Source organism: Gossypium arboreum, chromosome 2 (genome assembly GCF_025698485.1).
Source record: "Gossypium arboreum isolate Shixiya-1 chromosome 2, ASM2569848v2, whole genome shotgun sequence".
Taxonomy (NCBI): Eukaryota; Viridiplantae; Streptophyta; class Magnoliopsida; order Malvales; family Malvaceae; genus Gossypium; species Gossypium arboreum.
The window spans coordinates 74,317,141-74,461,319 of record NC_069071.1 but is presented as its reverse complement, the minus strand read 5'-3'; the positions used below and the strand labels follow the sequence as shown (position 1 = coordinate 74,461,319).

Genomic DNA, 144,179 nt, shown 5'->3' with positions numbered 1-144,179 from the left:
GACAGTTGTTAATGAATATGGTGCATTTGGATGATTAAAGTGCAGAGTGCGCATTTTCGTGCACAACGATATTTTTGGGCTTAATGGGCCGAAAACGGGCCAATGGGCCAACGGGCCCACTTTGGTAAAAAGACGAGGTAAGTACTTCTGATTACTTGGTAAATGTTAGAATGAGCATGAAACCTTAGCAATAGGTAATAATTATTGAAATACTCTTATGCATGCAAAATTACGAATTTACCCCTAGGGTTATTTTTTTCTGAAAAGCATGATGTTCTGTTTCTGTATATGTATGCCATGAGATATTATTTCTGTTGCATGGGACATGGGTTTATATTGATGGTGGAAGCGTTCTGGCAGCCTCGCTACAATCTGGTGGCCTCGCCACATATATCTATTCTGGTGACTTCGTCACAATATCTAGTAGCCTCGCTGCAATCTGGTGGCTTCGCCACATATATATATATATATATATATATATATATATATATATATATATATATATATATATCTGTTCTAGTGGCCTAGCCACAATATCTGTATCTGGTGGCTTCGTCACAATATCTGGCAGCCTCGCTACAATTTCTGTGGTGTGTAGCGGTTGGGTGGGTCGAGTAGTCTCCCCACATGGTGTAAGGTGATGCAGGGGTGTTATGGATGGCTCTGGGTTGGGATTTCGCATTCATGATATATTTGTTCAGTATTTGCTATGGGCCTATGGGTTTCATTCGATATCTCAGATCTTGGACCAAGGCCCAGATAAGTCTGACTCCGAGGTTTGATCTGTTTTGGGCTATGGTTGGGTTATGTTACACACTGAGTTTACCGAACTCACCCTTTATTTTCATCTCTGTAGGAAATCCCCAACCATAGTGGGCTTGGAGCCATGAGGGATTCGGAGTGGCCACATCATCGGCAAAGTTGGTTTTTCTAAGTTAGTTTTTTATTATTTTTATATTCTGATTTAATTTTGGGTTTTAAGTTATAATAAGGCCGCTATTTAAATTTCTTTTTCCTCTATGGTTTTATTTTCTGATTATATTTATACTATGTCGAAACTGCTAGTGTTAGGTTGCGCGGGTTTTCAAAATTAATAAACATTACGAAGACTCAACAAGCACAAAAAATGGATAGCCTAAAGATTGATAAACCAGCTTTTCATTCAAGCGTTGTTTTTACAAAGACCACCCCAATCACTTAAACCAACGAATGCATACTAAGTCATAAGTCCATGTGACACATCAGATCTGGCAATAACGTCTGGGCCAGGTTTGGGGTGTTACAGTATATGTGAATAAGTATTAAGACTATATGTATATGATCCTAATACACTCGGCCAAAATGTGAAGTTATGTGAAAATATTTGATTTACTTATGCATATGAATTCAGATTCAAGTGAAGTTAATATGCTAAATATATATTAAATGTTTGTATGTATATTCGGCCAAATGGCAATATGACAGCCCTAGTGTGACCCTAGTCGGGAAGTGGTTTCGGGACCACAAAACCGAGTCATAAAAATAATTAATTGCTATATTCTATGCTTATTATATGTGTACATGAGTATGTGGAAGTTTCATTCTCTAATTTTGCCAATTGCATGAGAAATTATTAAATAGGGATCAATATGAGACATAGTGAAATATGATAGGCTAATTTTAAATGGCTTATTAGTGCATGTTAACACAAAGGTGGACTTGCATGTCAAGTTGCCCAATTTCTTTATAGTGGCCGGCCAAGATGGAATGTTGATGGGCAATACATATGTTTAATTAGATATTATAATAAGAAATTGGGTTATTGGAAATAAAATAATGTTAGTAAAAGAAGGAAAAAGAAAAAAATGCTCATCTCTCTTCTCCATTGCCGTGACTTGAGAAGAAGAAGGAGTGTTCATGTTTTCTTTCTTTTGCAATTGCCGTAACTAGAGGAAGGGGAAGAAGGAAGATTCGGCCAAGGTGGTCCTCTAGATTAAGGTATGTTCAAGGGTATCTTTGGAAGTATATACAACCTTTGGGTGATGAGTCTAAATTCTATCTATCTCATGGTTGGATTTGGGGTTGATGGAGAGTTAGAATTTGGCTAAGGAGCCAAAAAAAAATTTGGTTGATACCTTGATGCTATTAGCATGCTAGTTATATGGATGTGTTAAGTTGCTTGGGATGTTAGCATGAAAGTTGGAATTGTTAAGCTAATTTGTTGGAAGTGCCGAATTTAGGACTAAGAAGAGAATGAGTATTCGGCTAACATAGTGAAAAGGTAGGTGTTGCCGATTGTTAGATTTAGACCATGGGAGTGGCTATAATGGGCATTAAGATGTAGAACTTAAGAAATGTAGTTATATGTGAATTTACATGATGTTACAAATAGATGTGAAAATTTATGCTAGATTAGGAAAATTTGATTAAGTGTTCATGAGATGAAATTAGGTGTTTAAAAGATGTTATAGTTGACATTGTATATATATACATACATTCGGCCATCTAATTGAGTATGAAGGTGGTGTTAAATCTAATTGTGATGCCCATTTGGAAGTGTATATATATATATAATATACATAAGTATGCCCGTTAGTGATGTTACCTTTAATTATGTGTATAATCGACTAAATGGGTAATTAGTGAGGATGGTTGCGAATATACAAACATACATATGCATGTGTAATTGAATTATGAATGTTTAGCAAGATGGTTAAACTAGTTGATTTATTGATTAAGCTCAAGGAGTTAAAGGAGGAGAATCAAGCAAGGGAAAGATGAAGGTCATCGAGTAGCCGAATTGGAACTATTTTACCCAACACAAGGTAAGTCACTAAGCATATATTTTGTATTGATTTAAATAGACATAATGTCTATGTAATTATTCCGAAAGGAATGATAAATTTATATACATGTATGTATGTGGTGATGAAAGTATTGAATGAAAAGAAAAGAGGTGAGATGTATTGAGTTGTTGATTTAGGCACTAAGTGTGCGGGTATAAACATTTATGATCATGAGATTGGCACTAAGTGTGCGGGTTTAAAATTTGTACAGCACTAAGTGTGCGAGTTTGATTATATAGCACTAAGTGTGCAAGTTGATTATATAGCACTAAGTGTGCGGACTCACTATATGCTTTTGAATCACTATTGACACTGAGTGTGCGACATTATTGAGTTGATCACGGACAGCGGATCGGGTAAGTACCTTGAGTTCATGGCTAATAGGCGCTATGTTTATATTTGGAGTTGAGCTTGGTAAGTTTGAACCTATGTGACAATTTTAATTGAAGTCACGTACATAAGAATTATCGTGGAATAAGTGAAAGGTCATTTAGTTGTATGATTGTAACGAAAACAAAATGATGTATAAAAATGCCTCAAATATCCTATTGATTAGTATATGGAATGTGAATGTGTAACTTGGTATGAGATTGAATCGAAAGGACTAAGGAACTATGGTATAGTTCGGTTTGGATGGAGTAATTAGCCTCGTTCCATTTTGTTTCCTCTTGTGATAATGTTATTAATGGATGGTAGTGCATTGCTTATGACTTCTTGAGTTATATACTCATTCAAGGTTTGCTTGTCACCTATTTTAGGTTCCTTGGACTCGTCTTTTTGCGTGCTCGGACCGTCATCTAAGTCATCACATCGGATTGCAACTTTTGGGGTATCTTCTTCTTAGTTGGTCTAGGAGAACATTTCGCATGTATAGGCTATTATGTTTTGTTGAACTTTGGTATGTAAACTTTAGCCATGCGAAAATGGCATAAATATTAAGTTGAATTTTGGTCCTATGATACTTCGTCATAAGTCTTAGTAAAAATTGGTTTGATAATGTTGTCATGGCTGATTATTCTCGGTGTTAAATTCATGATATGTATGATGAATTATTAGTTAGATTAAGGAAAAATCACAAAATAGGCATAGTTTGCTTTAGTAACAGATGCTGGTAGCAGCAGTGATGTGAGATTGAAAAAAAATCACTAAAAATAGTAGGAATGGAATTAAATAAGGAATAAATTATGTAATCGAAGCTTGATGAGTATATTTTCATATGGAAGAAACGAAATGACCATATGAGCTGTATGATAGGAGATAATTAAACTCTTGTGAAACAGGGCTAGAGCGAATTCTGGATCCCCTGTTCTCACTTTAGAAATTCACCATAAATTAATCAGAGACAATTAGAAGTCATGCCTTATATGTATAGATTCCATTTTTAGTCTAGTTTCATTAGAAACAATCGGCATAAGCATTGAAGCTCTGTAAAGGGAAATATCTAAGTCGTAATGCATGAAGGTCAGAGTAGTCGAACCCTGAAACAGGGGTGACTTTAACTAATAAACTGTACCAATTGGCCCAACCAAAAATTCTACAAAAATTCTACCATATAGATATAGGAGTCTAGTTCCGGGGAAAGTTTACAGAACTGGATTTCAAGTTTCAGAACTCAAGATATGATTTTTGAAGCGACTAGTACGCAGATTGGCAGCTTGTCTGGGACATTTTTAATAAGTGGTTTGAAGTCTGTTAACACCTCGTGTTCGACTCCGGCGACGGTCTCGGGTTCGGGGTGTTACAGGCAATATACCTAAGAAATGTCACTTGAGAATTTGATTGATCGATTTATAATTGAATTTAATTGTTTGCATTGCTTAAAACTTACTATGCTTATGGAAGCTTACTCCGTTTGTTATGTTTCTTTGTTTTTAGATCGTTGACTCCAGCCACTTGCTCGGGGATCGTCAGCAACTCGTCACACTAACTATCGTTTTGGTACTATATGTTTTGGAATTTGTATGGCATGTATAGACTAGACTTATGTGGATGATATTTTGATGTTGTTGTATATAAGCCATGTGAATATGGTAACTTTTGAATGTCGGTATAAGTCTGAATTTCGATCTTTGATTTTGTTTGGCTATGCATATAATTGCTATTGAACTTAAGTAAATGTGAATGTACAAATGTAGTGTTTTGGTTTGGTAACTCTTCATAACCCACTCCGGCGACGGATACGGGTTATAGGGGTGTTACATATATGTTTTTCATTGGATGCTATATAAAACTAAGGCAGGTTATACTTGGGCTTGGTAATTGGTCATGATAAAATAGTTGGGATTTTTCACATGTTACTCATTATAATTAATACATGTACTAATGTTGTGTCTGATGCTTATATAATGAGGCGTGAATGGTAGTGAAATTTGTTGAGAATTTATATATTATTTGATAGTACAAATAAATTACCTATAGACCAACACATTAATGCCGTACACTTTTATGAATAAAAAAAGGGTTGGTAATAAAATTTTGTTTTAATGGATAATTAACTTGAATATTTGCATGACTCGTAAATATATAAAAAAATAAATAAATAGGCCAAGTGTTCGAAAGGAAATTATTGATTCGTTATAAATTATATATGTGCAATGATTTCTTCTATATATATATATATATATATCTTTGAATTAAATTTTACTTGAACTATGTGGTGATTGATAATTAACTTATGATTTCATATTAGGTCAAATTATAAGTTTGGATGTAATTTTGACTTCGAATTAATTTGGAAATATTCAGATCTATGCTTTTGTCTAGTAATGTCTCGTAACCCCTTTCCGGTGATGGATACGGGTTAGGCATGTTACAAAACGAGTCGTTCATCATTTGGTAAAAGGCTTACTTAGCCTCTCCCTCTTGGTTACTCGAGGTCGGTTGAGAATCAACCGGTGCTGTCCCTTGCGTGAGAGCAGGCGCTATACTCTCGACAACATCTGCTACAGCTCTGTTTGGATCCATTTACTATACGAAAACACATTTTCAAATGTCAAAAGTCATCACACTATTGCAGTATATAATATGGCATGTATAGCTAGACTCACACGCGCTATGTTAGTCCTAGAATCGACTAAACCGTAGCTCTGATACCAATAAAATGTAACACCCCTAACCCGTATCTATCGCCGGATTAGGATTATGAGGCATTACCTAACCATACACCACTTAAGAAAGTCAATTATTACTATTCATGTTTATCAAATGCGTGCCAATATATTTATTTAATTTAATAAATAGCAACAAGTCATTACTTTAGCTCTACATGTGCGCATATTAGTAACCAAACATATCATTACACACCAAGTATTTTTTCAAAGGCATATACAAACTTAATATCACTTCTATATGGAAAAACTTAACTTTAATGCAATTTATACATATATTAGGCATATTTTTAACATGCTACAATGAACCATTAAAAGAGTACAAAATACAAACCATTGAATACCCTTTATACATGCTAATTATCATACATAAATAGCAATCACATAGCCAAGTACTCATACTTATACCAATTGATATGTACAATTATTTTACTTATAACTTATCATTTTAACGAATCAAATGGTCATAATTTCAATCATCAAATATATATATATATATATATACAACAATCATACTATTCTATCACATAAATTGTAACACCCCAAACCCGGCCCAGACGTTATGGCCGAATCTGACATGCCACATTGGAGTTGAAAACCCACGTTCCGTTTTAGTGTTTTAAAACCATATATTTTGTTGAGTTAACAAAGTGTATGGAAGTTGGGCACCAGGTAGGTATCCGAGACAGAGGAGGTGAGCCATGAAGGCTGCTTAAGTACCAAGCTCTTTGATTGGATCCAATCCTAGACATGCCCACAACCATAGCCACACTTTGTTATATCAAGTTTAAATTTGTTTAAGTGGACATCTTTGATAAATCGATTAATCGTGGTGTTGAGATATTTTGAAAACAAGTATCACTTTGAAAACACGTCCTAAGTCTAGCCCATTTGAATAATTATCAACCAGGTTTGAAGTTATTAAAAATAAAATAATCCCGAGAAGAATTAAAAGAAATGTTAAAAATGGCCTTATTACAACCCAAAAATGGCCATAACTCTCCACTGGCAGCATAGCTGCTTTATCATATATTTGGAGGCCTAGCCTCTTTTAATAACTGGGGCAAAAGCCCTTTTAATAACTGGGGCATAAGCCCTTTAATAACTGGGGCATAAGCCCTTTAATAACTGGGGCACAAGCCCTTTAATAACTGGGGCATAAGCCCTTTTCCACTTCCTCCATTCATATAAAAACCCAACCCAATGCATTTATGATTACATCACGTGGATATCATACATATCATGTGCATATCATACATGTCATGTGCATATCATACATACCATGTTTATCAAAATCCCATGTATTAAATTCTTACATAAACCCTAGGGGTATAATGGTCATTTTTACCTAGGGGCAAAACAGTCATTTTCATATTATAAGGGTAATATCGTAATTTTATCAAAAATTAGGGTTTCCATGTTCATTAACGGTTACTAACAATTCCTGGGTGCAAATAGTGATTCTGGCCCATTTTTAGCAGAATCGAGTTATTGGGCCTAAAAACCCCTAATGGGCCTTACTTAGCCAATTTTGTCATCTAGGCCCATTTAGCCTATATCCACAATAGTATTAACAGTCTTAACATGCAATTTAATAGATTTCCATTTTCTACCAATTTTACCCAAATGGGCCCGAAAGCCTATTGGGCCCTATTGCAGCCCCTCGAGGCCCAACTTACCGTGAATGCCAAAAATCACATTCTTACTGTTTCCAATGTTCCTGATCATCATCTCAACGAATCTAACTAACTAATGATCATTCGCTTGCTCACGAGTCTTCGAAATGCCAGAATTTTGGCATTTCGGCTTTTCGGCATTTATCGCTTTAAGCTTATGAAAAGGGTTCGTTACACACCTGTGTGGCGATATTCCTCGACGAGATCTCCTACACGATTTCTCCTATAATCCATCGTTAATAATCAGCTTCCCATAATTGAACTAAACCAAAAATCATCTAATATTAATACTTACACATTCGGCCACCATCCATAATGGCCTTAGGAATCTTACATTTTTCGCGATTGATGACTAGGTCTAGCCACTCCGGAGATCCAAGCTACTCCAAGTCGACACTACACCTTGCTGCTCCTCCACTAAATAAACCACAAAAATATTAAAAAAAGACCCCATAAGGCCTATACCCATATTCGGCCACCTCCCTAAACTAGAGGGGTTTCGGCTTTTGGCCAAAAGTTACTCTAGGAATTGTTTAGAGTTCGAGTACTTACCACAGTCTTACTCCTCTTGAATCCGGATGCCTAAAAGGTAAAGGAATTGAACGCCAACAATTGAAAAGGAAAGAAAAGGTTGCTGGTCACAAAGAATCGCACCCCCCTATCTTCACTGATTTCGGCTTTTGCGGTATTTCGGCAGAAGTAGAGATTAAGGAAAGAAATAATAAATGAGTAGAGGAAAGTAATGGGCTGGTTTTTGAAAAAGAAAAGGGAGAAAAGATGAGAGGAAAGATGGAAGATTCAGCTCGGGAAGAAGAAAGAAGAGAAAAAACTAAACCAAAAGAGAAAACGGCACAGCTAAGACCCTAATGCCGAAAGTGCTAACCTAATACCCCTATGCTGAAATCCCCTCTTTAATCCCTTCAAATCGACTAAGCTCTATCCCTTTCTCAAATCCCTAAAATCTCTCCCCTTATCCCTCCTTAATCCATGTATCTTGACTATTTTAAACTCTCTCCCATAGAGTTCCATCCAGCTTTAAACTCTAGCAAGCATAAGCATAAAAATAACATTACCTTTGCCATTCCAGGGAATCGAACCCAGGTCTTCCTCTATGCTCCACACGCCACTTTTTTTGGAGCTTAGTGGTGTCACCCTTGCCACTTTACCAAGGCTCTTTTTGTGATACACTTTACCCACAACTTTATATAAGGGCACCTCGCCAGAACTCCTAACTCCTAAGTCTAAAATTTAAAAAAAATTCCATCGGGTTTAGGCCAACTCATGGGCCTTCCATAAGCCCATTTACATACCCAAATTATGAATTCCATAATCACATACCAAATTTTAGAAACTTACTTAAAATATCAAGAATCGTGAAAAACCCGAAAATCAGGATGTTACAACTCTACCCTCCTTAAAGAAATTTCGGCCTCAAAATTTACCTGAGCCAAACAGTTGAGGGTACTGCTGACGCATTGCCTCTTTGGTCTCCCAAGTAGCTTCTTCCTTGCCATGGTTCCTCCAAAGTACCTTCACTAACGGGACTGACCTCCTTCTCAACACCTTGACATCACGATCAAGTATTTGCACTGGTTCCTCTTCAAAGGTCAAATCCGACCGTACCTCGATTTCTGTAACTGGCACGATATGAGTTGGGTCAGAACGATATCGCCTTAGCATGGACACATGGAAAACGTCGTGAATACGATCCAGTTCTGGAGGTAACTCTAGCTGATAAGCCACCGGCTCTATCTGCTTAATGATTCGGTAAGGCCCAATAAACCGTGGGCTCAACTTACCCTTCTTACTAAATCTCAAAATCTTCTTCCAAGGTGAAACTTTCAAAAAGACCATGTCCCCTACCGCATATTCAATATCCTTACGCTTCAGATTGGCATAAGACTTTTGTCGATCCGCCGCCTCTTTTAACCGATTCCTGATCACCTTAATCTTTTCAGTATCTGCTACCAACTCTGGTCCAAGTATTTGCCTTTCCCCCAATTCTGCCCAACAAGTAGGCGAACGACACCTTCGCCCTTATAGTGCCTCATATGGAGCCATCTGAATACTTGCTTGGTAACTGTTGTTATACGCGAACTCCGCCAATGGCAAATGGTCCTCCCAGCTGCCTCTAAACTCAATAGCACAACCCCTCAACATATCCTCTAAAATCTGAATAACCCTCTCTGACTGCCCATCCGACTGAGGGTGAAAAGCCGTACTGAAATCCAATCGCGTTCCCAATGCCTCATGCAACTTTTGCCAAAACTGAGATGTAAACCTTAGGTCTCGGTCTAAAATTATCGACACTGGCACCCCATGCAACCGTACTATTTCCGCCACATACAATTTGGCCAACTTCTGAAGTGAGTAATCGGTTCGGACAGGTGTGAAATGAGCAGATTTCGTGAGCCTATCCACAATCACCCAAACTGAATCCTTCTTAGAAGGTATCAACGGCAATCCACTTACAAAGTCCATAGTTACCCTTTCCCACTTCCAAAGTGGTATCTTTACCGGCTGTAATAATCCCGAAGGTAGTTGATGCTCGGCCTTCACTTGTTGACATGTCAAACATCTTCCTACAAATTTGGTCACTTCTCGCTTAAGCCCAGGCCACCAATATTGCTCTCGCAAGTCGCGATACAACTTACTCCCTCCTGGATGCATAGCACAAGGTCCATTATGTGCCTCTTTCAAAATCATCAATCTCAAATCGGAGTTCTTCGGCATACAAATTCTCCCTCGAAAATAAAGAACTCCCTCACTATTTAACCCAAAGTCCGGATTCTCCCCCTTCTCAACTTGCTGAAACCGAGAAACCAATGACTCGTCCCCCAACTGTTGCTTCTTAATCTGTTCTACCCAAGTCTGTCTCACTTGTAACTCTGTCAACAAACTTCCGTCGTCATACAAATTTAGACGAGGAAACATCGCCTTTAATTCCGCCACAGCCCTTCGACTTAGCACATCAGCCACGACATTCGCTTTCCTGGATGGTACTCAATCGAATACCATAGTCCTTTAACAACTCTATCCACCTTCACGCCTAAGATTCAGCTCCTTTTGAGTCGCAAGTACTTAAGACTCTTGTGATCCGTATAGATGATGCATTTCTCTCCATACGTAATGCCTCCATATCTTAAGTGCAAAGATTACACGCCAATTCCAAGTCGTATGTAGGGTAGTTCACCTTATGCGCTTAAGTCGTCGTGAAGCATAAGCGACCACTTTACCCTCTTGCATCAACACGCAGCCCAAACCTACATGTGACGCATCGCATGTACAAGGAAATCCTTACCGACTCGGTGAATCAACACTTGCGCTTCCGTCAAAACCTTCTTCAACTTCTCAAAAGTCTCTTGCTGCTTATTTGTCCAAACAAAAGGTGCTCCCTTCCTTATAAGTTTTGTTAACGGTGCTACCAACACAGAAAATCCTTCCACGAATCTCCGATAACAACCTGCCAACCCCAGAAAACTTCGAATCTCTGTTATCGACTTCGGTGGCTTCCATTCCAGAATTGCCTTAATCTTTCGAGGGTCCACCTTGATCCCCTCGGCAGACACAACATGCCCCAAGAAGGTAACTTCCTTCAGCCAAAACTCGCACTTACTAAACTTTGCATAAAGTTGCTTCTCCCTTAACACTTGCAGCACTACACGAAGATGCTCATCATGCTTCTCTTCCGTTTTCGAATACACCAAGATATCGTCAATAAAAACGACTACAAACTGATCCAAGTATGGTTGGAACACCCGATTCATAAAATCGATGAATGCCGCTGGTGCATTAGTCAGTCCAAAATGCATTACCAGAAACTCGTAATGACCGTATCGAGTCCTGAACGCCGTCTTATAAATATCCCCCTCTTTAACTCTTAATTGATGATACCCTGACCGAAGGTCGATCTTAGAAAATACCGAGGCTCCTTTTAATTGGTCGAACAGATTGTCGATTCTTGGTAACGGGTACTTGTTCTTGATTGTCAGTTTATTCAACTGTCGATAGTCAATACACATTCGTATGGTCCCATCTTTCTTCTTTACGAATAGTACCGGTGCGCCCCATGGGGAAACACTTGGTCTTATAAACCCTCTATCCAACAGCTCTTGAATCTGAGCTTTCAATTCTACCAACTCCTTTGGTGCCATCCGATAAGGCGCAATAGACACAGGAGTTGTTCCAGGTAGTAAGTCGATTCCAAACTCGACTTCTCTGTTCAGGGGTAATCTAGGAAGTTGATCTGGAAATACATCCTGAAATTCCTTAATAGTCCTAACCGACTCTACCGTTATCTCCTCAAGTCCCGTTTGACTTACAAGGGCCAAGTACACCTCACAACCTTTCCGAATCAACTTCTTGGCTCTTAACGCCAAAACAACATTGGACAAATAATCCCTTCGTTCCCCTATGACCATTATCTCCTCATCTTCAGCAGTTCGTAGTACCATCCTCTTTGCAGCACAATCCAATGTCGCCTTGTGCTTAGCTAACCAGTCCATGCCCAAGATAAGATCAAAATCCCCAAAGGCCAGCTCCATCAAGTCTTCTTCAAAAATTTTATCTTGCGTCACTAACTGATCGCCTAAAAAGTTTATCTACCTTAACCGAATGTCCCAATGGGCTTATCACCGATACCCCACTCATAGTCTCCTTAGAAAGCACATCCAAAGCCCCAGATACATCACAAGCAACATACGAGTATGTGGAACCCACATCAATCAAAGCAGTGTAAGGCATGCTATGAATGAAGAACGTACCAGTTATAACATCAGGAGCGTCACCCTCCTCATGACGTCGTGCAGCATAAACCAACGCCGGTTGTCGAGCTTCAGCGTGTCCAGCACCTCTGCCAGGTGCCCCACGTCCTCGTCCATTACCATTTCCACCACTACCTTGCCCACGACCCCTCTGTGGTGGTGGTCCTCCTCGTCATGGTTGGACATCCCTTTGCTCTATAGCTAGCTCCTGAGCTGTCCTCCGAGGACACTCTCTGAACTTATGCTCCTTAGACCCACATCGAAAACATGCTCCAGTTCATTTCCAGCACTCTCCCATATGCACCTTACCACAGTCCCTGCAAGCCTGCAGTCTATAAGTATTTACTGGAACTGCTCGAACCAGTTCCTCCATCCTTGCTCTTTTAACATTTCGATTCGTGGCACTTGAGGGTCTAAAATCCCTCTTAAATCTGGGTCGATCCTTCTCACGATTCTCGCTCAGTCACCTTCACCTCCTCGGCTATCTTAGCCTTCTCTACCAATGCAAAAAACCACGCTCCTCTCGTGGAGCTATCAATATCCTAAGCTCATCGCGAGACTATCCTCAAATCGGACACTGCGCTCATATTCAGTTGCCACTATCCCACTAGCATATCGGCTCAGCCTCAAAAATTCTGCCTCATACTCTGCTACAGTCTTATCACCGTGGGTAAGATTCAAGAATTCCTTCCGACGAGCATCCACATAGCTTTCCCCAGCATACCTCCCTTTAAAAGTAGTTTTGAACAATTCCCAAGTTACTTGCTCAATTGGGGTACTCTCCCTTATGGTGATCCACCATCGGTATGCCTCATCACGTAGCAAATGACACGCCTCCTTTCACTTTTGCTCCATCGAGCGCCTAGATCATCCATGATTCGTTCTGTTGCCTCTAGCCAATATTCTGCCACATTTGGGGCTACTCCAGATACACCCCTAAATACTTCGCCCTGCTTGGCGGAGTAGCTCGATATAGACCCCTATTCATTTCCCCAAGATTAGCTCCAAGAACTCTTTCTAATACCCTTAACATGGCTTGGGACAAAGCGTCATCCCCCGCAGCCCGATCATAGGACCCAGTCTCCATTGCTGGTGGCACAGATGCCTCCTCAGCTGGCCTATGCCCTGATACCACTAAATGTAACACCACAAACCCGGCCCAGACGTTATGGCCGAATTTGACGTGCCACATTGGAGTTGAAAACCCACGTTCCATTTTAGTGTTTTAAAACCATATATTTTGTTGAGTTAACAAAGTGTATGGAAGCTGGGCACCAGGTAGGTATCCGAGACAGAGGAGGTGAGCCATGAAGGTTGCTTAAGTACCAAGCTCTTTGATTGGATCCAATCCTAGACATGCCCACAACCATAGCCACACTTTGTTATATCAAGTTTAAATTTGTTTAAGTGGACGTCTTTGATAAATCGATTAATCGTGGTGTTGAGATATTTTGAAAACAAGTATCGCTTTGAAAACACGTCCTAAGTCTAGCCCATTTGAACAATTATCAACCAGGTTTGAAGTTATTAAAAATAAAATAATCCCGAGAAGAATTAAAAGAAATGTTAAAAATGGCCTTATTACAACCCAAAAATAAATAATAATTAAAGGAAATTAAATGAAAACCAACGCTTATTTAAAGGTCCAAAAGCGATCATCGTGGCCACTCTGAATCCCCTCCGGCCCAAGTCCCCATATCAAGGCACACCTGCAAGGTTAAGGAAAGGGGGTGAGTTTGGAAACTCAGTGTGCAACAAGCCCCTTTCAGAGCCCAAAATAATGACGACTTGTTGGGTCTAAGCCCAAATCCAATCTCAAACATGTATTGGGCCATAGCCCTTTTCAGATTTCATATTTCATAACACCGGGTCAAGCCTTTTCAAATTTCATATTCTCGGGCAAGCCTTTATCAGAAATCGTATGGCCCATAGGCCCATTTGAATATCACATATAATGTCAATGAAAGAATGCAATACCAATTGGGGAGACTACTCAACCCACCATCCGTTACTCTCCACCCATACCAACCAGCACACTATGTGGGGATTAACTCGACCCACCCCGCCATAACTCTCCACTGGCAGTATAGCTGCTTTATCATATATTTGGAGGCCTAGCCTCTTTTAATAACTGGGGCAAAAGCCCTTTTAATAACTGGGGCATAAGCCCTTTAATAATTGGGGCATAAGCCCTTTAATAACTGGGGCACAAGCCCTTCAATAACTGAGGCATAAGCCCTTTTCCACTTCCTCCATTCATATAAAAACCCAACCCAATGCATTTATGATTACATCACGTGCATATCATACATATCATGTGCATATCATACATGTCATGTGCATATCATACATACCATGTTTATCAAAATCCCATGTATTAAATTCTTACATAAACCCTAGGGGTATAATGGTCATTTTTACCTAGGGGCAAAACGATCGTTTTCATATTATAAGGGTAATATCGTAATTTTATCAAAAATTAGGGTTTCCATGTTCATTAACGGTTACTAACAATTCCTGGGTGCAAATAGTGATTCTGGCCCATTTTTAGCAGAATCGAGTTATTGGGCCTAAAAACCCCTAATGGGCCCTACTTAGCTAATTTCGTCATCTAGGCCCATTTAGCCTATATCCACAATAGTATTAACAGTCTTAACATGCAATTTAACAGATTTTCATTTTCTACCAATTTTACCCAAATGAGCCCGAAAGCCTATTGGGCCCTATTGTAGCCCCTCGAGGCCCAACTTACCGTAAATGCCAAAAATCACATTCTTACCGTTTCCAATGTTCCTGATCATCATCTCAACGAATCTAACTAACTAATGAGCATTTGCTTGCTCACGAGTCCTCGAAATGCCAGAATTTTGGCATTTCGGCTTTTCGGCATTTATCGCTTTAAGCTTATGAAAAGGGTTCGTTACACACCTGTTTGGCGATATTCTTTGACGAGATCTCCTACACGATTTCTCCTATAATCCATCATTAATAGTAAGCTTCCCATAATTGAACTAAACCAAAAATCATCTAATATTAATACTTACACATTCGGCCACCATCCATAATGGCCTTAGGAATCTTACATTTTTCATGCGATTGATGACTAGGTCTAGCCACTCCGAGATCCAAGCTACTCCAAGTCGACACTACACCTTGCTGCTCCTCCACTAAATAAACAACAAAAATATTAAAAAAGACCCCATAAGGCCTATACCCATATTCGCCACCTCCCTAAACTAGAGGGTTTGACTTTTGGCCAAAAGTTACTCTAGGAATTGTTTAGAGTTCGAGTACTTACCACGTCTTACTCCTCTTGAATCCGGATGCCTAAAAGGTAAAGGAATTGAACGCCAACAATTGAAAAGGAAAGAAAAGGTTGCTGGTCACAAAGAATCGCACCCCTATCTTCACCGATTTCGCTTTTATGGTATTTCTAAGTAGAGATTAAGGAAAGAAATAATAAATGAGTAGAGGAAAGTAATGGGCTGGTTTTTGAAAAGAAAAGGAGAAAAGATGAGAGGAAAGATGGAAGATTCTACTGGGAAGAAGAAAGAAGAGAAAAACTAAACCAAAAGAGAAAACGGCACAGCTAAGACCCTAATGCCGAAATTGCTAACCTAATACCCCTCTGCCGAAATCCCCTCTTTAATCCCTTCAAATCGGCTAAGCTCTATCCCTTTCTCAAATCCCTAAAATCTCTCCCCTTATCCCTCCTTAATCCATGCATCTTGACTATTTTAAACTCTCTCCCATAGAGTTCCATCCAGCTTTAAACTCTAGCATGCACAAGCATAAAAATAACATTACCTTTGCCATTCCAGGGAATCAAACCCAGGTCTTCCTCTATGCTCCACACACCACTTTTTTTGGAGCTTAGTGGCATCACCCTTGCCACTTTACCAAGGATCTTTTTGTGATACACTTTACCCACAACTTTATATAAGGGCACCTCGCCAGAACCCCTAACTCCTAAGTCCAAAATTTAAAAAAATTCCACTGTGTTTAAGCCAACTCATGGGCCTTCCATAAGCCCATTTACATACCCAAATTATGAATTCCATAATCACATACCAAATTTTAGAAACTTACTTAAAATATCAAGAATCGCGAAAAACCCGAAAATCAGGATGTTACATAAATTAGGTCATAGAAACACTTCTAGATAGTTTAGTCACATAGCCGAATACAATATACTTATCAACACCCCATTACCGAATCATATAACCACTATAACAAACATTTGAATTTTGTATTAAGCTTACTAAATTAAACTAATTCACAATACAAATCGTGTATTTCAAATAAGCCAATATTAATATATAATTGAAATTTTTACATATAAATATATATCCATCAACCATGCTTACTACACTTAAGCTAATTCATACAAATATGCATATACAAAACATACCATTATAACAAGCTTGCCAAAATGAATGGTCATAAGTTAACCATATTATTACTTTAAATAATAAGCATATACCGAGTGCAAACATATATATATATATATATATATATATATATATATATATCATGCGTATTTATTTAACAAGGAGATCTATCCACAAAATTTCATATCATACCTAATTTACCTTTCAAATATATCATGAAAAATATTTACCATAATATACCCTGTAAACATTCCTATGCCAAAACCGAATGCATGAAAGCAATAATATTAAGTCTCATAAGAAAACCTTATCAAAGCATATCAACCAAGATTCAAATATATATATGCATATATTTACATATAAGCAATAGCCAAACACCAAAATCAAACATGACCATCATCTGAATAAAGCCTTAAATCCAAACTTAACAAAGTAATAAGCCATTTTCCTATGGCTCATATTTACATAAACCAAAATCCAAAAATTCAAAATATAATCCAATCTATACATGTTATAGGTTCAAAAATTCAGCTTATAAAGTACCGAAGATAGTCAATTGTGTGATGGACTTTGCTGATGCTCCCCGAGCTCTTAACTAGATCTCGAAATCTATAAAACAGAAGCAAACATAACACACAGTAAGCTATTAAAGCTTAGTAAGTCATAAGCAAATAACAACTCAATGACATTATCAACTTATTTTAACCAAACCAACTTATACTCTCATAGTCACATTTAATCTCAAGTTTAACATTTCATAATTAACATATGCTTTCATAAATAACCTTATCTTAACCGATTGTACATATATACATATTCCAAGTATCATTCAATTTCAAAGACATAACATCATTATATAACCGAATATATTTACACACATATACATATACTCATGAATCAAAATATAACATTACCTGCATATACATAACATATAGCCGAATATACTTTGCAAGTGCACATATGTTCACATTAATAACTTATATAATTTGCATCATATATCAATTGGCCAACTTACCTTTTTTTTTTTTTTGAATAGGTAATCAACTAACTCATACCTGATAATTTTAGCTCGTTTTACACCTTCGTTCACAACTTATCATTGCCCGTTAAACCATTCAGAATTGAATAGGATACTCGAATAATCACATATACCAAACAATGCCAACGTCCCAGACTTGGTCTTACATGCTATCTCATATCAATGCCACTGTCCCAGACAGGGTCTTACACGAATCAAATACGACGCAAATGTCCCAAACATGGTCTTACACATAATCACAGATTGATGCCAACGTCCCAGGTGTGGTCTTACACGAGAACACATATCGAAAATCCTATGTCATGACATATGCATCCTAGCTATTCCTTAGGTTCGAACGGGACTTTTGAACGTTGTAATTCGATCGAATCAAACTCGTAAATTTTGTTTCCATGCATATGTACATTCAAATTTCAGATATATAATTTCACATAATTTAGTTTTAGCATATAAACTGTTACATAATTAAAATTAACAATATTTATTTGCTTATAAACTTACCTCGGACGATGAAAATCAAAATGGGACAGCTAATCGACAACTTTAGTTTTCCTCCAATCCAAATCGAATTTCTTTGGTTCTTGATCAAAACATATTCAAATTAAACTCATTAAAACATATTTTCACTCCATTCAGTCCAAAAACACATAAATGAGAAAATTACCATTTTACCCCTAACATTTCGCACTTTTTACAATTTAGTCCAAATTGCACAAAACACAAAACATGCAAAATTTGCACATACCATGCCTAGGCTGAATACTACCCATGTTCATACAAGTCCATACATTTCATTTATTTTACATTTTAGTCCCTCAATTTATTATTTTTGCAATTTAGTCCTAATTACTCAAAATCATCAAAAATTCCAATACAAAACATGTTAATCTAAAACATATATTTCATATTTCATCAACTGACATCACAAAACTCATATATTCATCAATGGTATAACTCAAAATATTCATCAAAATCAAAATTTTAAGCATGGGCTTTGTAGATAACATAGCAATGATCTCAAAAACGTAAAAATAATCAAAACTGAACTAAAACTCACATTGAATCAAGCTTCAATAATGCCGAATGCCCTAAGCTTTATTTTCTTTTCTTTTCTTTTATGTTTCGGCAAGAACAAAGTATGAACACTTATGTTTTATTTTATATTTTATATTATTATTACATATTATTCATTTTACTTATTTAACCTTTAAAAATCAATTACTAAAACACATATTCTAAGGTCACTGCCGTACAGACCATAATTTCATGGTCAAATTTCATTTTAGATACCTCAAATTAATAAGACTAGTAATTCGGCCTTTATACATATAACCATCAAATTTTAATTTTACGCAATTAAGTTCTTTTATTTAATCGAACACTCAAACGACAAAATTAAATCATGAAAATTTCACACATACAAATTCACACATAACAAACACAGAAAATAATTTTAAATATTTTTCTAACTCAGATTCATGGTCTCGAAACTACCGTTCTGAATAGGGTCTAAATCAGACTATTACAAAGACCAAGATAGCTTCGGCTATGTATATGCACTTTGTGTGCGAGACATCGAGTATGTAACAGTCTGATTTAGACCCTAATCGAAACAGTGGTTTCGGGACCACGAATCCGAGTCAAAAAATTTAAATATTATTTTTCATGTTTATTATGTGTGAATTAGTATCCGTGAAAATTTCTTGATCTAATTTTATTGTTTGAGTGCTCGATTAAATAAACAAACTTAATCGCGTAAATTGAAAACTTGATAGATTAAAGCATAAGGGCTGAATTGTTAGTGCCTTTTTAAGTTGGAGTGTTTATGTTGAAAATAAACCATAAGCCTTTGTGATGGACAGTTGTGCCCATGTTTATAATGGATTTTTATTTTATTATTAAAGGATAAATAAGTAAAATATGTTAAATGTTAACATATATCATATTAAAATATAAAATAAAATTATATTCATTATATATCTCACCAACGAAACTTGATAAAAGAAAAAGAAACAAGATTTTTGTGATTTTCGGCCAATTTCAAGCTATATTCAAGGTTAGTTTGGTTTTGGTTTTTGATAATTTTTACGTTTTTGAGATCGTTACTTCGAGTACTACCAGACCCATGCTTGAATTTTTTATTTTGGTGAATATTTTGAAGTATGCCATTGATGAATATTTGTGTTTTGTGATGTTTGACGATAAATTATGAAATATATGTTTTGGATTAATATGTTTTGTATTGGAGTTTTTGATGATTTTGAGTAATTAGGATTAAATTGCAAAAATAATAAATTGAAGGGCTAAAATGATAAATAAATGAAATATATGGATTAGTATGGGCATAAGGAAGATTCGACCTAACTATGATGTGGTGAGATTTTGTGTATTTTGTGTTTTGTGCAATTAGGACTAATTTGTAAAAGTATGAAATATCAGGGGTAAAATGGTAATTTACCCATTTATGTGTTGTTGGGTTAAATTGAATAAAATTGTGTTTAAATGAGGTTATTTTGGAATTATATAGATCAAGAACAAAAGAAATTGGACTTGGATCAGGGAAAAGCAAAAATAATTGAATAGCCGATTTATAACGTCCGTCGATATCCGAGGTAAGTCTTTAAGCAATTAAACATCGTTTATTTCGAACATAGAATATTTTACTATAATGATTCAAAATTTTTATAGTTTATTAGTATAATAACTGAATGTGATTTATCATTGAATTAATGTGGTTGAGATTTATTCGACTGAGTTTAAACCTCTGAAAGTTTGTATAAATTACATGGAATATTTGGACGATTCGATATATGAATTGTTATGGAATGATTTTATAATTGTGATATTCGGGATTTGAGCCTAGCAAGCATTGTGTTGGTGACTTTGATCGGGCTTTGTGCCTAGCAGGCTTAGTGCTGGTGAATAAATATCAGACCTTGGGTCTAGCAGGCCTTGTGCCGATGTGTGATTCAGGCTTATGCCTAGCAGGCTTTACGTCAGTGATTTATTTTCAAGTCTATATTTAAAATAATTCATGTTGATGTGGTAAATGTGTAAGAGTATTCCCAAAGATCAATCATGAGATGGTTGTAATAACATTCTTGATTTATCATGTTTTAAGATAAGGTGTTTCCATTATTATTTCAGTTTTTTATTTCTGTGTGTATAAATGAACTGTTTTTAATAATGTCCTGAGAATAATATGATTTTTCTTAAAAGATCCTTAGTCAAGTATTATTGTTGACTAAGACAATAATAATGCATTGAGACTAACATGTAGTTGATTGATTATAAAGAGTTGTCATTGATATGGAGTGTCAAAATCAATGCTTGAATATGTACAACATATTGGACTGACCGCTATAAGTATGTTTCTTGGATTATTATGTAATTGTCACAACATTACTCATAGTGTAACACCCTAATACCCATGTCGAATATTAATTTAAGTAATTACAACAATAATAGCACGTTTCTATGAGTAATTTCTATAGTAAGCACATACTAAAACAAGGGTAAAAATGTAAGGTGATTTTTCTCCTCTTGACTGAATATACATACATAATGTATCTCGAATGCTTAACATGTTAGTTCAAGCATAACATAATCACACTCATATCACAATATGGATTCATATGTCAGGTTGATTTCACTTCAAGATTTATAATTAAACCATTATGACATCCATACATAGAACTTTAGCCATATTCACATGGCCTTATATATATACAATACTATCAAAATAGCAACCTCCCAAAATATTATTCTATACATGCCATAGTGTCTATTTGAGTTTTAAACAAAGATACCAAAAAGGGGTTGTCAAAAATTGTGATGACTTCGTAACGAATCCAAGCTTTCCTCGACAAGATGATCTATACAAAACCAATAAACACACCAAGTGAGTTATTAACTCAATAAGTCCTAAGAAATTTTTAAAAAAAAAGATGTAATGATCCAATTATCTTAACAAAAATTTAAAATTTCAATCCAATATTAGCCAAATTCAAACAGGATATCACAAGGAAATCTTATGTCACATGTGTACATTATGAATTTGGTACATACTTACCTGAATTCACTATGTACTCCTACACCATTTAATCGCAAATTGAAAGGACCATGGTAAATATCATATGCATATCATTGGCATATATATATAAATGACAAACAATGTCCAATTAATCAAATAAAGCACAAACCAAGCCGCTCATCTATAAATCAATCTCCAATCCATTTAGATTCATTTATCATTAATTTATATCTTTGTTCAATTATATACTAATTAAGCCGATTACCTTTCTCTTCTTTCTCTCTTCCCAAGCATTATCTATTAAGATACAGATATAGATCAAGTCCCATGTCCAATATCCATGCACATTTCATTACTCCCAGTTTAAAGTTTTAAACTTTTTCATTTGCACAAGCAATTCTCTACGATCGATATTGCACACTTAGTGCTCGATTTAAAGGTCCGCACACATATTGCTCTTACTCATTCGCACACATAGTGCCGCGTTTCCTCGCACACATAGTGCTATATAATCTCGCACACATAGTACCATGTAGTTTTTGCACACATAGTGCCGCATAACCTCGCACACATAGTGCTGAAATTTCTTATCTATAGCTACCACTATGTCATAGATAGGTTGATAAATCTCACATTCGATTTTCACAAATTCATACATACCATGATTTCTTATCCAACCTATTTTATGTGCAATATTAACCGTAACTTAAATTACTTAAGAACTTACCTTTTTATTCGAATGAACAACTCCGATCAGCTACTCAACCGGTTTCGCTTTTCCTTTGGCCAAACTTGGCTCCCTTTGATTTTGAGCTCCAACTAAGAAAATAAAATAATTCAATCATCATAGCCCCAATTTATATTCATTCCTCATAGACACACACACATATTCGGTATTCCATCTAATATTAACCATAGCCAAAAACCTATCATACAATTAAAACCCTTGTTCAAATTATTATTCACTAAAATACTATGGCCGAATCCCTCAATTAGCTAACATAGCCTCTTGTATTCAATCTAATCACGTATATACAAACTAAATCCCTCTTTTAACACATAATTCACTATATTAGAACTCATTTTCTAACTAATTTAACTTAGAACTCATTTTCTAACTAATTTAACTTACTCCAAAGCCGAATGCTATTTGAGCATTAAGCTCATGTTCTTTTCATTATTAAGCAAGTATTATAACTCAACTAACATCCATTTTCAATTTGAAACATCAACATTCAAAATTAAACACGAAAATTCATAGCCGAATATATATATACTTTGTTCCAAACTCATAAATTCATCCATTCTAAGCTCAATTTGCCAATTAAACAAGTACTACTAATATTAGGCATTATTTCACAATTTATCTTAAATTGCCGAATGGACTCATGCTCCTAATTCATATACTTAACTTCATTAGCCGACTACTCAAGCTCATTTGAGCCACATGTAGTAATTTAGTTTGTTCATACTCAATTAGAAACATTTCTCCTTACAAATTATCAAAACATACACAATGTAACCCATTGAGCTCATGACTGTATGCTTCATGCATCACAAACACAAAATCATACACATGGGTCATGTTAGGAGCTTCAAAACCAATTTAAATTTCTCAAAATCCAAAGAAAAACATATGAAATCATACCTTAATTCCTAACACAAGATGGCCGAATGCCGTAGGTGTTCTTTCTTCAATTTCTTGTTTAGTTTCGGCAAAAGGGGAGACAAATGAGAAACTTTGTTTTTATCACCCTTTTCTATTATTAATTCATGGTTTTCTAATATAAAACTATTTAATATTATTTCACTAATATAAAATACACAAAATGCCAAATTTTTCATCATCATTACCTTCCACTATAATCATAGTGGTCCATTTGACATGCAAGTCCTCTATGATGCTATCCATATACAATTTGGCCACTTCAACTTTTACCTATCACATTTTTATGGTTTCTCAACTAAGTCCTTTCAAGTAAATTCTCATTCATAAGACTAAATTAAAACATCAAATTTTCACACATGCACTATCACACATAGAAGTTATGCAAATAAATTTTAAATAAATTTTATGACTCGATTTTGTGGTCCCAAAACCACATTCCGACTAGGGTCAAAATTAGGGCTGTCACACATAGTGATTAATATGTATATGATCCTCAAACTTGAGATCATCATTATCCCAACATCGTGAGTTGTATATTTTGATACAGTCAAATGTACATTGTAACTGGTTGTTCTATAAAGGCTGATGTTGGATATACCACAATCTATGTAGAGGGATATGGTTGATCAATATAGAATAGGTCCCTCCTACATAATAGGAGTAATATCTTAGGCCACTTCATTGAGAGAGACTAGAAATGCATGGCCATGCTCAAATAAGTTGATATGAGATGTCATACTTATTTGTATATCATAGTCTACTCAAGATATCAAGAAACATGAGATGGACTATGCAAGTGTGACTATTCCATGACTTGCGTTCATTCCAGAGATAAAGGACTTAAGGATTAATGCATGAAAGATAAATCACAAAAGGTTATGTCGAATCATGACTTTTTGTAACTTAGGTAGAAATGATGCATTGCTAGATGCCACTCATTATATGTAACATTAGAATCGTTCTAGTATTACTGCTAATGTTACAAGAGCCAACAGGGTCACACCATAAGGTTGAGATGATCGGAATAAAACATAGTTGGTATTGTTTTTGATTGTCACATGAATTAAATTAATTATAGAATTAGTTTAATTGGCAATCAAATATCGAACATATTATATGTACAAGAATGTTGTACACATAATGAGAACATAATTCTATTAATATATGAAGTTGGTTCAGATATAATTTTAAATAAATATAGTTTATCAAATCTTTGTTATAATTAATGTAATTATAATTTTCGATTAAAACATTATTATATTTATTTATTTTAAAATATTCGATATAAATATACCAAATTTAAAAAGGGAGTTATATATAGATAATAACCCTAAAAAGAAAACCTAGTTTTGTTTTTGAGTGGTCTAGCAGCCGTCAAAACAAAGAAATCTCTAAAACCATTTTGGGGACTTCTTCTGTTCATGGTCAACTAGGTGGACTACGTAGAGGTCGGCATCTAAAAAGTTGTGACTTGGTTCGATAGTGGTTCGGAATTCTCGCTGCCAAGGCGTCGCTGTCTACTCAGATTGAAGTTTCGGTAATTTTGAAACCATTTTCATTATTTTAGTTTTCCCTATTCATTCCTTGCACATGGATTCATGGTTGGATTGCCGGAATTTTATTTTTTCCGCTACACCTTGGGGACACCGGCATTCCAGCAAAGTGAACAAGAAAATTGAGCTATATGAACCTTGTATAATCGGTCATATGTGATGATATATTGAATTTGTATATTCGGCCATATGTGATGGTATATTGAATTTGTATATTTGGCTATATGTGATGATATATTGAATTTTGTATAATTAGCCATATGTGATGATATATTGAACCTTGTATATTCGGTCTTATAGGTATGTACTTATAAAATGATATAATGAACTTGGTATATCCGGTCATATAGGTAAGTATTTATGTGGTGTTCCAATTGAACTTGTAAATTTGGCCACATAGGTATGTATATATATGTAAAGATATGTTTGATCTTGCATATTCTGCTAAATAAGTGATGATGGTATATGAAGTCAAATGTGGTTTTGTGAGCATGTATAGATGTGTAAAAATATATTTTTTAAATTTATAATGATATTTGACTTTCAAAGTGGTATGAAAATTTGCAAAATGCTAATCTTATAAGTATTTAACCAAAATGGTAGATATGATAATCATGTGTGGTTTTGGATTTGTTAAGTTAAAATTTAATATACATTGATTTAGTAGATTAGTTTATTTGGATTTTGAAAGGTTGATATTTATATTATTGAGTTGATAATTGCTTAAGGCTTACTGAGCTAAGTTAGCTTACTCTGTGTGTTTTTGGTTACTCTGTTTTATAGATTTTGATTGTAAGTTATGAGCTCGGGGATCGTTATCGAAGTCATCTACACTATCGTCAACCTTGGTACTTTTAAAAGTTTATTTTCGAACTTATGGCATGTATAGGATAATATGTATTTTGTTCGACCTTGAATATGTATAACTTGAGCCATGCAAAAATGGCTTAATTTCCATGATAATTTCAATCATACTTTGGTTATGGTTTGAGTCTTCTTTTAGTTATGATGTTATATATTATACATGAATGGTTTATGTGATAAATGTTGTATGTTTGAAAATGGTTTAATGATGTTAGTAAATTTGGAAGTGGTTGATGTAATGATCATTGAATGTATAAAATTTCATGGCATAATGAATTATTTTGGTTAGGATTTTTTCTTAGGTAAAATATATTTGAATGATGCTGTAATATCCCGATTTTGGGCCTAGTCGAAACAGTGGTTTCGGGGCCACAAATCTGATGAAGAAAATTTTATTTTTATTATATTTTTATGGTCTATGATTTTACAAAATAATTTCGCGAAAACCTCGTTCGAAAATTTTGGCGTTTGGGCACTCAATTTAGTCAAAAAGACTAGATTGTAAAAGTTGCAAAATGTGTATTCTAGTTTACAAAGGTACTAAGTACTTGTGAGTAATGGGTTTTTTAATTGGGGGTCTTTAAATGGTAAATAGCCCATTTTTTAATTAGTGGAAAAAGATGGACATGGCATGGTACGTTTTTATTTATTTTTCATTAAGGGTATTTTAGTAAATTGGTAAATAAAGCTAAAATAATTAAGAAAAAGATGTCATTTTCTTCATTTTTCTCATGCCATAACCGTATATGGAGATGGAAGACATGGCTAGGGTTTTTAAAACTTCCAAGCTTGATTGTAAGTCCATCTTTTCCCCGTTTTTAAAGTTCTTTATTTTTGAAATCCCAGTAACTTGTTCTACTTATTTCTACCATTAATTTGAGCTAAGGTTTATGTCTAAAAATTTACCCATGAATAATATGCATGTATTTTGATGTCTAATGATAGAAAAAGAAGGTTGGATGTTAGATAAACGACTTTTGCTAAGCGATTTTACGTGAAAACGAGTAAAATGACATAATCGGTAAAAATACCTAATGTTCTGAGAATTGGATGTTTCTATAGAAGGGAAAAAAGATCAGCATGTCATAAAACATAAGAAAATAGGGTGAAGTTTAATTTACGAGATTTGGGGCAAAAGTGTAAATATGTGAAAGTTTAGGGGAAAATTGTAATTTTTCCAAAATATGATTTTGGGTTTATTTGAATAATATGAGTCCTAATTAGACTATATTTTAAATGATAGAGCAAAGAAAATCGAAATTCGGGCTAAAATTGGCAAAATACCAAGTTGTGGACAAAATGGTAAAAATGACCATTTTCGCATACGAGGTAAGTTCATATGATTTTAATAATGCAATGTGTATTTTGATATTATATGAATTGTAAGTATACATATATGTGAATAATTTGATATTATGTAAATGATGTAACATTACTATATGTTGTTGATGTCTTTATAATGGTATGATGATTATTATTTACGAATTATTGCATGCTATGATTATTGTTGAATTATTATACAAATTATGTGGAATACTTGAAAAATATGAGTTCCCACCAAAGTATCGATATTGACATCACGAGAATATGGCAAAGGCGTGTGATTGAGGAAAGAGCCCATTTAAACCTTAGGAATAGGTTAGGATACAAGTGACATGTCACTAGGAAATTGAGATCCGAACTCATTGAGTTGTGGTCCAAGTTCGTGTATGAGGCATCCGAACTCTTATGTTTCGAGTTCACCTATGGATGCAAGCATCCGAACTCATTGAGTTGTGTCCGAGTTCATTATCGATGCGAACACCCGAGCTCGTTGAGTTGCATTCCGAGTTCATTATGGGTGAGATTATGGTAGCTTTGCTACATAAACCGTAGGCTATTGAGTTTGTCTAGCTGCGGGCTTCCGTGTATCCGATTATATTCCGAGTGTTCAAATGGTAATTTGATGAAGTATTCGATAATGGTCCCAATGAGACAAGCCATTGGTGAGTATGTTCTTACGTTAAATTACAAGTTGTACAGGTATGTACACTAAACTTATGTGTGATGCCTTGATATATGATGTATATAGTATTGGTGAATACTATGAAAATGACATGATGAGGAATAAGTCTTGATACTTGATGACATTGAGATTATGGATCTATGCCTATGAAGCATAATTATGTGTTCTTTCCATGGTGGATGAAATGATATTGTATGGATTTAGTGAATAATAGTTGTGATTGAGTAAATTTAGCCTTGGCAGTTTTGGGTTACTGCAGTGATGCAACTTTGGAAATTCACCATAAATTGTGTAAATTTAGTTAAGGACTGAATAAAATATGATATTAAATATCAATGAGTCTAGTTTTACATAGAGGAAACGTTACATGCAATTGAATTTTATGTTATGAGATATTTAAATTGTTGTGAGACAGAGTCTGAATGACTTCGAGATCCCATGTTCCTATTTTATAAATTCACTAAAAATTGTGAAAAAATAATTAGGAGTTATAATTTACATTTATAGATTCCTTATTGAGTCTAATTTTAAGATAAATAAACGGCATAGCCCTTTGAATTCTGTACAGAGAGAAAATTGATTAGTAGTGAACAGAGGTCAGAGTAGCCAAACAATGAAACAGGGGAAACTTTAATGAATAAACTGTACTAATTGGCTAAGTCAAAAATCCCTAAAATTTTATGGGAGAAAGGTATATGATTCTAGTTTCAATAAAAATTAACGGAACTTAATTTGAAGTTTCGTAGATCTAGATATTAATGATTTAGTAAATGTAATTCCATAAAACAGCTTCACCTGAACATGTGTAATTGTACAATTATAGTGTTTTATCTTGAAAAGCATGTTAGTAATTGCTTATTAATTTCATATAGAATTACTAAGCGTAAAGCTTACCCCTCCTCTCCATTTCTTTAGTATTGGCAGATTAGCTCGGGGTTGGAGATCGTCGGAGGCAGAAACACACTATCAAGCTATCACTTTTGGGAGAATTAATTCAAATATTAGAAATATCGAGTGGCATGTATAGGAAGCTAGTTTTATGACATTTAATATTATTATGATTTGGCCTAACCTATTGATCTACGTTGAGTTATCGTATATGGCCAAGGGATGTGGCCCTTATTCACTATGGTTTGTAAGCTTAATTAATCATGTCATGTTCTATGTTTCTAGTGTGATGAGGAAGTTAGCTTTATTTGTTGTGCATGATTGGTGATACATTAGGTAAGTTGAATGCATACCTATGGATCATGAATTAAATGTAAATAAGTAATAATGCCTTGAACTTGAATGTTTAATGGAAAAATTGGTAACCACAGTAAGATGGTATTAAACGAGAATAAGATTTGGCATATCTAGTTCTAGTTAATGTAAAAATGTACATTACATACATGATGGTAGGAAAATGATACGTTGGTATTAAAATAGATGATATTGAATGTTATTGAACTCATGTATGTGCTAATATCTTGTGTTGAGGTTGATAGTCATGGATGTTGGTTAAAGTGAAATGTGTTTAAAATGAAAGACTTGTTGTTGCGTGAAATTTTCCAAGTTTTCGTAAGTTCTCGGTTTAGTCCCGAAACCGGTCCAAAGTATGTTTTGGGCTTCGTAGACCTAAATAAGGGACATTATGCATGTGTCTGAATAATTTTGAATTAAATGAAATTTTAGGGCCGGTTTTCATTTGTGTGCATGTTTAAGTCCGGTAATGCCTCGTATCCGGTCCCAGCATCAGACACGGGTAGGGGGTGTTACAGATGCATTTAGAAAATGGAAATTATGGGATGTTTATACATGTTTCCATGTGTAGTTGTATATTTGTTTGTGATGAAAAATAGTTGAAAGGAAAAATGATGATAGGTATGTGCCTATTCGGTTAATGAGATGAAAATTGACCAAATAAATAGTAACTTTTTTCAATTTCTATTAAAATACTTATATGTGAATTTTCTAAAGAAAAATCATGAGTTTTATGCATTGATGTTAAGATAGATTATGGAAGTGCATAATTTTTCAAGATGATGTTGGCTTATTATATGAGTTGGTTCATATGTATTTATACTTAAAAGTATCTTATATTTGACTTGTGTAATGATTTTTATGTTTTATTATGCTTTATAATATATGTTTAAAGTTAAATCAGTTGTATAATTTGTATAATGTTAAAATGATATGTGTATAATTTGTGAATGTTTGAAAAAGAAATATTATTATGTTCTCAGTTAGTTAATGCCTCGTTACCCTAATTTGGCGACGGATAAGGGTTAGGGGTGTTATATTTTATTGGTATTAGAGCTACGATTTAGTCAGTTCTAAGACTAACATAGCGTGTGTGAGTTTAGCTATACATGCCATAATTTATATTGCGATAGTGTGATGACTTCTGACATTTGAAAATGTGCTTTCATATAGTAAATGGATCCCGATAGAGCTGTAGCTGATGATGTAGAGAGTGTAGTGCCTACTCCCACGCATGGGACAGCGCCAGTTGAATCTCGACCTATCTCGAGTTGCCATGAGGGAGAGGCTAAGCAAGCCTTCTATCAAATGATGAACGATTGGTTCACTCAGTATATCCAGACTAATCCGGCTGTACAATGACCTCCACCCTCGAATAATCCATCTCTGATACATGTGGTACCTCCAATGATTGATCCGATGAGATTTAATAGGCCTCTTGTAGATAAAATCATAAAACACGGGACCAAAGAATTTAAAGCTAATGATGATGATGATGATGAGCAGGCTGAGTTGTGGCTTGATAATACTATCCGTGTGTTTAACGAGCTATCTTGTACTCTGGATGAATGTTTAAAGTGTGCTATATCTTTATTACGAGACACTGCATATCACTAGTGGAATACACTAGTATCGATGATCCCAAAAGAGATAGTGACCTGGGAATTCTTTCAGACTGAGTTCTATAAGAAATACATCAACCAGAGATTTATCGACTAGAAATGCAAAGAATTTCTAGAATTGAAACAGGGTCGTATGACCGTAACCGAGTACGAGCAGAAATTTGTGAGACTTAGTCGATATGCTCGTGAATATGTTTCAACCGAAGCTATCATGTGTAAAAGATTCGAAGACAGTTTAAATGAAGACATTAAATTGTTGGTTGGTATACTTGAAATTAAAGAGTTCGTGGTACTTGTTGAGCGAGCTTGCAAAGTCGAAGAGCTTGGGAAAGAGAAAAGAAAAGCTGATTTTGAAGCTAGAGATTCCTGTAAAAGATCATCGAGTAAGACTTTTCACTCAGCATCAAAGAAGTTCAGAGATGGTTCTAGTCCATTTAAAGCTACTTCGGACTTTTCTAGACGAGATCGAGATCGACCTCCTATGAGTTTATGAGCCACTTCGATTGCTAGTGTTGGAAATGATTGGCAGAATAGACTCGAGTGTAAGCATTATGGTAAATGGCATTCTGAAAGCATGATCGGTCTTGTTTTAAATGTTGATCGATGAATCATTTTATCCAAGATTGCCCGATGTTAGCTAAGCAAAACATTGTTCAGAGCGTGAAACCGAGTAACATGTCAGTGCAATGCAGACCACCCAGATATTCAAGTAATGTAGGTGGTAGTCAGAGAGGGACGAAAGATACAGCAGTTCAATCTGAGGCTCGTGCACCTGCCAGAGCATATGCTATACGCGCTCGTGAGGATGCTTCTTCCCCAAATGTTATTACTGGTACTTTCACTCTTTATGATACTAGTGTTATTGCATTGATTGATCCTGGTTCGACTCATTCATATGTGTGAAACATTAGTATCCAGTAAGACTTTGCCTATTGAGTCTACTGAGTTTGTGATTCGAGTATCAAACCCCTGGGCCGGTGTGTTCTGGTTGACAAAGTGTGTAAGAATTGCCCGTTGATGATTCGAGATTCATGCTTTTTAGCCGATTTGATGTTGTTACTTTTCGATGAGTTTGATATAATTTTGGGTATGGATTGGCTGACTTTTCACGATGCTATTATTAATTGAAAAAGACAGACCATTGATTTGAGATATCAGAACAACGAGGTTATTCGGATTGAATCTAATGATCTGAATGGTTTACCAGCGGTAATATCTTCGATGTTAGCTCAAAAATATGTGAGAAAATTATGTTCTTGATAGTAAAGTAACTGAAAAGAGGATTGAATCTGTACCAGTTGTGTGCGAGTATCCGGATGTGTTTCCTGAAGAATTGTCGGGTTTGCCACCTAGTACCAGGGACGACTCTGATTTCGATAGCTCCGTATCAAATGGCACCTACTAAATTAAAAGAGTTGAAAGCACAGTTGCAAGAGTTAACAAATAGAGGTTTTGCACGATTGATTTTTTCTCCCTGGGGTGCACCAGTTCTATTTGTGAAAAAGAAAGATGGAACTATGAGAATATGTATTGATTACTGCCAACTAAATAAGGTAACTATAAAGAATAAATACCCGTTACCATGGATTGACGATCTGTTTGATCAGTTGAAAGGGGCTTCAGTGTTTTCGAAGATAGATTTGAGATTGGGTTATTATCAGTTGTTAGCCAGAAACTCCGATGTGCCAAAAACTACTTTTCGAATGAGGTACAAACATTATGAGTTTCTAGTTATGCCATTCGAACTTACTAATGCACCTGTTGTTTTTATAGATTTGATGAATCGGATCTTCAGGCAGAATTTAGATTGGTTTGTGGTTGTGTTCATTGATGATATACTAATCTACTCCCGTAATGAAACCGAACATGCCGAGCATTTGAGACTTGTGTTACAGACTTTGCGAGAAAAATAGTTGTATGCGAAGTTTAGTAAATGTGAGTTTTGGTTACACGAAGTTAGCTGACTGGGACATGTTATTTCAACATCAGGTATTCGGGTTGATTCGAGCAAAATTTTAGCAATACTTGATTGGAAACCTCTGAGAAACTTTTCTGAAGTCAAAATTTTTCTTAGACTTGCTGGTTACTATAGACGGTTTGTGAAAGGTTTCTCTATGATTGCAACTCTGATGACGAAGCTGCTACAGAAAGATGTTAAGTTTGAGTGGTTAAAAAAGTGCCAGAAAAGCTTTGATCAATTGAAAGACCTTTTGACCAAAGCTCCAATGCTAATTCAGCCAGAATCGGGTAAAGAATTTGTTATCTTTAGTAATGCATCTTTAAATGGTTTGGGTTGTGTTTTGATGCAGGAAGGCAGAGTTATAGCTTATGCCTCAAGACAGTTAAACTGCATGAAAAGAACTATCTGACTCGTGATTTATAATTGGCAGCTATAGTATTCGCATTGAAGATATGGCGTCATTATCTGTTCGAGGAGAAATTTCATGTTTATTCTGATCACAAAAGTTTGAAGTATTTGATGACTCAGAAATATTTGAATTTGAGACAGCGTCGATGGTTAGAATTGTTGAAAGACTATGAACTTGTGATTGAGTATCACCCAAGAAAGGCTAATGTTGTTGCTGATGCTTTAAGCCAAAAATCAATATTTACTTTGCGTGCAATGAATGCACATATAGCTATGTCAGATGATGGTGCGATAATAGCTGAGTTAAAAGCAAAACCATTATTTATTCAGCAGATTTGTAAAGCTCAGAAAATCGATAATGATTTGATAGTGAAACGGGTTCAATATGATTCAAAAATTGATTCAGAGTTTCAAATTGATGTTGATGATTGTTTGAGATTCAAAAACCGAATGTGTTCCAAGAAATACAGAGTTGATTCAGATGATCTTGATTGAAGCTCACAACAGTAGACTATTTGTTCATCCGGGTAGTACGAAGATGTATAATGATCTGAAACAGCATTATTAGTGGCAAGGTATGAAATGAGACATTTCTGACTTTGTATCGAAATGTTTAGTCTGTCAGCAAGTAAAAGCCGAGCATCAGGTACCTTCCAGATTGCTACTGCCGATTATGATACCTGAATGGAAATGGGATAGGGTCACGATGGATTTCATATTCGGTTTACAATTGACACCGAGCAAGAAAGATGCAATCTGGGTTATTGTTGATGGATTGACTAAATCTGGTCACTTTGTTCCAGTTCGTACAGATTACTCACTTGATAAACTGGCTGAATTGTATGTTTCTTAGATCATAAGGTTACATGGTATGCCTATATCTATTATTTCAGATAGAGATCCGAGGTTTACATTGTGGTTTTGGAAGAAACTGCAAGATGCATTAGGTACTAAACTGCATTTTAGCACTACTTTTCAACCCCAGATAGACGGTCAGTCTGAGTGAATTATTCAGATACTTGAGGATATGTTGAGATGTTGCATTCTCGACTTTAAAGGTATGTGGGAACGATATCTACCTCTGATTGAATTTGCGTACAATAATAGCTTTCAATCGAGTATCAAAATGGCACCTTATGAAGCTTTGTACAGTCGTAAATGTCGTACACCTTTGTACTGGACTGAGCTCAGTGAAAATAAGATACACGAGGTTGATTTGATCAAAGAAATAGAATAGAAAGTAAAAGTGATCCGTGAAAGTTTAAAAGCAGCATCAGACCGACAGAAATCGTATGCAGACTTGAAACGTAAATACATAGAGTTTTAGATTGAGGATAAAGTATTTTTGAAAGTCTCCCTGAGGAAGAAAATACTCAGGTTTGGTCGTAAAGGCAAATTGAGTCTGAGATTTATTGGACCGTACGAGATTATAGAGAGGATTGGACCGATTGCGTATAGACTGTTGTTGCCACCTAAGTTAGATAAGATCCATAATGTATTTCATGTTTCAATGCTTCGATGATATAGATCCGACCCCTCGCATGTGATTAGTCCATCAGAGATTGAGATTCAGTCAGACATGTCATACGAGGAAGAACAAATTCGTATTCTGGCTCATGAGATTAAAGAGTTACGAAATAAAAAAACTCCGTTGGTTAAAGTACTGTGGCATAAGCATGGAATTGAGGAAGCAACGTGGGAGCCAAAAAATGCAATGAAAGAACATTATCCGAACCTATTCACCGGTAAGATTTTAGGGGACAAAAATCCTTAAGAGGGGAGTGTTGTAACAATCCAATTTAGACCCTAACCGAAACGGTGGTTTCGAGACCACGAATTTGAGTCAGAAAAATAATTAAATATTATTTTTCGTGTTTATTATGTGTGAAGTAGTATCCGTGAAAATTTCGTAATTTAATTTTATTGTTTGAGTGTCCAATTAAATAAATGGACTTAATCGCGTAAATTAAAAACTTGATAGATTAAAGCATAATGGTTGAATTGCTAGTGGTTTTTTAAGTTGGAGTGTTTATGTTGAAAATAAACCATAAGCCTTTTTGATGGACGATTATGCCCAAGTTTATAATGGTTTTCTATTTTATTATTAAAGGATAAATAAGTAAAATATGTTAAATGTTAACATATATTATATTTAAATAAGTAAAATATGTTAAATATTAACATATATTATATTAAAATATAAAATAAAATTATATACATTATATATCTCACCACTGAAACTTGATAAAAGAAAAAGAAACAAGAGTTTTGCGATTTTCGGCCAATTTCAAGCTTTATTCAAGGTTAGTTTGGTTTTGGTTTTTGATAATTTTTACGTTTTTGAGTCGTTGCTTCGAGTACTACAGACCCATGCTTGAATTTTTTATTTTGGTGAATATTTTGAATTATGCCATTGATGAATATTTGTGTTTTGTGATGCTTGACGATAAATTATGAAAGATATGTTTTGGATTAATATGTTTTGTATTGGAGTTTTTTATGATTTTGAGTAATTAAGGATTAAATTGCAAAAATAATAAATTGGAGGGCTAAAATGATAAATAAATTAAATATATGGACTAGTATGGGCATAAGGAAGATTCGGCCTAACTATGATGTGGTGAGATTTTGTGTATTTTGTGTTTTGTGCAATTAGGACTAATTTGTAAAAGTATGAAATATAAGGGGTAAAATGGTAATTTACCCATTTATGTGTTGTTGGCTTAAATTGAATAAAATTGTGTTTAAATGAGGTTATTTTGGAATTATATAGATCAAGAACAAAAGAAATTGGACTTGGATCGAGGAAAAGCAAAAATAATTGAATAGCCAATTTATAACGTCCGTCGATATTCGGGTAAGTCTTTAAGCAATTAAACATCGTTTATTTTGAACATAGAATGTTTTACTATGATGATTCAAATTTTTATAGTTTATTAGAGTAATAACCTAATGTGATTTATCATTGAATTAATGTGGTTGAGTTTTATTCGACTGAGTTTAAACCTCTAAAAGTTTGTATGAATTACATAGAATATTTAGACCATTCAATATATGAACTGTTATGGAAGGATTTTATAATTGTGATATTTGGGATTTGAGCCTAGCAAGTATTGTGCTGGTGAATTTGATTGGGCTTTGTGCCTAGTAGGCTTAGTGCCGGTGAATAAATATCAGACCTTGGGTCTAGCAGGCCTTATGCCGGTGTGTGATTCAGGCTTATGCCTAGCAGGCTTTACGTCAGTGATTTATTTTCAATTCTATATTTAAAAGAATTCATGTTGATGTGGTAAGTGAATAAGAAAACTGAGCTATATGAACCTTGTATAATCGGTCATATGTGATGATATATTGAATTTGTATATTTGGCCATATGTGATGGTATATTGAATTTGTATATTCGGCTATATGTGATGATATATTGAATTTTGTATAATCAGCCATATGTGATGATATATTGAACCTTGTATATTCGGTCTTATAGGTATGTACTTATGAAATGATATAATGAACTTGGTATATCCGGTCATATAGGTAAGTATTTATGTGGTGTTCCAATTGAACTTGTAAATTCGGCCACATAGGTATGTATATTTATGTAAAGATATGTTTGATCTTGCATATTCTTCTAAATAAGTGATGATGGTATATGAAGTCAAATGTGGTTTTGTGAGCTTGTATAGATGTGTGAAAGTATATTTTTTAAAATTTATAATGATATTTGACTTTGAAAGTGGTATGAAAACTTGCAAAATGCTAATCATATAAGTATTCGGCCAAAATGGTAGATATGATAATCATGTGTGGTTTTGGATTTGTAAAGTTAAAATTTAATATACATTGATTTAGTAGATTAGTTTATTTGGATTTTAAAAAGTTGATATTTATATTATTGAGTTGATAAATGCTTAAGGCTTACTAAGCTAAGTTAGGTTACTCTGTGTGTTTTTGGTTACTCTATTTTATAGATTTTGATTGTAAGTTACGAGCTCAAGGATCATTATCGAAGTCATCTACACTATCGTCCACCTTGGTACTTTTAAAAGTTTATTTTTGAACTTATGGCATGTATAGGCTAATATGTGTTTTGTTCGACCTTGAATATGTATAACTTGAGCTATGCGAAAATGGCTTAATTTCTATGATAATTTCAATCATACTTTGGTTATGGTTTGAGCTTACTTTTAGTTATGATGTTATATATTATACATGAATGGTTTATGTGATAAATGTTGTATGTTGGAAAATGGTTTAATGATGTTAGTAAATTTGGAAGTGGTTGATGTAATGATCATTGTATGTATAAAATTTCATGGCATAATGAATTGTTTCGGTTAGGGTTTTTGCATAGGTAAAATATATTTGAATGATGCATTTAGAAAATGGAAATTATGGGATGTTTATACATGTTTCCATGTGCGGTTGTATATTTGTTTGTGATGAAAAATAGTTGAAAGGAAAAATGATGACAGGTATGTGCCTATTCGGTTAATGAGATGAAAATTGACCAAATGAATAGGAACTTTTGTCAATTTCTATTAAAATACTTATATGTGAATTTGCTAAAGAAAAATCATGAGTTTTATGCATTGATGTTAAGATAGATTATGGAAGTGCATAATTGTTCAAGATGATGTTGGCTTATTATATGAGTTGGTTCAAATGTATTTATACTTAAAAGTATATTATATTTGACTTGTGTAATGATTCGTATGTTGTATTATGATTTATAAGATATGTTTAAAGTTAAATCAGTTGTATAATTCGTATAATGTTAAAATGATATGTGTATAATTTGTGAATGTTTGAAAAGGCAAAATTATTATGTTCTCATTTAGTTAATGCCTCGTTACCCTAATTCGGCGATGGATACAGGTTAGGGGTGTTACAGAGTATTCAAAAGTATTCCAAAAGGTATGTGTTCATTATGAAATTGTACAGGTATGTAAATGTAAAGTATGAGATTCAAATAGAGGAAGTCTTGAATTTGCATATAAGCATATGATTAAGTATATGGAAGGTTTGTTGCTATCATGAATTTTATTCTAATTTGTTTAAATTGGTGAATTGTATATGTGTGATTTGTTAAATTTGTATCATACGAGCTTACTAAGTCGTAAAGCTTACTTTGTTTATTTTTCATGTCTTATAGTGATTTCAAAGCTAACTCGGATTCGGGAATCGTTAGAGACTACATCACACTAACGAACCATCACTTTGGTACTTTTGAGCTAGTGGTTTGGTCATATGGCATGTATAGGATATTGTTCATGTTGGTTTTGTTTTGGCTTGTATATTTATATAGCCATGAAATTTGGCTTGCTTGGTATGTTTGAATCAAGTATAGGTATGTATAAATATATGGTTTATGTTGTGAGTTCATGTAAAATTATTTTGAGTCCATGGATTAATATGTGAATGATATATATTATGAGGTTTGTGGAATTGGTATCATGCTTGTGAATTGGTACAAAATGATGTGTGCTTGATAAATGTTTAGCTAGTTGATTGGTATATGTGTTTAGGTATGTTTTGATAAGAAAAACATAAGTTATAAGCATGTTGATTATTAATGGTGGAAATGGTATGAAATTTTTCTTGTTTGTGGCTAAAATATATGTTCAATTTTGCTATATTGTGTTGCCATTTGGGTTGTTAGGTAATGAAGTTGTGAGTGGCAAATTGGCTTGGTAAATAACCTATTTTTGTCCACACGGGCAGAGACACGGGCGTATGTCTCAGTTTTGTGTGACACATAGTCATGTTGTACAGCCGTGCGTCCCCTGGTGTGGAAATTGAAATGAAGTCAGTATGCTCCACACAGTCTCACACACGTGCTTGTGATCGGCCGTGTGGTACAAGTCAGTATACCCCTATTTTGCACACGGCCTAGCACACAGGCATGTGACTTGGTAGTGTCACATAAGTCTGTATACCCTACAGGTTTGGCACATCCTAGCACATGGCTTGGCACACGAGCGTGTGTGGCCACTTCGAAAGGCACACGGGCATGACACATGGGTGTGTGGTTGGCTGTGTGAATTAAGTCAGTAACCTCACTTATTTGGACACGGGGTAGAACACGGGCTGGGACACGGCCATGTGCTCCCATTTCGAATGTTCACAAGACCTGTGACACAGGTGTGTCTGATGGCCGTGTGAGACACACGGCCTAGCCACACGGGCGTGTGTCCTCTGTTTTGAGAAAAAAATTATTAAGTGTTGAAAAATTTCTCGAGTAACCAATTTAATACCTAACCATTTACAATGCATGATTAAGGCCTCGTAGGCTTGTATAAAGGATAAATTGTCTGAGTTTGAATGATGAATGTATAAAATAATATTATGTATGTGAAAAGTTTGTGAAATTGAATTTTAAGTTCGGTAATGCTCTGTAACCCTATTTCAGCATTAAATATGGGTGAGGGGTGTTACATTTATTGGTACCAGAGTTATGGTTTAGTCAATTTAGGACTAACATAGCCTGTGTGAGATTCTATCTATACATGCCATATATAAACTGTGATAGTGTGATGACTCCTCACATTTTTAAAAGTTTTTTCATATAGTAAATGGATCCCAATCGAGCTATAGCTGATGAGGTTGAGAGTAATGCGCTCGCTCCCACTCAAGGGACAGTGCCGTCTGATTCTAGACCTATAACGGATAGCCAAGGAGGAGAGGCTAAAGAAGCCTTCTTCCAAATGATGAATGTGTGGTTCACTCAATATATTCCTATGAACCCACCTGCTCAACAACCTCCACCCCCTCCTAATCCCCAATTGAAACCTATAGCTCCTCAAAGAGCCGAGCTTTTAAGATTGAATAAGCCTCATAGTGGGATAACATAACTGTTATTAAAATCTCAAAGTCATAACTTGCATCAATTACAACCTTACCCCGAGTTCATCACTTACTAAATTTATTACTTAGGAGTTTTATATACATACTTGTACCAACTCGTAACATAACCACATCCTTTCACATCTTTGGCATTCCTATTGAACAGTTGGAATATTATCGGATACTCAAAAAGTCTTGCACATAAGTGCCACATATGTAGCCAAAGCTACCTCATATCTCATAACACATATGGGCTCACTCTCAAGCTATTCACAGGCCTGCTCACACAAGCTGTCAGTCAAGATATAGCTACACAATGCTGCTTACACAAGATGTCAGGTATCTGCAACATATATCGGAATACCCAGCCACTAGTAGGATGTACAAGACCAGCACTCAGATTACATAAACGCATATATACATGGGTTCCTAGTGACATGTCACTCCTATCCTATTCTATTCCTAAGGTTCAAACGGGATTTCTCGCTTGTTAAAAATTTTTCGAATACGTCCAAAGAGTCAATTGCACAATTCATGCAATATTAAAGCATTTAAAACATAAATATAACATTGCATTATTTATATACAAACTTACCTCAGTACAAAAATAGTATAATTGGCCCTAATCATCAAACAATTTTTTCCCCCGATCTAGGTCCGAACCTCATCTTTCTTGATCTATAATAACAAATTTAACTCATTTATACTCAGATTATTCAATTTGGCCCAAAAATCATATTATGGACAAAATTACATTTTTACGATTTAGTCCCTAGGCTCGTAAAATGAAATGTATTCTACACCCAAGCCTAGCCGAACCATTTCCATACTCATATCAGCCCACATTTTCCACTTAATCACACTTTTACTACTCATTTTATAACTTTTACAAATAAGTCCTTTTTGACAATTTTACCGAAAATCACTTAGCAAAAGTTGTTTATCTTAAACTAACATACATTTTCTGCCATTAAACATCAAAATACATGCATGTCTAACATGGATAAAATTTTATACTTTGACAATACTTCAAAATAGTCCTTGGAATAGCTAGATTAGTTTACATGGATCTCAAAAACATAAAAATCATTAAAAACGGGGCTAGAACGGACTTACAATCAAGCTTGAAAGCTTGGAAAACCCTAGCTATGCCTTCTCTTGTCATTTTCGGCCATGGAAGGATGAAATTGAGAAGATGACATCTTTTATGTGTTTAATTTTGTCTTTACTACCCAAATGACCAAAATGCCCTTAACGCCAAACTTTGAAATTGTAACAGCCCGTTTTTAGTCAAATTAGAAAAGTGATTTTGGGACCACAACTTCAAAGTAAAAATATTTATTTTATTATGATTTAATGTTTATAGCATGATTTAATGATTGTGTGAAAGTTTCGTTAAGAAATTTTATTGGTTGAATGGTTAATTTGATAAAAAGGACTAAATCGCGTAAAATGCAAAAATATTGTTCTATTAGCTAAAGGCGTTTAATAGCTATAGAACCTTAAATTTAAGGTCCTTAAGTGGTAAATAGACCATTATTATGATAGTGGATGTGTAATATCCTGATTTTGGGCCTAATCGGAATAGTGGTTTCGTGACCACAAAATTTCAAGATAGAAATAATTATTTTATGATTATTTTAAGGTCTATGATATGATTGCATGATTGTGTGAAAATTTCATGAAGAAATTTTATGCATAAAGTGCTTAAATTGAAATTAGGGACTAAATCGAATAATTTGCAAAACTTGCATTCTAGAAGTTTCTAGTATGAAATTATTTTGAAATATTAATTAGGAGGTCTTAAATAGCAATTTTACCAATTTATAAGTCTATGGACAAAAATTGGACATGGATAGAATTTTGGAAAGTTTAGTAGTAAGGGCATTTTGGTCATTTAGGGTAAAATGAATTAAAATACAAAATTAAAAGCCGCTTTTTCTCATCTTCAACCCCATGGCCGAATATAGCAAGGAGAAACCATGGCTGGGGTTTTCAAGCTTCCAAGCTCGATTGTAAGTCCGTTCTAGCCTCGCTTTTAATGATTTTACGCTTTTGGAGTCCCTAGAGTTCGATTTAGCTTATGCTAGCAATAATTTAACCTAGGGTTTATATTTGGAAAAATACCCATAGGTGAAATTTGTGTATTTTGGTGTTTTATGATAGAATATGAGGTTTTAAATTATGTTAGACAACTTGTGCTACTCGGTTTTAAGTGAAAACGAGCAAAAGGGCTTAATCAGAAAAATACCTAATAGTCATAAGTACATGTTAGAGTGAGAATTTGATGTTGCCATAGAAGGAAAAATGATCAGCATGTCATAAAACATAAGAAAATAGGCTGAAGTTTAATTTACGAGCTTTGGGGCAAAATTGTAAATATGCAAAAGTTTAGGGCAAATTGTAATTTTTCCAAAATATGATTTTGGGTCAATTTGAATAATGTGAGTCCTAATTAGACTATATTTTAAATGATAGAGCAAGGAAAACTGAAATTGGGCTAAAATGGGGAAAATACCAAGTTGTGGACTAAATGGTAAAAGTAGCAATTTTGATACGAGGTAAGTTCATATGTAAATGTTAGTAACATAGTTATTGTTTTAAATGTTTTAATGTTATTTAAATTATATGATAATTATTATGAAATATCATACTTGTGACAATTGTTTGATAATATGTCAAATTATGTGATATACTTGAAAATGTGAAATACTACCGAGTATCGTAGATCGACATTCCATAGAAGATGGTTGAGACATATGATTGGGAAAATGTCCCGTTGAACCTTAGGAATGGATTAGGATACAAGTGACATGTCACCGGATATTTGGGCATCCGGACTCGCTGAGTTGAGTCCGAGTTCACTTATGGATGCGAATGTCCAAACTCGTTGAGTTGAGTCCGAGTTCGTGAAATGTAACTAGGCATCCGAACTCGCTGAGTTGAGTCCGAGTTCACCTATGGATGCGAACACCGAGCTCGTTGAGTTGAGTCCGAGTTCGCTTATGGGCGGGTTACATGGTAGCTTGGCTACATATGTGGCACTTATGTGCAAACTTTCCATGTATCCGAATTATATTCGATGTGTTCAACGGGTAAAGTTCTACTGAAATGGAGGAATACTCAAGATGAAAGGGACGTATTGGTAAGTGTTTTGAAATGGGTACTTTGAACAGGTATGTACTTAACCCTCGGGTTGAGAAATCGATATAACAACAATATGGTAAGATGATAAATGAAAATGTGATATGAATGTCTTGGTGATGATTATGCAAATGATGTTTTATGTTTGCTTATATGGTTATGTTACTTGCTATTTGCATGTGAACTTATTAAGCATTTATGCTTACTCCTCCTTTTCATTCCTTGTAGTTTTGACAAGCCAGCTCGAAATCGGGAACGGTCGGAGGCTCGCTCACACTATCCGTATACCATCTTGGCATAATGGCTTGTATATTTTGAGTATGGCATGTATAGCATTATAATCATTTTGTATATATGGTCTTATAATATAGTTATTGAGTGGTATGAAAATGCTTGGTAATGAGTAGCCATTGGAATGGCTAATCATGATCATATTTGGTGTTATGTATGTCAAATTACTAGCTAATCCATGGAAACCATGAAATAGGTAAAATTTACCATAAAATAGATTCAGACAGCAGAGTGACGTGAATTTATAAAATCACTAAAAATAGTAGAAATGGAATTAAATAATGAATAAGTTATGGAATCGAATCTTGATGATTCTATTTTCATATGGAAGAAGCGAAACAGGTATATGAGCTATATTTTATGAGATGTTTAAATTTTTGTGAAACAGGGCCAGAGCGATTTCTGGATCCCCTGTTCTGACTTTGGAAATTCACCATAAATTTTACAAAGATAATTAGAAGTCATACTTTATATGTACACATTCATTATTGAGTCTAGTTTTATTAGAGATAAATGGCATAGTCATTGAAGATCTGTACAAGGAGATATCTGATTCGAAATACACAGAGGTCAGAGTAGTCGAACCCTGAAACAAGGGAGTCTTTAACTAATAAACTGTACTAATTGGCCCGACCAAAAATTCTAGAAAACAATTAGTAGATGGATATATGAGTCTAGTTTCAGGAAAAATTTACAGAATTGGATTTCGAGTTTCAAAACTCGAGATATGATTTTTAAAGCGACTGTGATGCAGTTAGCCAGCTTGTCTGGAAATTTTAAAATGAATTGTATGAGCTGTTTAAGTAATGAATTAAGTTCGTTAACACCTCGAGTTCGACTCCGGAAACGGTCTCAGGTATGGGGCATTACATTTAGTGGTATCAGGGTAGGTTTAGTCGGTTCTCGGACTAACTTAGCATGTTAGCTATACATGCCACTGATCTGTGATAGTGTGATGTCTTCCGACGCGTATGAGTACCGTCTTATTTAGATAGGGTACTCTCCAACCGAGCTGCACCGACCATGTTCAATGTTATGTGAAGGTATTTGAGTAAAATTATGATTATGATAAGTCTCGATTCAGAAAAGTGTGAATAAAAATTTATGATACATATGTGATAAATATCCATACTTGCTTAATGCTCATATGATGTAGTGTATATGGCTTACTTGATAAGATGAACGGAATAAATAGAAAGTAGTAGAGGTATGAATAAAAGTCATAATATTATGATACGAGTGAAAATGTCCTTGTCTTGATTTGGACGTCGAATGTTGATAAATGTTAATGATATATAATTTTTATGAGATAAAGGATTATAATGAAATGAACTTATCTATGTTAAATTGTTGGACTGAATTGTATGATTGTAATGATATGTACATGATGATGCACGAAATGAAAGTTGTGATTGTGATGCAAATATCTATGTTTGTTTGGTCTTATATGATGTCATGAGCATGAATTAATTTAATTAAATGAATGGATAAGTAAAGCTGTCTAGAAAACATAGAATGTATGCATAAGTATATTGTCTAAATGGGACAATAGGAAAATTGGTGTAAGCCAACATGAATGAAAAACATGATTTTGATGGTGTTACTATGATGATGGAAGTTTTGTCATATGTGTATGTATAAGAAAGTCGAGTTAGAGGTCCTACAACCCATCCCCCTTACCGAAGTGGTACTTATAATGGAATTTCATAGGATTTGTATTGAATAAGTTTCCGGTTGAGAACCCAAAGAGTACAGTGATAGAATAATTATAAGTATGATTAGAGATTGAAAATGAGCTAATAAGTAAAGTCAGAGCTAGTAAAGTATCGGATTGACATAAAAATTATTGGAGTTATGCACTGTCCCAGTTAGAAAAGGAATTCTCCTTGGTAAACCGAATTACTCAGGTGCAAGGTCGAGAAAAGTGTAAATCGAAATTTATTCGAATCGGCTTTTTTAGTGAATGGTTTAATATGAAATTTGTGATGGCGAAACTAGTTGGGGAAATGATAATTGAAATGTGAACTATCTGAGTGTGACAGCTTATGACCGGACAGATTTAGCATCTCTTTTGAGATGTTCTATGTGTTTACCCGTTCTCAGAAATATTTCTATGGCTATTGATCTTCTGAAGAAATTCTTGTTATATGGGAATGTCTTCTAATTCTAGTGTTGGATGAAAGCATTGGTAGTCTGACTGGTTTATAATTTATATTGCTTTATTTCATCGAGTATTCTATTTCATTTCGCCTGATAAGAATTGATGAAAGAATATGTATGATATTATGATTCTGTTTTTTTTCTACTTGATGCTTCATCTGATATATATGTATGGGAAGATATATTGATCTTGTTATATTTGATTTCAGTGGGATTAAATGATGTTTTCTTCTAGACTTTCTTTCTTTGAAGAATTATCGGGGTATTCCGTATTTTCTCTATGAGTTTGGTTTTCGATTCTCCGGCATAGTATCGTATCTTGGGTTTCTTTATCCTGGATCTCTTTATTCTGGATTTCTTTATTCCGGGTTTCTCAATCTTGGATTTCTTTATTCGGTTTTCTTGTTATCTTTGTTCCATAATTTGTCAATTACGACTCATGTTCGAAGTGGGTTCTTCAGCTCATGATAATCATGTCAAAAATGACTATACTTCTAATTTGATCTTGGTAATGTGGTGATTTTAGTATTGGGATTTTTTCTAATTTCTATGTAAGGATTTGACATCAAGAAAGGCATAGGTGATAAAAGCGAGTTTCAATTTCGGTATGGTAAATTATTTATTTGAAAGATTTCATGTGATAATTATGTCAGGATTATTTTCCCCAAGTCTGATAATAGAATTTCATTTTGTTCGGATAAAAGAGTAAATAGTTTGAACGAGAAGTGTATATTTATTAGAAAGAGTTGGATATTAGTTTAAGTCACTACGAATGATAAGGTTTCCATCTTGTGAAAGCTAAAAAGTTTATTACATGTTGACAGAGTTCGGATAGATGAGAATATTGGTAACCGAAGCGTCTGAACTAGACTAGTCTACATTGAGCAAAGACTTCCTGACTTTCAGTAATGTATTGTTGTATGAATTGTGACGTGTTTCAAGACAGTGAGGTAATGTGATAGTTTAGAGCATCCGATGTTACATAAAATCGGAGTTGTTAAAGGGGTTAAAGCTGAGCATTGGGATCTACCAAAATTATCCTTGTCAGTGTTGATATTGGGATGGAAATGAGAAGGATTATTCTTGAGGCCATATCAAAATTATTTCTATGACGGAAAGAGGAAAATGTGATGTATCCTATTGTTAAATGTTTGGCGAGATCTATAAATCATATCTGTATTGAATGAATTCCTACTCATCAGATTCATGAAATTTTAGGTCTCTTTGATTGTTGGATTTCTTGGAATTCCAGTCTCCATTAAATCAAGTTGAGATCCGGGTTTTATGTCATGATATCATGGGAAACTGAGAAGGGTTGAAAATTTAAGAACAGTTGAGAGTTGAGACTGTAAGCTTTTAGAACATATGAGAAATTGAAGAGATGTATTGGAGGTACAGTCTAAGTGCAAGTTCTTCAGCACCGAATATGATATTAAAAGTGAAGACCACTTTTCTGGTAAGATTTTCGGGGACGAAAATCCCTGAAGGGGGGGAGAGTTGTAATATCCTGATTTTGGGCCTAATCGGAATAGTGGTTTCGTGACCACAAAATTTCAAGATAGAAATAATTATTTTATGATTATTTTAAGGTCTATGATATGATTGCATGATTGTGTGAAAATTTCATGAAGAAATTTTATGCATTAAGTGCTTAAATTGAAATTAGGGACTAAATCGAATAATTTGCAAAACTTGCATTCTAGAAGTTTCTAGTATGAAATTGTTTTGAAATATTAATTAGGAGGTCTTAAATAGCAATTTTACCAATTTATAAGTCTATGGACAAAAATTGGACATGGATGGAATTTTTGGAAAGTTTAATAGTAAGGGCATTTTGGTCATTTAGGGTAAAATGAATTAAAATACAAAATTAAAAGCCAATTTTGCTCATCTTCAACCCCATGGCCGAATATAGCAAGGAGAAACCATGGCTAGGGTTTTCAAGCTTCCAAGCTCGATTGTAAGTCCGTTCTAGCCTCGCTTTTAATGATTTTACGCTTTTGGAGTCCCAGAGCTCGATTTAGCTTATGCTAGCAATAATTTAACCTAGGGTTTATATTTGGAAAAATACCCATAGGTGAAATTTGTGTATTTTGGTGTTTTATGATAGAATATGAGGTTTTAAATTATGTTAGACAACTTGTTCTACTTTCGGTTTTAAGTGAAAACGAGCAAAAGGGCTTAATTCGGTAAAAATACCTAATAGTCATAAGTACATGTTAGAGTGAGAATTTGATGTTGCCATAGAAGGAAAAATGATCAGCATGTCATAAAACATAAGAAAATAGGCTGAAGTTTAATTTACGAGCTTTGGGGCAAAAGTGTAAATATGCAAAAGTTTAGGGCAAAACTGTAATTTTTCAAAATATGATTTTGGGTCAATTTGAATAATGTGAGTCCTAATTAGACTATATTTTAAATGATAGAGCAAGGAAAACTGAAATTGAGCTAAAATGGGGAAAATACCAAGTTGTGGACTAAATGGTAAAAGTAGCAATTTTCATACGAGGTAAGTTCATATGTAAATGTTGGTAACATAGTTATTGTTTTAAATGTTTTAATGTTATTTAAATGATATGATAATTATTATGAAATATCATACTTGTGACAATTGTTTGATAATATGTCAAATTATGTGATATACTTGGAAAATGTGAAATACTACCGAGTATCGGATCGACATTCCATAGAAGATGGTTGAGACAAATGATTGGGAAAAATGTCCCGTTGAACCTTAGGAATGGATTAGGATACAAGTGACATGTCACTGGGATATTTGGGCATCCGAACTCGTTGAGTTGAGTCCGAGTTCGTGAAATGTAACTAGGCATCCGAACTCGCTGAGTTGAGTCCGAGTTCGCTTATGGGCGGGTTACATGGTAGCTTGGCTACATATGTGGCACTTATGTGCAAACTTTCCATGTATCCGAATTATATTCGATGTGTTCAACGGGTAAAGTTCTACTGAAATGGAGGAATACTCAAGATGAAAGGGACGATTGGTAAGTGTTGTGAAATGGGTACTTTGAATGTATGTACTTAACCCTCGGGTTGAGAAATCGATATAACAACAATATGGTAAGATGATAAATGAAAATGTGATATGAATGTCTTGGTGATGATTATGCAAATGATGTTTTATGTTTGCTTATATTGTTATGTTACTTGCTATTTGCATGTGAACTTATTAAGTATTTATGCTTACTCCTCCTTTTCATTCCTTGTAGTTTTGACAAGCCACTTCGAAAATCGGAACGGCTCGGAGGCTCGCTCACACTATCCGTATACCATCTTGGCATAATGGCTTGTATATTTTGAGTATGACATGTATAGCATTATAATCATTTTGTATATATGGTCTTATAATATGGTTATTGAGTGGTATGAAAATGCTTGGTAATGAGTAGCCATTGGAATGGCTAATCATGATCATATTTGGTGTTATGTATGTCAAATTACTAGCTAATCCATGGAAACCATGAAATAGGTAAAATTTACCATAAAATAGATTCAGACAGAAGAGTGACGTGAATTTATAAAATCACTAAAAATAGTAGAAATGGAAATAATGAATAAGTTATGGAATCGAATCTTGATGAGTCTATTTTCATATGGAAGAAGCGAAACAGTATATGAGCTATATTTTATGAGATGTTTAAATTTTTGTGAAACAGGGCGAGCGATTTCTGGATCCCCTGTTCGACTTTGGAAATTCACCACAAATTTTACAAAGATAATTAGAAGTCATACTTTATATGTACAGATTCATTATTGAGTCTAGTTTTATTAGAGACAAATGGCATAGTCATTGAAGATCTGTACAAGGAGATATCTGATTCGAAATACACAGAGGTCGAGTAGTCGAACCCTAAAACAGGGAGTCTTTAACTAATAAACTGTACTAATTGGCCCAACCAAAATTCTAGAAAACAATTAGTAGATGGATATATGAGTCTAGTTTCAGGAAAAATTTACAGAATTGGATTTCGAGTTTCAAACTCGAGATATGATTTTAAAGCGATCTGTGATGCAGCTTAGCCAACTTGTCTGAAATTTTAAAATGAATTGTATGAGCTGTTTAAGTAATGAATTAAGTCCGTTAACACCTCGAGTTCGACTCCGGAAAAGGTCTCAGGTATGGGGCATTACATTTAGTGGTATCAGGGCAGGTTTAGTCGGTTCTCGGACTAACTTAGCATGTTAGCTATACATGCCACTGATCTGTGATAGTGTGATGTCTTCCGACGCGTATGAGTACCGCCTTATTTAGATAGGGTACTCTCCAACCGAAATGCACCGACCATGTTCAATGTTATGTGAAGGTATTTGAGTAAAATTATGATTATGATAAGTCTCGATTCAGAAAAGTGTGAATAAAAATTTATGATACATATGTGATAAATATCCATACTTGCTTAATGCTCATATGATGTAGTGTATATGGCTTACTTGATAAGATGAACGGAATAAATAGAAAGTAGTAGAGGTATGAATAAAAGTCATAATATTATGATACGAGTGAAAATGTCCTTGTCTTGATTTGGACGTCGAATGTTGATAAATGTTAATGATATATAATTTTTATGAGATAAAGGATTATAATGAAATGAACTTATCTATGTTAAATTGTTGGACTGAATTGTATGATTGTAATGATATGTACATGATGATGCACGAAATGAAAGTTGTGATTGTGATGCAAATATCTATGTTTGTTTGGTCTTATATGATGTCATGAGCATGAATTAATTTAATTAAATGAATGGATAAGTAAAGCTGTCTAGAAAACATAGAATGTATGCATAAGTATATTGTCTAAATGGGACAATAGGAAAATTGGTGTAAGCCAACATGAATGAATAACATGATTTTGATGGTGTTACTATGATGATGGAAGTTTTGTCATATGTGTATGTATAAGAAAGTCGAGTCAGAGGTCCTACAACCCCTCCCCCTTACCGAAGTGGTACTTATAATGGAATTTCATGAGATTTGTATTGAATAAGTTTCCGGTTGAGAACCCAAAGAGTACAGTGATAGAATAATTATAAGTATGATTAGAGATTGAAAATGAGCTAATAAGTAAAGTCAGAGCTAGTAAAGTATCGGATTGACATAAAATTATTGGAGTTATGCACTGTCCCAGCTAGAAAAGAAATTCTCCTTGGTAAACCGAATTACTCAGGTGCAAGGTCGAGAAAAGTGTAAATCGAAATTTATTCAATCGGCCTTCTTTAGTGAATGGTTTAATATGAAATTTGTGATGGCGAAACTAGTTGGGGAAATGATAATTGAAATGTGAACTATCCGAGTGTGACAGCTTATGACCGGACAGATTTAGCGATCTCTTTTGAGATGTTCTATGTGTTTACCCGCTCTCGAAATATTTCTATGGCTATTGATCTTCTCAAGAAATTCTTGTTATATGGGAATGTCTTCTAATTCTAGTGTTGGATGAAAGCATTGGTAGTCTGATCGGTTTATAATTTATATTGCTCTATTTCATCGGGTATTCTATTTCATTTCACCGATAAGAATTGATGAAAGAATACGTATGATATTATGATTCTTTTTTTTTCTACTTGATGCTTCATCCGATATATATGTATGGGAAGATATATTGATCTTGTTATATTTGATTTCAAAGGATTAAATGATGTTTTCTTCTGGACTTTCTTTCTTTGAAGAATTATCGGGGTATTCCGTATTTTCTCTATGAGTTTGGTTTTCGATTCTCCGGCATAGTTTCGTATCTTGGGTTTCTTTATCCTGGATCTCTTTATTCTAGATTTCTTTATTCCGGGTTTCTCTATCTTGGATTTCTTTATTCGGTTTTCTTGTTATCTTTGTTCCATAATTTGTCAATTACGACTCATGTTCGAAGTGGGTTCTTCAGCTCATGATAATCATGTCAAAAATGACTATACTTCTAATTTGATCTTGGTAATGTGGTGATTTTAGTATTGGGATTTTTTCTAATTTCTATGTAAGGATTTGACATCAGTAAAGGCATAGGTGATAAAAGCGCGAGTTTCAGTCGGTATGGTAAATTATTTATTTGAAAGATTTCATGTGACAATTATGTCAGGATTATTTTCCCCAAGTCTGATAATAGAATTTCATTTTGTTCGAATAAAAGAGTAAATAGTTTGAACGAGAAGTGTATATTTATTAGAAAGAGTTGGATATTAGTTTAAGTCACTACGAATGATAAGGTTTCCATCTTGTGAAAGCTAAAAAGTTTATTACATGTTGACAGAGTTCGGATAGATAAGAATATTGGTAACCGAAGCGTCTGAACTAGACTAGTCTACATTGAGCAAAGACTTCGACTTTCAAGAATGTATTGTTGTATGAATTGTGACGTGTTTCAAGACAGTGAGGTAATGTGATAGTTTAGAGCATCCGATGTTACATAAAATCGGAGTTGTTAAAGAGGTTAAAGCTGAGCATTGGGATCTATCAAAATTATCCTTGTCAGTGTTGATATTGGGATGGAAATGAGAAGGATTATTCTTGAGGCCATATCAGAATTATTTCTATGACGGAAAGAGGAAAATGTGATGTATCCTATTGTTAAATGTTTGGCGAGATCTATAAATCATATATGTATTGAATGAATTCCTACTCATCAAATTCATGAAATTTTAGGTCTTTTTGATTGTTGGATTTCTTGGAATTCCAGTCTCCATTAAATCAAGTTGAGATCCGGGTTTTATGTCATGATATCATGGGAAACTGAGAAGGGTTGAAAATTTAAGAACAGTTGAGAGTTGAGACTGTAAGCTTTTAGAACATATGAGAAATTGAAGAGATGTATTGGAGGTACAGTCTAAGTGCAAGTTCTTCAGCACCGAATATGATATTAAAAGTGAAGACCACTTTTCTGGTAAGATTTTCGGGGACGAAAATCCTCAAGGGGGAGAGTTGTAATATCCCGATTTTGGGCCTAATCGGAATAATGGTTTCGTGACCACAAAATTTCAAGATAGAAATAATTATTTTATGATTATTTTAAGGTCTATGATATGATTGCATGATTGTGTGAAAATTTTGTGAAGAAATTTTATGCATTAAGTGCTTAAATTGAAATTAGGGACTAAATCGAATAATTTGCAAAACTTGCATTCTAGAAGTTTCTAGTATGAAATTGTTTTGAAATATTAATTAGGAGGTCTTAAATAGCAATTTTACCAATTTATAAGTCTATGGACAAAAATTGGACATGGATGGAATTTTGGAAAGTTTAGTAGTAAGGGCATTTTGGTCATTTAGGGGTAAAATGAATTAAAATACAAAATTAAAAGCCAATTTTGCTCATCTTCAACCCCATGGCCGAATATAGCAAGGAGAAACCATGGCTAGGGTTTTTCAAGCTTCCAAGCTCGATTGTAAGTCCGTTTCTAGCCTCGCTTTTAATGATTTTACGTTTTGGAGTCCCTAGCTCGATTTAGCTTATGCTAGCAATAATTTAACCTAGGGTTTATATTTGGAAAAATACCAATAGGTGAAATTTGTGTATTTTGGTGTTTTATGATAGAATATGAGGTTTTAAATTATGTTAGACAACTTGTTCTCGCTTTCGGTTTTAAGTGAAAACGAGCAAAGGGCTTAATCGGTAAAAATACCTAATAGTCATAAGTACATGTTAGAGTGAGAATTTGATGTTTCCATAGAAGGGAAAAATGATCAGCATGTCATAAAACATAAGAAAGTAGGCTGAAGTTTAATTTACGAGCTTTGGGGCAAAAGTGTAAATATGCAAAAGTTTAGGGGCAAAATTGTAATTTTTCCAAAATATGATTTTGGGTCAATTTGAATAATGTGAGTCCTAATTAGACTATATTTTAAATGATAGAGCAAGGAAAACTAAAATTCGAGCTAAAATGGGGAAAATACCAAGTTGTGGACGAAATGGTAAAAGTAGCAATTTTCGCATACGAGGTAAGTTCATATGTAAATGTTGGTAACATAGTTATTGTTTTAAATGTTTTAATGTTATTTAAATGATATGATAATTATTATGAAATATCATACTTGTGACAATTGTTTGATAATATGTCAAATTATGTGATATACTTGGAAAATGTGAAATACTACCGAGTATCGGTATCGACATTCCATAGAAGATGGTTGAGACATATGATTGGGAAAAATGTCCCGTTGAACCTTAGGAATGGATTAGGATACAAGTGACATGTCACTGGGATATTTGGGCATCCGAACTCGTTGAGTTGAGTCCGAGTTCGTGAAATGTAACTAGGCATCCGAACTCGCTCGCTTGAGTCCGAGTTCGCTTATGGGCGGTTACATGGTAGCTTGTCTACATATGTGGCACTTATGTGCAAACTTTCCATGTATCCGAATTATATTCGATGTGTTCAACGGGTAAAGTTCTACTGAAATGGAGGAATACTCAAGATGAAAGGGACGGATTGGTAAGTGTTGTGAAATGGGTACTTTGAATGTATGTACTTAACCCCAAGGTTGAGAAATCGATATAACAACAATATGGTAAGATGATAAATGAAAATGTGATATGAATGTCTTGGTGATGATTATGCAAATGATGTTTTATGTTTGCTTATATGGTTATGTTACTTGCTATTTGCATGTGAACTTATTAAGTATTTATGCTTACTCCTCCTTTTCATTCCTTGTAGTTTTGACAAGCCACTTCGGAAATCGGGAACGGTCGGAGGCTCGCTCACACTATCCGTATACCATCTTGGCATAATGGCTTGTATATTTTGAGTATGGCATGTATAGCATTATAATCATTTTGTATATATGGTCTTATAATATGGTTATTGAGTGGTATGAAAATGCTTGGTAATGAGTAGCCATTGGAATGGCTAATCATGATCATATTTGGTGTTATGTATGTCAAATTACTAGCTAATCCATGGAAACCATGAAATAGGTAAAATTTACCATAAAATAGATTCAGACAGCAGTAGTGACGTGAATTTATAAAATCACTAAAAATAGTAGAAATGGAATTAAATAATGAATAAGTTATGGAATCGAATCTTGATGAGTCTATTTTCATATGGAAGAAGCGAAACAGGTATATGAGCTATATTTTATGAGATGTTTAAATTTTTGTGAAACAGGGCCAGAGCGATTTCTGGATCCCCTGTTCTGACTTTGGAAATTCACCACAAATTTTACAAAGATAATTAGAAGTCATACTTTATATGTACACATTCATTATTGAGTCTAGTTTTATTAGAGACAAATGGCATAGTCATTGAAGATCTGTACAAGGAGATATCTGATTCGAAATACACAGAGGTCAGAGTAGTCGAACCCTGAAACAGGGGAGTCTTTAACTAATAAACTGTACTAATTGGCCCAACCAAAAATTCTAGAAAACAATTAGTAGATGGATATATGAGTCTAGTTTCAGGAAAAATTTACAGAATTGGATTTCGAGTTTCAAAACTCGAGATATGATTTTTAAAGCGACTGTGATGCAGTTAGCCAGCTTGTCTGGAAATTTTAAAATGAATTGTATGAGCTGTTTAAGTAATGAATTAAGTCCGTTAACACCTCGAGTTCGACTCCGGAAACGGTCTCAGGTATGGGGCATTACATTTAGTGGTATCAGAGTAGGTTTAGTCAGTTCTCGGACTAACTTAGCATGTTAGGTATACATGCCACTGATCTGTGATAGTGTGATGTCTTCCGACGCGTATGAGTACCGTCTTATTTAGATAGGGTACTCTCCAACCGAGCTGCACCGACCATGTTCAATGTTATGTGAAGGTATTTGAGTAAAATTATGATTATGATAAGTCTCGATTCAGAAAAGTGTGAATAAAAATTTATGATACATATGTGATAAATATCCATACTTGCTTAATGCTCATATGATGTAGTGTATATGGCTTACTTGATAAGATGAACGGAATAAATAGAAAGTAGTAGAGGTATGAATAAAAGTCATAATATTATGATACGAGTGAAAATGTCCTTGTCTTGATTTGGACGTCGAATGTTGATAAATGTTAATGATATATAATTTTTATGAGATAAAGGATTATAATGAAATGAACTTATCTATGTTAAATTGTTGGACCTGAATTGTATGATTGTAATGATATGTACATGATGATGCACGAAATGAAAGTTGTGATTGTGATGCAAATATCTATGTTTGTTTGGTCTTATATGATGTCATGAGCATGAATTAATTTAATTAAATGAATGGATAAGTAAAGCTGTCTAGAAAACATAGAATGTATGCATAAGTATATTGTCTAAATGGGACAATAGGAAAATTGGTGTAAGCCAACATGAATGAAAAACATGATTTTGATGGTGTTACTATGATGATGGAAGTTTTGTCATATGTGTATGTATAAGAAAGTCGAGTCAGAGGTCCTACAACCCTCCCTCACCAAGTGGTACTTATAATGGAATTTCATGAGATTTGTATTGAATAAGTTTCCGGTTGAGAACCCAAAGAGTACAGTGATAGAATAATTATAAGTATGATTAGAGATTGAAAATGAGCTAATAAGTAAAGTCAGAGCTAGTAAAGTATCGGATTGACATAAAATTATTGGAGTTATGCATCGTCCCGATTAGAAAAGGAATTCTCCTTGGTAAACCGAATTACTCGGTGCAAGGTCCGAAAAGTGTAAATCGAAATTTATTCGAATCGCCTTCTTTAGTGAATGGTTTAATATGAAATTTGTGATGGCGTAACTAGTTGGGGAAATGATAATTGAAATGTGAACTATCTGAGTGTGACAGTTATGACTGGACAGATTTAGCAGTCTCTTTTGAGATGTTCTATGTGTTTGCCCGTTCTCAAAAATATTTCTATGGCTATTGATCTTCTGAAGAAATTCTTGTTATATGGGAATGTCTTCTAATTCTAGTGTTGGATGAAAGCATTGGTAGTCTCACTGGTTTATAATTTATATTGCTCTATTTCATCGGGTATTCTATTTCATTTCGCCTGATAAGAATTGATGAAAGAATACGTATGATATTATGATTCTGTTTTTTTTCTACTTGATGCTTCATCTGATATATATGTATGGGAAGATATATTGATATTGTTATATTTGATTTCAGTGGGATTAAATGATGTTTTCTTACACTTTCTTTCTTTGAAGAATTATCGGGTATTCCGTATTTTCTCTATGAGTTTGGTTTTCGATTCTCCCATAGATAGTATCGTATCTTGGGTTTCTTTATCCTGGATCTCTTTATTCGGATATCTTTATTCGGGTTTCTCTATCTTGGATTTCTTTATTCGGTTTTCTTGTTATCTTTGTTCCATAATTTGTCAATTACGACTCATGTTCGAAGTGGGTTCTTCAGCTCATGATAATCATGTCAAAAATGACTATACTTCTAATTTGATCTTGGTAATATGGTGATTTTAGTATTGGGATTTTTCTAATTTCTATGTAAGGATTTGACATCAAGAAAGGCATAGGTGATAAAAGCGCGAGTTTCAATGGTATGGTAAATTATTTATTTGAAAGATTTCATGTGACAATTATGTTAGGATTATTTTCCCCAAGTCGATAATAGAATTTCATTTTGTTCGGATAAAAGAGTAAATAGTTTGAACGAGAAGTGTATATTTATTAGAAAGAGTTGGATATTAGTTTAATTCACTACTGAATGATAAGGTTTCCATCTTGTGAAAGCTAAAAGTTTATTACATGTTGATGAGTTCGGATAGATGAGAATATTGGTAACAAGGCGTCGAACTAGACTAGTCTACATTGAGCAAAGACTTCGACTTTCAAGAATGTATTGTTGTATGAATTGTGACGTGTTTCGTGACGGTGAGGTAATGTGATAGTTTAGAGCATTCGATGTTACATAAAATCGGAGTTGTTAAAGGGTTAAAGTCGAGCATTGGGATCTATCAAAATTATCCTTGTCAGTGTTGATATTGGGATGGAAATGAGAAGGATTATTCTTGAGGCCATATCGAATTATTTCTATGACGGAAAGAGGAAAATGTGATGTATCCTATTGTTAAATGTTTGGCGAGATCTATAAATCATATCTCAGATTGAATGAATTCCTACTCATCAGATTCATGAAATTTTAGGTCTCTTTGATTGTTGGATTTCTTGGAATTCCAGTCTCCATTAAATCAAGTTGAGATCCGGGTTTTATGTCATGATATCATGGGAAACTGAGAAGGGTTGAAAATTTAAGAACAGTTGAGAGTTGAGACTGTAAGCTTTTAGAACATATGAGAAATTGAAGAGATGTATTGGAGGTACAGTCTAAGTGCAAGTTCTTCAGCACCGAATATGATATTAAAAGTGAAGACCACTTTTCTGGTAAGATTTTCGGGGACGAAAATCCCTAAAGGGGGGAGAGTTGTAATATCCTGATTTTGGGCCTAATCGGAATAATGGTTTCGTGACCACAAAATTTCAAGATAGAAATAATTATTTTATGATTATTTTAAGGTCTATGATATGATTGCATGATTGTGTGAAAATTTCGTGAAGAAATTTTATGCATTAAGTGCTTAAATTGAAATTAGGGACTAAATCGAATAATTTGCAAAACTTGCATTCTAGAAGTTTCTAGTATGAAATTGTTTTGAAATATTAATTAGGAGGTCTTAAATAGCAATTTTACCAATTTATAAGTCTATGGACAAAATTGGACATGGATGGAATTTTGGAAAGTTTAGTAGTAAGGGCATTTTGGTCATTTAGGGTAAAATGAATTAAAATACAAAATTAAAAGCCAATTTTGCTCATCTTCAACCCCATGGCCGAATATAGCAAGGAGAAACCATGGCTAGGGTTTTCAAGCTTCCAAGCTCGATTGTAAGTCCGTTCTAGCCTCGCTTTTAATGATTTTTACGTTTTTGAGTCCCTAGTAGCTCGATTTAGCTTATGCTAGCAATAATTTAACCTAGGGTTTATATTTGGAAAAATACCCATAGGTGAAATTTGTGTATTTTGGTGTTTTATGATAGAATATGAGGTTTTAAATTATGTTAGACAACTTGTTCTCGCTTTCGGTTTAAGTGAAAACGAGCAAAAGGGCTTAATCGGTAAAAATACCTAATAGTCATAAGTACATGTTAGAGTGAGAATTTGATGTTTCCATAGAAGGGAAAAATGATCAGCATGTCATAAAACATAAGAAAATAGGCTGAAGTTTAATTTACGAGCTTTGGGGCAAAAGTGTAAATATGCAAAAGTTTAGGGCAAAATTGTAATTTTTCCAAAATATGATTTTGGGTCAATTTGAATAATGTGAGTCCTAATTAGACTATATTTTAAATGATAGAGCAAGGAAAACTAAAATTGAGCTAAAATGGGGAAAATACCAAGTTGTGGACGAAATGGTAAAAGTAGCAATTTTCATACACGAGGTAAGTTCATATGTAAATGTTGGTAACATAGTTATTGTTTTAAATGTTTTAATGTTATTTAAATGATATGATAATTATTATGAAATATCATACTTGTGACAATTGTTTGATAATATGTCAAATTATGTGATATACTTGGAAAATGTGAAATACTACCGAGTATCGGTATCGACATTCCATAGAAGATGGTTGAGACATATGATTGGGAAAAATGTCCCGTTGAACCTTAGGAATGGATTAGGATACAAGTGACATGTCACTGGGATATTTGGGAGAAAATTATAATGAAAAATTTCTGTTAAAATTTGGAAAAATTTTGAAAATTTAATGATAAAATTTTGGTTTTTTATAAAATTTTTGTTTTTTGGTTTTTTGATGTAAAATTTAATAAATGAAAAATAAAGTTAAAAAAAATTAAATTTTGTTTATTGGGATTAGAAAATTTTTAAAATAATGGAAAAAAATTTTTTAAAAATTATGAAATTTTTTTAAATGAAAAGAAATTGGGAAACCCCTTAAAAAATGATTTATGGGTTTCTAAATTTTGTTTTTAATTTTTGAAAAAAATAAAAGGGAAAAAAAAGGGAAATTAAATGAAATGAAATTATTGTAAATGGGAAAAAAAATTGGGTAAAATAAAAAAGATTTTTGGGTAAAGAATTTTGTAAATTTGGTTGAAAAAATTTATTTTTCCCCTTTCCCTTTAAATTTTTAAAAAAATTTTTGGGTGTTTGGGAAAAGTTTAAAAAAAAGAAAAATTTTTGAATTTAAAATAATTTTGGAAAAATTTTGGTAAAAATTTAAATTTTTGTTTAAAAATTTTGGTTTTGGGATTTTTTTTGGTTTAAAAAAATTTAGGTTAATTTAAAAAATTTTTGTTTAAATTTTTTAATTTATTTTGAAAGAATTGTGGGTGTTTATTTTAAATTTTTTTTCGGGTTTCATTTAAATTTGAAAAATTTTTGAATTTTATTTTTGTTTTTTTTTCTTGGTTTTTTCTTAAAAATTTGGGTATTTGATTTTTTATTTGTTTTGGGAAAATGTTTTCTTGGTTTTTTTTTTTTATTATCTTTTTTTCTTTGGTTTTTTTTTTCTTTATTTTGTTTTTTTTTTTACTATTTTTTTCCCTTTTATTTAAAAATTTGATTTTTTAATTTGTTTGTTAAATTTTGTTTAATTTTTTTTTAATTTTTGGGGTTTCTAAAAATGGTTGGGATTTTCCAATGTTTTTTTTGGGTTTTTATTTTTTTTTTTTTTTAAATTTTTTAAAATTTATGAAATTGTTTTGAAATATTAATTAGGAGGTCTTAAATAGCAATTTTACCAATTTATAAGTCTATGGACAAAAATTGGACATGGATGGAATTTTGGAAAGTTTAGTAGTAAGGGCATTTTGGTCATTTAGGGTAAAATGAATTAAAATACAAAATTAAAAGCCAATTTTGCTCATCTTCAACCCCATGGCCGAATATAGCAAGGAGAAACCATGGCTAGGGTTTTCAAGCTTCCAAGCTCGATTGTAAGTCCGTTCTAGCCTCGTTTTTAATGATTTTTACGTTTTTGGAGTCCCTAGCTCGATTTAGCTTATGCTAGCAATAATTTAACCTAGGGTTTATATTTGGAAAAATACCCATAGGTGAAATTTGTGTATTTTGGTGTTTTATGATAGAATATGAGGTTTTAAATTATGTTAGACAACTTGTTCTCGCTTTCGGTTTTAAGTGAAAACGAGCAAAAGGGCTTAATCGGTAAAAATACCTAATAGTCATAAGTACATGTTAGAGTGAGAATTTGATGTTTCCATAGAAGGAAAAATGATCAGCATGTCATAAAACATAAGAAAATAGGCTGAAGTTTAATTTACGAGCTTTGGGGCAAAAGTGTAAATATGCAAAAGTTTAGGGCAAAATTGTAATTTTTCCAAAATATGATTTTGGGTCAATTTGAATAATGTGAGTCCTAATTAGACTATATTTTAAATGATAGAGCAAGGAAAACTAAAATTGAGCTAAAATGGGGAAAATACCAAGTTGTGGACGAAATGGTAAAAGTAGCAATTTTAGCATACGAGGTAAGTTCATATGTAAATGTTGGTAACATAGTTATTGTTTTAAATGTTTTAATGTTATTTAAATGATATGATAATTATTATGAAATATCATACTTGTGACAATTGTTTGATAATATGTCAAATTATGTGATATACTTGGAAAATGTGAAATACTACCGAGTATCGGTATCGACATTCCATAGAAGATGGTTGAGACATATGATTGGGAAAAATGTCCCGTTGAACCTTAGGAATGGATTAGGATACAAGTGACATGTCACTGGGATATTTGGGCATCCGAACTCGTTGAGTTGAGTCCGAGTTCGTGAAATGTAACTAGGCATCCGAACTCGTTGAGTTGAGTCCGAGTTCGCTTATGGGCGGGTTACATGGTAGCTTGGCTACATATGTGGCACTTATGTGCAAACTTTCCATGTATCCGAATTATATTCCGATGTGTTCAACGGGTAAAGTTCTACTGAAATGGAGGAATACTCAAGATGAAAGGGACGTATTGGTAAGTGTTGTGAAATGGGTACTTTGAACAGGTATGTACTTAACCCTCGGGTTGAGAAATCGATATAACAACAATATGGTAAGATGATAAATGAAAATGTGATATGAATGTCTTGGTGATGATTATGCAAATGATGTTTTATGTTTGCTTATATGGTTATGTTACTTGCTATTTGCATGTGAACTTATTAAGCATTTATGCTTACTCCCTCCTTTTCATTCCTTGTAGTTTTGTCAAGCCACTTTCGGAATCGGGAGCGGTCGGAGGCTCGCTCACACTATCCGTATACCATCTTGGCATAATGGCTTGTATATTTTGAGTATGGCATGTATAGCATTATAATCATTTTGTATATATGGTCTTATAATATGGTTATTGAGTGGTATGAAAATGCTTAGTAATGAGTAGCCATTGGAATAGCTAATCATGATCATATTTGGTGTTATGTATGTCAAATTACTAGCTAATCCATGGAAACCATGAAATAGGTAAAATTTACCATAAAATAGATTCAGACAACAGCAGTGACGTGAATTTATAAAATCACTAAAAACAATAGAAATGGAATTAAATAATGAATAAGTTATGGAATCGAATCTTGATGAGTCTATTTTCATATGGAAGAAGCGAAAGCAGTATATGAGCTATATTTTATGAGATGTTTAAATTTTTGTGAAATGGGCGAGCGATTTCTGGATCCCTGTTCTGACTTTGGAAATTCACCAAAAATTTTACAAAGATAATTAGAAGTCATACTTTATATGTACAGATTCATTATTTAGTCTAGTTTTATTAGAGACAAATGGCATAGTCATTGAAGATCTGTACAAGTAGATATCTGATTCGAAATACACAGAGGTCAGAGTAGTCGAACCCTGAAACAGGGTAGTCTTTAACTAATAAACTGTACTAATTGGCCTGACCAAAAATTCTAGAAAACAATTAGTAGATGGATATATGAGTCTAGTTTCAGGAAAAATTTACGGAATTGGATTTCGAGTTTCAAAACTCGAGATATGATTTTTAAAGCGACTGTGATGCAGTTAGCCAGCTTGTCTGGAAATTTTAAAATGAATTGTATGAGCTGTTTAAGTAATGAATTAAGTCCGTTAACACCTCGAGTTCGACTCCGGAAACGGTCTCAGGTATGGGGCATTACATTTAGTGGTATCAGAGTAGGTTTAGTCGGTTCTCGGACTAACTTAGCATGTTAGCTATACATGCCACTGATCTGTGATAGTGTGATGTCTTCCGACGCGTATGAGTACCGTCTTATTTAGATAGGGTACTCTCCAACCGAAATGCACCGACCATGTTCAATGTTATGTGAAGGTATTTGAGTAAAATTATGATTATGATAAGTCTCGATTCAGAAAAGTGTGAATAAAATTTATGATACATATGTGATAAATATCCATACTTGCTTAATGCTCATATGATGTAGTGTATATGGCTTACTTGATAAGATGAACGGAATAAATAGAAAGTAGTAGAGGTATGAATAAAAGTCATAATATTATGATACGAGTGAAAATGTCCTTGTCTTGATTTGGACGTGAATGTTGATAAATGTTAATGATATATAATTTTATGAGATAAAGGATTATAATGAAATGAACTTATCTATGTTAAATTGTTGGACTGAATTGTATGATTGTAATGATATGTACATGATGATGCACGAAATGAAAGTTGTGATTGTGATGCAAATATCTATGTTTGTTTGGTCTTATATGATGTCATGAGCATGAATTAATTTAATTAAATGAATGGATAAGTAAAGCTGTCTAGAAAACATAGAATGTATGCATTAGTATATTGTCTAAATGGGACAATAGGAAAATTGGTGTAAGCCAACATGAATGAATAACATGATTTTGATGGTGTTACTATGATGATGGCAGTTGTGTCATATGTGTATGTATAAGAAAATCGAGTCAGAGGTCCTACAACCCCTCCCACTTACCGAAGTGGTACTTATAATGGAATTTCATGAGATTTGTATTGAATAAGTTTCCGGTTGAGAACCCAAAGAGTACAGTGATAGAATAATTATAAGTATGATTAGAGATTGAAAATGAGCTAATAAGTAAAGTCAGAGCTAGTAAAGTATCGGATTGACATAAAAATTATTGGAGTTATGAACTGTCCCAGTTAGAAAAGGAATTCTCCTTGGTAAACCGAATTACTCGGTGCAAGGTCCGAAAAGTGTAAATCAAATTTATTCGAATCGGCCTTCTTTAGTGAATGGTTTAATATGAAATTTGTGATGGCGAGAACTAGTTGGGGAAATGATAATTGAAATGTGAACTATCTGAGTGTGACAGTTATGATCGGATGATTTAGCGATCTCTTTTGAGATGTTCTATGTGTTTACCGTTCTCGAAATATTTCTATGGCTATTGATCTTCGAAGAAATTCTTGTTTTATGGGAATGTCTTCTAATTCTAGTGTTGGATGAAAGCATTGGTAGTCTGACTGGTTTATAATTTATATTACTTTATTTCATCGGGTATTCTATTTCATTTAAATCGATAAGAATTGATGAAAGAATACGTATGATATTATGATTCTATTTTTTTCTACTTGACGCATCATCGATATATATGTATGGGAAGATATATTGATCTTGTTATATTTGATTTCATTGGGATTAAATGATGTTTTCTTGGACTTTCTTTCTTTGAAGAATTATCGGGTATTCGTATTTTCTCTATGAGTTTGGTTTTCGATTCTCCGGCATAGTATCGTATCTTGGGTTTCTTTATCTTGGATCTCTTTATTCTGGATTTCTTTATTCCGGATTTCTCTATCTTGGATTTCTTTATTCGGTTTTCTTGTTATCTTTGTTCCATAATTTGTCAATTATGACTCATGTTCGAAGTGGGTTCTTCAACTCATGATAATCATGTCAAAAATGACTATACTTCTAATTTGATCTTGGTAATGTGGTGATTTTAGTATTGGGATTTTTTCTAATTTCTATGTAAGGATTTGACATCAGTAAAGGCATAGGTGATAAAAGCGCGAGTTTCAGTCGGTATGGTAAATTATTTATTTGAAAGATTTCATGTGACAATTATGTCAGGATTATTTTCCCCGAGTCTGATAATAGAATTTCATTTTGTACGGATAAAAGAGTAAATAGTTTGAACGAGAAGTGTATATTTATTAGAAAGAGTTGGATATTAGTTTAAGTCACTACGAATGATAAGGTTTCCATCTTGTGAAAGCTAAAAAGTTCATTACATGTTGACAGAGTTCGGATAGATGAGAATATTGGTAACCGAAGCGTGTGAACTAGACTAGTCTACATTGAGCAAAGACTTCTTGACTTTCAGTAATGTATTGTTGTATGAATTGTGACGTGTTTCAAGACAGTAAGGTAATGTGATAGTTTAGAGCATCCGATGTTACATAAAATCGGAGTTGTTAAAGGGGTTAAAGCTGAGCATTGGGATCTATCAAAATTATCCTTGTCAGTGTTGATATTGGGATGGAAATGAGAAGGATTATTCTTGAGGCCATATCAGAATTATTTCTATGGCGGAAAGAGGAAAATGTGATGTATCCTATTGTTAAATGTTTGGCGAGATCTATAAATCATATCTGTATTGAATGAATTCCTACTCATCAGATTCATGAAATTTTAGGTCTATTTGATTGTTGGATTTCTTGGAATTCCAGTCTCCATTAAATCAAGTTGAGATCCGGGTTTTATTTCATGATATCATGGGAAGCGAGAAGGGTTGAAAATTTAAGAACAGTTGAGAGTTGAGGCTGTAGCTTTTAGAACATATGAGAAATTGAAGAGATGTATTGGAGGTACAGTCTAAGTGCAAGTTCTTCAGCACCGAAAATGATATTAAAAGTGAAGACCACTTTTCTGGTAAGATTTTCGGGGCGAAAATCCTCAAAGGGGAGTGTTGTAATATCCTGATTTTGGGCCTAATCGGAATAGTGGTTTCGTGACCACAAAATCCGAGATAGAAATAATTATTTTATGATTATTTTAAGGTCTATGATATGATTGCATGATTGTGTGAAAATTTTGTGAAGAAATTTTATGCATAAAGTGCTTAAATTGAAATTAGGGACTAAATCGAATAATTTGCAAAACTTGCATTCTAGAAGTTTCTAGTATGAAATTGTTTTGAAATATTAATTAGGAGGTCTTTAATAGAATTTTACCAATTTATAAGTCTATGGACAAAAATTGGACATGGATGGAATTTTTGGAAAGTTTAGTAATAAGGGCATTTTGGTCATTTAGGGGTAAAATGAAGTAAAATACAAAATTAAAAGCCAATTTTGCTCATCTTCAACCCCATGGCCGAATATAGCAAGGAGAAACCATGGCTAGGGTTTTTCAAGCTTCCAAGCTCGATTGTAAGTCCGTTCTAGCCTCGTTTTTAATGATTTTTACGTTTTTGGAGTCTCGGTAGCTCGATTTAGCTTATGCTAGCAATAATTTAACCTAGGGTTTATATTTAGAAAAATACCCATAGGTGAAATTTGTGTATTTTGGTGTTTTATGATAGAATATGAGGTTTTAAATTATGTTAGACAACTTGTGCTACTCGGTTTTAAGTGAAAACGAGCAAAAGGGCTTAATCGGTAAAAATACCTAATAGTCATAAGTACATGTTAGAGTGAGAATTTGATGTTTCCATAGAAGGGAAAAATGATCAGCATGTCATAAAACATAAGAAAATAGGCTGAAGTTTAATTTACGAGCTTTGGGGCAAAAGTGTAAATATGCAAAAGTTTAGGGGCAAAATTGTAATTTTTCCAAAATATGATTTTGGGTCAATTTGAATAATGTGAGTCCTAATTAGACTATATTTTAAATGATAGAGGAAGGAAAACTAAAATTCGGGCTAAAATGGGGAAAATACCAAGTTGTGGACGAAATGGTAAAAGTAGCAATTTTCGCATACGAGGTAAGTTCATATGTAAATGTTGGTAACATAGTTATTGTTTTAAATGTTTTAATGTTATTTAAATGATATGATAATTATTATGAAATATCATACTTGTGACAATTGTTTGATAATATGTCAAATTATGTGATATACTTGGAAAATGTGAAATACTACAGTATCGGTATCGACATTCCATAGAAGATGGTTGAGACATATGATTGGGAAAATGTCCCGTTGAACCTTAGGAATGGATTAGGATACAAGTGACATGTCACTGGGATATTTGGGCATCCGAACTCGTTGAGTTGAGTCCGAGTTCACTTATGGATGCGAATGTCCGAACTCATTGCGTTGAGTCCGAGTTCGTGAAATGTAACTAGGCATCCGAACTCGTTGAGTTGAGTCCGAGTTCACCTATGGATGCGAACGCCCGAGCTCGTTGAGTTGAGTCCAAGTTCGCTTATGGGCGGGTTACATGGTAGCTTGGCTACATATGTGGCACTTATGTGCAAACTTTCCATGTATCCGAATTATATTCCGATGTGTTCAACGGGTAAAGTTCTACTGAAATGGAGGAATACTCAAGATGAAAGGGATGTATTGGTAAGTGTTGTGAAATGGGTACTTTGAACTGGTATGTACTTAACCCTCGGGTTGAAAAATCGATATAACAACAATATGGTAAGATGATAAATGAAAATGTGATATGAATGTCTTGGTGATGATTATGCAAATGATGTTTTATGTTTGCTTATATGGTTATGTTACTTGCTATTTGCATGTGAACTTATTAAGCATTTATGCTTACTCCCTCCTTTTCATTCCTTGTAGTTTTGACAAGCCAGCTCGGAAATCGGGAAAGGTCGGAGGCTCGCTCACACTATCCGTATACCATCTTGGCATAATGGCTTGTATATTTTGAGTATGGCATGTATAGCATTATAATCATTTTGTATATATGGTCTTATAATATGGTTATTGAGTGGTATGAAAATGCTTGGTAATGAGTAGCCATTGGAATGGCTAATCATGATCATATTTGGTGTTATGTATGTCAAATTACTAGCTAATCCATGGAAACCATGAAATAGGTAAAATTTACCCTAAAATAGATTCAGACAGCAGTAGTGATGTGAATTTATAAAATCACTAAAAATAGTAGAAATGGAATTAAATAATGAATAAGTTATGGAATCGAATCTTGATGAGTCTATTTTCATATGGAAGAAGCGAAACAGGTATATGAGCTATATTTTATGAGATGTTTAAATTTTTGTCAACAGGGCTAGAGCGATTTCTGGATCCCCTGTTCTGACTTTGGAAATTCACCACAAATTTTACAAAGATAATTAGAAGTCATACTTTAGATGTACAGATTCATTATTGAGTCTAGTTTTATTAGAGACAAATGGCATAGTCATTGAAGATCTGTACAAGGAGATATCTGATTTGAAATACACAGAGGTCAGAGTAGTCGAACCCGGAAACAGGGGAGTCTTTAACTAATAAACTGTACTAATTGGCCTGACCAAAAATTCTGGAAAAAAATTAGTAGATGGATATATGAGTCTACTTTCAGGAAAAATTTACGGAATTGGATTTCGAGTTTCGGAACTCGAGATATGATTTTTAAAGCGACTGTGATGCAGTTAGCCAGCTTGTCTAGAAATTTTAAAATGAATTGTATGAGCTGTTTAAGTAATGAATTAAGTCCGTTAACACCTCATGTTCGACTCTGGAAATGGTCTCGGGTACGGGACGTTACAGGATGATAGTGGCATGGCATTTGGTGTAATTATTAAATGTTGTAAAGGTTAAATAAGTAAATTGATTATTAATGGTTAATTAAATTAAAACAAAGCAAATTTCTATCATCTTTTAGCATCGTCAATCGATTCTTCTTGTGCAAATAGGGTTAGAGATTCGAAAACTACAATCTTGGCATTTAGGTATGTATTTTGTCCGGGTTTTAATGATTTTTATGTTTTTGAGATTGTTGCTACGTAATCTAGCTAGCCCATACCTTAAAATGTGAAACTGTTAAAGAATTATCATGTTTCCATTGTTAAATGCTTGAGTACTTTGATGATTTATGATATATTTGGAAGGTTTAATGTTAGATTAATAGCTTTTGTAAAGTGATTTTTAACAAAAATGTCAAAAAGGGATTAAATTGAGAAAATGTAAAATGTGGTGGTTAAAAGTGTGAATAAGTTGAAAATATGGGCTGCTAGTAACATGTAGTAAATTCAGCTAAGCATGGGTTTGTACTAAATTGCATGAATTTGCAATTTTATGTCATAATGACTAAATTGTAAAAATGTGAAAGTTTAGGGGCAAATGTGTAAAATAGCTCTAATGTATATTTTGGACTGAATTGAATAAATAGCTGATTAAATGAGTTAATTTTGAATATATATTTAGCTCAAGAAAAACGAAATTCGGATCAGGATCGAGGAAAAACGAAAGTTATCGACTAATCGATTTGATTCGTCGTTTTAATATTTGAGTTAAGTTCGTATGTAATAAACATTGTTATAATTATGCTTTTTATGTTCAACGATAAATCAGCTATATGTCGCACTTAGTGTGCGATTCGACATACCTTTGACTATATATGGCACTTAGTGTGCTTGACTGAGATAGCTTCGGCTATGTATATGCACTTAGTGTACAAGATATCGAGTATTCAACAGTATTCCAAAAAGGTATGAGTTCGTTATGAAATTGTATAGGTATGTACATGTAAAGTATGAGACTCAAATAGAGGAAGTCATGAATTTGCATATAAGCATATGATTAAGTATATGGAAGGTTCGTTGCTATCATGAATTTTATATTAATATGTTTAAACTGATGAATAGTGTATATGTGATTTGTTAAATTTGTATTATATGAGCTTACTAAGCTATAAAGCTTACTTTAGTTTATTTTTCATGTTTTATAGTGATTTCAAAGCTAACTCGGATTTGGGAATCGTTGAAGACTACATTACACTATCCAACCATCACTTTGGTACTTTTGAGCTTATGGTTTGGTCATATGGCATGTATAGCCATGATACTTGGTTTGTTTGGTATGTTTGAATCAAGTGTAGGTATGTATAAATAAATGGTTTATGTTGTGAGTTCATGTAAAAGTATTTGAGTCCACGGATGAATATGTGAATGATATATATTATGAGGTTTGTAGAATTGGTATCATGCTTGTGAATTGGTACAAAATGATGTGTTTGATAAATGTTTAGCTAGTTGATTGGTATATGTGTTTAGGTATGTTTTGATTAAGTAAAACATAAGTTATAAGCATGTCGGTTATTAATGTTGGAAATGGCATGAAATTTGTCTTGTTTGTGGCTAAAATATATGTTCAATTATTCTATATTGTGCTGACGTTTGGGTTTTTAGGTACATAAAGTTGTGGGTGGCAAATTAGCTTGGTAAATAGCCTATTTTTGTCCACACTGGCAGAGAACACGGGCGTGTGTCTCAGCTGTATGTGACACACGGTCATGTTGTACGGCCATGTGTCCCCTGATGTAGAAATTGAAATGAAGTCAGTATGCTCCACACGGTCTCAAACAAGGGCGTGTGATCGGCCGTGTGGTACAAGTCAGTATACCCTTATTTTGCACACTGCCTAGTACACGGGTTTGTGACTTGGCCGTGTTACATAAGTCAGTATACCCTATAGGTTTGGTATAGCCTAGCACATGGCCTGGCACACGGGCGTGTGTGGCCACTTCGAAAGGCACACGTGCGTGTAGTTGCCCATTTGACCTAAGCCAGTAACCTCTCTTATTTGAACACGGGGTAGAACACGATCTAGGACACGACCATGTGATCCCGTTCCGAATGTTCACATGACCTGTGACACGAGTGTGTCTGATGGCCATGTGAGACACACAGCCTGGCCACACTGGCATGTGTCCCTTGTTCTGAGAAAAATTTTATTGTGTTGAAAAATTTCTCGAGTGACCAGTTTAATACCTAACCACTTACAATGCATGATTGAGGCCTCGTAGGCTCATATAAAGGATAAATTGACTGAGTTTGAATGATGAATGTTTAAAATGATATTATATAAGTGAAAAGTTTGTGAAATTGAGTTGTAAGGTTGGTAATGCTCCGTAACCCTATTTTGGTGTTGAATATGGGTGAGGGGTGTTACATTTATGGGTATCAGAGCTACGGTATAGTCGATTCTAGGACTAACGTAGCGTGTGTGAGAGTCTAGCTATACATGCCATATATAAACTATGATAGTGTGATGACTTTTGACATTTTCAAATGTGTTTTCATATAGTAAATGGATCCTAATCGAGCTATAGCTGATAAGGTTGAGAGTAACGCGCCCGCTCCCGCTCAAGGGACAGCGCCGTCTGATTCTAGACCTGTAACGGGCAGGCAGGGAAGAGAGGCTAAAGAAGCCTTCTTCCAAATGATGAACGATTGGTTCACTCAATATATTTGTACGACCCGGCTACTCAACAACCTTCACACCCTCCTAATCCCCAAACAATACTTGTAGCTCCTCAAAGAGTCGAGCTTTTAAGATTGAATAAGCCTCCAATTGACAAGATCCGCAAACACGAGGCTGAAGAGTTCAGAGCTAATGTTGATGATGATCTTGAGAGAGCTGAATTTTGGCTTGAAAATACGATTCGAGTGTTTGATGAACTTTCATGCGCGCCAGTTGAATGTTTAAAGTGTGTCGTTTCATTGTTGGGAGTCACAGCATATCAATAGTGGAATACCTTGGTGTCTATAGTACCGAGAGAATGAGTGCCCTGGGAATTCTTTCAAGCGGAGTTCCGAAAGAAATATACAAGTCAACGGTTCCTTGATAAAAGCATAAAGAGTTTCTAGAGTTGAAATAGGGTCGAATGACCGTGACAGAGTATGAAAGAGAATTTGTACAGTTGAGCAAGTATGCTAGAGAATTTGTTTCCACTGAAGAAATCATGTGCAAGTGATTTGTAGATGGATTGAATGAAGATATTAAACTTCTCGTTGGAATTTTAGAACTAAAAAAATTTGTTGTTTTAGTAGACAGAGCTTGCAAAGCCGAGGAACTTAGCAAAGAAAAGAGAAAGGCTGATTCAAAGGAAAGAGATTTGAGGAAGAGATCGATGAATAAACCTTATCATTCCTCGTCAAAGAAATCAAGAGATTATTTTAACCGACAGATCACTTCAACAGGATATTCCAATAGAGATCGCGAAAAGTAATACACCAATCCTAAAGCTCAAGCTACATCGGTATCAAGTGTTGGCAACGTGAACGATGTTAAACCCGAGTGTCAACAATGTGGAAGATGGCATTTTGGAGTCATCATCACCAGACGTCATTACCGGTACTTTTTCTCTTTACGGCGGTAATGTTATTGTATTGATTGATCCTAGATCAACTCATTCGTATATATGTATGAATTTGGTGTCTAATAAGAGTTTGCTTGTGGAGTCTACTGAGTTTGTGATTAAAGTATCGAACCCCTTAGGCAAGTATGTTCTAGTTGACAAAGTATGCAAGAACTGTCCTTTAATGACTCGGGGTTACTATTTTCCAACTGATTTGATGCTTTTACTATTTGACGAGTTTGATGTTATTATGGGTATGGACTAGTTGACGTTTCATGACACAATAGTAAATTGTACATGAAAGATAATTGAATTGAAATGTCAAAATAATGAAACTCTCCGAATTGAATCAAATGATTTGAAGGGTTTACCAGTTGTAATCTCGTCGATGTTAGCTCAAAAATATTTGAAAAAGGGATGCAATGCATATCTTGCATATATACTTGATACAAAAGTGTCAGAAACAAAGATTGAATCAATACCAATTGTTTGCGAGTATCCAGATGTGTTTCTAGATGAGTTAACAGGTTTGCCACTGAAAAGAAAGGTTAAATCAGTTTAGTATCGAGAACTTCACCGATATCGATAGCTCTATACAGAAATGCTCTTATAGAATTAAAAGAGTTGAAAGCTCAGTTGTAAGAATTAACTGATAGAGAATTCGAAAGACCAAGTTTCTCACCCTGGGGTGCACTAGTGTTGTTTATAAGGAAAAATGATGGTTCAATAAGAATGTGTATTGATTATCATTAGCTAAACAAATTTACGATAAAGAACAAGCATCCATTGTCGAGAATAGATGATTTGATTGATAAGTTGAAAGGTGCAATGGTGTTTTCAAAGATTGATTTGAGATCTGTCTATTATCAGTTGCGAGTTAAAGACTCAGATGTGCCTAAGACTACATTCAAAACGAGGTACGAACACTATGAATTCCTTGTTATGCCTTTTGGATTGATTAATGCTCCTACCATTTTTATGGATTTGATGAATCAAATTTTCAGACCGTATTTAGACAGATTTGTTGTTGTGTTTATTGACAAAATTTTGATCTACTCTCGAGATGAGTCTGACCATGCCGAGCATTTGAGGATAGTGTTACAGACCTTGAGAGACAAACAATTGTTTCCAAAGTTCAACAAATGTGAGTTTTGGCTCCGATAGGTTGGATTTCTGGGGCATATTGTTTTAGCCGAAGGCATTAGAGTTGACCCGAGCAAGATTTCTGCAGTTATTGACTAGAAACCACCTAGAAATGTATCCGAGGTCAGATGCTTTCTAGGATTAGCTGGTTACTATAAACATTTTGTTAAAGGGTTCTTGATGATTGCTACACCGATGACCAGACTGCTATAGAAAGATGTAAAGTTTGAATGGTCCAAGAAATGTCAATAGAGCTTCGATATATTGAAAGCATTATTAACTGAAGCACCAGTGTTGGTTCAGCCTGAGTCGGGTAAAGAGTTTGTGATTTAAATGATGCATCATTGAACGGATTGGGTTACATGTTGATGCAGGAAGGCAAAGTAATAGCTTATGCTTCTAGACAATTGAAGCCGCATGAAAAGAATTATCTGACGCATGGTTTAGAGTTGGCTGCGATTATGTTCGCATTAAAGATTTGGCGACATCACTTATTTGGTGAGAAATGTCACATTTATACAGATCACAAGAGCTTAAAATATTTAATGACTCAGAAAGACTTGAACTTGTGACAACGAAGATGGCTCAAATTATTAAAAGAATATGAGCTAGTCATTGATTATCATCCAGGGAAAGCGAATGTGGTTGCTGATGCTCTGAGCAGAAAGTCATTATTTGCTTTGCATGCAATGAACACATAGTTAGCTTTGTCTGATGACGGTTCGATTGTAGCTGAGTTGAAAGCGAGACCGTTATTCTTTTAGCAAATCGGTTATGCTCAAAAATGTGATAAAGAATTAAAAGTTAAACGAGTTCAATGTGATTTGACTTCTGATTCAGAATTCCAAATCGAGTCCGATGATTGTTTGATGTTCAAGGGTAAAATTTGTGTACAGAGAAATCCCGAGCTTATTCAGAAGATTTTAAACGAAGCACATAGTAGTTGTTTATCTGTACATCCGAGAAGCACAAAAATGTACAATGATTTGAAACAGTTATATTGGTGGTCAAGTATGAAATGATACATTTCTGAGTTTGTATCGATATATTTAATTTGTCAACAAGTTAAAGTCGAACATCAAGTACCGTTGGGACCACTTCATCTAGTGATGATACTGGACTGGAAATGGGATAGAGTTACTATGGATTTTGTATCGGGATTACCCCTGTCTCTGAAGAAGAAAGATGCAATTTGGGTTGTCGTAGATTGACTGACGAAATCCACACATTTTATTCCAGTATGTACTAATTTTTCACTTGATAAATTGGTTTAGTTGTATATTTCTGAAATTTTTAGATTGCATGGGGTGCCAGTTTCTATTATTTCAAATAGATATCTGAGATTTACGTCACAATTTTGGAAGAAATTACAAGAAGCTTTGGGTATGAAATTGAATTTCAGTACAGCTTTTCATCCACAAACTGACGGTCAGTTGAAACAAGTAATACAAATGCTTGAAGATATGCTCAGATGTTGTGTTTTAGAGTTCGAAGGCAAATGGGAGAAATATTTGTCGCTGATTGAATTTGCGTATAATAACAGTTTTCAATCAAGCATAAAGATGGCACCGTATGAAACTTTCTATGGTCGTAAATGTTGAACTCCATTGTACTGGACTGAACTTAGTGAGAAACAGATTCACGGGGTTGATTTGATTAAAGAAACTGAAGAAAAAGTTAAAGTAATTCACGATTGCTTGAAAGCAGCTTCAGATCATCAGAAATTGTACGCGTATTAAAACAAAAAGACATAGAATTTTAGATCAGTGACAAAGTGTTTCTGAAAGTGTCTTCGTGGAAGAAAATTCTTCAGTTTGGCCAAATTAAGTCCGCGTTTCATCGGGCATACGAGATCATTAAAAGTGTAATATCCTGATTTTGGGCCTAGTCAGAATAGCGGTTTCGTGACCACAAAATCCGAGATAGAAATAATTATTTTATGATTATTTTGAGGTCTATGATATGATTGCATGATTGTGTGAAAATTTCGTGAAGAAATTTTATGCATAAAGTGCTTAAATTGAAATTAGGGACTAAATCGAATAATTTGTAAAACTTGCATTCTAGAAGTTTCTAGTATGAAATTGTTTTGAAATATTAATTAGGAGGTCTTAAATAGAATTTTACCAATTTCTAAGTCTATGGACAAAAATTGGACATGGATGGAATTCTTGGAAAGTTTAGTAGTAAGGGCATTTTGGACATTTAGGGGTAAAATGAATTAAAATACAAAATTAAGAGCCAATTTTGCTCATCTTCAACCCCATGGCCGAATATAGCAAGGAGAAACCATGGCTAGGGTTTTTCAAGCTTCCAAGCTCGATTGTAAGTCCATTCTAGCCTCGTTTTTAATAATTTTTACGTTTTTTGAGTCCCGGTAGCTCGATTTAGCTTATGCTAGCAATAATTCAACCTAGGGTTCATATTCGGAAAAATACCCATAGGTGAAATTTGTGTATTTTGGTGTTTTATGATAGAATATGAGGTTTTAAATTATGTTAGACAACTTGTACTACTTGGTTTTCAGTGAAAACGAGCAAAAGGGCTTAATCGGTAAAAATACCTAATAGTCATAAGTACATGTTAGAGTGAGAATTTGATGTTACCATAGAAGGGAAAATGATCAGCATGTCATAAAACATAAGAAAATAGGCTAAAGTTTAATTTACGAGTTTTGGGGCAAAAGTGTAAATATGCAAAAGTTTAGGGGCAAAATTGTAATTTTTCCAAAAATATGATTTTGGGTCAATTTGAATAATGTGAATCCTAATTAGACTATATTTTAAATGATAGAGCAAGGAAAACTAAAATTCGGGATAAAATGGGGAAAATACCAAGTGTTGGACGAAATGGTAAAAGTAGCTATTTTCGCATACGAGGTAAGTTCATGTGTAAATGTAGTAACATAATTGTCATTTTAAGTAACTTAATGATATTTATATGATATGATGATTATTATTATGAAATATTATGCTTTGTGGTTATTGTTGAGTAATATGCAAATTATGTTTATTACTTATTAAATATGAATTGCTACCGAGTATCGGTTTCAATATTCCGTGGAAGACGGTAAAGATGTGTGATCGAGGAAAAAGGCCGTTTGAACCTTAGGAATAGATTAGGATACAAGTGACATGTCACTAGGATGGTTGAGCATCCGAACTCGTTGAGTTGAGTCCGAGTTCACTTATGGATGCGAATGTCCGAACTCGTTGAGTTGAGTTTGAGTTCGAGAGATGTAACTAGGCATCCGAACTCGTTGAGTTGAGTCCGAGTTCACTTATGGATGCGAACGCCCGAGCTCGTTGAGTTGAGTCTGAGTTCACTTATGGGCTGGTTACATGGTAGCTTGGCTACATATGTGGCACTTATGTGCAAACTTTCCATGTATCCGAATTATATTCCGATGTGTTCAACGGGTAAAATTCTACTCAAATGGAGGAATACTCGAGATGAAAGGGACGTATTGGTAAGTGCTGTGAAATGAATACTTTGAACAGGTATGTACTTAACCCTCGGGTTGAAAACTCGATATAACAACAATATGGTAAGATGATAAATGAAAATGTGATATGAATGTCTCAGTGATGATTATGCAAATGATGTTTTATGTTTGCGTATATAGTTGTCTTACTTGCTATTTGCATGTGAGCGTACTAAGAATTTATGCTTACTCCCTCCTTTTCATTCCTTGTAGTGTTGACAAGCCAGCTCAGAAATCGGGAATGGTCGGAGGCACACTCACACTATCCGTATACTATCTTGGCATAATGGCTTGTATATTTTGAGTATGGCATGTATAGCATTATAATCATTTTGTATATATGGTCTTATGATATGGTTATTGAGTGGTATGGAAATGCTTGGTAATGATTAGCCATTGGAATGGCTAATCATGATCATATTTGGTGTTATGTATGCTAAATTGCTAGCTAATCCATGGAAACCATGGAATAGGTAAAATTTACCATAAAATAGATTCAGATAGCAACAGTGATGTGAGTTTGAAAAATCATTAAAAATAGTAGAGATACAATTAGATGATGAATAAAATATGGAATTGAAGAATTATGAGTCTATTTTCATATGGATGGAACAAAACAGGTATATGAGTTATATTTTATGAGATGTTTAAATTTTTATGAAACAGGTCCAGAGCTATTTCTGGATCCCCTGTTCTGACTTTGGAAATTCACCATAAATTTTTCAAAGATAATTATAAGTCATGATTTATATGTACAGAGTCCTTATTGAGTCTAATTTTATTAGAAACAAACGTTATAGTCATTGAAACTCTGTACAAGGAGATATGTGATTCGTAATACACAGAGGTCAGAGCAGTCGAACCCTGAAATAGGGGAGACTTTAACTAATAAACTGTACTAATTTGCTCAACAAAAAGTTATATAAAAAAAATTAGTAAATAGATATATGAGTCTAGTTTTAGGGAAAATTTACGGAATTGGATTTTGAGTTTTGGAACTCGAGATATGAATTTTTAAGCGACTGTGACGCAGATTGCTAGCTTGACTGAAAATTTTAAAAATAAACTGTTTGAGTTGTTTAAGTAATGAATTAAGTCTGTTAACACCTCGTGTTCGACTCCGGCGACGGTCTCGGGTACGGGGTGTTACAAAAAGAATATGTCGATGGCATATTGGCTAGCTTTACCAACCAAGTTAGAAAAGATTCACAATGTTTTTCATGTGTCGATGTTGATATGTTATAGATCCGATCCATCACATATCATTTCTCCAACCGAAATAGAAATTCAACTTGATATGACATACAATGAAGAACCAATCAAAATTTTGGCTCGAGAGATCAAAGAATTGAGAAATAAGTGCATAGCTTTAGTAAAGGTTCTATGGCAACAGCATGGTGTTGAAAAAGCTACGTGGGAGCCCAAGGAAGTTATGAGAAAACAGTACCCTAACCTATTCACTGGTAAGATTTTCGAGGACGAAAATCCCTAAGGTGGGGAGAGTTGTAACAACCCGTTTTTAGTCAAATCAGAAAATTGTTTCGGGACCACAAATTTGAGGTTAAAATATTCATTTTATTATTATTTTAATGTTTATAATATGATTTAATGATTGTGTGAAAGTTTCGTTAAGAAATTTTATTGGTTGAATGGTCAATTTGATAAAAATGACTAAATGCGTAAAATACAAAAGTGTCGTTCTATTAGCTAAAGGTGTTTAATAGCTATAGAACCTTAAAGTTAAGGTCCTTAAGTGGTAAATAGACCATTAGTATGATAGTGGATGATAGTGGCATGGAATTCGGTGTACTTATTAAATGCTTTAAAGGTTAAATAAGTAAATTGATTATTAATGGTTAATTAAATTAAAACAAAGCCAATTTTTATTATGTTTTAGCATCTTCAACCAATTCTTCTTGTGAAAATAGGGTTAGAGATTTAGAAACTACAATCTTTGCATTTAGGTATGTATTTTGTCTGGTTTTTAATGATTTTTACTTTTTTGAGATCGTTGCTACGTATTCTAGCTAGCCCTTACCTTAAAATTTGAAACTGTTAAAGAATTATCATGTTGCCATTATTTAATGCTTGAGTAATTTGATGGTTTATGATAGATTTGGAAGGTTTAATGTTAGATTAATAGCTTTTGTAAAGTGATTTTTGACAAAAATGTCAAAAAGGGATTAAATTGAGAAAACATGAAATGTGGTGGATAAAAGTGTACTAAGTTGAAAATATGGGCTGCTAGTAACATGTAGTAAATTTTGCTAAGCATGGGTTTGTATTAAATTGCATGAATTTGCAATTTTATGTGATAAGGACTAAACTGTGAAAATATGAAAGTTTAGGGGCAAATGTGTAAAATAGCTCTAATGTATATTTTGGATTGAATTGAATAAATAGTTGATTAAATGAGTTAATTTTGAATATATATTTAGATCAAGAAAAATGGAATTCGGATCAGGATCGGGGAAAAACGAAAGTTATCGACTAATCGACTCGATTCGTCATTTTAATATCCGAGGTAAGTTCGTAAGTAATAAACACTGTTATAATTATGCTTTTAATGCTTTGATATTGCATAAATTGTATATACAGGACTACAGCCATGTTTGACGACAAATCAGCTATATATGGCACTTAGTGTGCGATTCGACATAGCTTTAGCTATATATGGCACTTAGTGTGCAAGACCGAGATAGCTTCAACTATGTATATGCACTTCATGTGCGAGACATCAAGTATTAAACAGTATTCCAAAAAGGTATGAGTTCATTATGAAATTGTACATGTATGTACATGTAAAGTATGAGATTCAAATAGAGGAAGTCATGAATTTGCATATAAGTATATGATTAAGTATATGGAAGGTTTGTTGCTATCATCAATTTTATGTTAATATGTTTAAATTGATGAATGGTGTATGTGTGATTTGTTAAATTTGTATCATACGAGCTTACTAAGTTGTAAAGCTTACTTTTTTTATTTCTCACGTCTTATAGTGATTTCAAAGCTAACTCAGATTCGGGAATCGTCGGAGACTACGTCACGCTATCCAACCATCACTATGGTACTTTTGAGCTAATGGTTTGGTCATATGGCATGCATAGGATATTGTTCATGTTGGTTATGTTTTGGCTTGTATATTTATGTAGCCATGATACTTGGCTTGCTTGGTATGTTTGAATCAAGTGTAGGTATGTATAAATATATGGTTTATGTTGTGAGTTCATGTAAAAGTACTTGAGTCCATGGATGAATATGTGAATGATATATATTATGAGGTTTGTAGAATTGGTATCATGCTTGTGAATTGGTACAAAATGATGTGTGTTTGATAAATGTTTAGCTAGTTGATCGGTATATGTGTTTAGTTATGTTTTGATTAAGAAAAACATAAGTTATAAGCATGTTGATTATTAATGGTGGAAATGGTATGAAATTTGTCTTGTTTGTGGCTAAAATATATGTTCAATTATTCTATATTGTGCTGCCATTTGGGTTGTTAGGCACATGAAGTTGTGGGTGGCAAATTGGCTTGGTAATAGCCTATTTTTTTCCACACGAGCAGAGACATGGGCGTGTTCCTCAACTGTGTGTGACACACGGGAATGTTGTACGGCCGTGTGTCCCCTGGTGTGGAAATTGAAATGAAGGCAGTATGCTCCACACAGTCTCACACATGGACGTGTGATCGGCCGTGTGGTACAAGTCAATATACCCCTATTTTGCGCATGGCCTAGCACACGGGCGTGTGACTTGGCCGTGTTACATAAGTCTGTATACCTTATAGGTTTGGCATGACCTAGCACATGGCCTGGCACACGAGCGTGTGTGGCCACTTCGAAGGGCACACGGGTGTGTGGTTGGCCGTGTGACCTAAGTCAGTAACCTCACTTATTTGGACACGGGGTAAAACACAGGCTGGCACACGACCATGTGCTTCCATTTCGAATGTTCACACGGCATGTGACACGGGTGTGTCTGATGGCCGTGTAAGACACACGGCCTAGCCACACGGGCATGTGTCCCCTGTTTTGAGAAAAAAATTATTAAGTGTTGAAAAATTTCTCAAGTAACCGGTTTAATCCTAACCACTTACAATGCATGATTAAGGCCTCGTAGGCTCATATAAAGGATAAATTAACTGAATTTGAATGATGAATGTATAAAATGATATTATGTATGTGAAAAGTTTTTGAAATTAAGTTGTAAGTTCAGTAATGCACCGTAACCCTATTTTGGCATTGAATACGGCTGAGGGGTGTTACAGAAATTTTACCCTACCATGTCCATTTTTGTCCAACTTAAAGTATAATGGTCTAGTTACCATTTAAGGACCTCCAATTTAAAATTTCATAGCAATTAGATACCTCTAGCTTTTAGAACATACGTTTTACACCTATTACAATTTAGCCTTCTTAGTCAAATTGGACACCTTATCGATAAAATTTCTTAACGAAATGTTTACACAATCATTCAATCATATTTTAGACCTTAAAACAATATCACAATAAATATTTCTTCTTCGGATTTGTAGCTCCAAAACCACTGTTTTGGTTTGACCCTAAAACAGGCTATTACAACCTTTAGGGATTTTCGTCCCCGAAAATCTTACTAGGAAATAGGTTTGGGTACTGTTTTCTCATTGCTTCCTTAGGTTCCTATGTAGCCTCTTCGACCCCTTGTCGTTTCCACAAAACTTTCACCAGGGCTATGCTTTTATTTCTCAACTGTTTAACTTTTTGTGCTAAAATCTTGATCGGGTCTTCACCATAAGTCACACCAAGTCGAATCTCGACTTCTATCTGTGAAATCACATGCGAAGGATTTGATCGATATCTTTGCAACATAGACACATGAAACACATTGTGAATTCTTTCCAATTCTGACAGTAAAGCTAACCGATATGCCACTAGCCCTATTCTTTCAATAACCTCATACAGACAAATGAAATGTGGACTTAATTTGCCTTTACGGGCAAATCTCAAAATCTTCTTCCACGGAGACACTTATAGAAATACCTTATCACCGACTTGAAATTCAATTTCTCTTTGTTTCAAATCCATATACGATTTCTATCTATTCGAATCGGCTTCCAAACAATCATGAATCACTTTCACTTTTTTTCAGTTTCTCTAACCAAATCAACCTCGTAAATCTGTCTCCCACTGAGCTCAATCCAGTACAACGGAGTTCAACACTTGCGGCCATATAATGCCTCATATGGTGTCATCTTTATAATCGATTGAAAACTATTGTTATAAGTAAATTTGACTAAAGGTAGATATTTCTCCCAACTACCTTCGAACTCTAAAACACAACAGTGAAGCATATCTTCGAGAATTTGAATCGTTCTTTCATATTGACCATCGGTTTGTGGATGAAATGCGGTACTAAAGTTCAACTTCGTACCCAAAGCTTCTTGCAACTTCTTCCAAAATTGTGAAGTAAATTTTGGATCTCCTCCGAAATAATGGAAATAGGCACTCCATGCAATCTAATAATTTCAGCAATGTACAATTCAGCTAGCTTATATAGTGAATAGTCGGTACGTACCGGAATAAAATGAGCTGATTTTGTCAATCTATCAACAACAGCCCAGACATCATCTTTCTTTTTTGGAGTCAAAGGCAAACTCGTTACGAAGTCCATCGTAATCCTATCCCATTTCCACTCGGGTACCATCACTGGCTAAAGTAAACCCAAAGGCACTTGGTGTTCGGCTTTTACTCGTTGACAAATTAAACATCTCGAGACAAACTCTGAAATATCTGGTTTCATACCTGACCACCAATACAATTTCTTCAAATCATTATACATTTTTGTACTACACAAATGAACTGATAAACAACTACTGTGTGCTTCGTATAAAACTTTCTAAATAAGTTCATCATTTTTGGGTACACATACTCTATCTCGGAACATTAAACAATCACCCGAACCGATCAGAAAGTCTGAATCACAACCGAATTCACACTGAGCTCTTTTGGCTTGCAATTCATTATCATTTTTCTGAGCTTCAAAAATTTGCTGAAGAAATATAGATCTAGCTCTTATCTCGGCCAAAATTGAACTATCATTAGATAAAGTCAGTTTCATATTCATAGCTCTCAAAGAAAACAAGGACTTTCTGCTCAAGGCATCTGCGACTACATTCACCTTTCCTGGATGGTAGTCAGTCACTAATTCATAATCTTTCAGTAACTCAAGCCATTTTCTTTGTCACAAGTTCAGATCCTTTTGAGTCATCAAATTCTTTAAGCTCTTGTGATCGGTAAAGATATGGGATTTCTCACTGTACAAATGATGACGCCAAATTTTCAAAGCAAAAATAATGATGGCCAATTCCATATCGTGCATTGGATAATTCTTCTCATGCAGTTTCAACTGTCTCGAGGCATAAGCTATCACTTTGCCCTCTTGCATCAACACACAACCCAAACCATTCAATGAAGCATCGCTATAAATTACAAATTCTTTTCCCTATTCAGGTTGTACTAAAATCGGCACCTCAGTCAATAATGCTTTCAATTTCTCAAAACTTTGCTGGCATTTTTCGGACCATTCAAATTTAACATCTTTTTGCAACAAATTGGTCATAGGAGTAGGGATCATCGAAAATCCTTTGACAAAATATCGGTAATAATCGGCTAAACCCAAAAAGCTTCTAACTTCAGATACATTCCTTGGCGGTTTTCAATCAAAAATTACCAAAATCTTGTTTGGATCAACCCGAATACAATCACCTGAAACGATGTCCCAAAATCTGACTTCTTGGAGCCAAAACTCATTTTTACTGAATTTAGCAAACAATTTCTTATTTCTCAAAGTCTGCACTACAATTCTTAAATGCTCGGCATGCTCAGGCTCATCTCGAGAATAAATCAGGATATCGTCAATGAATACAGCCAAAAACTTATCTAAATACAGTCGGAAAATTCTATTCATCAAGTCCATAAAAATGACAAGAGCATTAGTTAGTCCGAAAAGCATAACAAGAAATTCATAATGCCCATACCTAGTCCTGAAAGCAATTTTCGGCATATCTGACTCTTTAACTCTCAACTGATAATCAGTCTTCAAGAATATTGTTTCTCCTTTTAATTGGTCAAATAAGTCATCAATCCTCTACAAAGGATACTTGTTCTTTATAGTCACCTTGTTGAGCTGTCGATAATTGATACAAAGTTTCATAAATCTGTCTTTCTTCTTTACAAATAACACTGGAGCACCTCAGGGAGAAAACCTCAGTCTCGTAAAACCCTTATCTGTCAACTCTTGCAATTGAGCTTTCAATTCTTTCAATTCAATCAGAGCCATCCTATACGGAGCAATCGATATCGGTGCAGTCCCCAGTACCAAATCAATAGCAAACTCCACCTCTCTGACCGGTGGTAACCCTAGCAACTCTTTTGGGAACACATCTGTATATTCACAGACTATTGGCACTGATTCAATTTTTAATTTAGACATCTTTGTATTCAAAACATAAGCAAGATAAGCTTCACAACCTTTCCTTATGTACCTCTGAGCAGATATAGACGAAATCATAATAGGCAATTTACTTGATTCATCGGTTTCAACCCAAAGAACTTTACCATTTTCACATTTCAATTCAATAGTTTTTTGTCTACAATTTACTATGGCATCATGTAATGCCAACCAATTCATACGCAAAATAACATTGAATTCGTCAAATGGCAACAACATTAAGTTAGCCGAAAAACAGTGACCTTAAATCATTAAAGGACAATTCTTGTAAACTTTATCAACTAGCACATATTTGCCTAAGAGGTTTGACACTTTAATCACAAACTCAATAAACTCAACAGGCAAATTCTTAATAGATACCAAATTCACACAAACATAAGAATGAGTCGATCCAGGATCAATCAATGCAATAACATTAGTACTATAAAGAGAAAATGTACCAGTAATCACATCGGGAGATGATGCATCCTCACGAGCACATATGGCATAAGCTCTAGCAGGTGCACTAGCTTCAGATCTGACAGCTGAATCCTTCATCACACCATTACTCCTAGTTCTATTCCCAGTATTTCTTAGTGGCCTACCTCTATTGGTAGTATTACTCGACCTTGTACTCTGAAATTTTTCTTCCTCAGCCATCCCAGGGCAATCTCGGACAAAATGCTCTTGAGAACCACACTTAAAACAAGCTCGGTCATTCATCTTACACTCACCAGGATGTCATCTACCACAATGTTGACATTTAGGTCTGTTAGACCTAACATTACCCACACTTGCCATTAAAGTAGCTTGAGCTTTAGGACTTGAATATTGTTTCCCGCGGTCTCTGTGTGAATATCCAGCTGAAGCATTTGAACAAGAATACATTTCTCTGGATTTCTTTGATTGTGATTGAAATGACTTACTCATCGGCCTTTTTCTTGCATCTTTAGTCTCACTCTCGGACTTTCTTTTCTCTTTGCTTAGTTCTTCGGCTTTGCAAGCTCGTTCAACCAATACAACAAATTCTTTTAGTTATAAGATTCCAAATAACAGTCTAATGTCCTCATTCAGCCCATCTTCGAACCTTTTACACATAATAGCCTCGGAGGAAACACTATCGGGCATACTTACTGAGCCTGACAAATTTCGCTCATACTCTGTCACTGACATTTGGCCCTGTTTCAACTCAAGAAATTCTTTACGTGTCTGATCGATGAACCGCTGACTAATATATTTCTTTCAGAATTCCTCTTGAAAGAATTCTCATGTAACCCTCTCTTTTGGTACCATAGATACTAGTGTCTTCCACCAGTGATATGCTATGTCCCTCAATAATGATATAGCACATTTCAAGCATTTGTCGGGTGTACATGATAACTCATCAAATACCCTGATAGTATTCTCAAGCCAGAACTCGGCTCTCTTCGGGTCATCATCTACATTTGCTCTAAATTCTTCATCCCCTTGCTTTCGAATCTTATCAACCATAGGCTTATTTAGTCCTACCAATTCTACATCTTGAGGAGCTACGGGAATCGATTGGGGATAAGGGGGGGTGGAGAATGTTGAGCAGTCAGATTTGTTCGAACAAACTCTGAATACCACTCGTTCATCATGTGGAGGAAAGCTTCTCTAGCCCCTCCTCCCTAACTAACCGCGTGAGCTCTACTTTTAGATGGTACTGCCCTTTGAGCAGGAGCCGGTGCATTACTTTCTACCTCATGAGCTACAGCTCGATCGGGATCCATTTACTATTCGAAAACATAGTTTAAAATTGTCAAAAGTCATCACATTATCACAATTTATTCATGGCATTTTTAGCTAGACTCTTACACACACTACGTTAGTCTGAGAATTGACTAAACTGTAGCTCTGATACCACTAAATGTAACTTCCCTTACCCATATTCAATGCTAGAATAGGGTAGGAGGCATTACCAGACTTATCACACGAACAAACATACAATTTTGTATTATAAATTTGCGTTCAAATTAAAACCATTCACATTCTATCATAAAGTCCCTATCATGAGCATACGAGTCCCGAAACATGCTTTGGAAGTTGTTTGAAACTAAACTGAGCACTTAGGAAATTTTTACAGAACTTAGAATTTTTTTGCCCTAAATAGGGGTCACACGCCCGTGTGGTTTAGGAGACACCTATGTGGGTAGGCCGTGTGGCAACACATACCTGTGTCCCGACCCTGTGTAACTCACTGACTTATAACCCATGAACAAATTGAGATCACACAGCCAAGTCACATGCCCGTGTGCTAGGCCGTGTGGATAATTAATTCTCATAAAATAGGTGCAAACTTCACATGGCCAGGGCACACGCCCGTGTTCAAGACCGTTTCATCCACACGGCTGAGACACAAGCCCGTGTCTCTGCCCGTGTGCTCAATTCTGAGCATTCTATTTCTCAAAATTAAGGTGCAAGGGACACACGGCCGGAACACACGCCTATGGGGAAGACCGTGTGTCACACACGACCTGGACACACGCCCATATGTCTACCTGTATGGTCAAAAATAAGGCTATTTACCAAGTCATTTTGCCACCTTTTAATGCACACACCTATACAACATAACATAGCACCAATCCAAGCAAATACATACAACCAACACATCATTCATAAAAGGCATCATTATTTGAATATACTTATAACCCATATTAGCCTATTTCCAATGGCCTTATACAAAATGAACTTCTAACCAATATAAACCAACAAATTTGGCCAACTCAATTATGACACATAACAAAATGACCAAGTCCCATATACATGCCATAACTCAAAATGTTGATTTCATTAATACCAAAATAATTGTTGATAGTGTGAATAGATCCCCGACAATCTCTGAACCTCTGCTAGCTTGGTGGCACTATAAGACAAGGGAGAGAAAGGGGAGTAAGCTATATAGCTTAGTAAGTTCATATGCAAATAATAAGCATATTAACCACACCTCAATCATACAATTTATATAAAGTGGGATAACATAAATGTTATTAAAATCTCATAGTCATAACTTGCATCAATTACAACCTTACCACGAGTTCATCACTTACCGAGTTTATTACTTATGATTTTTACGTACATACCTATACCAACTCGTAACATAACCACATCCTTTACATCTTTAGCATTCCTGTTGAACACTTAGAATATTATCGGATACTTGAAAATCTTGCACATAAGTGCCACATATGTAGCCAAAGCTACCTCATATCTCATAACACATATAGGCTCGCTCTTGAGCTATTCACGGGCCTGCTCACACAAGCTATCGGTCAGGACGTAGCTACACAGTACTGCTCATACAAGTTGTCAGGTATCCACAACATATGCTGAAATACCCAACCACTAGTAGGATACAAGACCAGCACTCGGATCATATAAATGCATAACATGTCAATCGTATCTTATTCTATTCCTAAGGTTCGACCGGGATTTCTCGCTTGTTAAAACTTTGTTGAATATATCCAAAGAGTCAATCACACAATTCATGCAAAATATTAAATTAAAACATAAATATAACATTGCATTATTTACATATGAACTTACCTTGGTACAAAAATAGTAGAATTGGAGCTAATCGTCAAACACTTTGTTTTTCCTCCGATCTAGGTCCAAACCTCGTTTTGCTTGACCTATAATAACAAATTTAACTCATTTAATACTCACATTATTCAATATGACCCAAAAATCAAAATATGGCAAAAATTACATTTTCCCCTAATGTTTCACATTTTTATAATTTAGTCCCTAGGCTTATAAAATGAAATGTATTCAACTTCTTCAACACCCTAGCCTAGCTGAACCATATTCATACTCATACCATCCCACATTTTCCATTTAATCACACTTTTAGTACTTATTTTATAACTTTTACAAATAAATCCTTTTTGACATTTTTACCAAAAGTCACTTACCTATTGAATTTAGCTATTGAATCTTTTGTAGTACTGCAACTACAACTGACATTTCCAAAATACTGTGGTGATCTACCCCTCGAGACAGGATCATTCAACTTCGAGGTCTGTTCAATGTCTTTCTCAACCCTTTATGAGCAATCTTTAAGAAAATGGTCGAGAGAACCACACTTGAAGCAAGCCCCACTTCTCATCTGCCACTCTCTGAAATGCAATTTATTATAGACATTGCATCGTGGTTTGGGGATTCCAACACTCCCAACATTGGTGGTTAAGGGAGACGAAGACTTCGGGTTGGTTCGTTTAGAACTTTGTTCCTTTCTCGAATAATCCCTTGAGGTAGCAAAAAGCTCATGATAATTCTTTGATTTCTTTGAAGTAGATGATTACGTCTTGTTCATAAATATTTTGCTCGTGACCCGAGCTTCCCTTTTCGCTTGCCTCTTTTCTTTGCTTAATTCATTGTCCTTGTGTGCCCGTTCAACCAATACCACGAATTATCTTAATTCCAGAATTCCAATTAATAGCTTGATATCTTTGTTTAGCCCTTCCTCAAATTGTTTGCACATTTCAGTTTCAGTCTAAACCCATTCACTAGCATACTTGTTCAATCTAACAAATTCCCGTTCATACTTGGACACTATCATATTCCCCTGCTTGAGCTCTAGAAATTCCTTCTTTTTCTGGTCCAAAAATCTCTGGCTAATATACTTCTTTTTAAACTCTGTTTGGAAAAATTCCCAAGTAACATTTTCCCTAGGTACCACAGAAGATATGGTTTTCCACCAATAGTAGGTCGTGACTTTCAACAAAGATACCGTACATTTCAGACACTCGACTGGTGTACATGATAACTCATCTAAAACCCGAATAGTATTTTCTAGCCAGAACTCGGCCCTCTCTGGATCATCATCGGCTGTAGCCTTAAATTCTTTAGCCCCATGTTTTCTAATTTTATGTACCTGAGCCTTATCAATTCTAGCAAGTCTAGCATCCTGTGGCATTTCATCATTTTGTGAAGCAGGTAGGGGAGGTCGTTGAACAGCGGGATTTGTTCTTATATATTCACTAAACCATTCATCCATCAATTCAAAGAAGGATGCTTTTGCCACCTCACTTCATCCCTTAGATAGGGCCTTCTATTACCACTAGATGTAGCTCACTACACGGAAGCTTGAGCAGCGCTCTCAACTTCCTCAGTCTCGGCTCTAGCTTAGTTGGAAGATATTATTATATGAAAATACATTTAAAAGTGGTCAGGAGATATCACACTATCATAATTTATATAATGGCATGTATAGCTAGACTCGTACTCGCTATGTTAGTCCGAGAATCGGCTAAACCATAGCTCTGATACTACTAGATGTAACACCCCTAACCTGTATCCGTCGTCGGAATAAGGTTTCAGAGTATTACTAGATCATTCAGAATATTTTTCAATTAACATACGTAAATTATTATTCATTTACCGAGATTATTCATATCATCCCTTATATAGACCCTCGAGGTCCAAAACGAGTGTAAGAATCAAATCGGGACTAAATCGAGAACTCAGGGAACTTTTTGTGAAATCCAAAAAATTTTCCTAAGTGCAAGGCTTACACGCCCGTGTAGTTTATGGACACACCCGTGTGGTCAAGCCATGTACTACACACGACCGTGTCCCTAACCCATGTAACTCTCCAACTTTTAAAGGATGAAGAAATTGAAGTCACACGTCCGTGTCCTAGGTCGTGTGGCGAATTTTTATTTTCAAAATTTAGGTGCAATTTTCACACAACCATGTAACACGCCTTTGTCTCAGGCTGTGTTAACCACACAGCTGAGACACACACCCGTGTCTCTACCTGTGTGCCCAATTCTGAGCATTTTGTTTCTCATTTTTAAGATGCAGGGGACACAAGGCTAGACCACATGCCCATGCTAAAACACACGCCCGTGTGGACAAAATAAGGCCATTTCCTAGCCTCATTTGTCACCCAAAACTTACCAATTTCCTGCACTAAAACTCACAAACATATATCCACCAATACAACATCATATTCACAAGAAATTTGACATCAATCATATAGTATTATCTCAAGCATCAATAGATATAAACTTACTCATGTCATAAACTCATATGCTAACACAATTTCATCAAACCAACACATAATAAGCACTTGTGTGATTATCAAAACACCACTTTAAAATAGCCAAACTTAGACCATCATTAGCCACTCTAATGGCTAGGTTACAAAACAACCATTACTAGCCATCATTGGCCAACTAAGCTTATACATGCCATTATACCAAAATGAGATAGTGGATAGTCTGATGACTGCTCCGACCAACTGCCAACCTTTACGAGCTTTGAGCACTATAACATAGGTAAAAAATAAACGGAGTAAGCATTTTATGCTTAGTAAGTCTGTATAACGAGAAATAAACTTACCGGTCTTATTTATTAACGTAAGCACATATAAATACATTTTCCATCAATTTTGGGTAAGTTACCTAAACACATACACTTATTCAAACAAGTTTGTCATATAATCTCATATGAATATTAAATAAACATAGATGAGCTCATCACGTTACAAACTTCCATTAATTTCACCTTTCCACTCTTTAAGAGTCTTTTCCGTCTAACTATTGAAATCTCGATGGATGTTCAGGTAATATACACATGTGCAAAAGTACCTATTGGGTACATAATGAAAAGGCACGCCCTTAAGTCGTACATTTTACCGTAGGATTACCAGTCCAGGCTAAATCCTATCTGTAGCATATGCTTTAAAGAGCTTAATATGGATTACCCATCCGAGCTAAATCCAATTTATAACCTAACTCAGGAGGGCTCACATTAGAATTACTCGTCCGGGCTAAATTCTATTTGCAACATATGCACTATTATTTTCAACCCATCAAAATTCAACATTCGACAGGAACAAGATAATTTGTCCATATTACACAACTTAAAACTATTTCATTGTATATATATCATCTAACACATAACAACACAATCATACAATTAAATTCAAGCATATTAACATACATTTTCAAGTTACACAAACTTACCTTGAAAATGGTTCGTTTTTGAATTTCAACTAATCCGAAACCTTTTGCTTTCCTCGATCTAGTTCTGTAGTTGGTCTTTCTGGATCTATGTGGATAAACTTAAATATTAATCTATCACATTTCATATACATTCGTATTCTATTGCATCTTAGGCAAAATTTCCATTTGCCCCTATCATTTTCAAAAATTTCGATTTCGTCCCTAGGCTCGAAAAATGAAATTCATGACATTTAACCCTCTTTCTACGCCTAGCCAAAATTTATAAACAACATTTACAGCACACATTTTCCACAAATTTTAGAATTTTTCATGGGTTTTTATTATTTTTCATTTTAGTCCCTAAATCAAGTTTTCATCAAAAATTTCTTTGTAAAAGTTGTTTATCTATGAATAAATTTTCATTTTCTACCATGAATTTCTAATTTTCAGCATATTCATCCATGACCCAAATTTCATACCTTGATAACTTTTCAAATTAATCCCTTAAATAGAGAGATTAGGTTATCCCAGCTACAAAAATATAAAAATCATTAAAAATGGGACTTGATTTCATACCTTTTCAAGCTTGGTAAATTCTCTTCCTCTCTCATAGGGTTTCCATAGAAATTTTAGGGAAGATGATATGAAATTAGATGAATATTTCTTTTTATTTAATTTTCATCTTTTAATTTTAGTGATTTCCAATTTAGTCCCTTGCCTTTTCTTATTTTTCCATGGATTAGTCATTAAAATATCTACTAACTACTCTTCAATGGTCTAATTACCATATAAGGACCTTAAGTGTAACACCCCTTACTCGAGACCGTCACTGGAGTCAAGCACGAGGCGTTACCAGACTTATCTTACTTTCCCTTTAGTGCACTCATTAAATTTACCGTTGAACCACTTGGAATACTAAGGATACATGGGTACCTTTCCTTTTTAAACTTACCATTGCCATGTCTTGACATGGTCTTACGTGGTATCCTTGCCTTATGAACTCACCATTGCCATGCCTTGGCATGGTCTTACATGGGATCTTTCTCTTATCGTAGTTTATCAATGCCATGTCTTGACATAGTCTTACATAATTTACTTACCTTATAAAACTTACCAATACCATGCCTTGGCATGGTCTTACTTGGTATCCTTAAACCCTAATGACATTTGTATCCTACACATTCCTAAGGTTCAACCGGGACTTTTAAGTATCATTTCTCCGTCAATTCTTGCTTGAATCATCAAGGAATAAATTCACAAAATAAATATATAGATGCTGAAAAATAACATCATTAATTATAAATAATAAAACATTGCATTTATTTACCGCAAACTTACCTCGATACAAAATACGATCAAATATTTTGATTTAGTCCTCAACCTTTTTATTTCCTCGGTCTAACCTCGAATTTCGTTCTTCTTGATCTATAATAGCAAATTTAACTTATTTGATATTCACATTTATCAAAACAGTCTTTAACTCTAACTTTCGCAAAAATTTTGATTTTGCCCCTAAACTTTTTCATTTTTACACTTTTACCCCAAGGCTCAGAAATGAAACTTTATACCTAATTCTTATGTTTTATGACATGCTGATCATTTGTTTACCTACAGCAACATCAAATTCCCACTCTAACATGTACTTATGACCATTAGGTATTTTTACCGATTATGTCATTTTACTCGTTTTCGCTTAAAATCGCTTAGCTCAAGTCGTTTAACATAATTTCAAGCTTCATATTCTACCATAAAACATCAAAATAAACACATTTCACCTATGGGTATTTTTCCAAATATGAACCCTAGGTTAAGTTATTGCTAGAATAAGATAAATCAAGTTACCGGGACTTCAAAAACGCAAAGAACATTAAAAACGGGGCTTGGAATCACTTACTATGAAGCTTGAAAGGTTGACAAAACCTAACTATGAAGAACCCTTGAAATTTTGGCCTAATGAAGAAGATGGGCACATTTTGCCATCTTTACCCCTTTTTTAATCTTTTAATTACCAAATGACTAAAATACCCTTCATTAAAACTTTAGTTATTTTTATCTATGTATGTCCATTTTTGTCCATGAAAACCTAATGGTATAATTACCATTTAAGGACCTCTACTTCAATTATACTCTTCAATTTAATCCTTTAGCATCTAAAACTCATATTTATCAACTTTTGCAATTAAGCCCTAGTAGGCAAATTAAGCATGCTCTCTATAAAATTTTCCATCGATACTCTAACACATGCATCTAATCACTCGGTAAATTATAAAAATTAATCGGAATAAACTTTTCTATCTCGGATTTGCGATTTCCTAAACATTGTTCTGTTTAAGCCCTATTTTGGGATGTTACATTTCTCCCCCTTTTAGGGATTTTCGTCCTCGAAAATCTTACCTGTGAAAAGATTTGGATACTATTTTCACATAACCTCTTCAGGCTCCCATGTAGCCTCGTCTACCCCATGCCTATTCCATAATACTTTCACAAGTGCAATACTTTTGTTCCTTAGTTGCTTGACCTCTCTAGCTAAAATATTTACTGGTTCTTCACCATAAGTCATATCTTGCTGAATCTAAATCTCTGTTTGTGAAATCACATGTGAAGGATCAGAACAGTAACAACGTAACATGGACACATGGAACACATCATGAATCTTCTCTAACTCTAGCGGCAAAGCTAACCGATATGCTAATGGTCCAACTCTTTCAGTCACCTAAAATGGTCCAATAAAACATGTTAGTTTGCCTTTGTTGCCAAATCTAAAGACTTTCTTCCACGGGGATACTTTCAAGAACACTTTGTCACCAAATTGATACTCAATCTCTTTTCTTTTCAAGTCTGCATAAGACTTCTATCTATCTAAAGCTGCTTTCAAGCAATCTCTAATAATTTTCTCTTTCTCTTCAGTTTCTTTAACTAAATCAACCCCGTAAATCTGATTTTCTTTAAGCTCTGTCCAATACAAAGGTGTGCGACATTTACGTCCATACAAAGCTTCATAATGTGTTATTTTCAAACTCGACTGGTAACTATTATTATAAGAAAACTCTACCAATGGCAAATATTTCTCCCAACAACCTTGAAATTCTAAGACACAACATCTGAGCATATCCTCAAGTATCTGAATAACTCACTTTGACTGACCATCAGTCTGAGGATGGAAAGCTGTACTAAAACTCAAATTTGTGCCCAAAGCTTCTTGTAACTTCTTCTAAAACTGCGAATTGAATCTCGGTCTCTATCTGAAATAATCGATAATAGTACTCCATGTAGTCTAACTATCTCTGAAAAATACAACTCGGCCAACTTGTCAAGTGAATAATCCATACGAACTGGAATAAAATGAGCCGACTTCATTAGCTTATCAATCACAACCCATACTGCATCTTTCTTTCTCGTTGTCAACGGCAATCCTGTCACAAAATCCATGGCAACTCGGTCCTATTTCCACTCAGGAACTAACACAGGATGTCATAAACCTAAAAGTACCTGATGTTCGACTCTAACCTACTGATAGGTCAAGCATCTAGAAACAAACTTTGAGATATCTCTCTTCATTCCTACCCACCAATACATTTTCTTCAAATTATTATACATCTTTGTACTACCTAGATGAATAGACAAGGAATTGCTATGTGCTTCCTCTAAAATCTTTCAAATAATCCCATCATTATTTGGTACACATATCTGATTTCTAAACATTAAACAACCGTCAGAACTGATCTGAAAATCTGACTTTATACCCGACTCACACTGAGCTTTTTTGGCTTGCAACTCACTGTCATCTTTCTGTACTACACAAATTTCTTCAAGAAACATTGGCTTAACTCTTAATTCAGCTAAGATAGAACCACCATCCAATAAGGTTAAACTAGTGTTCAAAGCTCTTAATGCAAATAAAGATTTTCTACTCAAAGCATCAGCAACTACATTTGCCTTACCTGGGTGATAATCGATCACTAGTTCATAATCTTTAATCAACTCTAACCATCTTCTTTGCCTCAAGTTCAAATCTTTTTTAGTCATCAAGTATTTCAAACATTTATGATCAGTAAATATTTGGCACTTCTCACCATACAAGTGATGTCTCTAGATTTTCAACGCAAATACAATGGCAGCTAGTTCTAAATCATGTATCGGATAATTTTTCTCATGTGGCTTTAGCTGTCTAGTGGCATAAGCAATTAACTTTCCTTCCTACATAAGTACATAACCTAGTCCATTCAAGGACGCATCACTGTAAATCATAAACTCTTTACCTGGTTCTAGTTGTACTAAGACAGGAGCTTCAGTCAACAATGCCTTTAACTTATCAAAACTCTACTGACACTTTTTAGTCCATTCAAACTTGACATCTTTCTGTAGCAATCTTTTCAATGGAGTAGCTATCATGGAAAATCCTTTTACAAATTATCTATAATAACCGGCGAGACCAAGACAACTTCTGACCTCTAATACATTCTTGGGAGGCTTCCAATCAACAATGGCTGAAATCTTGCTCGGATCAACTCTAATACCTTCACTTGAGACTATATGTCCAAGAAAACCAACTTCCTGTAACCAGAACTCACTTTTTCTAAACTTGGCATAAAGTTGATTATCTCTCAAAGTCTGTAAAATAGTTCTTAAATGCTCTGAATGCTCAGTCTTATCATGAGAATAAATCAAGATATCATCAATGAACACAACTACAAATTTATCCAAATAAGGTCTAAAAATTCGATTCATTAAGTCCATAAAAATGGCAGGAGCATTAGTCAAGCCAAATGGCATCACAAAGAACTCATAATGGCCATACCTAGTCCGGAAAGCAGTCTTCAAAATATCTAACTCTTTAACTCGCAACTGATAATATCCGGATCTCAAATCTATCTTGGAGAACACAGTAGCTCCCTTCAATTGATCAAACAAATTGTCAATTCTAGGCACTGGATACTTGTTCTTAATAGTTACCTTGTTAAGCTGCCGATAATTTATGCACAATCTCATCGAACCATCTTTCTTTTTCACAAAGAGCACTGGTGCACCCCATGGTGAACAACTAAGTCTTACAAAGCTTTTCTCTATTAGTTCCTACAACTAAACTTTCAATTCTTTCAATTCCATTGGATTCATTCTATAAGGAGCAATAGAAATGGGTGCTGTACCCAAAACCAATTCAATACCAAACTTAACTTCTCTGATAGGAGGCAAACCTGGTAGTTCTTTCGAAAACACATCAAGAAACTCACATACCACAGGCACTGATTCAATTTTCAACTCTGGATCTTTAGTATTCAACACAAAAGCAAGATAAACTTCATATCCTTTTCTCAAGCATTTCTGAGCAAACATAATAGAAACCATGGCAATTAAACTATCTGACTCATCTAAATTAACCCGAAGAATTTCACCATTTTCGCATTTCAACTCAGTGAATTTCTTTTCACAATTCACTATCACGTCATGCGTAGTCAACTGATCCATACCAACAATCACATCAAACTCATCAAATGGCAATAGCATGAGATCGGCCAGAAAATAGTAACCTCTAATCATCAAAGGGCAATTTTTTACATACTTTGTCTACTAATACATATTGACCCAATGGATTCAATACTTTAATCACAAATCCCATAGACTGTATGGACATGTTCATACTAGGCATCAATTTCATGCAAAAATAGGAATGGGTCGAACCCGAATCAATCAAAGCAATAACATTAACATCATGTAGAGAAAATGTACCTGTAATTACATCGAGGGAGGATGCCCATTCACGAGCACAGATAGCATAGGTCCTTGCAGGTGCTCTAACATCTAGTCTCGCTGCTGAATCTCTAGATGCACCTCTACCTGCCCCTATTCACAAACATCTCTGAGTTTTGCCTCTAATGGAGGTATTGCCTGATCTTACACTCAGTATTACTTCTCTTTTAACCATCTCAAGACACTCCCGAATCAAATGATCCGATGCACCACATCGGAAAAAACCAGTCTCAGTTGCTCGACATTGACCAAGATGACGTCGACCACATTGAGGAGACTCGAGTCTATCAGACCGAATACTGCCAACACTCGCAATTGAAGTGGTCTAAGCTTTCTGAACCATAAATCTTCTACCTCTGCTTTGGTTAGAATACCCTGCTAAAAAATTAGATCTCGTAGAGAATTCTCTAAGCCTCTTGGATGTAGACTAAAATGACTTGCTCATCTATCTTTTCTTTGTGTCTTGCATCTCAATTTCAACTTTACCCTTTCCTTTCAGCAACTCCTCTGCCTTACAATCTCTTTCAACTAAAATAACAAACTTTTTTATTTCTAAAACACCGACTGACAATGAATATCATCATTGAGCCCATCTTAAAATCTCTTGCACATAATAGCTTCAGTAGACACACACTCTCGAGCATAATTACTGAGTCTGACAAATTCACGTTTATATTTAGTCACTGTCATCTTACCTTGCTTTAGTTCAATGAATTCTTTTCTTTTTTGGACAATGAACCTCTGACTAATGTATTTCTTACGGAACTCCTCTTGAAAGAAATCCCAAGTAACCCTCTCTTTCGGTACTACTGACACAAGTGTCTTCCACCAATGGTAGGTTGAGTCTCGTAAAAGTGATACAACACATTTCATGCACTCTTCAAGTGTGCAGGATAACTCATCAAAGACCCTGATAGTATTTTCGAGCCAAAATTCAGCTTTCTCTACATCGTCACCTTTATTAGCCCGAAACTCTTTGGCCCCTTGTTTTCTAATTTTATAAATTGGTGGCTTCTCTCTTCTGACTGTATCTGTGACAAGGGAAGCTACATGGGTAGTCTGAGGATCATGAGGGGGTGGAGGTCTAATGGCCCGATTTTTACGAACAAACACAACAAACCAATCATTCATAGCTTGGAATAAGGCTTCTCGAGCCCCTCCTCCCTAACTAACTGTAACGGGCACCGTCCCTTCTGCGGGAGCGGCCGCATTACTTTCTACATCATCTGCACCAACTCTTTTGGGATTCATAACTATAAAAGAAAAACATTTTAAAATTTTCAAGAGTCGTCACACTATCAAAATATAAGTATGGCATGTATAGCTAGACTTTTACTGTAACACCCTGATTTCGGGCCTTGTCGGAACAGTGGTTTCAGGACCACAAATTCGATGATAAAAATTTTATTTTTTATTATTTTTTTAAGGTCTATGATTTCATAGAATAATTTTGTGAAAATTTCGTTCGAAAATTTTGACATTCAAGCACTTAATTTAGTCAAAAGGACTAAATCGTAAAAAGTGCAAAAGTTGAGTTCTACATACTAGAGGTGTCCAATTGTTATGAAATTTTAAATTGAAGGTCCTTAAATGGTAATTATACCATTGGTTAATTTCTAGACAAAAATAGACATGAAATGGGTGTAATAAAATATTTTTAAGTTAGGGGTATTTTGGTAACCTAATAATTAAAAGAATTAAAAGGGGAAATAAGCCAAATTAGTTATCATCTTCTTCATTCAACCATTTCTACCACCAGCAGCCATGGTTAAGGTTTTTTCAAACTCCCAAGCTCGATTGTAAGTGCTCCTTAGCCCCGTTTTTAAAGTTATTTACATTTTTGAAATCCTGGTAACTTGGTTAAGCTTATTCTAGCAATAATTTAACCTAGGGTTTATATTTGGAAAAATACCCATAGGTGAAATGTGTTTATTTTGATGTTTTATGGTAGAATATGAAGCTTGAAATTGTGTTAAACAACTTTTACTAAGTGATTTTACGTGAAAACGAGTAAAACGACATAATCGGTAAAAATACCTAATGTTCATAAGTACTTGTTAGAGTGTGAATTTGATGTTGCTATAGAAGGGAAAAATGATCAGCATGTCATAAAACATAAGAAAATAGGATGAAGTTTAATTTACAAGCCTAGGGGCAAAAATGTAATTTTGCCAAAATATGATTTTGGGTCAATTTGAATAATGTGAGTCCTAATTAGGCTATATTTGTAATGATAGAGCAAGGAAAATTGAAATTCAGGCTAAAATCGACAAAATACCAAGTTGTGGACAAAATGGTAAAAATGGCCATTTTCGTATACGAGGTAAGTTCGTGTGTTAATAATAATGTAATACCATACTTGAATTGTAATTTTCTATTGTTATGGCATAAATTGTATGATTTAATATGTTTAGGAGAAGTTGATGGATGGTGTGTATGATATGGAAAATGTGATGCTTGTTGTGTCATGTGAAATTGAATGACAAATTATTGTCACATGAATTGAATGTTAAATTACTATTACATGGGTTGTATGAATTGCTTCACGGTTGTACCTGATGAGATTTTGACAAGTTTTACGTAAATAATTCATCAATTCTTTTTATTTTATTATATTTTGTTATCATATGAAATGTGGCTGCCTATAGAATGATTATTTGTTGTAAGTTGCAAATTGAAAAAGGACTATAGAATGATTATTCCCGGTTAAGCCTTCGGGATAGAAACGATACAAATGATCTATTGTGAGGTCACATGTGTAGTACTAAGTGCAGACTACTACGTGTACCGGATAATTGGTCGCATGTGTAGTACTAAGTGTAGGCTACTATGCATACCCGATAACTTCGATCACGTGTGTAGTACTAAGTGCAGGCTACTACGTGTATCAGATGGTTAGGTCACGTGTGTAGTACTATGTGCAGGATACTACGTGTACCGGATAATTGGTCGCATGTGTAGTACTAAGTGTAGGCTACTATGCGTACCAGATAGCCTTGTCTACAAGTGTGAAAATATGTGCAGGCAACTGAGTATCAGTTATTATTCTAAAGAGTTCAACGGGAAAATTGATTAAGTAAAAATACATGTGAACATGATTATATGATGAATAAGTGCGGGTATATGTTTATGAAAATTATGAGCAATGTGCTCGATATTTGAGTGAACTTCGTGAGACAAAATGGATTATGTGAAATTATGTAAAAGTGAATTTCAGTAGTAAAACAGTGTTGGACAGCAGCAGTTGCATGACTTTGAAAATTCACCAAAAATTTTGTAAGTTGAATTAAATTTCAAAACATTATGGAATTAAATATTAATGAGTCAATTTTCATATAAAAGAAACAGGGGGAGCAAAAGAGTTCTATATCATGAGATATTCTAATTTTTGTGAGACGGTGTCAGAATGAATTCAAGATCCCCTATTCTGACTTGGAAAAATAATTAAAAATTGAAAAAAATAATTATGAGTTATAATTTATATGAATAGAATCCTAAATGAGTATACTTTCAGGAGAAATGGACAGGAACATCATCCAAGTCCCGAAATATGAGATAAATAATTTTTAGTGAAGAGAGGTCAGAACTATTGGACAGCAAAATGGGGGAAACTTTAATGAATAAACTGTACTAATTGGATAAATATAAAATTCTGGAAATTTTATGGGAGAAAGGTATATGAATCTAGTTTCAAGGAAAATTAACAAAAATAAATTTGGAGTTTTTTAGCTCCAAATATGAATGATTTAATAACTGTAACTCGATAAAACAGTTTAACCTGAACATGTGTAATTGTACAATTATAGTGTTTTATTTTGAAAAGCATGTTAGTAATTGCTTATTAATTTCATATGGACTTACTAAGCGTATAGCTTACCCATCCTCTCCATTTCTTTAGTATTGGCAGGTCGGCTCAGGGTTGGAGCTCATCGGAGGCAAAATCACACTATCAAACTATCATTTTTGGGAGAATTAATTCAAATATTAGAAATATCAAGTGAGTGGCATGTATAGGAAGTTGGTTTGTGATATGTATTATTATTATGACTTTGATCATACGTATCAGTCTGCATTGAGTTATCGTATATGATCATGAGATGTGGTCCTTATCCATTATGGTTTATAAGTTTAATTAATCATGCCATGTCCTATGTTTTGATGTGATGATATAGTTAGCTTTGTTTGTTATGCATGATTGGTAACACATCAGGTAAGTTAAATGCAGGCCAGTGGATCATGAATTAAATGGAAATGAGTAATGTTGCCTTGACTATGGATGTTTAATGGACAAATTGGTAACTACATTATGATGGTATAAAATGGGAATAAGATTTAGCATGTCTAGTTCTAGTTAATGTAATAATGTATATTATATACAGGATGGTAAGCAAATATGTTTAAAGTGAATAACATGTTATTGCATGATTATTAATGTGTAAGTGCTCATTTATGCCACGTTATATGTCTTTAAATATGAGTCTATGCATGTGTTCGAAAAGTTTTGAATTAAATGAAATTTTATGGCCCGATTTTCGTCATGTGTATGGTTAAGTCTGGTAATGCCTCGTACCCTGTTCCGGCCTTGGATACGGGTAAGGGGTGTTACACTTACTCATATTGAATATTCTAAGAACCAACTAAACTCTTGCTCTGATACCAATATATGTAACACCCCTTACCCGAGACCATCACTGGAGTCGAGCACGAGGCGTTACCAGACTTATCTTACTTTCCCTTTGGTACACTCATTAAATTTTCTGAAGAAACACGTGGAATACTAAGGATACACGGGTACCTTTCCTTTTTAAACTTACCATTTTCATGTCTTGACATGGTCTTACGTGGTATCCTTACCTTATGAACTCACCATTGTCATGTCTTGGCATGGTCTTACATGGGATCTTTGCCTTATTGTAGTTTATCAATGCCATGTCTTGACATGGTCTTACATGATTTCCTTAACTTGTAAAACTTGTCAATAACATGCCTTGGCATGGTCTTACTTGGTATCCTTAAACACTAATGTCATGACATTTGTATCTTACACATTCCTAAAGTTCAATCGAGACTTTTAAATATCATTTCTCCGTCAATTCTTGCTTGAATCATCAAGGAATAAATTTACAAAATAAATATATAGATGCTGAAAAATAACAATATTAATTATAAATAATAAAACATTACATTTATTTACCACAAAATACGATCAAATATTTTAATTTAGTCCTCAACCTTTTTCTTTCCTCGGTCTAACCCCGAATTTTGTTCTTCTTGATCTATAATAGCAAATTTAACTTATTTAATATTCACATTTATCAAAATAGTCCTTTTCTCTAACTTTGGCAAAATTATGATTTTTGTAACACCCCTTACCCGTATCCATCGTCGGAACAGGGTATGAGGTATTACCGAATCATAGTACATACCATTAAATAAAACCAAGACAAAAATATGGCATACAATTAGATCATGAATCATTATAACATATGCCTTTAATAATATTAGCCAATTTCAAAGGCTTCGTACAAAATAATCAGTCAAATACTATACTTCATATTTTAAAACCTAGACAATTATGAGACATAACAAAATAACTAAGTCTACTATACATGCCATAATTCAAAATGTTTAGTTCAAATACTCAAAAATATTGATAGTGCAGGCAGATCTTCAACGATCCTTGACTCCTGTGCAAGCTGGACGACACTATAAGACAAAAGAGAGAAAAGAAGGTAAGCTTATAGCTTAGTAAGCAAGTATGTAAATAATGAATAAAGAATTTAATATGTTTACACAATAACTCAAGAGTATCTACTTTTAATTTCACCATTTACTCCACTTTGGTCAAGCTGTCTCTACTGCATCATGCTCACTAAATAAATCATAACTCGAGTTACAAAACTCAAAATTAAAATATGTAAAATTTTCCTGAAACTAGACTCATATTACTTCTTACTAATTTTTTTCTAGAATTTTTGGTCCAGCCAATTAGTACAGTTTATTAGTTAAAATTTCCCCTGTTATACAGCTCGACTGATCTGACCTCTGTTCACTACGAATTGAATTTATCCTAGTACACAATTCAAATAGCCATGAAATTTGTTTCATTTAAAACTAGACTCAATAAGGAATCTATACATATAAACTATATTTCTTAATTAGTTTTGTACAATGTTTAATGATTTTTAAAATTTAAAACAAGGGATCACATAGTCATTCTGAGCAAGTCACGCACAAATATAATTATCTCAAAATATAGAGTTCGTTTACTTGATCTGTTTCTTTTACATGAAAATAGACTCATTAAGCTTTAAATTCATCTCCCATTCAGCCTCTAATTAAATTCCTACTATTTTTGGTGATTTTTCAAATTCACATCACTGCAACTGTCCAAAACAGTATTATTGCTAATTCACTCTTTCACATTTTCTTTGTATTTACCTCATTTAGCCTACATATCACAATTCACTTTCACCACATTTCATACATCACAAGTGTAGGTTCATGATTACAATGTCACTATAAAATCATCCCGTTGAACAATTCGGATCAATCCTCGATACTTGGTGGTTTCAGCACACAGCTCCACCATCATATTTCATATAATTCGGCTCTCTTGTACACATGGTGAATACTTAGTACCACCCATGTGACCTAGCCAATTTATCTCGTAGCTCTCTTGTGTACATGGTGTCCTTCACTTGGAATCACACATGTGACCTAGCTACATTTATCCTCTCCCGTAGCTCTCTTGTCTACATGGGATACATCCCGTATCACACATGTGACCTAGCTACTACATAGTATCTCGTAGCTCTCTTGTACACATGAAGTGCAATCAGCACCATACATGTGACCTAGCTACATTTCATCTATATTATTCAATCTTTTCAAAAGTTCAATCGGGATTTCTCTCACTATTACTTATTTCCATTCTTCCAATAGTCGATTTATGATTCAAAATCATCTAAAATATATAAAATAGACTGAAATACAAAAATGTAAATGAAGTTAATGTATTATTTACATACAAACTTACCTCGATTTAATGTATTGTTTCCAATCAACAATCACGGAAATTTTGCTTGGATCCACCCAAATACCATCACCTGAGACTATATGCCCCAAGAATCTGACTTCACGAAGCCAGAACTCACTTTTACTAAACTTAGCAAATAGTTTCTTTTCTCTCAAGATCTGCAATATGGTTCTCAAGTGTTCGGCATGCTCAGACTCGTCCCAAAAATAAATTAAAATGTCATCTATGAACACATACTACAAACTTATCCAAATATGGCCGAAATATTCGATTCATCAAGTCCATAAATATAGCTGGAGCATTTGTTAAGCCAAAAGGCATCACAAGAAACTCATAATGTCCATACCTTGTCCTAAAGGAAGTTTTCGACACATCCGACTCCTTAACTCTCAACTGGTAGTAACCGGACCTCAAATCGATCTTTGAAAACATTGTTTCCCCTTTTAACTAATCGAATAAATCATCAATCCTCGGTAACGGGTACTTTTTCTTTATAGTCACCTTATTGAGCTGACGGTAATCAATGCAAAGTCTCATTGAGCCATCTTTCTTCTTTACAAACAATACAAGAGCACCCTAGGGAGAGAAACTTGGTCTCACCAATCCTTTGTCTGTTAACTCTTGCAATTGAGCCTTCAATTCTTTTAATTCAGTCTGAGCCATTCTATATGGAGTAATCGAGATCGGTACAGTCCCCGGCAACAAATCAATGGCAAACTCTATCTCTCTGTCTGGAGGCAACCCTGGCAATTCCTTTGGGAATACATCTGGAAATTCACAGACTATCGGCGCTGATTCAAGCTTCAATTCAGACATCTCAATATTCATTACATAGGCAAGATAAGCTTCACACCCTTTCCTCATGTATTTCTGAGCAGACATGCATGAAATCACCATAGGCAATTTATTTGATTCATCTGTTTCAACCCACAAAATTTCACCATTTTCACATTTCAACTCTAGTGTTTTCTGTTTACAATTTACCTTGCCATCATACAATGTCAACCAGTCCATTCCCAAGATAACATTAAACTCATCAAATGGTAACAGCATCAGAGTAGCCGGAAAACAGTGACCTTGAATCATTAACGGGCAATTCTTGCAAACCTTATCAACTAGCACATATTGGCCTAAGGGGTTCGACACTTTAATCATAAACTCAGTATATTCGACAGGCAGCTTCTTATTAGATATTAAATTCACACAAATATAGGAATGACTAGACTCGGGATCAATCAATGTAATACCAATAGTATCATAGAGAGAAAATGTACCAGTAATGGCATCGGGAGATGATGCATCCTCTCGGGCACGTATGGCATAAGCTCTAGCAAGCGCTCTAGCTTCTGATCTTGCCGTTGAATCTTTCATCACAGTTTTACTACTAGCCCCACCTCTAGTATTTCTCGGTGGTCTACCTCTGCTAGCGGTAGTACTCTGTCTAGCACTCTGAAATTTTTCTTCTTTAACTTTCTCCGGACAGTCTCTGATAAAATGTTCGCGAGAACCACACCTGAAACAAGCTCGCTCGTTTCCCCAAAACTCACCAAAATGTTGCCCGCCACATTACTGACATTCGGGCTTTCTAGGTCACTCATTACCCATACTTGCCATTGAAGTAGCTTGAGCTTTAGACCCCGAATATGCCTTACCACGATCTCTGTGTGAGTCCCCAGCTGAAACTGTCATTTAAGGGTTTGTCTCTTTAGACCTCTTTGATTGAGATTGAAATGACTTGCTTATCAGCCTCTTTCTGGCATCTCGACCCTCAATAGCAGCTTTTCTTCTTTCTTTGTTCAATTCTTCAACTTTAAGAGCTCGATCAACCAATACTACAATTTCTTTCAGCTCCAAAATTCCCACAAGCACTTTAATGTCCTCATTTAGCCCATCCTCAAATCTCTTGCACATAATAGCTTCAGTGGACACACATTCCTGGGCATACTTGCTGGGTCTTACAAATTCGCGTTCATACTCTGCCATTAACATCTTGCCCTGCTTCAATTCAAGGAACTCCTTCCGTTTTTGATCAATAAATCGTTGACTTATGTATTTCTTTCTGAATTCTTCCTGGAAGAAATCCCAAGTAACCTTTTCTTTTGGCACCACTGCTACCAAAGTCTTCCACCAATGGTAGGCTGAATCTCTCAAACATGATACAGCACACTTTAAGCACTCCTCGAGTATACATGAAAGCTCATCAAATACACGGATAGAATTTTCAAGCCAGAACTTCGCCTTCTCGGGATCATCATCAATCTTTGCTCTAAACTCTTCGGCCCCTTGTTTTCGAATCTTGTCAATCGAAGGCTTTTCATTCTTACCAAATCTATGCCTTGAGCAGCTACAAGAACCGTTTGAGGTATGGAAGGGGGTGGAGGAGGTTGAGCATTTGGGTTTGCTCGAATAAACTCAGTATACCAATTGTTTATCATTTGGAGAAAGGCATCCCGAGCCTCATCTCCCTATCTCAATGTCTCAAGTCTACTTTCTACAGGCGCGGTCCCTTGTGCTAGAGCCGGTGCAATACTAGCAAGATCATCATTGCAGCCCGTCGAGATCCATTACTATATTAAAACAAAACACAGTTTAGAATAATCAGGAGTCACCACACTATCACAGTATATTTACGGCATGTATAGCTAGACTTTTACACACACTTTATTAGTTCGAGAACCGACTAAACCATAGCTCTGATACCACTAAATGTAACACCAATTAGCCGTATCCATTGCCAGAACAGGGTACGAGGTATTAGCGAATCATAGTACATACCATTAAATAAAACCAAGACAAAAATATGGCATACAATTAGATCATGAATCATTATAACATATGCCTTTAATAATATTAGCCAATTTCAAAGGCTTCGTACAAAATAATCAGTCAAATACTATACTTAATATTTTAAAACCTAGACAATTATGACACGTAACAAAATAACTAAGTCTACTATACATGCCATAATTCAAAATGTTTAGTTCAAATACCCAAAAATATTGATAGTGCAGGCAGATCTTCAACGATCCTTGACTCCTGTGCAAGCTGGACGACATTATAAGACAAAAGAGAGAAAAGAAGGTAAGCTTATAGCTTAGTAAGCAATATGTAAATAATGAATAAAGAATTTATTATGTTTACACAATAACTCAAGTGTATCTACTTTTAATTTCACCATTTACTCCACTTTGGTCAAGCTGTCTCTACTGCGTCATACTCACTAAATAAATCATAACTCGAGTTACAAAACTCGAAATTCAAATACGTAAAATTTTCCTGAAACTAGACTCATATTACTTCTTACTAACTTTTTTCTAGAATTTTTGGTCAAGCCAATTAGTACAGTTTTTTAGTTAAAATTTCCCCTGTTATACAGCTCTACTGATATGACCTCTGTTCACTACGAATTGAATTTCTCCCAGTACACAATTAAAATAGCCATGAAATTTGTTTCATTTAAAACTAGACTCAATAAGGAATCTAGACATATAAACTATATTTCTTAATTAGTTTTGTACAATTTTTAATGATTTTTAAAAGTTAGAACAGGGGATCACATAGTCATTCTGAGCAAGTCACGCACAAATATAATTATCTAAATATATAGAGTTCGTTTACTTGCTCTGTTTCTTTTACATGAAAATATACTCATTAAGCTTTAAATTCATATCTCATTCAGCCTCTAATTAAATTCCTACTATTTTTGGTGATTTTTCAAATTCACATCACTATAACTATCCAAAACAGTATTATTGCTAATTCACTCTTTCACACTTTCTTTGTATTTACCTCATTTAGCCTACATATCACAATTCACTTTCACCACATTTCATACATCACAAGTGTAGGTTCATTATTATAATGTCACTATAAAATCATCCCGTTGAACAATTCGGATCAATCCTCGATACTTGGTGGTTTCAGCACACAGCTCCACCATCATATTTCATATAATTCGGCTCTCTTGTACACATGGTGAATACTTAGTACCACCCATGTGACCTAGCCAATTTATCTCGTAGCTCTCTTGTGTACATGTTGTCCTTCACTTGGAATCACACATGTGACCTAGCTACATTTATCCTCTCCCGTAGCTCTCTTGTCTACATGGGATACATCCCGTATCACACATGTGACCTAACTACTACATAGTATCTCGTAGCTCTCTTGTACACATGATGTGCATTCAGCACCATACATGTGACCTAGCTACATTTCATCTATATTATTCAATCTTTTTGAAAGTTCAACCGGGATTTCTCTCACTATTACTTATTTCCATTCTTCCAATAGTCGATTTATGATTCAAAATCATCTAAAATATATAAAATAGGCTGAAATACAAAAATGTAAATGAAGTTAATGTATTATTTACATACAAACTTACCTCGGTGCAAAATATGGAAATTTTGCAATTTAGTCTAAAACCTTTTCCTTCCCCCGTTCGAGGTCAATTCCACGCCTTTCTTGATCTCTAACAACACATTTAGCTCATTTAACACTCATACTATTTATTTCAATCCAAAAATCGCATTATGCAAAAATTACATTTTTGCCCCCTAACTTTTACAAAATTATGATTTTGCCCCTAGGCTCAAAATTTTAATTTCGGCCCTTATTCTTATGTTTTATGACATGCTGAACATTTTTCTCTTCTATAACAACATCAAATTCTCACTCTAACATGTACTTATGAGCATTAGGTATTTTTACCGATTATACCGTGTGCTCGTTTTCGCTGAAAATTGCTTGAAAAGATCGTTCTCCTAACCTCAAACATTCATATTCTACCATCAAACATCAAAATACATGCATATCATTCATAGGCAAATTTTTAAACTTAAACCCTAACTCGAAATAATGGTAGAAATAGGTAAACCGAGCTACGAGGATTTCAAAAATGTAAAGAACATTAAAACGGGGCTTGAATACACTTAGTATTGAGCTTGAAAGCTTGGAAAAACCCTAGCTATGGTGTCTATGAGAGTTTCGGCCAACTTGATGAAGATGATACCAAATTTTGGCTTTGTTTTCCCATTTTATTATTTTATTTACCAAATAACTAAATTACCCTTCATTAAAAACTATGATGTTTTATCTTCCTTTAGGTATTTTTGTAGCATAATGGTCTAATTACTATACAAGGACCTCCACTTTAAAAACCCATTACTCACAAGTACTTAGTACCTTTGTGAACTAGAACACACATTTTACAACTTTTGCAATACTAAATATCAAATTGGACCCTCTATCGATAAAATTTCTAAACAAAATTTTCACACAGTCATGAAATCATGCCATAGACCTTAAAATGATAATAAAACTATTATTTTTACCTTTTATTTGTGGTTTCAAAACCACTATTCTGTTTTGGCCCTAAATCGGGCTGTTACAATTTTGCCCCTAAACTTTTGCATATTTTTTTGCCCTAAGGCTCGGAAATGAAACTTTATACCTAATTCTTATGTTTTATGACATGCTGATCATTTGTTTACCTATGGCAACATCAAATTCCCACTCTAACATGTACTTATGACCATTAGGTATTTTTACCGATTATGTCGTTTTACTCCTTTTCGCTTAAAATCACTTAGCTCAAGTCGTTTAACATAATTTCAAGCTTCATATTCTACCATAAAACATTGAAATAAACACATTTAGCCTATGGGTATTTTTCCAAATATGAACCCTAGGCTAAATTATTGCTAGAATAAGCTAAATCAAGTTACCGGGATTTCAAAAACGTAAAGAACATTAAAAACGGGGGTTGGAATCACTTATTATGAAGCTTGAAAGGTTGAAAAAACCCTAGCTATGAAGAACCCTTGAAATTTCGGCCTAATGAAGAAGATGGACACATTTTTCCATCTTTTTCCCTTTTTTAATCTTTTAATTACCAAATGACTAAAATACCCTTCATTAAAACTTTAGTTACTTTTATCTATGTATGTCCATTTTTGTCCATGAAAACCTAGTGGTATAATTACCATTTAAGGACCTCTACTTCAATTATACTCTTCAATTTAATCCTTTAGCATCTAAAACTCATATTTATCAACTTTTGCAATTAAGCCCTAGTAGGCAAATTAAGCATGCTATCTATAAAATTTTCCATCGATACTCTAACACATGCATCTAATCACTTGGTAAATTATAAAAATTAATCGGAATAAAATTTTCTATCTCGGATTCGCGGTTTCGCAACCATTGTTTCGTTTAGGCCTTATTTTATGATGTTACATTAAGTTTTGTATTCTATAGTTATTTACTTATAGCTACGAGAATCCAACTTTTGCATTTCATGCAATTTAGTCCTTTACCTAATTAACCACACAATCGATAAAATTTTTGTATCCAAATTTTCATGTAACCTTCCTATCATGATGCCAACCATAAAATAAAATAAAATAATTTTTATTTTTAACTCGAATTTGTGGTCCTGAAACCACTGTTCTGACCTCACCAAAATTCGGCTGTTACAATAATATAGGTTAGATTTGTACAAATTGTATTGGTATAATTTGGGTACCATATTGAGGTACATTGGTTTAGTTGAACGATAGTTAGTGGATGTTGAGCTTGATTATGAAATTGATATGGATATAGTGATATTACAGAGTTTAATTGTATATGTATAGCTTGGAGCTTACGGCTTGTAACTCCATAAATTAATTCATTTAAATTTATATATACTTTCATTGCTTAGCATGATCGAAGGTTAAAGTAAGTTGAGAATAATTGATGGAATCAAGTTGTTGTGAAATGTTGATTCTCGTGATGAAAGTCTAAACTGTATAGAATAACAAATAGTGTTTTTTGATGCAAGTATGGAATTGACTTTGTATTGTGAAACACCCCTTACCCGTACCCAAGACCGAGACAAGGTACAAGGCATTACCATACATAACCATGAACATTCCAGGAAGAACGGGTTATAAAATTTCATTCTAATTTAAAACCAATTGAACAAAATCATATTGTCCCTATTATGGGCCAATTAGCTCCAAAACATGTGTTAAAAGCAATCTGAGACTAAACTAAGGACTTAAGAAAATTTTAGAAAAATTTTCATGTTTAAGTCTCACACGCCCTTGTGGAGGCAATGCACACACCCGTGTGCTTGGGACACGCCCATGTCCTATAACCGTATGGAATTATTTTCCATTTCGAACCTACAGGGGTTTCACACGGCCAGGCACATGCCCGTGTCCCTGGCCCATGTCCCTCACACGACCATGACACGCTCGTGTCACAGCCCATGTTCAAAAACCTGGACATTCTGTTTATGACATCATCATTCATTTAGGAGCACACGGCCAAGGCACATGCCTGTGGCTAGAGGCCGTGTCATCCACACGACCGTGTCTCTACCTGTGTGTTTACTACCATGCATACTGCCTTAAAATTATAAGTGCAGGGGATACACAACCGTACAACACGCCAATGGGGACTGACCGTGTGTCACACACGGTTTAGACACATACCCGTGTGTCTACCCTTGTGGACCTTTTTGAAGGCTATTTTCTAAGCCTTTGGTCACCCTCAAACATCCATACACATTAATATACTTCTTGGACATTTATCATGGTATAAATGTACACTTTAAACCTTCTTGGCCAAGGTCATGCATGTTGCTTCATGTCCCTCTTTAACCTATATTAATATTACCTCTTTGTGTTAGGGTTAACATTTCAAAAATCCCATTTTATACTTGGCCCATTTATAACCCATGCCAATTATGACATAAACCATTTCCAAATGATTTGGCCACATTACACACGTGCATTCATGACATATCACATCAACCATCACATGAAACGTTTGAGCATAAACATGCACAATTAGTAGGTTTACAACCAACATGAATATGAGCCATATCTCATGGCCATATAGAAAATGAATAAGAATATTATTTAAGCCTTTACTTTGGCTAGCCAAATGACACATATAACAAAAATGACCAAGAATCCTATACATGTCATTATAACAAAATAAAAGTTTCTATATACCAAAGCAAGACAAGTTGATAGTGTGATCGGAGCTCCAACTGTCTTCCAATCTTCACGAGTCCGCCAAGTCTGTAAGACAAGGGAAAAGAGAATGGGGTAAGCATTAACATTCTTAGTAAGTTCATATAACTGAAAGGTAAACTTACCAGTTGTTTAGCATACAATCATATTAGATATTCACTCCAACAAGTATAATATAATTTCCTTATCACATACACTCGATCATCAAGTTAATCTCATGTCAATACATTATAGCATTAATCTTAGATGATCTCATCAATTCAAGAGCTCATCAATTCAAGAAATTCATTCACATTTCTCATTTTAACCCTGTTGAATTTCTCATAATCTCGATGGATATCCCATTTACCATCATTTCATGCAACTGATCATTTTAAGTACGCACTCCCACGAACTTCACACTTACGGCAGGATTACAAGTCTAGGCTAAATCCCCTACAATGACATACACTCCTATAAGCTCGGATCTGAATTACAAGTCCAAGCAAAATTCAGATCCTAATCGGATTACCCATCCGGGCTAAATCCATTTCAGCACACATATTCTTTGGGAGGCTAGATCACTTTAGGATCACCCATCCGGACTAGATCCTTTTTACCGTTATTTCATTTCCGAAAAAATCCATCAGATTTCCTTTTTATTCCATGGGGCAATTTATCAACTTTTCATTTACACAATATTTTTCATACATTATCTTACAATGAATAATACTATTATAATTCATACATGAATATACATTTTTAATGTATTTAAATAGTTTACATTTGAGTTACACGAACTTACCTGGTAATCATTTCGGATTCGAATTTCGGTTACTCTGAAACCTTTTGTTTTCCTCAGTCGACCTCCGGGATTGGTCTCTCTAGGTCTATATAAGCAACAATAAATTATTAATACCTCACATTATTCATTTTCAGCATAAAACTCAACCCTGGATAAAACGACCATTTTGCACCTAACCTTTTACAACTTTTACAAATTAGTACCTAGGCTCGTATAATGAAATGCATGTAGTTTTCTTGGTTACCCAAGCCTAGCCGAATATTTTTCATACTTATAGCAGCCAACATTTTCCTTCAATTCACAGTTTTCTACCCATTTTTACAACTTTTACAAAATGGTCCTTTAAGCCACTTCCATGAAAATCTACTTAGTAAAAGTTGTTTACTATCCTTTAAGCTCTCATATTCCTCTATAAATCATCAAAACACAAGCATCTTATGCATGGGTAAATTTCTAACCATGAACCCTAGCTTAAAATATGGGTAGAAATAGATAGAGCATGTTACGAGGATCTTAAAAATACTAAGAACATTAAAAACAGGGCTAGGGAGCACTTACTATTGAGCTTGAAAATGTTGAAACCCTAGCTATGGAGAACATATAGATTTTGGCAGCTATGGGGAAGAAGATGGCTGATTTTAGCTTTCATTTTCCCTTTTTATTAATTTAATTACCAAATGACCAAAATGCCCCTCCATATTAAACTTTCAAAATTTTTTCCATGCATGACCATTTTTGTCCAAAAACTTAGAAATTGGACAAATTGCTATTTAAGACCTCCTAATTAACAATCCAAAGCAATTTCATACAAATTTCTTCTAGAATCCAAGTTTTTTCAATTTAATCAATTTGGTCCCTAATTTCTAATTGGACACCTTATACTTGGAATTTCTTCATGAAACTTTAACACATGCTTATTTCCATATCCTAGGCCTTATAATAATCATAAAAAAATTATTTTAACTTCAGATTTGTAGTCCCGAAACCACTATTCTGACTAGGTCCAATTTTGGGATATTACATTTCTTCCCCTTTAGGGACTTTTGTCCTCGACAGTCTTACCAATAAACAAGTTCGGATATTGGCTCTTCATGGTTTCTTCAGATTCCTATGTAGCCTCTTCTACTCCATGTCTTTGCCATAATAATTTTACAAAGGTAATATTCTTGTTCATCAACTGTTTGACTTCTCGTGCCAAAATCTTAACCGGTTCTTCACCATAGGTCATATCCGATCTAATCTCAAATTTCGTCAGTGAAATCATATGATAGGGGCCTGATCTATATTTACGCAACATGGATACATGGAATACATTATGAATCTTTTCCAATTCAGATGGCAACACTAATCGGTAGGCTAATGGTGCAACTCTTTCAGTAATCTCATATGGTCCAATAAATCATGGACTCAATTTGTCCTTTCGACCAAATCTCAAGACCTTTTTCCATGGAGACACTTTCAAGAATACTTTATCTCTGACTTGAAACTCAATCTCTTTTCTTTTCAAATCAGCATATGAATGTTGCCTATCCGGTGTCGCATTCAAGCAATCACGTATCACTTTAAACTTTCCTTGAGTTCTGTCTAATACAGTAGAGTTCGGCACTTTCGGCCATACAATGCCTGTAATATCCCGAATTAGGGCCTAATCGGAATAGTGGTTTTGTGACCACAAATCCGAGATAGAAATAATTATTTTATAATTATTTTGAGGTTTATGATATGAATGCATAATTGTGTGAAGATTTCGTGAAGAAATTTTGGGCATAACGAGTTTAATTTAAAGTTAGGGACTAAATTGAATAAGTTGCAAAATTTGCATTCTAGAAGTTTTAGTATGAAATTACTTTGAAATATTAATTAGGAGGTCTTAAATAGAAATTTTACCAATTTTAAGTTCATGGACAAAATTAGGACATGGAAGGAATTTTTGGAAAGTTTAGTAGTAAGGGTATTTTGGTCATTTAGTTATTAAAATGAATTAAAAACAAAATTAAAAGCCAATTTTGTCCATCTTCTTCATTAGGCCGAAATTTCAAGGGTTCTCCATAGCTAGGGTTTGTTTCAAGCTTCCAAGCTCCATAGTAAGTGATTCCAAGCCCTGCTTTTAATGATTTTTACATTTTGAGATCCCAGAACTCGATAAAGCTTATGTTAGCAATAATTTAACCTAGGGTTTATATTTGGAAAAATACCCATAGGTGAAATTTGTGTATTTTGATGTTTTATGATAGAATATGAAGTTTTAAATTATGTTAGACAACTTGTACTACTCGATTTTAAGCAAAACGAGTAAAAGGGCTTAATCGGTAAAAATACCTAATAGTCACAAGTACATGTTAGAGTGAGAATTTGATGTTGCCATAGAAGAGAAAAGTGATCAGCATGTTGTAAAACATAAGAATAAGGAATAAAGTTTAATCCCGAGCCTAGGGGCAAAATGTAAATATGCAAAAGTTTAGGGGTAAAATTGTAATTTTGCCAAAATTTGAGTTAAGGATTAATTTGATAATGTGAGTATTAAATAAGCTAAATGTGTTATTTTAGATCAAGAAAGACGTGGAATCGACCTCAATCGAGAAAAAGAAAAGATTGTGGACTAAATTGCAAAATCCTTGTATTTTGGTACCAAGGTAAGTTCATGTGTAAATAATGTAGAATAATGGTTATTTTAAGTTATTGGTGTTAATTATATGTTATGCTGAATTTTATTATGAAATGTATGCTTTGTGGTTAATTTCAAATAATATGTAAATTATGTGAACTACTTGTTAAATATAATTGTTACCGAGTATTGATTTCGGCATTCTACTAAGACGGCAAGGATAAGTGTTCGAGGAAAAGCCCGCTTGAACCTTAGGAATAGATTAGGATACAAGTGACATGTCACTAGGATGGTTGAGCATCCGAACTCGTTGAGTTGAGTCCGAGTTCACTTATGGATGCGAATGTCCGAACTCGTTGAGTTGAGTCCGAGTTCGTGAGATGTAACTAGGCATCCGAGCTCGTTGAGTTGAGTCCGAGTTCACTTATGGATGCGAATGCCTGAGCTCGTTGAGTTGAGTCCGAGTTCGCTTATGGGCGGGTTACATGATTGCTTGATTGCATATATGGCACTTATGTGCAAGTTATCCATGTATCCAAATTATATTCGATGTGTTCAATCGGTAAAGCTCTACTCAAATGGAGGAATATTTGAGATGAAAAGAGACGATTGGTAAGTGATGTGAAATGGATATTTTGAACAGGTATGTATTTAACCCTCGGGTTGAGTATTGATACAACCACGATAAGGTAATAAGATGATGAAAATTATTAGAAATGTGACATGTGTTTTAGTGATGCATGCTAATGTTGATTGGTATGACTGTTTGTTATGTTACTTATTATTTGCATATGAACTTACTAAGCATTTATGCTTACTCCTCCTTCTTACTCATTGTAGTTTTGGCCAAGCCAGCTCAGAGTCGGGATAGGTCAAGGCTCACCACACTATCCTAAGACTTTTGGTAAAGGCTTGTAAATTTAAGTATGGCATGTATAGCAATATATCTATTTTGTGTAAATGATCTTATGGTATGGTAATGGAATGGTTGAGGAAATGTTTGATAATGATAAATTATGAAAATGGTTAGTTTAGATTATGTTTGATGATAAGGAAAAATTAATAAGATACTTAGTGTATAAAAACTCATCAAAAGGGATGAAATTTGCCATAAACAGGATAATGCAGCAACACTGATGCGAGTTTGAAAATTTACTAAAATCATAGAAATTGAATTTGGTGATGGAATACATATCAAATTGAATCTTATTATGTCTAGTTTCACATGAAATAAATGAAACAAGAAAAGGAATTATATGTTAGAAGATATTATAATTTTAGTGAAACAGGGTCATAGCAGTTTCTGAATCCTGCTCCAACTTTAGAAATTCACCATAAATTTTAAAGATATAATTAGGTAGTGTGTTTTATATTCTCAGAATCCTTATTGAGTCTAGGTTCAGGAGAAATAAACCTCATATTCATATGAAGTTTGTACAGAGAGAAATATGGTTCGTAGTAAACAGAGGTTAGACCAGTCAAGTCCTGAAACAGGGGTAACTTTAACTAATAAACTGTACTAAATGGCCCAACAAAAAATTCTATAAAAAAATTAGTAGATAGGTATATGAGTCTAGATTCAGGGAAAATTTACGGATCTTGATTTCAAGTTTTGTAACTTGAGATATGATTTTTCTTCTGAATGTGATGCAAGTAGCTTAAAAGCTGCGAATGTAGAAATAAATAATCCAAAGTTCTAAATATGTTAAATTAAGCTTAGTAACACCTCATACTCGACTCCGACGACGGTCTCGGGCGTGGGGGTGTTACAATGCCTCATAAGGCACCATTTTCAAACTCGTCTGGAAACTATTGTTATACGCGAACTCCACCAATGGTAAATATTTTTCCCAACTACCCTGAAACTCAAGAACGTAACACCGTAACATGTCCTCCAGAATCTGAATCGTCTACTCAGACTGACCATCAGTCTGCAGGTAGAATGCCATACTAAAACTCAACTTGGTACCCAAGGCTTCTTGTAGTTTCTTCTAAAATCTCGAAGTGAATCTTGGGTCCCTATCTAAAATGATCGACAACGATACCCCGTGTAATCTCACAATCTCAGTTATGTACAAGTCAGCCAATCTATCAAGAGAGAAATCTATTTGTACCGGAATAAAGTGAGCTGACTTCATTAGTCTATCAACCACAACCCAAACAACATTTTTCTTTTTCGGGGTCAATGGTAATCCTGTCCCACTTCCATTCGAGGACCATCACAAGCTGTAACAAACTCGAAGGTACTTGGTGTTCAACCTTGACCTATTGGCATATCAAACATTTCGATATAAATTTAGAGATATCTCTTTTCATACCATTCCACTAGTACATTGTCTTTAAGTCATTGTACATCTCGGTACTTCTTGGATGAATAGAAAAAAGGCTATCATGTGCCTCTTGAAAAATTTTTCGAATAAGTTCACTATCTTTGGGTACACATTCCCTGTCTCGAAACATCAAGCAACCATTTGGACCAATCCGAAAATCTGATTCCACGCCCGTCTCACATTGTGCTCTCTCGACTTGCAAGCTACTATCATTGATCTGACTACACAAATTTCCTGGAGAAATGTCGATCTGGCTCTTAACTCCACCAAAACCAAACCACCATCAGACAACGCCAATCGTGTGTTCATAGCCTTCAATGCAAACAAGGACTTCCTACTCAAGGCATCGGCTACTACGTTCACCTTTCCTGGGTGATAATCAATTATCAACTCATAATCTTTAATCAACTCTAACCATCTCCGTTGTCTCAAATTCAATTCCTTTTGATTCATCAAGTACTTCAAACTTTTGTGATTGGTGAATACATGACAAGTTTCACCATACAAATGGTGTCTCCAAATCTTCAAGGCAAATACAATGGCAACTAGCTCCAAGTCGTGTGTTGGATAATTTTTCTCTTATGCCTTTAGTTGCCTCGAAGCATAGGCTATCACTTTTCCCTCTTGCATCAGTACACACCTCTGTCCATTCAAGGACGCATCACTATAGACCATGAATTCTTTTCCCGGCTCGGGTTGCACTAAAACTGGAGCTTCTGTCAATAATGTATTTAATTTCTCAAAACTCTGCTGACACTTTTCTGACCATTCAAACTTAACATAGTTTTGTAGTAACCTAGTCAAGGGAGTTGCGATCATAGAAAATCATTTTACAAAGTCTCGGTAGTAACCGGCTAAGCCTAAGAAGCTTCTAACGTCAATTACATTCTTTGGCGGCTTCTACTCGATAATAGTAGAAATCTTATTTGGATCGACTCGAATGGCATCACCCGACACAATGTGACCGAGGAATCCAACCTCTCGAAGCCAAAATTCACTTTTGCTAAACTTAGCATATAGTTGCTTGTCTCATAAGGTCTGTAAAACAGTCCTCGAATGTTCAGCATGCTCAGACTCATTACAGAATAGATCAAATTATTGTCGATGAATACCACAACAAACTTGTTCAACTATGGTCAAAAAACATGATTCATTAAGTCTATAAACACAGCTGGGGCATTTGTTAGACCAAAAGGCATGACAAAGAACTCGTAGTAACCATACCTTGTCTTATAGTCAGTCTTAGGCACGTCTGACTCTTTAACTCACAACTGGTAGTAGTCGGATCTCAGATCTGTCCCTGAAAACACGGTGGCTCCTCTCAGTTGATCAAACAAATCGTCGATCCTTGGCAAGGGATACTTGTTCTTAGTAGTCACCTTGTTGAGTTGTCGGTAGTCTACACATAACCTCATCGAACCATCTTTCTTTTTTACGAATAATACGGGAGCACCCCAAGGTGAAGATCTCGGTCTTGCGAAACCTTTGTTAGTCAATTCTTGCAACTGTGATTTTAACTCCTTCAACTCAGTTGGGGCCATTCTATACTGATCAATAGAAATAGGCACCATTTTCAGTACTAGCTTAATACCAAACTCCACCTCTCTGATTGGAGGTAATCCAGGTAGCTCTTCTGGGAACACGTCTAGATATTCATAGACTATCAGTACCGACTCAATCTTCAACTCAGATTCATTAGTATTCAATATGAAAGCAAGGTAAGCTTCATACCCTTTTCTCATATACCTTTGAGCCAACATTGAGGTAATCACAATCGACGGTGCATTCAACTCATTTGAATCAACTCAGAGAGTTTCACTATTTGAGCATTTCAATTCAATACTCTTGCTACCACAATTTACAACCACCTCATGAATAGTCAACCAATCCATGCCAAATATTACATCAAACTCATCAAATGGCAAAAGCATAAGGTTAGCCGGAAAACAATGACCTTGTATCATCAAGGGACAATTCTTACAAACCTTATTTACTAAGACAGACTTGCCTAGAAGGTTCAACACCTTGATCACAAATTTCGTTGGTTCCACAAACATATTCATGCTAGACACCAATTTCATGCAAATGTATGAATGGGTCGATCTCGGGTCAATCAAGGTAATAACATGAGTATTATGGAGAGAAAATGTACCCGTAATGACATCAGGAGCTAAAGCTTCCTCTCTAGCGCGTATAGCATAAGTTCTCGCCGGGGCTCAAACCTCAGATTTTGCAGTAGAATCCTTTGTAACAATTCGACTACCGCTAGCACTTCCAGGATGTCGTGGAGGTCTACTTCAGGAGTGGGAGCACTCGGTTTCGGGGCTGCTGAAACCTCTCTATCAACTCGTTTTGAACAGTTTCTAATAAAGTGGTCAAGAGAACCACACCCATAGCATGCTTCGTTCCTCATCCAGCACTCTCCAAAACGGACTTTATTGCAACTTTTAAACCTCAGCTTTTGATCTCCCACACTTCCCACACTAGCAGTCATGGGGGAAGAAGACTTCGGGTTGTAACGCTTAAAGCTTCTTGCTCTACCCAAATATCCCATCGGTGCAGTGGAGCGTTCCTGATGACTTCTTGATTTCTTTGTGGAGAACGAGTGCGTCTTACCGCTGGATCTCTTACTTGAAACTTGAGCTTCTCTCTTTGCTTACTTTCTTTCATTATTTAGCTCTTCGACCTTCTTGGCTCGATCGGCTAACGTAGCCAATTCCCTTATTTCAAGGATCCCAATTAATAGTTTAATTTCCTCATTCAGACCTTCTTCGAAACGCTTGCACATTTCTACGTCCTTTGGGATCCACTTTTTTGCATACTGACTTAGTCTTATGAATTCTCTTCCATATTCTGACACAGTTCTATTTCCTTGTTTGAGTTCCAGGAACTCCTTTCGCTTCTGATCTAAGAACCTTTGACTAATATACTTCTTTTTAAATTCCGCTTGAAAGAATTCCTATGTAATGCTCTCTCTTGGTGCCACCGAGGTTATAGTCTTCCAACAGTGGCATGCAATGTCCTTCAATAGAGGCACCGCGCATTTCAAGCTTTCCTAAGGAGTACACGACAGTTCGTCGAGAACTCGCATGGTATTCTCAAACCAAAATTCAGCACGTTCTGGATCGTCATCAATCATGGCCCTAAACTCTTCAACCCCATATTTCCTAAGTTTTTCAACCGGAGCCTTTCCCAATCTAATTGGTTCAAAAACCCGTGGTACCTCATCAGGTTAGGTAGCAGGTGGGGGTGGACGTGGTATTTCAGGGCAGTTTCTCAGGTATTCCCCAAATCACTCATCCATCATCTTGAAAAAGGCAGCTCTCGCCTCTTCCCAACTTTCAGACATAGGCTTTCTATTACTCCTAGAAGTAGCTCGTTGTACGAAATCTGGAGCATTGCTCTCGGCTCCCTCGAACTCATCTTAGGCTTGACTGGAAGACATTACTATATACAAATACAATTTAAATGGTTAGGAGATGTCACACTATCATAACTTGTATAATGGCATGTATAGCTCAACAATACGTGCTACGTTAGTCTGAGAATCGACTAAATCGTAGCTCTGATACCAATAAATGAAACGTCCCTTACTCGTACCCAAGACTGGGACAAGGTATGAGGCATTACCATACACAACCATGAACATTTTGGGAAGAACGAGTTATAAAATTTCATTTCAATTTAAAACCAATTGAACAAAATCATATTGTCCCTATTATGTGCCTACAAGGTCCAAAACATGCGTTAAAAGCGGTCCGGGACTAAACTGAAAACTTAAGAAAATTTTAGAAAAATTTTCATGTTTAAGCCTCACACGCCCGTGTGGAGGCAATGCACATGACCGTGTGCTTGGGACACGCCCGTGTCCTATACCCGTGTCGAATTATTTTTCATTTCAAACCTACAGAGGTTTTCACACGGCTGGGCATACGCCCGTGTCCCTAGCCTATGTCCCTCACATGGCCATTACACGATATGTCACAACCCGTGTTCAAAAATGTAGACATTCTGTTTATGACATCATCATTCATTTAGGAGCATATGGCCAAGGCACGCGCTCGTGGCCAGAAGCCGTATCCTCCACATGGCCGTGTCTCTACCCGTGTGTTTACTACCATGGGTACTGCCCTAAAATTCTAGGTGCAAGGGACACACGACCATACAACACGCCCATAGGGACTGACCGTGTGTCACACACGGTCTAGACACATGCCTGTGTGTCTACCTGTGTGGACCTTTTTAAAGTCTATTTTCCAAGCCTTTGGTCACCCTCAAACATCCATACACATTAATATACTTCTTGGACATTTATCATGGTATAAATGTACACTTTAAACCTTCTTGGCCAAGGTCATGCCTGTTACTTCATGTCCTTTTTTAACCTATATTAATATTACCTCTTTGTGTTAGGGTTAACATTTCAAAAATCCCATTTTATACTTGGCCCATTTATAACCCATGCCAATTATGGCATAAATCATTTCTAAATGATTTGGCCATATTACACATGTTCATTCATGGTATATCATATCAACCATCAAAAGAAACGTTCGAGCATAAACATGCACAATTAGTAGGTTTACAACCTACATCAATATGAGCCATATGTCATGGCCATATACAAAATGAATAAGCATTTAATTTAAGCCTTTACTTTGGCTAGCCAAATGACACATATAACAAAAATGACCAAGAATCCTATACATGCCATTATAACAAAATAAAAGTTTTTATATACCAAAGCAAGACAAGTTGATAGTGTGATCGAAGCTTCAACTATCTTTCAATCTTCACGAGTCTGCCAGGTCTGTAAGACAAGGGAAAAGAGAAGGGGGTAAGCATTAACATGCTCAGTAAGTTCGGATAACTGGAAGGCAAACTTACCAGTTGTTTAGCATACAACCATATTAGATATTCACTCCAACAAGTATAATATAATTTCCTTATCATATACACTCGATCATCAAGTTAGTCTCATGTCAATACGTTTGACATCTACTTTTACAAAATGGGCTTTTAAGCCACTTCCATGAAAATCTACTTAGTAAAAGTTGTTTACTATCCTTTGAGCTCTCATATTCCTCCATAAATCATCAAAACACATTCATCTCATGCATGGTTAAATTTCTAACCATGAACCCTAGCTTAAAATATGGGTAGAAATAGATAGAGTATGTTACGAGGATCTCAAAAATACGAAGAACATTAAAAACGATGCTAGAGAGCACTTACTATTGAGCTTGAAAATGTTGAAACCCTAGCTATGGAGACCATACAAATTTTGGCAGCTATAGGGAAGAAGATGGCTGATTTTAGCTTTCATTTTCCCTTTTTTATTAATTTTATTACCAAATGACCAAAATGCCCCTCCATACTAAACTTTCAAATTCTTTTCCATGCATGCCCATTTTTGTCCAAAAACTTAGAAATTGGAAAAATTGCTATTTAAGACCTCCTAATTAATAATCCAAAGCAATTTCATACAAATTTCTTCTAGAATCCAAGTTTTGCAATTTATTCAATTTGGTCCCTAATTTCCAATTGGACACTTTATACTTGGAATTTCTTCATGAAACTTTAACATATGCTTATTTTCATATCCTAGGCCTCATAATAATAATAAAACAATTATTTTAACTTCAGATTGTGGTCCCAAAATTACTATTCTGACTAGGCCCAATTTTGGGATATTACATATTGGATTGAAAAATGTTATATTATAAGATGACTTGTTGAATTGAGTTATGAATTTTGGTTGTTGGGATATAATTGAAATTTTATAGAAAATTTGTTACTTAGTAAATGTGCAAGTAATGCTTCGGATTATCTGATGAGGCACTGGGTGCCGATTTAATCAATGAGCACTGGGTGTAATTGCATTACTTCAGCTTGTCTGATGAGGCACTAGGTGCTAGACGTATCGATGAGAGTTAAGTGTAAATTATTCACTTCAAAAGACTGGTATGAAATTTGGAGTATGGTTTGTTATTACAGTATAAATAATACATTTGGTATAATGTCATGTTTTAACAAAATCTTGAAGTTCTCATTAAAACTTCTCGTATTGATATTGCTTATAGTGATATCTTTGTACGGATTACTCAATGTTCAGTTGTTTTAGTGCATAGGTTAGGTTAAATATGTGATCCTATACATTGATTTCAGCATCCAATGAAGATCCTGGACTTAATAATGATGGTGACCTTCCTTATTAGTTAACTGGCATGTACCTAGGGGTGTCATTTTGTATCTTGAATATGTTTTATTTTGGTTGATCACAAGTTGAACTTATATGGTGTTTGAATTTTAATGTCTATATAGCATGTATATACGTGAGAATGATAGCATTATGGTAATCTATGACTGAAGCATTTGGATGGGCAATTTTCAATGTGGATAATGGAATTAAGATGATTGAGATTTTAAGGATGTTTTGATATGAAAATTAGATGTTAATACATGTTATAATGCATGCTTGAATGACTTATAATGGTTTATGTCACTTTATTATGTATTGGTGCCAATGAGGCATATTGGTTAAATGTTTAGAATGATGAATTATGATATGTTTGGCATGGTTTGAGAATGCTTGGTATAGCTTTAAAGATGGTTAAATGCATGTGAATAATCTAATTGTAAAGTTGAATTGAAAAATTACACAAAAAGGTACATTTAGGTTCCACACAGGCTGGCATACGACCGTGTGTCACACACGGGCTAGTGACACGGTCGCGTGATCACTGGAAGGTAGGAAACCTTTAATCCACACGGGCACAGTGAGCTACACGACCATGTGACCCTTGTTTGTAAAATTTTACTTCTTTTTGAAAAATTTCTAGTTTGATCCTTATTAGGGGTTGCAAAAATTCGATTCGATTCGAAAAAATTGAAAAAAAATTGAATTTCGAATTATTCGAACCTAGTTAATCGAGTTAATCAAATTAATCGAATCAACTCTAATTTTTTTTGAATTTCAAGTTCGAGTCGGGTTGAATTCTCGAATTCGAATAACTTGAATAATTCGAATGAACCGAATATAAACTATATTTTTTAATTTTTTTTAAATTTTAGGCTTTTACTAATTACTTAACCCAATTACCCCTAAGCCCAAATATTTTATTTTATCCCATTTCCCCACCCCAACCCCAAGCCCGTCTGCCCAAAACTTTATTTTCCAGAACATAGTTCCTCCTCCAAATCAAACCCGCATGCCATGCCCCAGCCAATTCCATCTTCCAAAGTCCAAACCAAACCCCAAATCAATTCTCTTATTCTCTCCAGACACATCCATACCATTTCCATGAAAATCAAATTTTAAAATCTATTTTTCTCAAAAAAAACCCTAAAATGAACACTTCTTCGGTTCTTCCTTCTTCTTCTTCTATTTCATTCAAAGCTTCAAATCAAAATCCTTAGTCCTTACCTCTAAACCGAGCTGCTGTTCCTTCTGACAGAGGCACTTTGTTCTCTTCCATTTTAAGCTCGAAGTTTTTGCATCTTTAAGGTTTGTCTTGACTCTTGAAATATTTTTGAATTATTGAATAATTTTTCGCTCTATTTTCATCTCTATTTAAATTCTTGAAACATTTTTGAATTATTAATTATTTTAGCTCTATTTGCATCTGTTTCAGTTTCGCTTTCGCTCCATTGAATGATTTTCGGCTCGTTCTATTTTCCTTCTCCATTTACCTATTTGTTGTTGTGGAGAAGGTTACAATTTATTTAGGGAAAAAGAAACTGAATTTGTGGGGATTTACCATTTGGAAAGGAAAAACAAAATCTTGAAAACTGTGTTTTGATTCAATGGTTTTTATTTGGATTTACTTCTGGAAAGGGAAAACCCAGACCCATAAGATTTTTTTTATCTGGATTTATTTGATGGATCTATTGGAAAACAACGGTTGTAATGTGTTATTAAGTATTATCTAAAGAAGTAAAAATACTCACATCAATTTTTACAGTTTGATTGAAGTTTTATTTCTTGAAACTCGTATGATTTTCTCGTTAGATTTTTATAATATTTAAATTAAGAAATTATTAATTCATAAGGATATTACTGTTTCCTAGGGTTTACTAATTTATAAGAATTTTTTAAAACTTAGTTAAGTAATTTTGTATTACTGGTTCAAGTTATAATTAGTAAATTCTCGTATGATTTTTATCCTAATGAATTAGCTAATTTTTCTTCAATGATTGAAGAAGAAAAACCTACAGCAGTTAGGGGTTTACTAATTAATAAGAATTTTTTAAAACTTAGTTAATTAATTTTTATTATTGGTTCAAGTTGTAATTAGTAAATTCTCTTATGATTTTTATCCTTATGAATTACCTAATTTTTCTTCAATGATTGAAGAAGAAAAAACCTACAGCAGTATGGGGGTTCAGGGGATTTTAATTTTAGCTTTATCCATTGATGTACAATAACTCTTAACAAATATTTATAAGAATTAGTATCCTTATGAATTAGCTAATTTACTAATTACAACCCCAATTGATTTTACTAATTACCAAAAACAAAAATTGAACCAAGAATCGCCAATTAACCAAAAAAGCAGATGTTCATAAAATAATTTGAAAATGAAAAATCTATGTTCGGTAGATGTAGAATTATAGATTATAGATTTTTAGTAAGAAACTGGGCTACCTAACTAGGGTTGACCTATTGATAGGGTTTACTTTTCTAAAAGTAACAAGACACATTTTTAATTGAAATTTTCATCTTTTTCCTTTTTTTTTGTTTAATTTATGCTATTGTACTATTATATTAATTAATTTTTAATTTAACCAATTTATTAAGTTTGATTTTAAATCAATTATTGGTCATGGTTAGTGATTGCAACAAATGTTTACTTGTAGATGAGTGATCCAAAGTGAGATGGTTCAACTCAAAGTTCACAAAATTCTTCCCTAAGTAAAGATGATCAAACAACAACCAAGGAAAATGTTCGAAAAAAGATTACTCCAAGGTCAGCTTGTTGGAACCATTTCACCAAATTTGTGACTAAAGAGGGGGAGAAGAGAACAAGGTGCAATACATGTGATGTTACTTACACCATGGAATCAACTTCGGGTTTTACAACGAATATGAATAACCATTTGAAAACATGCCTAAAAAGACCTCGAGGTAATACTTCCAATTCGAAGCAATCAGAATTAGCATTTGTGAAGGTTAGCCAAGAAGCAACAGATTTATCAACTTGGGTGTTTGATAAAGATGCTGTTAGAAAAGCATTAGTTCGTATTATGGATGAACTACCTTTTAAAATTGTAGAGGGAGAGGATTTCAAAGACTTTCTTTCTATAGCATGCCCACGGTTTTGTCTTCCATCTCGTTGGACAATTAGAAGGGATTGTCTTGATTTATTTAACTCCATGAAGAGTGTGATGAAGAATTGTTTTGAAAAAGATATAAGTAGAGTTTGTTTGACTACAGACACTTGGACTTCATTGCAGAGAATATCTTACATGGTTTTAACAGCACATTGGTGGATGATGAGTGGAGGTTGCAAAAAAGGATTATAAAATTTTGCCCAATATTCGCTCATAGAGGTGAAAGCATAGGTCAAGCCATTGAAAAATGTCTTCGAGATTGGGGGATTGAGAGGGTCTTCACTATTACGATTGATAATACATCCGCCAATAGTGTTTCCATTGAATATTTGAGAAAGAAATTCAATCATCGAAATGCTTCTGTTACAAATGGAAAATTTATTCATATGAGATGAGTTGCACACATGCTTAATCTCATTGTGCAATATGGTATTAAGAATGCTTCTGTGTCTGTGGATCGAGTTAGAGGTGCTGTGAGGTATATAAGAGCATCACCATCGAGGTTGACAAAATTTAACCAACGGGTAAAAAAAGAAATGATAGATAGTAAGGCTCAATTGTGTTTAGATGTGCCTACTAGATGGAACTCAACATATATGATGTTAAAGGTGGCCGAAAAATATGAGCGTGCATTTGAATCATATATACATGATGACCATAATTTTTTTCTTGACCTTACTGCTGGAGATGGAGTTCCTACATTTGATGATTGGGAAATTGTTCGAATAGTTATGAAAGTATTGGAGCCTTTTTATCATCTTACATTGAAGGTGTCTGGATCTTTGCATGTTACCACTCATTCACTTTTTGAAGTATTGATGGATGTGCATTGTAACACCCCATACCCGAGTCCGCTGCCGAAATCGGACACGGAGGGTTAACGGCTTAAACCATTCACTTTCACAGTCCATTTTAAAAATTTTCTAGGCAGTTGGCTAACCGCGTCACTGTCACTTTAAAAAAATCATATCTTGAGTTCCAAAACTCGAAAACCAGTTTCGTAATTTTTCCCTGAAACTAGACTCATATATGCATCTACAAATTTTTTTCTAGAATTATTGGTCAGGCCAATTAGTACAGTTTATTGGTTAAAGTCTCCCCTGTTGCAGGGATCGACTACACTGACCTTCGTGCGTTACGAATTGGATATATCCCTGTACAGGGCTTCAATACTGATGCCGTTTGTTTCTATAGAAACTAGACTCAAAGAGGAATCTATACATATATGGCATGACTCCTAATTATCTCTGGTTAATTTACAATGAATTTCCAAAGTTGGAACAGGGAATCCAGAAACCGTTCTGGCCCTGTCTCACGAAAACTTAAATATCTCTTAACATACTGTTCATATGATCGTTTCGTTACTTTCCTATGAAAATAGATTCATCAAGGTTCGACTACATAATTTATTCACTATTTAATTCCCTTTCTACTATTTTTAGTGATTTTCACATTCACGTCACTGCTGCTACCAGCATCTATTTTAAGGTAAACTTTACCTATTTCATGATCCTCCATGGATCAACTAGAGTTTGTCATACATATACCAAAAGTGATCATGAATGACCATTCCCATGGCTAACCGTTACCAACATTTCCATACCTCTTGACAAACAACATACAACGATTATAATGCTATGATCAAAGTATATCTAAGCCATTTTCGCATGGCTATCCAAATTTACACAAAACCGAAGGGTACATGACCTACACCAAAAGGGTAGTCCTATACATTAACCAAGATATCCTCTCACTACTAGTCTATTCTATACATGCCATAAGATATTCCAAAACATAGCAGTACCAAACAAAGGATAGTGATAGTGTGACTAGTTGTTGACGATCCCCGAGCCTGTAGCTTCCAAATGAGATCTATAAAACAGAGGAAACAAAGTACACCTGAGTAAGCATTACAATGCTTAGTAAGTTTCAAGCAAGGTCAACAGATAACAATCAAGTTATAACATAGTTGTTCGTATTTCTATTTCACTCTTCCTTCTGCATACCACCCTTTATCCAAATATGCACATCTCATCATAATCATAGGAATAGTCTCATAGATTGCTCTCAGTATACATCACATAACTACCTTATGGTTTAGTTTAAATCAAGCTCACATATAAACTTGGAGTACATACTGCTTAACCTTTCAGATTATGTATTTTTATAAGCAATTCTTATAAAAGAAGTCTTACCGGACATAATCTCCACACGTAGTCATCGGGTCTTACCGGTCATAATCTCCACACGTAGTCATCGGGTCTCACCGGAACATATTCCAAGTTTCATGTACATTTAATCACATGTTACAACATTCACATTAGCCATTCAGCTTTGCCACATATGCATATCACACATATATTTTACATTAGCCATTAGGCCTTATCACATATACATACACTTTCACATTCACCACATCGGCCATTAGGCCTTATCACATATACATACACTTTCACATTCACCACATCGGCCATTAGGCCTTACATACACTTTCACATTCACCACATCGGCCATTAGGCCTCATCACATATACATCCACTTTCACATTCATCACATCGGCCATTAGGCCTTATCACATATACATACACTTTCACATTCATCGCATTGGTCATTCGGCCTTATCACACACATATGTATATCATACATATTTCATATTTTTCTTGTACATCAATTTCAGCAATAGCTTATAAGCAACTCAAATAGTTTCATCAAAGTTTACAACAAAATCACATATTCACTACAAGCAGTTTTTCTGACCAACAGTCACTAAGTTGTTTATAACTGGAGCTACAAAACTCAAAATCAATTGCCGTTAATTTTCCCCGAATGTAGACTCATGTATCTTTCACCCATAAAATTTTCAGAATTTTATGTTTGGCCAATCAATACTAGATTTTTCTTAAAGTTTCCCCTGTTTCACTGTTCAACTAATCTGACCACTCTTCGCTACGAATCGAATTTTTCATTGTACAGAATTCATAATGTGTTCTATTTGGTTCCATTTGAAACTAGACTCATTAAGGAGTCTAAGCATATAAATCTTATCTTATAACCATTTTTTACAAATTATAATGATTTTTCAAAAACAGAACAGGGATTTTGAGTCATTCCGACATCGTCTCCGCACAACTTTAAATATACCTTCATAGGAAATTCCTTTGCTTACATAGTTTCTTTTATAAGACACTAGATTCAATAAGCTTCATTTTCATATTTTATTCAACTTCGAACTCGCCTTCTACAATTTTTGGTATATTTTCAAAGTTACAACACTGCAGTAACTCAAATCATCAAGACTAGTTCGGACTTAAACTATATAAATTCATCCTTCTCGCTACTAAGTTTATACAATCTTCAAGTATACTAAAGTAAAGTTCAAACACTTGAGAACTTACCTCGGATACTGTTGAACAATTTCAAAACAGCTATTCAATTATATTCGCCTTCCGCTATGCAAGATTGATTCCTTGAGCTCGTGAACTAAATCAACCAATTCAACAACTCAATTTACATTCGGCAATGTCATCACATACATAACAAAATTAGATTTATTTCTTAAACCATCCCGCAATTCACCTTCCAAGAACCTTGATTCACTTTAAGCTAAACCACTTCATGGTATACATTTACACATTCGGCTAATATAAACAAGGTTAGCACTTAGCAAAAATAATTTCTTTAACATTTTAAATTTCATTCGGTCTAATCTCCATATCAACTACTAATTCACAATGAGAATCAAATCCAAAATCAGCTACTATAATATATATCTAAATGCCATGTAGCTACTTAGTTGATTATCAATTATCACTTAATTCACATATTAACACATAACATCTCACATTAGCAATTCATTTGTATTATTCGAATACAAGCTCAACATGCAACCTCATCCCTTTAGTTTTCCATTCAATAATCGAACACAAAGATCACATGCCTAACTCACTATCCAATCTTGATTTCTAACACAAATACTCTCCCTTAACCGAATGTCCATAACCAATTTGCAAAACATTTTCACTTCAACATAGTCGATTGTCATTAAGCAATTAAGCCACATCTATTCAATTTTACCAAGCTCAACTTATCTATAATCAACCTTCAATACTCTAAAGCATCAAAACAACATAAAAAAATACAACCATCCATGACCGAATGTCATCTTCATAAATTTACAAAAACATTTGCCATGAGCTAGCTTCTATACTTGATGACCACTCCAAATATACAAAGATTTTCAATGAAAGAGCATTAATCATACCTTAATCCCAAGAACCACCTTGGCCGAACTTCCCCTCTTCTTCCTCCTTCAATTCACGGCCAAGAAGAACCAACTTCTTCTTTTCTTTCTTTCTCAAGTCACGGCTAAAGGGGGAAGAACATGGATGAGACAACTTTTTTTTCTCATCACCCTTCCCATTCATTTCTTTATTACAAACCCTTTATTCTTTTCTTTCTCCCATAACCCACTAACACAACATGTTTCCAACATGTTTCACCCCATATCATTTTGTCCATCCTCATGCTCATGGCCGGCCACTACTAGTTAGGGGGGGAAAATTGACATGCAAGTCCTCCCTTTTGACTACATGCACTATTAGATCCTTGTAGATTAGCCTATCACATTTCAAAAGTGTCACACAAGTCCTTTTGACTAAATTCACATGCAATTTACTAAATCGAAGCTTAAAAATTTTTGCACATTCATATTCACATATTTTAGACCATAAATATCACATCCAAATAATTTGGTGACTCGGTTTAGCGGTCCCGAAACCGCTTTCCGACTAGGGTCACTTTAGGGCTGTCACATGCATTGTCTTTTTGATGGGTGGCAACATTGTGGAGATCTAGACATAATTTCTATGCCTTCCAAAACGAGAGAGAAATATAATAAGTATTGGGGTGAAGGAAACAAGATCAACATGATAGTTTACTTTGCAGCCATCTTTGATCCGTGATGTAAAATGAGTTTTTTGGACTTTGGGGTCAACTTGCTTTTTCCTAATGTTGCTAATGACATTATGAAAATGATTGATAAAGAATTGCATTACTTGTTTAATGAGTATTCTTTTAATGCCAGGAGAATTGAATTGTTTAAAGGTAAATCTAGTTCTTCAACAAATCTTAGCAGTTCAATGGAAATAGATCAGTTAGAAATGAAAACGGGTTTGGCCAAACAAAAATACCTTAAGAGGAAGAAACAAGTTGGATTAGAAAGCAAATCTGAATTGGATAGATATTTGGGTGAGGATGAAGAAGTAAACAATTCAAGTTCATTTGATTTACTATTGAGTAAACAATTCAAGTTCATTTGATTTACTATAGTGGTGGAAAATGAACAGTCCTAGATTCCCTATTCTTGCACAAATGGCTCGAGATATTCTTGCTATTCCTATCTCAACAGTTGCCTCGGAAAGTGCATTTAGCACAGGTGGACGTGTTCTTGATAGTTTTAAAAGTTCTCTAACTCCTCCCATGGTCGAGGCTTTGGTTTGCACACAAGATTGGCTTCAGAAATCTAATGATGCCAACAATCTTGAAGATTATGTTGATGAACTTCAAACCATGGAAGACGGTAATATATAAATTTTAATTTATAAAATAAGATTTTGTATTATTTATAAGCATTTCCATAATTTAACTAACACTTTTGTTTTTAAATTTGCTAGATTTATTCAAAATACTCAAGATTAAGAAGGTAATATACTTAGCATTAGTTTATAAAGTTAAATGCTTATTTAATTTATTTTTACAAACATTTTTATCATTTAACTAACTCATTCAATACTTTTACTAGATGTTTCAATATTATCAACGGTGATTGAAGCACAAGAAGAAAGTTAAACTATTCTATAATGGTTTTTGAACTGATGTGTTATTGTTATTAGTTTAGTTTGGTTTGTTATTGTTGTTGGTTAATTGAGCTTTTGTTGTGTTCTTTTTTTTTTTTGGGACTGGTGTAGGTTTCTGCTGTATTTTGGACTTTTGCTTATATTTTTTTTATTATAATATTGTTGTATTGTTTTTGTTGTTTATTTGGACTCATGAAGAAACTTAAACTATTCTATAATGGTTTTTGAACTGATGTGTTATTGTTATTAGTTTAGTTTGGTTTGTTATTGTTGTTGGTTAATTGAGCTTTTGTTGTGTTCTTTTTTTTTTTTTGGACTGGTGTAGGTTTCTGCTGTATTTTGGACTTTTGCTTATATTTTTTTTTATTATAATATTGTTGTATTGTTTTTGTTGTTTATTTGGACTCATGAAGAAACTTAAACTATTCTATAATGGTTTTTGAACTGATGTGTTATTGTTATAATGTTATTAGTTTGGTTTGGTTTGTTATTGTTGTTGGTTAATTGAACTTTTGTTGTGTTCATTTTTTTTGGGGACTGGTGTAGGTTTCTATTGTATTATGGACTTTTACTCATTTTTTTTATTATAATGTTGTTTACTTCGACTCATGTTGTTTACTTGGTTAGTTGGACTTTTGCTTAAGTTTTTATTATAATCTTATTGTATTGTTTTTGTTTTTTTTTTGGGACTAATGTTGTTTATTTGGGTTGATGTTGTGTTGCTTTTATTTATTCACTTATTTACTTTAATTTTTTGTTGTACGATCATGTTTAAAAACTTTAAAGAAAATTATTTTTTTGAAAAATTACATAAAAATAAATAACGCTAGAGTCATTTTTTTTTTAAATTTAACTCGAAAAAATATATTCGATTCGATTTGATTCGAATTCCATCTCACTCAACTCGATTCGAGAAAATTTCAAATAAAGTTAGGATGATAAAATAAGATTCGAAAACCCGATTAACTTGAAAATTTATGATTCGATTCGATCGAATGCTCACCCCTAATCCTTATTTGTTCTCAGGTCTATTTAAGAGCTTTCGTAAGCTTGTTTGAGACTCGGTTTAGTTTGTAAATAATATTTTGCATGGTCTATGAAGTGTTTTATTGTTTAATCAAAATTTTGAGCCTAAATTGAATGTAATCTGTTTCGGTAGTTGTAGTAACATTTTTAGCTCGGGTCTGATAACCAAACCAAGTAAGGGGTGTTACATTCACTTCTTAGCTCAACAAAGTTCGTATAGCCTTTTGTATGTTATGTTTTGAGTTGGCATGTACTTATTGTCAAAAGTTAGCTTTAGACTCCATTTTGATGATATGATATCTCTAATACTAATGTTTTGTAATCTAAGCATGTTTATATATGTGCAATGGTGTGATTATGAGAATATGTTAGTATGCATGATTAATTTATAATGTTTATGTCATGTATCATTTGTTGCTTCTATACTAAGTAAGCTATTTTGATGTTTGAATTTGGAGATGTTGTGATTATTATGATGACTATAACACCCCTAACCCGTATCCATTGCCGAATTAAGGTTAAAGGCATTATTGCACAAAATCGAAACATTAACATTCATTTCATAAGCATCGAAGCATTAAAGATCAATCATCAATATAGAGTCCCTTATATAGGTCATTGGGACCTTAAACATGTATTAGAAAGGGTCGGGACTACACCGAACACATACAAAATTTATCCAAAATTTAAACTTTTTTCAAACAAGTACAGTTCACACGCCCGTGTGAACAGGTTGTGTGCCTTACCCAACATTAGAGACACCCGTGTGTCTAGACCGTGACAAAACAAGGCATACATATTGACTTGCTCACACAGCCACAAGACACGCTCGTGTACTTTGGCCATAGTCAAATCTGACTTGGGTCACACGGTTAGCCACACGTTCGTTTGTCTTGGCTGTGTTCGAGCCTGACTTACAATTGTAGGGTACCCCAGGGGACACACAACCGTGCAACATAGCCGTGTGTCGCACACGGCTGAGACACACGCCCGTGTCCCTGCCCGTGTGAACAAAAATAGGCCATTTGAATAGCCAACTTGCCACCCCAATTGGGTCAAACCTACAAGCACCAAACCAAGCATATTTGTATAACATTATATGACCAATTCACAACCAAAACATAAACCATTCATGACATATCTTTGCCAATCAAATTTCTATCTCAATACATCAACCAAATCATAACATATCTAAAATAAAATCATACCAAACATAAGTTTCAACTTCATGACCAAACCTTATCAATTACCATAGCTAACACATGCCAAAAGCTTACATATCTTACCATTTCTTATATTCATACCCAAACACACTAAATATATCATATTGCCTCATAATTCATATACCAAAACCATATCATAATCACATCCATACCAAGCCATATTACATGGCTAAAAATATACAATCACAAAATATAATCTAAACACTTCTAGCCTATACATGCCATACTTTAATATATACATTTTCAAAGTACCAAAATGAGGTTCGATAGTGTGGTGATGAACTTTGACGATCCCCGAACTCACAGTAGCTTCGATATCTATAAAACAATGCAAACACACACACAAAGTAAGCTTTCAAAAGCTTAGTAAGTTCGTACCAAAATCAACAACAGTATATAAAATATGAAACAACAACACATAAATACTCATAAATTCTTTACCCATCTATCAATTTCATGCCAACATCATCCATATATTTACACCAATTCAATAAACTTTATATGCATAATACCATCTACCACATAGGTATTAAACTTACCTGAACATTCTCGTATTCATTCATTTTCATTCTCACCTCTTGTTTGGATATTTTAAGACTTTCTAAAGATTGCCAATGCTTTAAACATCCGCACACTTAGTGCTTTAAAGATTAGCCGAAGCTATAATAATTCTACACACTTAGTGCTTTCTCAATTAACCAAAGCTATCTCGGTATCGCACACTTAGTGCCTTATATAGCCGAAGCTAGTTTAAATCGCACACTTAGTGCCAAATACCATTGATTTATCATCATATTCATCCAAACTAAATGTATATACAATCTATGTATAAACAAAGCATCAAAACATACTTATAACATCATGTTTTATGTACGAACTTACCTCGTACTCGGAGTTGTCGACTCGGATTGTTTACTTAATAACCTTCGACTTCCCTTGGTCTAAATCTAAATTCCTCTTTTCTTGATCTATATGTATTCAAAATTAACCCTTTTATTCACTAAATCATTCAAACCAATCCATATACACACCTCACATTGTCACATTTCGACACTTTAGTCCCTAATTCACAAAATCACAAAATACACAAAGTTTGCTTGTACACAAGCTTAGCCGAATTTTCATACCTCTCATACAAGTCCATACATTTCATTTATTTCACATTTTTGTCCCTCAATTTACATATTTCACAATTTAGCCTATTTTACTAAAAATTATAAAAAATCCAAAGATAAAACATATAAACCCAACATCAAACTTTCATATTTCATCATATAACAACATAAAACTCATAAATATATCCATGGAACATTTCAAATTCATCATCAAAATCAAAAATTGAGGTATGAGCTTAGTTAAACACAAAGCAACAATCACAAAAACGTAGAAATTATCGAAAACGAATAAAAAACGAACCTTAAATTAAGCCTTGTGTGTGCTAAAACCCTAAATCTCTTTTTCTTTTCTTTTACTATGATTTTCGGTTGATTATGAACACAAAATGACCATATTTTCATGCCTTTATTTTATTTTAATTCATTTAACAAACAATTTACTAATTTACCCTTTTAATAACCATTATAAAATCACCTAATGGATGATTATTAATGTATATTCAAACTTATAATGGTCAAATAACCACATAAGGACCTTACAATTAATAAGAAAAATCAAATAGGCACTTTTAACATATAGCAAACAACTTTTACATTTTACGCGATTAGGTCCTTTTATCAAATTAAGCACACAAACGATTAAATTTTCATATGAAACTTTCACACATACTAATTCACACATCATAAGCACGGAAAATAATATTTAACTATTTTTCTGACTCAAATATATGGTCCCAAAACCACTATTCCGACTAGGGTCTAAACCGGACTGTTACAGTGACCATGTATTTGAATGTGTTTAGATAAGTATGGATGGTGTTTAAAATATGTATTTTAAGTATCATATGTCATGGATTTGATTTAGTGATGTTTTGGGTAGTTACTTGGTGATTTTTAGGTCTTGACAAACTTGTTTTGGTACAAGTGGCCAGATGTATTAGTACAAGTTAGTGGCAGAAAATGAATAGTGACAAGAACTTGTATCGGTACAAATGCCCACTTGTATTGATACAAATGGGGGCAAACAGGGGTTTCTCTTCTATTTTGAGTTTTTTTTATCTCGGAGACCCATATTTGGTTTTAATCACTCTTGAACACCTAGAACTTATTTCAAAATGTTTCTAACTTGTTTTAAATGACTTGAAAATGATTTTAATCAATGTTAATGTCTTTTCATGAATTGGTTAATGCTTGATGTTTATATTGAATTTAAAGTAGAAGTTAGTTCGAGTTGCTTCGAGAACAAATATGGTCTCACATTTAGACCCGATAATTAGGTCGGGTGTGGAGTGTCACACTATAGGTTAGTAATTGACTTTTTCATATCGCAAAATGTAATGGATATCATGAGATAAAATAGGATCATGTTAAGAGCATGAATTTTATTCCAAAGAGATTAAGAATATCCCATGACTGTAACACACTTATGATGAAGTCATTGAATGAACACTTAATTAGTAGCTTTCGCAATGACATATAATAAGAGAGAGTTCAGTCATGGTATACAATGAAATGATCCCATGATTAAATAATATTCTAATTAATACGTGAAGAGTCGAAACTTAATTACAAATTATTTGAGCCCTAATTATATATGTCCAATCGGTCCTTTCTTTAGCTCGAGATAACCGAAAACAAATTATACGTAGAATCGATAATTGTGGAATGAATGAAAATAATAAGAAAAATAGATCACATGAATCATTATTCACAATAAATGCATTTTTTACTAAGTACAAAAGATGACCAGAAATTAATTTAAATTTTCAAGCTCGTGTCTAGGCTTCGGCTAGAGTATTCTATCCAAACGAAACCACTCATAAACACCTCTCAAAATACATGTACTACTTTAAAAAAACAATTATAAATTTTTAAAAAATAAAGTAATTATTTTATTATTTAATTAAAATTTTCACTATGTTTAAAATAAAAAACTATATTTTATATTGGTAATATTCATAATAAGTATTTTTAAAATCGATTCCAACCGTCACGGACTTAAACGGAAAACACAAATACATTCTCTTTCCTATTTCCCTTCTTCTTCTCTTGCTGTCCCTCCCTACCAAACACCACGTCACGTACTCTCCTTTTTTTCTTTAGCCTCTGTTTTATTCACTACATGCAATGAAATAAAAAATTACATTTCATTTCCTCTCTCTCCTCCTTTCCCTCTCCTTCTTCCTCTCTCCTCTCCTCTCTCCTTTCTCTCTATGACGTCGCCATATACATAATAATAAATAAAACAAACGAACATATACAAAGCTTTCGTCTTCCTCTATGATGTAGATGCCATAAGGAAAAGAAGAAAAGCAAAGAAAACAGAGGAACTGATTTTATTTCATTTTTCTATATTTTTGTTTGTTTTTTCTCAAATGCACGCCAAAAATAGGGTTCCTAATAGCGGCCAAAGCACCCCATCACCACCGGCATCACCACTACGGTCACCGAGGTACCGCCCCGGGAGGAAGTCGGGTAGGTGCAGCCCCTTCCAACCGGGGCGGACCATTGCCCATCGCTTCTCTTGCTTACTTCTCTCTGTTCTTCTTCGTCGACAACGGATTTTCCTCTTTGCTCCTCTCATTTATATCTCCGGGATGCTTCTTTACATGGGCACCGCTTCCGTTGATGTCATTCCTGTTGTTAAACACCGACCCTCACCCGGCTCCGTTTACCGGAGTCCCCAGGTTTACAAGAAACTTAAAATTTATATGAATGCCGATAATTCCTCTGCTGACGCGGTGAGTCACTGGTATCTGATTTGCTCCTTTTAATGTATTTGGTGAATTTTTGGATTTTGCGCTTGCGGTTCGGCTTTTTATATGGTTTTCTGTTCTGGGTTGGTTTTGTTTGTTGCTCGTTTCAAAATTTGCGTTTTTTTTTTGTTGTCTGATCTGTTTTTCCTTCTGGGTTTGATCTTGATTGAATTTTGGGAACTAGGAAAATGTAGTTAGTTTTTATTTTTTCCGTTGGTTTTTTGTTGTGTTATTTTCTATCATTCTAAAAATTATTAAAAGTTTAGGAGGTTGGATATATATTTTTTAATGCCAAATTCAACAAAACAGAATGCTTTAATCAAAGAAACAATTTTTATCATTGTTCTTTCTCCTTTTTATTTTTCACCATTGTTTTCTCAGGCAGTAGACCCTTGTGTCTTGTTGTGCATGCTCATTTCCAGCAGTAACAATCTTTTGGATCTAATATGGGTCTGAAAAACATTGAAACAGTTGCCATGATCTCATCTTATAATTCGATTAGATGATCAGATGCCTTGTATTGTATCTGAAATTTCACTTTTTGTTTTCCAGCTTCTCTCATTGGTGTTCGTAAGAGCAATATGAATTGTAATACAATGATACTCTCTAATTATATCATGTGAAAGTTTTTATCCATTCAACTTGTATTGTTATTATTTTCCTGAAATATCTGCATGTTTAGACTTGCTGCATTTTAAATTGATTTTGGAGATTTACATCAGATGCTGATTTGTGATTATATCTGCCTATTTATTGAATTTGTTGTAGATTTCGACTGTATGGAAAAATTCCTATAAAGGGGGGCAGTGGAGACCTTGTGTAAACAAGTCTTATGAAGGTATGAATTCATATTCCCTTTATTCTATTGTAAGTAGTTCATGAAAGTTTTCTGTTGCTTTGTTGACATCAATTAGGTTCTTTTAGTTTTCTGACAAGTAATATAAATAATGCCTCTATTTCTGAATCTCATTGTTTCTATTATTCTGGTGAAGGTAATTCTCTCTTCTTTTTTTCTCTTGTATCTACTCAATTTCTTGTTGATTGTAACTTTCGCAAGCATCAATATTTGACTAACAAAAACGGGAGGAGTAGTCATTCCTAAGAAAATGGTTTTGGCACATAAGACAATATTATTACATTCCACAAAGGTATCAGAAACTGAGACTTGATTCATTTAGAGTTATATCTGATGGAAGCTAAAATACTTTGTCCAGCTTCCTGCCCCATCCCAATTACAGATTATAATATTCCAAGCTATCCATGATTCTAGATTAGATGTATACATCATTCGTTTGAAAAGGTCAGACCACTATGCATATTTATTGGCTAGGTTTTAAGGCTGGTAATTCAATGGTCTTGTAGTGCTCAGTGTTGCCAGTTAAGTTCCTTTGTTAATAACTATTTAAATAGTATGTCTTTTATTGTTGCACCTGTGATTTGACAAAGTTTTGTGATAATATTTTGATTACGCTAAGGGGAAAATTATAGCATTAGAAGATGACTTTCTTTCTGTTAAAGGTGTGTGAATGCCATGTTTCATACCAACAACTTATATCATGTTTGGTTGATGTGATTTCTTTTGCCTAAACCGTCGAGTCTGAGTAATGGAGTGTGAGATTGCTATTTCAAGGAAAAGAAAGAGACAAGGGAGAGGAAATATGGAAGTCAATTATGTGAAGAGTAACTCCTTAAAATTTTTGCAGGAATCCTAGTATGTATGAGGACCTCAGGAGCTTCATTAACCTGCTAGTGTAAATGTCTTACATTTAAGAGTTTTATATTCCATTTCTGGTTCTTTGCACATTTGAAGTGCTTGTGTTCTAAATGCACATGCACTCATGAATGCTTCATGTTTATATTCACGAGTATGGTTATGGTTGTTGACTATCTTCATTAATTTAAAATTTGGCTGTTTCTTTTAACTACTATAGGTTTACCTGAATCAAATGGTTACATCTATGTTGAGGCAAATGGGGGCTTAAATCAACAGAGGACGTCGGTTGGTTCTATTCCTCTTTAGTCTGTATTAAAATTTGTGCTTTACCTCTCTTTATAAAGCTTGTCTGTTTTATGGTTTTGTTAATTTATTTTTTATGTATGTGGTTTTGGACATTTTGTAGATCTGCAATGCAGTTGCTGTGGCAGGCTATCTTAATGCAACTCTTCTAATCCCTAATTTCCATTTTCATAGCATATGGCGAGATCCCAGGTCTGTTATCATTTATATTCAGTTGCCATGTTGCTTATGTGCCATCAAGGAAAAATGATAGTCTCAGGTCAGAGTGCCATTATCGTCTTTTCATTTCAAGACTTGCTCTTTATAGGCTTTCTTTATTGTAAAATTAGTATGAAAGAAGATTTTTCAGAAAGGTCTTAAAGTGGAGAAATTGAAATAACATATTTTATAATTTAAACAATTTTCTTAGATGCCAAAGAATTGTTAAAATGCTATTCAAAATTTCCATGAACCAAACATAGTTTCAAATTTTCAGTTCAAGACTTGCTCTTTATAGGCTTTGTTTATTGTAAAATTAGAATGAAAGAAGATTTTTCAGGAAGGTCTTAAGTGAAAAGAGATTTGAAATAAAATATTTTATAATCTAAACAATTTTCTTAGATGCTAAAGAATTGTTAAAATGCTATTCTTCAAATTTTCCTAAAACCAAATATAGTTTCAATTTTTCTTTGTTTATCTACCTCATTTGTTAATTTTACACATCATTTCTTTCTCTATGTGTTAAACTTGATACTTATAAACATTTTCTGATCTCATATTTTGCCAATCATTCTATCGCATTGATTGAATCCCGTATGTGGTTTTGCTTTTCCAGCAAATTCAAAGACATCTATGATGAAGAGTATTTCATCAGTACCTTAAAGAACGATGTACGAGTTGTTGATAAGATTCCTGAGTACATAATGGAACGATTTGACCATAATTTGACCAATGTTTACAACTTCAGAATTAAAGCATGGTCATCCATTAGGTATTACAGGGATGTGGTCCTGCCCAAGCTGCTTGAAGAAAAGTGAGTTTCAGCACTGATTGTTGCATAACTATATATTTTAAAGTTTAGCTTGTTTACTTGAGTGCCAAATGGTAATTATAAAAATTATTGCTCATATCAAGATGATATGAGCAAAAATACTTATTTTTTACTATGTGTATAGCTTATATGGACACATTTTCTTAACTGTTACCTTCTTCTAGTTGTATTTATTTGTGGATAAATTACACTGTTTAATGTCAGTCTTAATTTTTGCTACTTTATTCTGATTGAATGACCCAGGGTTATAAGGATTTCTCCTTTTGCAAACCGCTTATCATTTGATGCTCCTCCTGCTGTCCAAAGACTCAGATGCTTGGCAAATTATGAAGCTTTACGGTTTTCAAGTCCAATACTAAGCCTTGGAGAAACTTTGGTTGCTAGAATGAAAGAGCGCAGTGCAAACAGTGGTGGAAAGTATCTTTCTGTTCATCTTCGGTTTGAGGAGGTTAGTATTATTTTAATAGAAAATGTATTATGAAGGTTGATGATTTTTCTTAACATAAAGAGGATTACTGTTATGACTTTTAGTAGCAGTAATTATCGGTTTGGAAGAAGTGTATACTATATTTTTCTTATGCAGGATATGGTAGCTTTCTCTTGTTGTGTATTTGATGGTGGGGAACTAGAAAAGGAAGACATGAAAAAAGCGAGGGAAAGAGGCTGGAAAGGAAAATTTACAAAACCTGGTCGAGTTATACGCCCTGGAGCAATCAGGATTAATGGAAAATGCCCATTGACTCCTTTAGAGGTATTGTCAGTTGCATTTTTTTGTTTAAATAAAGGTTCAATTTATTGTTGTCATTAGAAAAAAAAAGGGGGGGGGGGGGAGGGGGGCAGGCATGCGACTTGGTAGATTAGGGTTGGTAAAGAACAGCTTTAGGAATGCGGTTATTGTTAGTCTATTATTTACTGTTGTGTTTGCTGAAGATATGACTGTCAGAGGCTCTTAAATTGCTCTAATACTTGGTAAAATTTCTCTGTTTTTGGTGTTAATATGTGGCATCAAAATGAAAACTAGAAAATTTCGAACTCCTTTGCAATCAAGCTTATAGGATGTGTATGAAAACTAGAAAATTACAAACTCCTTTGCTATCAAGTTTATAGGATGTGCACCTCGAAAAGAAATCATTCATTATGCCATGATTGAATTTGCTTAATAGTTTATGTAAAGGTCATGGCAGTGGATGAATTTGCTTTGTTATGTCAAATTCTGAATTTAGTCCCTGTACTCCCCTTAAATTAGGATTTAGTCCCTGTTCTATTATTATCTCTAAAATAAGGGTCAAAAGAGTAAGAATTGTGCAAATAATAGAATAAGGACTGAATCAACTTTTTTGTGTAGTACTTGGACTAATCTCAAATGTTATTGCTTTTTTATGAATTCTGGTTCTGCTGGAAATAATGGAGTGCCTAGTCTAATTACCTTGGCTATGTGATAGCTGTGTTTTATATGTTAATTTGAATGTCCCCAAGATCGTTCATATGCATGTAACTACAAGGATATCGACAGTTGTATCTGTGATAATTTATTTAATATTTTGTTGCACTTAATAGGTTGGATTGATGCTTAGAGGAATGGGATTTGATAATAATACATATATCTTTTTGGCTTCTGGAAAGATATACAATTCTGAGAAAACAATGGCTCCTTTACTGGAAATGTTTCCCAACTTGCAAACAAAAGAGATGCTGGCATCTGAGGAAGAACTTGTTCCATATAAGGTCAGGAAGCATATTAATATTTGAGCACTTCTTTAAGTCCTTCAATAATGCTTTTGTGATTGGACTTTCTATAATCTCTGACTTGGATTATTGCTTCCAGAGATTTTCATCCAGGATGGCTGCCATAGACTATACTGTTTGCCTTCATAGCGAGGTATTTTTGACTACTCAAGGTGGGAATTTTCCTCATTTTCTGATGGGCCACAGGAGGTACCTGTACGGCGGACATTCCAAGACAATTCGACCAGACAAGCGAAGGTTGGCACTGCTATTTGATAACCCTAATATTGGGTATGTATTTAACTTTTCTACCGTTTTCCCCCTTGAAGCATGGACCAAAATGATTTATTTATAATACACACATACACATATATATGAAAATAAAAATAGACCAACATTTCCATTAGGGTTCGGGCCGAAAGCGGATTGTTTCTGTGTCTGTTTTTTGACCATAATAGGGTAGAAAATGATACTGTTGGCAATACTATTGGGGATATATTTGCACGTTTCAGAAGACGTACAGTTGTATTATACACTCTACTTGAGAGTTAATATTAATTAGCTTTCTTCTTTTTCAAAGTAAATACTTGATGGGATGGTTTACATTTGATAAATTTTGGAAATGTCCCTAAGGTAATCCAGGGACGGCTGAGATGTTTTATAGT

The 144,179-nt window shown here is 34.5% G+C and overlaps 1 protein-coding gene across 3 annotated transcripts in view; it reads left to right on the top strand.

The window, feature by feature from the left end:
- Positions 1-138,015: 138,015 nt before the first annotated feature.
- The window catches only part of LOC108466086 (protein ESMERALDA 1-like), a 6,936-nt gene continuing 772 nt past the window's right edge, over positions 138,016-144,179 (top strand). The window contains exons 1-9 of one of the 3 annotated variants that reach the window (XM_053025006.1): positions 138,016-138,727; positions 139,511-139,580; positions 140,674-140,741; positions 140,863-140,951; positions 141,574-141,771; positions 142,033-142,237; positions 142,373-142,540; positions 143,413-143,514; positions 143,615-143,805. In XM_053025006.1, the coding sequence (XP_052880966.1) occupies positions 138,362-138,727; positions 139,511-139,580; positions 140,674-140,741; positions 140,863-140,951; positions 141,574-141,771; positions 142,033-142,237; positions 142,373-142,540; positions 143,413-143,514; positions 143,615-143,805 (1,457 nt within the window). In that variant the 5' untranslated portion in view covers positions 138,016-138,361. Of the gene's footprint in view, positions 138,728-139,510; positions 139,581-140,673; positions 140,742-140,862; positions 140,952-141,573; positions 141,772-142,032; positions 142,238-142,372; positions 142,541-143,346; positions 143,515-143,614; positions 143,806-144,179 lie in introns of all 3 variants that reach the window. The other 2 variants (XM_053025005.1, XM_053025003.1) reach the window with 2 other exon arrangements.